Source organism: Drosophila navojoa, chromosome 2, assembly GCF_054131105.1.
Source record: "Drosophila navojoa isolate 15081-1374.11 chromosome 2, UAZ_NAV_1.0, whole genome shotgun sequence".
In the NCBI taxonomy this organism is placed as follows: domain Eukaryota; kingdom Metazoa; phylum Arthropoda; class Insecta; order Diptera; family Drosophilidae; genus Drosophila; species Drosophila navojoa.
The window spans coordinates 8,079,809-8,203,437 of record NC_142890.1 but is presented as its reverse complement, the minus strand read 5'-3'; the positions used below and the strand labels follow the sequence as shown (position 1 = coordinate 8,203,437).

Sequence of the window (123,629 nt, the reverse complement as noted above, 5' to 3'; positions counted from 1 at the left end):
GATTCAGCCTACGGCTTAGCCTCGCGCGTAATTGCTCTTGGTGTCACTGGACCAGTTTTCCAGCCGCCGTCTCTCAGTCCCCCTCACTGAAATGCAGCTATAAACACGGAATCAAGGTCAATAACGTGCATTGCGTATTGGGGCTGGTTGTGCTCCAAGCCAAGTGCGTGTCTGGGCCGGGCCGGGCCAGGCCAGGCCAGAAACAAGTTTCTGGCGCATGCGTAGCGGTTTTCGCATTTCAGACTTCCGCATGTCGCTGACGTTGATAGGAAAAACTGGAAGTGTGGCTGCAGTCGACACATAGCCAAGCCAAGCCAAGCCACTGCAGTCAAGTCAGGCCGGCTCGAGCTGTCTTGGCTGTCAGGTTGCAGTTAAATCTGCGATAGGGTCCACACCTTCGGTCCAGCGATCTTCTTGGCCTTGATTACGGCACACGATTTCCACACTATCCAGTTGCAGTTCGAAAGTTGTTTTGACAACTCCGACCTTGGAGGGCAGGACACGTGCATTGAACCCAACCATGGAGCCATTCTCATGCCGATCAAGCAGATAGCACACACAGAGATTTACATGCGCAGCTTATGCGGTTGCATAGAGCCGAAAACTTTTTAGCAATTACTAGATTAAATAAACACAAGAAACTCGTTTACAGCTGCAGTTTATGTCCACACAGAGATATCAAAATAATTGAATGATATGTGGTTTGTATTTTATTTGGCATAAAAATCAAACGATCATCGCTAAGACTTCAACGTGATGTGGAGGAAGGTCAACCTAAAAATATATTATCTCATGTGTCACATTGCGGCTATTGGCCAAGTGAGTCATTAATTGAAAGCAGTTTACACTTTAATTATTCCAAGCTAACAATATTTCATAAAAGCCAAGTAAATTAGATGTTTCTGCTGAGTGATGGACTACTAAATACTGTTTACTTTCAGGGAAAATAAATTTATGGCGAAATGAATCTTACATTTATATGAGCGTGATAAATGTCTATGTATGTTATTTAAATTCTATGTATTCATTAATAAATTAAACTGCATATAAATATATAGAAGAAAAGAGTTCGTTATATATTATTTGCCTTGAAAAATGCATAGGCCAAGAACCTATGATGCCATTCTTAGCCAAATTATGATTGAGCAGCATTATAAAATTGTTAAAAATGTTCATGTCTTGTTGAATATAATCGCATTTTCAATGTCAGCGGATACGATTCGTATATGACAGGCCAACAAGTGAATTATTAATTGCAACAGCAACAGCAGCAGTAGCAACAACAACAGGGAATAGTTAACGCGGCGACAAATGGCCAATAAATGCGAGTAATTGTACACCATTGTGATTGCAGCCAGCTCGAGAGTGTGTGTGTGTGAGTGTGAGTGTGTGCCGGACCTGCTGTGGCAAGTCAAAGTGCAAGAGTTTGACAGGCCATAACAAGCATGAGTCAATGAAAAGACAAACAAGCCAAGCAGCTAAAGACAGCTCCAATTCTATATTTCAATCCGATTCAGTTCCAGTTTCAGTTCCAGTTCCGCTCCACTCAACATTGTCAGCGCATGACGCGACAATAAATCAACATCATCAGCCAATTGCTCAGCCATAATCGATTTGATATTTCATACCCTAAATTAATCTCAAGTGTTTACTTCGAGCATATCGAGTGAGGTATCGCCAGCTCCCAGCTCCCAATTACCAAGCTCTACTTCTCTTTTAATAATATTATTCGTATTTTTGTTGTAGTATTCAAGCTTTTTCACAGGTGAATTGTGGCTGGCGGCGACTTCAACTGCTTAATTAGCCAAATATGTGGTTGTTGTTGTGCGGCTACTCGTTGGTAATGATATGCCAATCATAATTAGCATGCCAAGCGTAGCTGCTTATTGATTTCATTTAAAATGGCATTAGTGTGCAAAAAGCATAATGAAAGATTTGGAAATCGAAATCGAAGCATATCGAATGGCAGTGTATTCAAAATTGGGCAAATTGCTGGTAATAATGCCAGTGGAATTTGGAGCAAAGGTGGAAGGTCTTTAAGAGAACTCAGATACATACTTATGTATTGTATATGCAGCAGAGATTAAGGCAATGCCAACTGCAGCTAATCACATCCTGATTACATGTGAAATGTCGCAATGTTGAGCCGAAAGACTGATAATTTGTTTACCGAGCCGCCGTCTTAGCCTCACGGACTGACAACAAAACGTAGCCAATTAACTGCAGCCGACATAAAATCAAAAAGTAAATAAATCAACAATGAATGGAAAAAGTGCCCTCACATTCGACGCAATGCTTGCCTGTTAATAGAGTGCCGTTAATATTTCCTCCGCCTGCGCAATATTGGCCAACATTAGCTCTTGGAAACCAGGTCCACAAACAATTCCCGACTCAGTCAACAACTGCAGCAGCAGCAGCAGCAGCAGCAGCAGCAGCTCAATCGACATCAGTTTTGACAGCCCATCGACAGTTGGCAACAGTTTTCCTTTCTACTTGCAAAACAAAAGTCTGCGGTTGATTTTTTGTCTTTATGCCTCGCTTTGCTTTTCTTCTTTTCTCTGTCTCGCTTTTCTTTTGCATTCTGCGGGCCAGTTTTTCTAGCCGCCTGCAATTATTTGGCAATTTCTTACGTTTTTCAGCCGAAACTGCATTCGATTTTTTTTTTCCTTTCATGCGCTGGATTATTTTGGTCATTGCCATGTTCTCACATGTTGCCTGCTTCCCATTTTCCATTTTCCATTTTCTATTCTCCCATTTTACTTTTCGTCTGGCTTTGTGCGCATTGTGCTCCTGGTTTTTGCTGTCTATGAAAATATTTACACATGCTCCGACGGGCATTGAAAATACACAATTAAAAGGTTTTTCGAAACTAATTGGTTTCAATTATTTCGGCTTTCCGAGCAGACACCAAAGAGATGCGTCAGATACTTGTTGGGATGATATGATAGCAGATTTCTACTTATTTCGGTTGCAGTGGCTAAGGCTTTCGCATTGCGCGATTTTACAGTTCATTGAGTTGCAGTTAATTGGCTAAGGCTAAAGACTTTCAAGACTTTGAAGATCTTTGATATGTCTGAGAAAATATTCTGAAGTGTTTTCCAAGAAGTTGCTCAATACTCGCCATAAATTCGCTTAGTTATTATTCATATCATATGTGAAATAAAGTGCTGAAATGAGCTTCAGCTATTATTGTTATTTCACGTTATCTCACGCCCCATAAATCGACAAAACTCTGGCAATTAACCACAACAAAGCACAAATTATGTCATAAGTATTTTCATGTTGATGATTTTCCCATTTTCATTGCTTGAGAATTATGACAATAATGTGACAATTTACATAGCGCATCTACAAATCGCACCAGGGGTGCCGCCAACCACCCCTAAACACATAGATAGACGGTTGAAACGAGTCCAGAAACGGAAACAGTTGCATAGGATCGGGTCAGCCAACGGTTCATCAGACAGCCAAAACTAGCTGACAGCCAGCCAGCCAGACAGATAGACAGAGACACACACACTCATTAAAATTAAACGAGCCAACGCACAAAGCATTTTCCAGCCGGCTCTAGAGAGCAGTTCACTGCCCTACCATCGCAGTCGACCCAACTGTAGCGCATCTCAGCTGCTGGCGCAACATTGTCAACGGTTCTCAAGTGTGATCCGTATGGTAAACAGTGACGGGTAATAGTTAGTTTTTTAAGCAGCTCAGTCGCAGCACGCGCAGGACCAAGGCTCAACCCGTAGGCCAGGCGCTCTAACTGTTTACATTCGATTGCCACCCCAAGGAATATGTCAGCAGCAGCAGCAGCCCACATGAAGCTGACAAGCCACGCCAAGTCAGTGCCACCTAACACGATCCGTTAGATACGAGTTCCACTCGGAACGTGAGCTCTAATACTCTGAGTGAAGGTATAATAGTTGAAAGAAGGAATTTGTAGTCTAAAGACTTTTTCATGAAGGGAGACTAATACTAAGAATCAGAGAGTAGGTTTACCATAATGCTACAGTATAAGTATAATATTCTATGAAATAATGGATATAAGAATAAAACATTATTCTTTATATATTATTTGTCTTGTTATTCATACCGAAAGATATTTTCATTCGATTCAGGTTCATTATATTTTTGAGATAGCCATTTTGGACCTTATGTGGAAAATATTGTATAAATAAATATTTTTACAGTTTTCTGTTATGTTATTTAATTTTAAATCAACTAAAAATTAAAAATATAATCAAAATATATGTAAATATATTAAGATGAACATCCAGAGTAGTATAAAAATCTTTTAAAAATATATTTTTTAAGAATTTTTTTAATTTCCCGTTTTGTAGAGGGAATCAGTGGAAATTGAGCTGCTCAGAGTTTTTCGGCAAGGGTATTTGGCCTTCGGCACCCCAGAGTGTCTTCTCTAACTAGCTTAGCTCTCTTTATTTTTTTTTTTTTTTCACCATCATGATTGTCGCCATGTTTGCTGTACGGCTAATCCCCGCAGCGGGCTGTCGCGCGTTTGCCGCAGACTGATGCAAATATTTTATGAAGTGTTTGAGTGTACTTCAGAAATTAGTTCCCATGTAAGCGCTTAAATTGCGCTCGCCTACAGGGTATATATAGTTGATCGGTCTGCCTCTTCATCACCCTCTTCCGCTCTCTCAGTCTCTGGCTCTAATCTGTATGCTAGAGCAAATTGAAAAGCGTTCGGTTTTTTATCTCCCATTGTCAATGGCAGTCAGTTAACCAGCTGTTGTTTCGCCTCTTGTCAATTGTGATGTCAGAATGTCAGGCGCCCCGCCTTTCGAGAGGATAGTTTAGTGTTTAGATCGTGACCGAATCGCCGTAGCCGCAGACTCCCTGACAGTTTTGCGCGTCCCATTTGCGGTTTATGCCGCAAATCCCTTTTATTTGACAAAATGGCTTCGATAAAAAAATTGAAGTAAATTATAGTTGGCGTATGTGTGTGTGTGTGTAGTTGCAGTAATACATAGTCATAAAATTGAAGTTGATTGTGTTGTTGCCGCGTTCTGACAGCTGTCGTTATTTGGCTCTAAGGTGAGCCGTGGCGCGCTCTGGCCGGGCTCGAGCGATCGTTGTCGCCAGTTGCATTGCCCATAGCCACTCGAGAGTTGGAAACAAAGTTGCCTCTGTGGAAAGTATTAATGTTTTCTACAGCAGTCCACCAAGTGGCTCGGCTTGCTGGCTCTACAAAATAATTCTCGAGCATTGTTGATCCTTTGTGGCTTATTCGCGACGTTCAGCGAAACAAAGGCTCTCCAAAATTGGTTTGCCAATATCCGCCACATACCTCTAACTAACAACCCCTTTTGTTTTAGCACACACACACACACGCGCTCTCTGCCTCCCTCCCTCTCTCTTTCGCTCCTCGCGCCATATCCTGGGAGCGCAAACATATAACTAATACACTTTTCGGTGTGAGTTGGTCTCGAGTTGCTGCTGTATAGTGTAAAAGTGGCCACTTGGGTGGCTCAAGTGGCAACCTCGCCCAAATCACACGAGCGACAGCTTTCCCATACGCCGTGTGTGCTGCGACTGCGACTGCCACTGTTGCTGGGCTCGAAGCTTTGTCAAAGTCGATTTGTTACATTCTCAAGTGCTCGAAGGCCCGTTACGAACCCCCCTTCTCCTCTCCTTTCAATATTTGCAATGCACTTGGTGCACGGTCGCCTCTGTTTTGGAATGCAGCAGCAGCACAGGGTTGCCCAAATTACCGTTACGCCTCTGGGGTGGCTCGTTCTGAGCGCTCGTTATTTTGACATATGGCCCTATCGATGTTGTTGATGACGCTCCTGGTCAAAGGTGGTGCAAGCCACAGCCGCCACTGCCACTGCCACCGCCACCGCCACCGCTGGTCCTCAAGCTGCAATGATGACGCGACTGCTTTTCACTTTTTAGCGTTGCGGGTCAACTTGCGCCGTGTTCCCAGGACTTGCACTTGTACTTGTACGGGACTTGCGTGATACGATAATAGCTTCATTCACGGATGCGCCATGCACCTGATGACCACCTGCTTTATTGACCGGAAGTTGAAAAGTTTCAAACTTTTCCCGACCACCAACAGGAGTGTTCGACCAGGTTTATTCCTGGGTTGGGGCTTCACAGCGGCTGGGGGCGACTCATGTAACAGCTTAATTAAATGAAATATTCCGTCTACTTAAATAATAGTTTATCGACACACACACACACATGAATAGCTCGCCATATAATAAGCACTTCTAGACAGCTGCGACGCCATTTTGACATTGCGTTTGGACTGGATAATGTTTTCTTTTTTTCCAGCCAGATTGCGAGTTACCCTAATGAACTATCTGCGCAGTCGACTAGCGCCTCGGGGCAGTGAGCGGTCGTCGGCTTTGTTATGCTAACAACAGAAAGCAAATTTAAAGACAACATCAAATGGAAAGGCAACAAATTCAATTAAGCTGCGACGTCATCAGTTGCCCCGAGGCAGCCGCAGAGGAACAGCTTCCTGCGTCGATGCGCATGCAGCAAATGCAAGCAGTTGTATGGCAATTCTGGCAGCGCATAAGTTTCCCATACTAAGCCCCTATGCCAGAGAGAACGAGAGAGGGGTGGAGTGGCTTGGAACACACACAACGCTCCGTCGTCTTGGTGGTCCGGCGAGGCTCAGCTTTTGATTGAGCATCAGAAAGTAATAATCTTCGACATGCCCATATAAAACTGTCGCATAACACTTGTTTGCCTGTCAATATTCGCAGCGAAATTCGAGCGAAACACTCTCCGAGGATCTCCGAAATGCGGGCAATGGCAACTTTCTTGAGGTTAAACGCAAGTTGCTCTTGAGCTCTCAAGTATCAGTCGAAGCCCGGCAGCCTTTGTTCGTTGGGATCGTCGCGATTTGCCCTCAATATTTTTCTCACCTCCAGGAGGTCCACTCATCAGCTGCCCTCGGGCCCTATTGTGCCCTACGCAGATTGTAACAATAAAAAACTGAAGACTTACGCGGACTTAGACTCGGGCATCAAGTACTTAAGAGCATAAAAGACGCTAGGATGTGCCAATGTGCCAAGTACTTTTGATTAGCAAACGCTTCACTGGTTTTGATTGTCAACTCGGCTCTGGGAATCTGATCTTCTGATCTGCTGCTGGAGCCTCCTGCGGCTGCAGCTGCTACTACTGCCTTGCACTAGTTCTGCTAATAAACATCATTAGATACGTCCAAACGTCAAATTAACTAGCTAAGCGCTAACAACAATGCCACCGCCTCGGAGCCTTTGCGAGAATGCAAATCGAGTTTTCCACAGAAAAACAGCCATTTGCCCACTAAAGTAAGTTAAGCTGCCGTACAGGCTGCGGGGCAGGGCCGAGGCTTAGTCTTTAGTCCATAAGCCATACAACAATTAGAATTAGAGAAGATGAATATGTGTATATATTATCTCCCTCCCGCTCGCTCGCTTATCTGTGCGGCAGATATAGGAAATTGATCTGGCGATAAATCGAGCTACTCAATTTACAAAAACAACGCCGCCCTGGTACCGCTTTGACTTCTACTGGCTGCCGTTCGGTTGGCCGAGCAACTCGAACCAACTCGCCCTGGGACTGACTTCAGGTACAACAATGAGGCAAACGGAAGCCGGATTTGCAGCTTGCGTCTTGCGGCTTGCTGGCAAGGATCGCACGGATGTTTAATATTTTGGCTTAGAGACATTCTCATTATATTTGAAAACAATGGCCCATGATGCGGCCTTGTCGACCGCCCGGCCAGGATTTGAGCGTTTAGCAAAAGGGTAATCCAGCCCATTAAAATCTATTTGCATACTCATATTTTTGTTTCGCTAGGTAATTGCGCATGGATAACCGCCTCACCAACGCAATGATCCACACAGACATCGAGCTCGGCCTCGGACGCGGACTCGAACTCGAGCTAGGAGTGGCAATCGGAGTGCGGCTCGCTTCGAGACCTGTCGTCGGAGCTAAGCTAGCCGAAAACCTGCCACAGACGCTGGGATACGTGTCTTTCCACACCTGCCCCGGTAAGCAGGTCTGCGGATCTGCGGATCTGTGGCATTCGCTTACGCGAATTGCGTTAATCACACACGTCGCCCTTCATTGAGGACGCGGATTACTTAATCAACGAAAATCTATGAATTAAAAGTGTTACCGAAAATCCGCCAGCTTCGAGCCAGATTCCGACGAAGTTCAGCCCGCAGAGCCACTTGAGCTGAAGAGTTGCAGCAGCGATTGATCTGAGCTGGCTCCGGCTTAGCCCACACACCCACCCAGCGCTGGGAGGGAGTTGAAGTTCAGTCCTGAGCTGATTTAAAGCAGTTCAAGTGGACCGTACGGGCCCAAAGCTTGTGACACAAGTTAGTCTCTCGGCTGATTGGTGGCTTAATCAGGGATTTCAATTAGAGCCAATGGTTTAGTAAGGGCTTGCTCCACATTTTGCCAGGGGAAATCAATAAGTGCAAATTTTCTCTTTTTATTGCGAATGCGAAAAAAAGGGAAAACTACAAATTAAGACCTAAACAATGCAAAGCCAACAATGTGCAGAAAAACGTTACTGATGACAGAATGATGAGGATTAAACCAACACAGGCGCACAGCTAGGACTACGACTGTAACAACAACAACCACAATTGCATAGAGACATACCACGCACACGCACACACACACACACACACATACAGCCGTCGTCGTCGCCTCTGAGTCTATTAAAAGTCTAAAGGCAGATAATAAAGGGCCATTAGGACTTAAAAGGGCTCAACAACCCAGCGGCAGCAGTCGAAACGCTTTGTGCCCTCAGAGACGGCAAAATTTGTGCCGGATTCAACAGCAGCAGCACCAATAACAACAACAACATCAAGAACAACAACAGCATCTGCAGCATCCAAGCAGAGTCGAGCATGGACCTTGGCAAAGTCGAAATGGCAGCAGCAACGAAGCATATTTAATTCCAAATCCCCGCAAGCATTGAGCCATGGGTGCTATGGGTTAGGGTAGGTTTTTGCACTATGCTCCTGAAACTGAATGTGTGTCAGTGCCATAGACATCACACACACCTATATATATATATATATATATCTATATTGAGAATATATTTGTATGGATGCATTCAACATTTCTATTTACTTTGGCCAACGCAATTTCAACAATTTTGCAGCAGCCAGCCAAAACGATTGGCAACTGTTTTCCTCGTTCCTTGTTTGTTCAGCCTTCAGTCGAAGGGATACTACATACATTATGGCATGCCCGGTCCCATGTGCCATTGTCAAAGGATTCAATTGCTATAGTCTGCCATGGACATAGCAGCGATCCAACGCCGCTCGACAAAGTCATCAAAAGTGAATTTTTGCTTTTTAACTTTTTGAATTCTGTTTTGTACGCAGCCAGGCAGCCCGGCAACCAGGCATCTAGGCCAAGGGCAGCGAGTAAACCAGTCGAGGGGACAGCGATTTGGAGCGGCCATTTTAAAGCCAACTGCCATTCCAAATTAATCCCGACTTTGGTTTGTTGATGTGGAAAAACTATGCTAATTTGTTTGATTTCAATCCCAAATGCAGCAGATCTTTTGTTCATGGATTTGCATAATGCATTTCAGATTACCTTGACGGGCACTGCGGTTGGTCCTACGCCTTTTTTGTGAGCTCCCAAAAGAAGTCGTTGAAAAGGTTAAATAGTCTTTTTTTAGTTTAATATCATCTCGCATGCCAGTCTAATATTAAATTTATAAATAAATAGAATACCGAAAATTTTTTATAATTTAATTACAAACGGATCTTCAAATTTGTTTCTGAAGAAATGTTTTTATCATACTAAATGCCAAGATAATAAACTGATAAATAATTTAGTTGTCTATCTTTCCTCTTTCACTTTGATTTGCAAAAATAAAGAATAAATGATAAAATGTACTTTGTGAAATTTATAATAATTATAGAACCTTTATTTTAATCTAAACTGAACTTATTTTGGATCATTGCAACTTTGGAAATGAAAACATCTCAATGAATTCTATGCTAACAATATCTAACATTATCCAATATATTTTTGTATATCACAGACATTAATAAATATATTTTATCTACATACGATTACATCTAAATATTCACCCATATTCCGAGATAAGAAATACCCCCATTAAATAATTCATAAAATTGTTTGTTTTGAGAGTAGCTTTAGCTGTTTATATATTTTTTTATATTTTATATTTTTTCTATGCTAATTTCATTAAACATATATGATATGTACTTAGATATTAATAAAACTTAAAAAAAAAGTTTCAACTTTTTCGAATAATGCTTGAATCACGTTGTGAAAAAGATGTACGTATAACGAATACATTTTAAGGCTCAGATCCAAGAGATTTGTAAGCTTTCTGCAGCAGTTCACTGTTGAATATTGTCCAATGGTCACTGTCACTGTCTCAGCCAGTGTAACCCGTCAACCTCCTCAACTCTCAACTTTCAACTCCCGACTTCCAACTCCTCAACTCCAATCAAACTTTCAGATATCACAGTTTCCAGCACTACGAAGGCACTTCAAGTGCGCGGACGCGGTCTTGCCGACGGCAATGCAAGTCCTTCCAACTTCGATGCAATTCAACTTAGACTGGGCCTCAGATCTTGCGTTGGCTGTACATGTCCGAAATGAGACGCACAATGGTAATATCGCCAATGGTCTTGCGGAAGAACAGCTCCTCGATCGTGAAGCTGGACACCTTGTGCATCAGAGAGACGACGCCGAGCAGCGTCTGGAAGCGCAGCGGCTGGTTGGGATGCGTGCGCGAGATGTAGTTGTGGAGTGCGTTGCGGGCATCGTTGTGCATGGACGCCACCTTGTTGGACTCCAGGAGGCCACGAGACTCAGCCGAGGCACTGGAGTTGGGGCTGCCGCTGCCAGTTAGTATGGAGCTGTTGGCCAGGTCCTCAGTCGAGCTAGCAGCGGGCGGCGACTTGCGGAAGAGCGAAATGGCACGCAGGCACTCGTACTCCGTGCTGTCGATGTTCAGATGACACAGCTGGTTCAGCACATCCTGGAAGGCGTGCACCTCGCGGGCAACAACGCTCACAATGTCGCGATTGGAGTTCTCTGACTCGTAGACGAAGAGCAGCTGGGCAAAGTTCATGGGCATGAGATACTGGGCCATGGCCAGGATGAAGAACTCCTTCCAGGACTCTTCCAGCAGCAGCAGCTGGTCGGGCATAGGCAGCTCGGTGAAGGCACGCACACTTTTGATCCAGTTCACGTTCTTGAAAAGATGCTCCGCAGCCGTTTCCTTGATATGCTCGGCGGCCATTAGCGGCGGCGTCGGTGGCAGCGCCCGGGTGGCCAGCGCATTCATGTAGGCGGCGGTGGGTGAGAAGAAGCCGTGATGGCCCTGGTGCACAGGGTGGTGTGGCACACGCGGCACCGAAAGGTCGAGTACGGCAGCAGGCGGTGGGGGCTGGAAGGCGTGATGGTGTCCACGTTGCACGCTCGGAATGGGCATCGGCAGGCCGGGAAATCCAGTGAGTGCGGCTGTATTCATGAGTATCTCTGGCGGTATCTGCGGCATCTCGGCGGCACCCATCATTGCATCCTTGTACATGGCCATGTGACGGCGCAGCGTTGAGTTGCGTGGTCCGCGCTCATGCTGCACGGCATCCTTGTTCATGCCCACCTCAAAGCACTTGCGCAGTCGGCAGGCGCGGCACTGATTACGGTGCGTCTTGTCGACGACGCAGAGTCCCTGCTTCTGTGACTTGCAGACGTACTGGCGAGAGCGTCGGATGCTGCGCTTGAAGAAGCCAGCGCAGCCATCGCAGGCATAGATGCCGTAATGCTTGCCGGAGCTGTGATCTCGGCAGACCTTGCACGGCACATGGTACAGGATGCGACCTGAAGGAAACAGAAGAGATAAAGTTTGAGTTAGTTTGTTTCTCTTGAGTGGAGCGGGGATGGAGTTTGCTCCTCAACTAAGTTAGATGGAACCAATACTTACTGGATGCAGCTGGCGACAGCCGAACGCTGTTGTATTTCTGATCCATCATGTCTGGCGAACCCTCCGACGATTGCATACCGATGTGGGGCGTAATTTTGGCGATTTATTAGGCACAATTTCAGCAGAATAAAAACACACACACGCACACTTTTCACTTAGCGCAATTTCCAAATTGCTTTCAAATTTATGTTCGTTAGTTTCGATTTGAGAGTTTTCAGCTCTGAAGGCTTGAGTCGAACTTCTGTTTTTGCGTACTACACGGCGACGACGTGGACGAGCGAAGTGGACTCGTTGAGATCACGGATGATTGTGTTGTCTGCTCACCACCCAGCTCCTGTTTTAATAGTCCTGCTCTCACAAATCCTGCCGCCGTGCCATTCAACGAGCAGTCGATCACCCCTAGGTAGCGGCCGCGCGCGTTTATTGGTCGTTGCGCTGCAAGGCGAGAGAGGGTTGGCCAGCTATTGTCTGCTCGCTCGCACGCATTGCCTCTAACGCTCTGGCTGCCGTAGCAGCGATTTATGATCCTGCAGCAGCGGCTGCCATTGCGAAAAATTCATTGAGCAGCCGTCGCTCATGCTCATTCTCAACTTTTCGCCTCTGAGATTTTATGGTCTTTTTCCGTTGAGGTTCGCTCTCAGCGTCTACCTGCCAACCGCTCTCTCTATTGTCTCTCTCTCTTTCGCTCTCACTCTCTGTCCCTTACATTCTCTTTGGCAGTGTGACAGTTGTTATTAGGAGCAGGCACATCCTCATCAGCAGCAGCAGCAGCAGCAGCACTCATGGCTGGCCGTTTATGGCGCTGGCCATTGTTGCCGCTTTGTGATTTGTGTGAAGTACCTGTGGGTATATGTCGCTTGTGTCTGTGTCTGTGCTGCACCACCCGAACCACGGTGCAAGGGTTGTTCTGTGCGGGGTGCTTTTAGTGCAATTGTTTCATTCATCTATTGAGCCAACTGAACTTTTATGATGTAATTGTGCTGTAAGCAGACTCTGCGATTGATTGGGCAAATATCAAACACTTTGAGGCATCCACTCAAAGCTGCAGCTTTAACCACTCATGCCCAACACAGCCACCCGCTCTCTCTCTCTCTCTCGCTTGCTCTTTCTCCTTCTCTTTCACTCAGCCCTAACTAAGCCTGCTTAAAGTATGCCTTTTACAGAGGCAGCTCAAATTAAATTCAAGTGGGATCATTTTAATCGCCCCACGCGTAACTTAACCAACAGCCAGCTAGATTTCCTCAGAGGCATGGGCCTAATCGCGTGCCGCTTAAGCAGATTAGAGCCAGAGGCCAGGACTAATACCAAGACGACGACGAAAACGCAGACGAAGATCAAGATCAGCCAAGGGCGAATAATTTAAAGCAAGCTTTTCACAGAGGCAAAAACTCAACAAAAGGATCAACGACCAAGGCAAATGCTCTAGCATTATAGAATTCGGGCGAAAAATATTGTACTTTATAATGTTAAGCAAGATCCCGTAAGTCTGGTGCGATTAAAACTCGAACGCCTAGCCCATCCTTGTCCCCGGGGTTGTCAGTCCCTCGCTGCTGTTGCCGCTGTGAGAACTCGAGCTCGAGCTCGAGTCCGCAAATGTAAATGCAAATGCCAATGCGCACGCATTGATAGATGACGAGACATTTAAAAAGAGCAATTATACATTTCGATTCATATTACGGATGCGTAACTTGATCAATAAAACGCTTGCGATGATAGCAACAACAGCAACACCAAATAATAAAATGAAAAGGGTCTAATTAGAATAGCAACCCCTCGAGTGGACTGATGCTGTTGCCGAGGGTAGTTGTTGATGGTGCTTAGATTGGGTGCGATGAGCATGTGTCCTGGACACCCACCCACCACCGAGCTGTCCGTCACTCGAGTCTCTCAGGTGTGCAGCATGGGAATGTGCTTGCGTGTGATGTTATTCCGATGCAACGATTCAGATCATTAGCTCAATACTGAATACTGTTGATTATGATGCTCTAGTAAACCAGATGACGATGACATATTCATTTTTGGAATACTGTTCTCTGGCCATCGGTCAATTTGAATGATGTGATGTGACTGTGCTGAGTAACTAAGGGTTTATCGTGGGAACTCATGAATATGCATGATCTTCGCTTCAATTGATGCTGTATCTAATATAGCTGACAGCTGCTGCCACTCTCCCACTCCCGGTCATTATCTAACTTTCCCATGTAATTCAGTCGTATTAATATTTCTTGGCTCCAATTTCAATTGAATTTACCTAAGGGAAATTCGCAGGAAATCTCCGAGCGCGACTTTCATTCAAGTTAAGTAGCGCTCCATTACTTAATGAAATTCTGTAACGCCGGCGAACTGCTAATCCCGCTAATCCCCGCGGATTAGCGCTAAATCCACCACAAGTCCTTAAACAGCAGTCGCGCGCAGGCAGCCAAGATACAGGTCGACACTCAGGTAGGGCCAAGACACATATGGTCATATGCCAATTGAAGGTCAACTTGGAAAACAGAAGAAGAAGCATAGTCAATAATGATATTCCGGCGAAAAGCATACAGCATATGACTTTTTAGCAAAATTCCTAAAAGACTGCAGGTTGGGCGGACGCCTCGAGCCTCGAGCCTTGCGCCTTGCGAAAGCGAAAGGGTTGAGCGGGTGGTAGGTAGGGGCGCAAGCGGGCTCAGTAGCCGACCCGTCGTCGCCTGGGTAGAGCTAAGGCTAATGATGCTGCACAAAAACTGTATTTAGCACCTTTTTGTCTTCGAAGAATGCCAAGAATGTCTGTTAGGTAGCGAGTTGCATTGGGCCATAAACTTTTATGGCCTTCATTGGCACTTTCGTTGCATTTTTATGAATCGCAGTTGATAGTGGCCGAAAGGGTTAAGACCCATAAACATGCATCAGAATCGCAGCCACTATTTAAGAATATATGCCACTACTGTATGACATTGTTGTCAGGCGTCTGACGACGCCACAAACCTAATGACAGTTCGGCCGAACCAAAAAGGGTTAGAGAATTTGGGAAATTTCCTTCATTTACTTTGGTTTGGAGCGGAAAATTTCGTGTTTTACTGTTTATGGCCGAGAAGTTGGCACCGTTCATTGAGCAGCAAGAACATTTGCCGGCTGTTCCCTTACCCTCGCCCATCATTATGAATCGCGCCAGACTTTTGATGGGAAAGTCCCGAAATGTCATTAGGTGAACTCTTTGTATCTCGTTTATGACCGTGCCGAACGTAGTTTCGTATATTTACATATTCCACCTTATGTAGATCAGGCATTGGATAAGAAACATGTGCTTTTCAGATTTCAGGTCGATAAGGCGTTATGTAAGACTTTCGAAATATTTTATCATAGATGAAAGAATAGCGCAGAATTACTGTTTGGTAATATTGATATGGAATGTTAGTTCAGCCTTTATGTTTATATATATCGATATACAGTCGAGTTCCAAAAATTCGTACTCCTCGTAAATAGAAAATCGCAATAAATCGAAAAAATTCTATTCCCTTGAATGAAATTCGTTCTCAATAATTCCCCTAGTCATTTCGAATTATCGGAAGTCTACTGTATTTATCAGATGTGACTTCTCTTAATTTTCTCCCTAATTTTCAAAGACATTTAATTGCTTTTGGCGCGTAATCGGCAGTTGGCTAGCATTTTGTCATTGAATTCACATAATTTTGGCGCCAATATTATGTAAATTTCTTTTTTAAGTATGCATAAAATCTACGGAAATGAAAATACGTTTCAGGCAACTTCCGCTCGAACGAGAAACGAATGCAGCTCCGCTCAGTCAAAGCAGAGTTCATAAAAGCAAAAAGCACGTCAACCCGAAAGTAAAAACAGACAAGTCCCCAAAAGCCAAACAAAAGGATTGAGTGTATGAGAATCGAGCCGACTGCCACATCAACAGGAAGCGACTCAGAAATCACGTCGAAATGGCTAAGCAACCAAGTGCTAGTTTCGTAAGGATGTTACCCAAGAAGTAAACTATTATAGTCCCGAACAAGATCTCAAAAGGTACAACAACTACGAAAAAGCGCAATAATTACACAGTGCATAAATTGAATCAGGGCAGAAGCGGAGACAGAGTAGGGGATAAGGGACAATGTACGTAGCTGACAGATAAGCAATCTGATCTTGAGAAATCATTTGAACAATTCATAAAAACATGAAATTAAAGTGCTCAAATGTCGGCTCGAAATTGCGTAAAGCAGGAGCCGAGCCAAATGACGGCACAAAGTTGAGCAACTTTTGTCGGGTTTGACAAACAGATACAGAGAGGAATAGGAGCACTATCGAGACTCGGTTCCCAGAGCTGCACGTGCAAACTATATGTGTATGTGTTTGTAATGAGAGCAAAGCAAAGGCATCCGCTGAGATAAGTTTCATATAGCTGCCACGGAAGCGCGACCAAACAATGGGACACACCTCCAAGATCATATGCGTGCATCGTACTCATCGTCTCTCGGAACCCAATGGGATTCGCTGCCGTGCCGATGTTAACCTGATATCTGAGCGTGTCCTCTTTCAGGCATTTGAATGCTCGCAATTTATTTATGCAACAGGAGCAGTAGCTGGAGCAGGAGTAGCGCGCGCAGAGGAAACAAGTGATGAAGTCGCTGCTTCCATTTCAGTTGATTGTTGATTGTTGTGTCCTGGTTCCATAAAAAAATCGAAAAAAAAAACGAAAAACCGAAGGCTTGCATAAGTGCCATGTCCTTTTGTGCTGCGTCCTCTCAGTTTAGTTGATCTCAGTTTCGCGTTCCTCTGGTCCTCGCAGTGCTCTCTGATGTCTTTTGTTTTCATTCCATTTGCCAGCCAAAATGACGCACAACATAACTTAAGGACTTTTTGTTTGCCTTTTTTAGAATTGAATTTTTTTCTCCCGTTTCTGTTGTTATTGCTGTAGACGTAAGTAGGATGTCCTGTTGCTGGCCGTTTCTGGTTGCTTTTTTTTTTTTTTTTTGTTTCTTGGCTTAGTCGTTTGCATGTGCTAAGCCAAGAAGATTATGTCATGCTGAGATTATTTGATTTGCAGCCAGCGATAGATGATGCCATTGCGTTGCATTTCTCACGCCTGCACCTCGTTCCAAAGACGTTTCCGATTTCATCTAACGATTAACGAAATTTTACACATTTCCTGCAAATATTTGTAACAAAATGTGTTTGTCTTTTCACTTGCCCAGCAATGATAGACATCTACTATTCCGCCCACCAGCTTTCCAGCTAAAAGTGTCGCAAAAACTAGTTTCTTTACAGATCCTTAGATCGTTAGATAGTTGCATTAGCAGCGGTAACTTTCTTTGATTCGATTAACATAACAAAGCCTGATTAGTACTGTAGCAGGAAGTCGGCAAACTCGATTGATATAAATGCCATAGGTAACCTGATTGCGAAAAAAAAGAAACACAGCACATATTGATACAAGGAAGCTGTAGTTAAATCTCTTCGATACTTAGAATCCGACGTTGATAGAGTTTTTAAATACAAAATAAAACAATGCTTTGCCATATTAATTCATTTAATTGTCTTAGAAGAATGCTTACTTCATATTGCCTTTTCCACTCAATCTCCTTGATCTAATTTTCCTCTGTATTATTAGAGAAAAAAACATGATTTATAATTTGCTCATTATTACAATATTTCAGACCTCCATGAAATTTTAATGCCGAATCAAGCTAGAGAAAAATTATAGAGTACATTAAATCATACTGTATGTAGATGAATAAAATTGTTTGTCCTGGTTATTCAATTATTTTTATACTTGTCACTAAATTTAATCATTGACATTTCTTAGATAAACACACAAAAAATACTTTTAACATTCAAAAAAAATTTGGTTACTCTAAAGATACAAACTTGAATATTTGAATTCATTGCTAATTTACTCTTTTACATACATACATATGTATATATTTACATTCATCTATGTACAGATTTACTTTTATACGTTGATTTACAGAATAGAGTAATAGAGTACATTCATCTATGTACAGATTTACTTTTATACGTTGATTTACAGAATAGAGTAATAGAGTTCAATGGTCTCACATTGTAAGAGATCATTAACCTTAGCCTTACCCCTAGATATCTTGTGATACTCATCATCAGAACAATTAATTAGGCCGTGGGAGAGCCAATGCCAATGCCAGAGCTAGGGCCAATGTGAGCTTCCACTCAGGGATACATGGCTGATTGAAATCGAATACAAAACGAAAGCAATTCAAGACATATTATCCTGCACAATAATGCGACGGCACCTGATGCGCTAACTGCCAACTTAATATAACAATTGATTCCACACTCGAGTAGCCCCCAAAAGGCAGAGAGCATAAAATAACAAACAAGGAACAAATGGGGGCGCTCGACAAGTGATTCAATCGATCGGAGCAATCATGCGGGAGATATTCTAGGATTTCTAACAAAAAGACGCACAGAATAGTTAGATAGTTGAATAAATAGCGAAAATATTAGAATTAACTTCCACGAAATGTTCTTTTCAGCATGCTTATACGGTGAAAGGATGGATGCTTACATGCTGGCCCGAAAAAAGGGTTTTCGCTAGACATTTCAATTTCTATGGGCCTTTTCCTGAATCGAACAAGTGAATGAACCTGCGATCAATCTGGCATGGATCTGGAATTGGAGTGCGCATGCGCAATATGTTTTTTGTTTCAATTATGAAATGAACCCTCATCAAGAGCGCTAACTGCCTGATGAATGGACCGGGTCTTGGGCATGTCTTATCTGCGATTTTCGATCATGCGTGGGTACAATTGACTACCAAAGAAGCGATGCTAAACTTGTCAACAGCCTTATCTAGATTTCAGCTAAGATCTGTTTATCAGTGCCAGTATGGAACGCTCTATGAATTAATATTTTATTTGTTCGCTCTTCTTTTTTTTTTTAGAACGATTCTAATTAATGCATTGTCATGACTTTCGCCGCGCAACTGACTGACGGCATTTTGATTTCGAATTCAGTTTTCGGCTCGTATCGAATGTCAGCGACGTGGGAAGCACGCACGACCCAGCTCCATCTACCGTCAAGATGAAAGATATGCGAGATCAACATGTAATCTTTGGCATTAGTACGAAAAAAACGCTTAACAAAATGACAACAACAACCAACAGCGTAGACAATGAGCGCATGTTGCATGCCCGATCGAATGTCCTTTGATATCAAACGTCTTATGGCAGTACTTATATTTCATTATGCGAAAAGGTAGCACACAAAGGCACTGCTCAAGGAGTACACATTGTTGAGCCAATGCCCGTTGAAAGACCTGTTGTCATCGCACCGACCAGCAACCGGCAACAGGCAACCGGCAGCCAGGTCCCTGCTTCTTGCTCCTGTCGCCTGTCTCCTTGCCCCTATTCCCTGTCTGAGTCAACCCCTTGCAGTTCGAGCGAATTCTGATTTCAGCCGTATGCTCTATGCTGGTGCTGCGTCTCTTTACTCGGAACGCACACTTCAACCCTGAATGTCAGCCAACCAGTCAGACAGTCTGACGATCTGCCTACGTCAACTCCCTTGCCATCATCATTATGATTGTGTGGTGCGGTTGCTCGTTGTCCTGGCGGCAGGCTTCCACCGCTTGACACTTGCAGATTAGTAAAGTGTTGAGTCTTAAATAAATTTCCTGCTAATTGCTGTGCGCACAATTAGTTATGCTCCATATACATGTACTCACAAGGCATTGCCTGCAGTTGCACTCTCCAGCTCTGAGGACCTGCAATGATTTGCAATCTTTTTGTTGTTTGTTTGCACATGTGGCCCGTGTTACCGCTTGAGGTATTTATAATTTCTTCGTTTTTTCTTCTTGAATTAACTTTTTGCCTGATTCATGACTTTTGGTAATTTTAGTTCGCATTTCCGGTACGATATGCCTCTACGAATGCAGTATTCTCTGAAATTTTAAGAGATGTTTCGGAGCACCTAATGCGATTCCAAATTTTACCCGGATTATGTGGTGCCATCTAGTCTGTCAAGAGCTATGAAGTCTTCCCTATTTATTTATTTAAAGCGCTTTTCAAAATAGGCTGTCTTGAATTCAATAAAAATAATATATATTAATATGTAAATTAAAATATATGTATATTTAATTAAAAATATACATATTTTAAGTATTTATTAATTATTTAAAGTATAGTAATTTTCTAAAAAAATATCTAAAAAAGATTAAATATATAACATAAATAAATAAATAAAATCCAGATATCTATCCAGTTCCTCTCAAACTACAAGTTTTTGCACTCACTGCAAATAAGAAACATTAGAAAAAATCGTTGCATACTTTCGAGCTGTTGGAAAAATCAAAATCGCAGCCACATATCCATAGATGGCGCCACTCCATCGAAACTGCTGAGTATAAAGGCAAACCAATGGCAAACAATTCTCTATACATAACTGAAGTGAATAATAAATATGCTTTAGAATCACATTGATTATATTTTATGCACATATTAAACTCTGCCAGAGCATTTACTGCAACCAGTTTAAGGCGCCCAATAGACTGTTTCATAAGCATAAAAAATTACTTTATGCATAAACGACGCAAAAAAAAAAAAACAAATTATAACATTTCCATCGAGTCCTTTCTAAAAATAGTCGTTTATCTTATGCATAAATTAATGAATCCCTTTAGAGCTCCTACATGCACAAGTAAGTCGCCTAGGTCAACTATCCAGCTATCCAGCTAGCCATCTAGCCAACAAGCCAGCCAGCCAGCCAGCCAGCATGCGTGCAGAGCGTGTTCACTAATTATAATGACAAATCGGCCAATTATAATGTCATGTCGTAAATTTCCAAAGCCCGATCGATCATGGTAACGACTGGAATATTGAATAAAAGTGCTCGTAAATTATGAAAAATGAATGTGGCACAGAACAAAGGGGCGCACAAAAGCTGCAACGTTTTAGTTGCAGTTGCAATTGCAATTAACTGCATGTCGAGCAGGACACTTGCTCCGGATCGAGCTAACCAAAATTGCAAATGCAACAAATTAAGCTTAAGGCAACAGCTGAATGCAGGTGAAGCTAAGGCTGAAGTCAATTTAATGAAGCCAAGCACTGGCCAGAGAGCTGTCAGAAAGGCAATCCACGCGCCACGCCCACCACATTAAAAAGCAACTAAAAAGGACGTGCGGGCGTGCTGCCAGCGTCATTCAACCTGTCAGAGCTGGCAGAGTCAGGTAGAAACGTGTAGCTTTCAGATTTATGGCCGACACGCACTGTCGCACGCCCCCAAACACAGATTCCACACAGATATCCCCAGCATGAGCCCCGAAGCAAACGTGCCCGCTCAACGTTCATCATGGCACAGACACTTTGCAGGCACTGTTCTGTTGCCGTTGCATTGTAAATTATTTTCGCAGCAGAACTGTTTACTCTGCATGCCAGGCAGGGGCAGGAGCAGGGGGCAACGCGGGGCAGTAATTGCCACAGTTGCATACAGTTCAGATTATGGTTGCAACGGTATATAAGGAGGCTGTAACCCGTTCCCTTAGCTGTCCATCAGGCAGCTGACCGCAGAGGGCACGGCACAGCATCATTTTAACATTTACACCGGGCCTACTCCAGTCGATCTGCCCCTCTCTCACTCTCTCTCTCTCTCTCTCTCTCTCTGTCTCGCTCAGGCATTCTTCGCATTAACAACAAAATCTGTGCGGCACATTCTCTTTTCGCCAAGTTTATGGGCACAGCGTGCATAGTGTTTCACACAGATTGCGTCTACGATGCTGGGCCATCGGGCATCGGGCAACGGATGGAGTGGCAGTGGCCCCCTGATTGCTAGCCAGCGATAAGATGACATACCAAAGCTCTACAATCTCCGTTTGTCTTCTTCTGCTTCTTCTGCTTCTGCGTCTTCTTGTGGCTCCTCTGGCCCTATATTTATAAATAGCTACGGCTTGGCGCATGCAATCAGTGGAATATTTTTATTTTAGGCCAAGCATTCGCCGTTTGCAATTCCCAATCCCTCAGAGGCAATAAAAACCAAATGACGACACGCAGACGCCAAACATGCCCGGCCGACCGCAAGCAAGGCCGTTCAGCGACCTTCAGCTGGCATTTACAGCTCACAGATCCAGATGCTGGTTTTAGGTCCTGTTCTGCATTTATGGGGCCCGTTGCCCATTGCCCGTTACCCGTTACCCCTTGCCCGCCAACGGCCAACTTCATCATGATCAGCATTATCCGCTCCGCTCACTTGCTACGCTTTTTGTATTGTAACAGATCTGTTAACGAGCTCTGTCTCTGGCACTGGCACTGGCACTGGCACTGGCTGGAGCACTGGCTCTTAATTGACCAAATGCATCTATAAAAGTCAGAGCCTCCGATGCTCAGCTCTTTTATCCTTAGCTGTTTCCGCATTTCGTTGTCCCCATTGTGTGATTGTTCTTGCTCTTGTTGTTGTTGTTGTTGTTGCTGTTGGAATGAAGCATCATCCCTTTGTCACTTGCTCATATCAATTAAAGTTTAATGATAATGTCGCGAGTGTCGGTTACCGATCGCCGTTGGCCGCATGTTTTTAATCAATTTTTAATGGCTATTTACATTTCGTGGACCAGTTTGCCCCTTTGTGTTGCAGCAACCCCCTGTGGGGCACTCATTAATTATATCGACCATATACTTCAGTTTAGTGTTCTTTATTGATGTACTTCATTTATTTTTAGTTTTACGTGTATATGTATATACTTTTCGTGTAATCTTTCACATTGCAAGTTACTTAGGCTCTAGTTAGGATAGTTTATGCATTTAAGTGCTTACGTGCTGTTGGCCCAAATCATTTGGAACTCGGCCAAGTTGGTTATATGAATTAGATTATGGCAAGTTGCTAGGTAAAATTTTTCGATTGTTTCCATTTAAGTGTAGAGTTTAAATAAGTTTATATTAAATTATAATACCAACAACTACAATAAATTAATTAAAACATTAACTAAACATTTATAAAATTGAGTAACACACATACACACACACACATTCACACACACTTACACGCACACACAGAGCTCAAAATACACGCACACTTGCTGTGGGGGAATGTAGGATAAAGTAGGACAGAGAGTTGTGGCCGTGGGTTGACAATCTAACTATGAATACTTAAGACGCAATGACACCAGCTGAAAATGTTATTCAATTAGATTAGATTAATCGAGCGAAATCGGATAGATACTTTCACATAAGATAGATCATTTGCTAGTAACTAGAGTTGACAAAACAGAGAGCTGGCGCAAGAGTAAAAAAAGCTGTAAAAAAAATTATATTAAAGCTTTTGAGTATTCGATGCAGACTTATTGATGCTCAACTAGTAACTAGCTAATCGTGTATAGATATTAAATTATCTGAATGCTTGCGAATCAAGTGGCATATTCCTTTCACTCAAAGCAACTAAACCGACAAAAATCAGTTGATTGTTCGATTGCGACTTTCAGCTGGTGTCATTGTGATTGTATGAATGAAGGCTAGTTAATATTAATTTAAGCTACGCTAACTACAATACGACTTGGATCACATGTGTATGAAATGAATTGCCGGTGCAGCTGTGGCAGCTGGGGCAACAGCTGGGGCAGCTGAGGCAGCTGGGGCAGTTGGGTCAGCTCGGTCAGGTTGGCCAGCTCGGCCAGAGTACAGCTGTGACTGTGACTGCAACTGCAACTGCAACTGCAACTACTTGAGCTTCAGAAATGTCAACAACGCCTTTTGTATCAAACGACGATCAATGGTCGAGTCGGCGGTATAACGCACGCCACTCAGGTTGCCATCGTTGTGGTCCACGACGCCATATTCGCCAACGATGAAGCCGTCGTCGGTTTTCTCTTCGACGCGATATTTGCGATAGTTGCGTCCCTCCACCACATAGGCGACTTTATCTTCATCTGACTCATCTGCGTTGCCCCTGCCCTCAGCATCTTCGTCCCCGCCGCCGCCATCATAGTCGTTGGCATTTGCGTTGGCGGTGTACACCACCGAACCACGTCCCCGGTCTCGGCCACGATTGCGGCCGTATTGCGTTGTTGTTGGTGTTGTGGCGACAGCAATGGATGTTGCTGGTGTTGTGCTCACTGGACTGGCTGGTGTTGTGGCTGTGACCAGTGCGCCGCTGCCACCACCACTGCTGCTGCTGCTGCTGCTGCTGCCACCCTGCAGTCCGTGGGCTCGTCCGTTTGTCATAACACTTACGGACTCTTCAATTTCGTAATTTTGCTCTGGGGTCGGTGTGTAGAGCTCGGCGCGTTCGGTTGTAAAGTGTGGCAACATGGTCTCATCGTCAGTTGGCGCAGCGGACGCGGAGGACGAGGATGATGAGCTGCTGGAGCTGGAACTATATGAATAGGCGCTAATGCCGGACGCTGCTGCGGGCGATGCATGCTGGTGTGCAAATTTGGAAACACACTTGACTAGATCTACAGAGAGACAGAGAGAGAGAGAGACACAGATAGAGAGAATAAGTTCAAGATTAGTTAAACGTGCGTTGGTCTCTCATAATTACACTGTGCTGCAGAGTTGCCGTTTGGGGTTAAGCTCGAATCCAATCTGATCGTTAGACTAATTGTAGATTCATAAATTATGGCAGCATGCAGCGGGCTACTGCAACGCCCAACTAAATAGTCGCTACTCGACAATGCTAAACCTGCAGCACAGTGTAATTTGTTTTGGGCAAAGACTCACCTCTATTGGGCAATCCTTTGGCATTTTGATTAGAATGTTGAAGCGACAGTGATGGATGCTGACGTTGCTGTTGCTCCCAACATGGACGATGATGTTGCTGCTGCTGTTGATGTTGCTGTTGCTGGTAGTCGCTTGGAATTGAACTCTTTGATAAAATTGGCTCCAATAGATGGCGCGCTGGCTGCGGTTGCGGTGCATTCAATAAATCATAAGGTAATTTATCCAAATTGAAGAGTACACGACGCGGCTGCGAATTGCCCGCACTCGTTGCAGTCTGCTGCTGTTGCTGGTGGTTGTGGTTGTGGTGGTGGTGGTGGTGGTTGTGGTGCTGCAGATGCTGATTGTGACCATTGTGATAATGGTGCTGCCAAGTGCTGGGCCTAGCGGTGGGCAGCGTGCTGCTCGTTGCACTCTGGGATTCCATGGATCTGCTTGTCGTTGTTGTGGTTGTTGTCGTCGTTGTTTGCGCCTCGCCGAATGCAATCCGCGAGACAATCGCTGGCCGACGCGAGGGCACAAAGGTGGTGGGAGCCACAGCGCCCGGTGGCACAGTTGCTGGCCCTGGCGCTGCCGTTGTTGTCGTTGCTCCCGTTGTTGATGTTGACGATCTTGTTGTGGTGGGCGAGCTAGTCGTGCTGAGACCGACTCCGACACTGACGCCGACACCTACACCAGCACCCGTACCGGTACCGGTACCGGTGCCAGTCCCAGTTGTTACAGTTTGCGGCCAGTAGGTCTTGGCGGGCTCTCCATAAACCTTAGCTGGCTGCGAGTAAACCTTCGCTGGCTCTGAGTAAAACTTGGACGGCTGGCCATACACTTTGGCCGGCTCAGAATATACTTTCTCTGGCTGGCCATACATCTTAGCGGGCTCTGAGTAGACCTTAGCTGGCTCCGAGTAGAACTTGGATGGAACACTGTACATTTTCGATGGCACAGAATAGAATTTGGATGGCTCGGAGGCGAGACGCGGCATGGGCTTGAGACTGTCGCTCACGTTGCGCTGTGCCTCGGCCAAGATGCCAGCCGACTGGTGCCAGCTGCCCGGCACATGCAGATCGTCCACGTTCTGCGATATGGAGCTGTACGATATTGATCTTGACTGGGGTCCGTGACCCTGCTTTGTGTCGTGATAGATCACCGTCTGGAACGGCAGCAATTTGTCATCACCCACCGACTCATGGGTATTCGCCTCTGACGCCGACTCCGGATCGTTTGCTCTCTGATTTATGCGCGTGGCATTTCGCCCGGGGACAGAGCTGCCACGAAACGCCACTGAACTGGAGCGACTGGAGGCAGCCGCTGCCAGCAATGGCGCCGCCAAAACGTTTTGTATATTGGAGGCACTGTTCACCGAGTCGCTTTCCGCGTCCATGACATCGGCAGCGAGGCGTGGCTCAGTCTCCTCAATGGACAGCTCGCTCTTGTGCGAGCGATTGACAAAATCAACGCCAGCTGCACTTGGCGCACTGCTTCGGTGCGAGTGCGTCGCAGCGGGCTTGAAGGCGGGCGGCTGGGTGCGGCTGATGCGGCTGCCACGTTTGCTGGAGGAGCTAACACTGACAGCGACCACCTTGACCTCATCGCCGGACTTTGGCTTTGTGGTCGACGACGAGCCGGGCGCATCCTCTAGAAAGACAATCTTGCTGCCTGTGGTCACCAGCTTGACGACCTGCTTGCCCTCCGCGTCCGCCTGGTGCTGCGCATTGGCGTTGCGGTAGCGCGTCTTGTGCTCCAAGCTTCTGGCACTGTTCAGGCGGCCGGCAGCTGGTCCCTCGAGCTCCTCATCGCTGTGCAGGCTGCGCTGCTGTTCGTCGTGATCGAGGAACAGCTTGAGAAACTCATTGCCCGCAATGAGCTCACTCTGCCTGCCCGCAACGGGGGCGGGTGCTGGTGCTGGGGCTGGGGCTGGTCGCGCATAGCCGCAGCACAACATCTGCAAGTTGAAATGGAAATGATTTAGTTATGTTCGTGTCAATTGCTTCACATTTCGCTTCAATGCGATTTTTATGCTAATCAAGCGGCGCATGATGCATTTACCCTGCCCAGCTTATCTCAGCGATCTATTTATAAATTTGCGCAATTAAAACATCATTTGATCCGCAGATTGTGAGAGAGGGACAGCCACTTATGTGTGCCGCGAATGTCTTCTTGCCAGCTCCATATGACATTTGAATAATAATGTATTGGGTTTATTAAGACATCAGTGGAATGCGCTGCCGCGGCGGCGTTTGAAGTGCCTCTGGCTTGTGGGGCTTGTAAACAGCAGGACGGTGTCATAATTAACTGACAACTGGCATGCTGAGGTGGGTGCAATTGGCAGCTAATGAAGACTATATGGAAATGAATTACAATCGATTCAGCTATCGCTTTGCAACCTGTGTAGCTCATATCAAGCGTCGATATCTTTGAATTTACTGCTGCTCGAAGCATTACTTATGAGATTATCGATTTGATTATGGTCTAATACAACAAATCCCATTTAAAAGTCTTTAGCTAAACGACTTTACTCTCTTTTAAGACGAACATAACTCGATTGGTTCAGTAAAAGCCACAATATCAGCGACTCAGCTTGAGAATCGAATTTCTTTACCTAGACGACGGTGAATCTTTGGGAAAACCCAAACATAAAGGTCAGGCTAACAGCTGGATACTAGCATGACTCGTTAAGGATATTAGCATAAAAACAAGATTTCAAAAGCTTTGTTGCTATAATTATTATTACTATTATTGGGTCAAAACCATTAGCGATTACTAACAATTTAGCTTTGACCTTCCGCTTACTCATAAAATATGATTTGCTTTCAATGAACTCGTCTAGTGCATATACTGTGCTTGAGCCAGACATAAATCAAATGAATGCAGCTCCAAATGCCGCCCTCTCGCAGACGTTCAACACCTCACAAAAACAAAAGACTTAGGACACGAACTTGCCCTGCAACCGACGTCAACAGTGTAAAGCGTATTTATTGCATTTGGCGAAATCAGCATAACTAATTGTAATCGAGATAAAGCACATAAAACACGGCTAGGTCATAAAATCAAATGCGATTGGAAAGGCGCAAATTGAAAACACAAAAGAAAAAAAATACAATAAATTTTATGATTTTTTTTTTTTGCATGCAAAACAATTTATAAAATAATAACATAATTATTATATAACTTTATAGATATACATATTTACATATTTATATATATAATTATATATATGTAGTAAATAGGCAAGAACAACAACATCCGGCAGCTTTTTGAGCATAAATGCAAACAGCTTGAGAGCGCAGCGATGTGCAACAAAACCAACAACAAATGAAATTGAGTGGGCGACAGTCGGCCGCCGTTGTTGCTGTTGCTGTTGCTGTTGTTGTTGTGGCTTAAAACTAAACATTTCTAGATCATATTTAAGCGATTCAATCTAACAATTGCTGGCAGACAGCATTAGAGCAAGCAAAACACCTTCGCACATGTGCTAAAATTACAGTGTAAACAGGCGCAGAGGCAGCCAATGGGCGACTGGCCAGTTGGTAGTTGCCAGTTGCCAGTTGCCAGTTACCCGTTTGGCAGTTGTGTGTTAGTCACCAGTGAGGCGGCTCGCCTTGCCTTTTATGTCTAAAATTGCAGAAGTAACTGCGGCTGCGGCTGCTGGTGGTACTTGTGCTGCGGGCAGTGAATGAGCATTTAACATTGACACACAAATCGCTGAAAGTTAATAACAATGCGAGCAGCCACCGAACAATGGGCCCAAAAGGGCTCAGGTTAGCTGAGCAAAAACCACTGTCACACTTATATATACATATGTATGTGTGTATGTACATCGCCTGGCCAATTGGACACCATGAAACGTTCTAAATATATACTAAAAGACAAACTTTTTGTGTGGCATTGCGATTGCGATTGTGAGATTGTGAGAATGTGCTTGTGGCATTCCTTTTCATTGTGGCGAGTTACTTGAACCAACTGGTCAGTGCCACTGTGAGTTTAATGAATGAATGAATGAAATGCGTTCAGGCTAGTGTTAGCGTGTGTGTTTGCGTTTGCACCCAAAAATAGATAGGCAATTATTGGGCATTAATCTTGATTGATTTATCAGGGCTGTGATTTGTGATTTCAGTTTTCTGGCCATTGGCAAATTGTTAATCCTGTTAGACATTCTTTTGCACTTAGGTGGCAGTTAGCGATCCAGTTAGCGTTTATCGTTTATCGTTTATCATTTATCATTCAATTGTTGGACCTTTCACAACAGCGTTGACAATTTTCACGGCTGTCAACTTAGCGGAAGTGTCAAATGCCACGTTGAGTTTACACAGAAATGGGCGCTTAAATTGGTCTTTTGAAATTCTAAACGCTGTCGGTGAAACTCAATGAGATATCCGCGTTAGCCAAATCAATAGAACTGTTGTTAGACATCGAACAATTAAGCAATAATCACGGCTTAATGAGCGCACTCAGCGCACTGAGTGTGAGTCTAGCGTCTCATACGGCAGCTCCATTGACTTTCAAGTGCCGCTTCAGAACCTTCCAATTTAATTAGCCACAAGCATCCAACGAGACGGCAACAAATCAAATAGACTGAAATGAGATCTGGCGAACAAGTTCTTTTATGATTCGGCTTTTATTGCCCAGCTGCTCCCCTTCTTCAAAAGTTGTTGTTGTCAATTTCAATTGCGTTTCGCTTTCAATTTAAGCTCAGTTTCAATTTCAGTTTCAATTTTGGATAGGTATTTCAGCTGATGCTTGGCTTTAATATGTAGATTTCGGAAGTGCCCACATTAAAAGTCACTCAGCGCAGCAGCTAATCAATTAGGCGTCTCCGGTTGATTGACGTGCTGCAAACGCCGTTATGCGGTTGCATAAAAACACAAACGAATGACTCAAGACACGAACTGGCCACACACAGAGCGCTCAGCAGATTTGCATAGAGCGGCAAACGCGGAAAAAGTCGCCAGGCTATAATAATGAAAAGTTTTCGGTGCATGTTTCTGTTTTTGTTTTTATTGTTTTTGTGTTTTATCAAAATTCATCTGGTCAAAAAACGGGCAGCATGCAACAAGAATTGGCCTGTCCGCATATACGTTTATTGTGGTGTGGCTGCAACGATTGTGGCCCGAGGCATTTGTGGTGGGCGTTGAAAGGAGCAGCAGCAGTAGCTCCAGCAGCACCAGCAGCAGTTGCCACAATGTGAATGTGTCAGCTGAGCTCTGTTGCCAAGCGGCCATTGTTTAATTGCAGCCACCACCCGCTACCCGCTGCCTGTTTATAATATGTTGCAATTGGCAGCTTGCCACTTGCCAGTCGCCCGTTGCCACTTGCCACTTGTAGCCAGGCATCGTATGACTTGCCATTAAATCGCAACATCGATCTTCGGCCCCGCATTAGGGCGCTCAATGCCAACCCCGAGCCCAATTGCAGTCAGCACTCAGCTCAGTCAGTCTCCGCTTCTGTCATAATAACACACATTTATTAATTACACAGCACAACAAATACAAACAAAACTACTCCTGCCAGCGCTACACTATTCTACATACAATATACTTGTGCGCTAATCGTCATATGCATATCAGAGCATACACACACACACATACGCACACATCTAAGTACTGCTCTATATGAGAGAAAAGCTGAAAAGCTGGCGCTTTAGAATGTTGTTGCACCACAGCAGCACACCCCGCCCCGCCCCGCACTGCATCCTCAATCAACGTCCCGCCCGCTGCGCATAATTTGCAAATTGCCAGCGTCATCGACTGCAGCAGCGACTGCGACTGCGACTGCGCCAATTGCTGTTTTAGTTCAGTTTTGAGTTTTCAGTTCTCTGTTTTGAGTATTTGAGTTTTCAGTTTCAGTTTCGCATAGCCGCACTCGAATCGCGTGCAATTATTTAGCCTGGCTTATGCCGTAGTTAAGTTGCTTTTAGCCAGCATTACTTTAGTTTTACTTCACATTCGCACACAATCAGCTGTGTCTGTGTCTGTGTCTGTGGCCAGCGGGCAGTCGATTCAGCGTTTGTTGCAGCCATAGCAGACATTAGCATTAACCAACACAAATTAATACTAATAAAAATGCATTCGCATTGCTGTCTATGACTATGATCATCATCATCATGATGATGATTTGGGCCAATAAATGCGGGCCGAGTCGAAAGCAGACACCATTATAGCCAGCAATTAATCCATATATTTTTCTATACCAATTGGCCAAGTGAGCAATTTGAGCTCATGTGCAACTGCAACTGCAACTGCAACATCAACTGCAATTGCAATTTTATGTTGAAGCCATTAGACGCTGTAATGGGACTCTGTTAGCCACGCCATAAAGCCAACTGCATGCATCCAATACTCATTCGTGTTAACTCAAAGGGTTGGCCAATTCGAATCGTTTGCGTGCCTCTATGTGCATATGTATATGCTCCCGCATTCATTTCTGCCTCATATGCGTAATAAATCATTCCCCAGAATCAGACAACAGCTCGCATACCATCCATCCATCCATCTCTAAAGTTCAATGTCGAGAATCGTGTAGACGTCGCACGGCTTAAATACATACATATATGTGGCTGAGAAACTAGTTGGCTTGGATAGCTAACAACGGCTCGCGTATATCTTCGCTTAATGGGTATAGCGATCTCTGGCTATATAACTGGATGTACCCTTAATTAATTGGTGTTTATAATCGTGTTTCGTTAGCCATGTTAAGGTGGAGCTCAACTATTAGCCTATTTGGTTAGCCGACAATGTGAGAAAAAACTGTACGAGAAATGACACCGAGCAAACACAATCGAGTTGATTGAAAGGGAAAACTATCGACAACAGAGAAGAAATACATATGAGTATGACCGACTGCGTGATACCTTAACTAAATCGGCAAATGATTTAATGATTTTTTGTTGCAGAAGCTAAACTCCACAATGATTTATTGGCAAGAATCGCAAATCCTTCCTCTAAACTTATCGATATACGTATATAAACTTATCGAAAAATCTATAGTATGTAGCTCTAGAGTTCTTATACGACTTGTAGAGCTATCCACAAAACATAAACGTTTAACTAAATGAGGGTAGATGTTTTACATATATTGTTCAAATATCAAGTTTTCGATTCCACGATGGAGATTTTCTCTGCATTCTTACCCACTAATGTATGGCTTCAAGAACATTAAAAAACAATTCATAATTCTTTCATTTTTGCAATGTAATCTACATATACAGTTGCATTCCCTGATTCATAAATCGATTCATACGGATTTAGGTTCAACAACCCACTCACAAATAAAGTCTTCAATTAGTTCTTCAATTAATTATTCATACTTTAATGATCTTAGCCAATTACAAACGAACAACTTACCAACAGCAAAAAGACCAATTTATGATACCAGCAAAAGTGTGCCATGCCGTCGTTGATTCGGTTCTGTAACATCCACTGGGACTACGTCGGCTGCAGCTGAGGCTGAGACTCCACTTTAATTGGTCGCTTTAATTTCGTCTCTTGTTCTTGTCGACTTCTTAATGATGTTCACTTTCTTTGCGCGACAGATGAATCATTTGGCCGTTTGTCTTGTCTGCAGTTGAATCATACTGAAAAGAACTCTTGGCGCTCCTGTGTGTGATCTCTGTGTGCGTGCGTGTGTGTGTGTGTGCTGGTGTGGTATGTGACTTGTTAATCACTGAAATTAAAGAACAGAAGCAAGCAATTAAGTTAATTGTTATAGAAAAACAAATATGTTAAACTGATAAAGCTAAAGTAGATTTTAAACAAAGCTAATTAAGAAAGAATTTTATATATTGGCCTTTAAAGCATATATATGCATATAAGTGGGATTCAAAATTAGCCAAATGTTGAATATAGTATAGCTATAGAAACATAACAGCTGCTAAATCTTTTCAACCAAATAACGAAAGACTTAATATATACTACTGTTAGTAAAGAGTTTAGCGCTTACTAAACGATTCATAAAGCGAAATTAGTTTTTTTTTTTTTTGTAGGAGGAGGGAACATTAATATTGCAAAATGATGCATAATTTGCAAAAGTTATTGCCAGGCATTAGCATCAACATTAGCATTAGCCAGGCAAAACAAATTCATGGCGATCGGTAATCAATACGAGTTGCGTTTATGGAAAGGGAGGCAGTTGAGGAGAGACACACTCAAATGTCAAGGTGCATTTCACACTTGCCAGCAGCGAGTGTAGCCAGCGAAACGGACAGAAATATTTGAGCATTTGCAGCTAATTTTTGCGAGTTGCCAAATGCGATTGAGTCACGGCTGAAAGAATCATTGAACTTGTCTGGCGCAGTGCGGTGCGGTGGGGTGCGGTACGGTGGGGCAGCCAGCAGCCCCAACAAGTCGCAACAAGTTGCAGCAGTTCCAGTCGTAGTCGTAGTCGCAGTCGCAGCCACAGCCACAGCCAGTCCCAGCCTCTGGCCCCAGTCCCAGCCCAAGATCGAGCAGATGCTAAGCTTGGCTAAGCTGTTTCTTAGCGATTTCAACATATTTATAATTAATGACAAATATTTTGATAGCCACACAACAATTGGCATGTCATTGAGACTGGCTTCACTTGACTTGGCTCGGCTTGTCTGGGCTCGTGCATTGTATTGTATGTTGGCCAAATCTGTTGCCAGTGGCGCACATTAGCCTTTAGCTGATTTTTATTGCCAATTGGCGCCCTTTATGCATGCTTTAATAGTCATAGCTTAATTTCATTAAAGCCCCCCCAAAGCAATTAGCAGGCATTTCCGCTAAGCCAAGTCTGTAATTAAGCCAAGTCAACAACAACTTCATAATAATAATAATAATAATAGTAAACTAAAAATAGTTATTTGGCCGAAAACACATAGGCAACAGTAGCCTAGCCAGTTCATAAAACCAGTTCTAATTCTTATCAAGACTTCTTCACAGGCCATATAATTACTCATAGTCAGAGCTTTGGGCCGCCGAGCGTTCAATGGCTTTTAATTATCCAGGAATTCGAGTCAGTCGGTGCGCAGCTAAACAAAATGTTTATGGCCAGAATTCAGCTCATTAAAAACGAAAGTTTCTTGGCCAACCAAGAAGCCAAAAAAAAAGTCTAAATCTGGCTAATTAATTAGACAACGGCCAACTGTTACTTATGGAAATTCCTTCTCCTCTCTTTCGCCTCTTGTCTTCGATTCTCATTCTTCGCTACTCGTCTGGCCACTTGTGACGCATTTCTTCGTAGCTTCGTTATCTTTGACAGCTTGACAGGCAGCCAGTTTTTAAGCTATTTTGCGTTGTTGGGCGTGTGTGCGTGTGTGTGTGTATGTGTGTAACTGTAACTGAGCCCAGAGCGAAAAGTAAAAGTACTAATCAACAGCACATTAAGGTCGCTGTTATCTAGCAGCCGGGCGCCATCCGCTGCACTCTCCGACCTCTGTGCACATATTCACTTACTAAACTGGACAGTTCGGTTTGAAGCTGCACCCATATCAGACCCAGAAATGTAGCCAGCTACAGATCGGACGGCATCAGCTGTAAACTGGCTAGCCTTAAGGCCAAAACAACAAAGTGTATGCAATATTTGCCCGACAATAACTTGTTTGAACTTTAGACAAATATATATTGTGTGTGTGTGTGTCTATGAAAATCATCTAAACTCGCCAAAAACCGCAGAGATTGTCATTATATAAGTAATAATAATTGATTAGTATTAGTTAAATTCAAAGTTATTTAGTTGACATAAACACTGAGTTCATGCATGACTTCACTTCAGGCACAAAACGTGATTAATACGGTAAATTCAATAAAAGTGATGAAGATCTATGTAAATGAACTAATATTACTCTGATTTTTTAAAAATATATATATTTACATTTTTAGTTATAGAGCGGGTAGAGGCAAATAGAATATATTCAAAGGTTCAATAAACTTTTTTCGCTGATTTCACATTCATAAACACACACATACACACCCTCAGACACACACGCACACACATCATCATCATCACATATGCCTCATGCTGTTTAATTTGAACTCTTCTGGTTTCGCATCATTTTCTGTCTTTGCACTATGATTCAGAATGAAGTATTATAAGAGCTAGGCTTTTATTTCTGCCTTTAATTAATAATTCCCAAAAATAACGTAAATATTATTTGATTGTCACTAAAATAGATAACTGAAGATATTTTCTTCAGAAATTTTCGTGATATTGTTTTTTATTTTATAGCTCTAAATGTAGCTTTTTTAACATATCTTTGATAGAGCCACATGATTTGGCATGCTGTTGAAAACATGATCTAAGCTAAACTAATTCTCATTATCTCTGAAACTTGTGATCTTTGTTGATTCTGCATTTAAATTATATACCGATTGAGGAATATATTGAAAACATCAGAATAAATTCCCTCACTTTCTTTTATTCTCGATTTTAAATTAGAATATTACGACTGTAGGAATATATTATTGAAAACATCGGAATAAAGTCACTCACTTTCTTTTATTCTCGATATTAATTAATAATATCAAGGAATTAAATGAGAATTATTTACATATGTACAAACCCTTTCCTAGCTAAATAATTTGTCACCCATTTGTAATGGGTTCAGGCAATGAGAGAACCGTAAGCCAACGTGTCATGGGAATGTTGTGGGAGTGGAGTATCGATAGAGTGTAGTTGCAATTATTAATAATATTTGTTTTATTGACAGCAAGTCAAGAAACTACACACATACATACATATGTACGTATGCCAATTGGCAATGGGACTGGGTCTAGCTCTTGCTCTTGGTCTTGCACTTGGCCCGTTTGATATCGTCGTGTATGCCCATTGGCGTCAAATTTGTGCAATATTGGAGTAGTTAGTATATAAATTAGAATGCTAATCGATTGCCATAGATACGCCCAGAAAAGCAATGGCAAATGAAGCGGGCCACAATAGAATGCTGGCAATTCCGGTTAATAAACTTGATTTAAAACCAGAAGTGAGCAAAGCACAGCAGAGCTAAGGCAAAGGCACAACCAAAGGCAAATAAATAAATTGCTACTAAGTACGACAGGGGACAGACAGCACAATAAAATCGAATTGTATCGAATCGAAGCGAATGGAAGTCGCAATCACAACATAAAGTGTGTAACAAATGGGTCGCAAGTGGAATCAAGTGTTCGACTATGTGACAAATTGTCAAACATTCTCGCCACAAAGGCGGACGGAGAGCACACGCGACGCGGCAGCAAAACAAATGCCGATTGCAATTCATTGAAAATTGACGTAGCGCACTGCGAGTTGAGGGACGGACAGACTCAAAGTCAAGCCAAGCCAAGCCAAGCCAAGCCAAGCCGAGCCATGCCATGCCATGGGAGAGGCCACACGGCGTATGTGCTATATATGTATATATGTTCCTCTTCTTCTTCTTCCTCGTTTTCTTTTAAATTTCTGTCAGGTTGACTGCCAAAATGCTTGTAGAGCAAAAGTAAAGCAAACTTAACCAAATAATGGCCGCGACCATAAAGTCGTTTATATTTTCATGGAATTTCTTAAAAGTTTATTGCACTTGTTATATACCCTGTGGGTATTAAAAAGAAAAACATGTGTGCCTATAGTAGGCATTTTCAAATGGGCTATATAGACTAGAGCAGCAGAACCTAGCCTGTTTTATCTTTTGATATGACTTTAAATTCTTATATGAATATCTGATAATGATATATGTATATTATACAATATATATATTTATTTATAAATGAATATATGTATATGTATGTATATCTCATTCTCTTCTTTCATATCTGATCTCCTCCGTTTATCTTCATATACCATTTCATGCAGGGAATCTCTTAACTTAGCACTCTCTGCTTAAGCAAGTATACCCAGTGGTTTTATCATCATAATTACTGTCATATACGTGTAATCGCGGCTCAGACCAAACAAAATACAAATAGTGCAACAGGTTTATTTTTTTTTTGTATATATATGTATATGTATCTATATATGCATTTATATATGCGACTATATATTTATCATTTGCTACTGTTGGCAGCCATTGCAGACAATTTGTTAATTTTGCTTAGCGGCGTTAATTGTTTTGGCCAAAGCTCAGTTGGTGCTACTACTGCTGCTGCTGCTTCTATCTTTGTTGCTATTTCGAAGTGTGCAATTAAGCTTTTAATAATAATTTGTATTAAAATAGTTGAACGAGTTAAGTTTGGCAATGGGGCTGCTGACGTTTTGCAATGTGGCATAGAATGTGCAGCGCATGAATTACACAAATTGTTTATGAATTTGTTTAATTGTTTGTTGTCAGTCATTCGCTTGGGCTGTTGGCCAAATAAGAAAGTGCAAAGTAATTTGAGTTGAAATGCCTTTAAGCTACGAGTGAATATATTTAGAAGAGTGATTGATTGATTTAGCTATATAGAATTCCAAGCGCGAAGTATGACCAAAATTATTTTATTTTTAAGCAAATTCAATATTATCATATACACAATTCTAAATTAAGAAATAATGTACATGAGCTTATATAAATTGAGGGATTTCAGTTTTTCTCAAGCTAAACAATGTTTAATGGGTAATATACCAAGATAATGTTGAAGCCCCTACAAGCTGCAGAAAAATTACAAATTGATTTACCAAATGACCGTCCCGTGAGCACCAGCACAGTCTCAGACGCAATACTCGATTACATTAAGCCGTTAATTATGACAAACAAGTCGGTAATAGATTGGGGCGTCACAATAACAATACAGCTGGGCCAAAATTAAACTAAATTATAGTTGCACGTCGCCCGATTTGACAAGCCCTGCGTAACAGCTCATTTGTCCATCAGTGGGGCGGGGGGTGTGGCGGCTGGGGGAAAATACACTCAAACAACAGGCAACGGACATTGCGGCAATCGATGGGAAACTGTGAGATAAACATCTGCTCAATCAAAATTGATCTACACGCCCGTCAATCAAAACGGGAGACAAAAGGCTTTTCAATCGATTTTGATGGCTAATGCATGCCACAAAGGGTAACTGTAAAGCACAGCAGTAGTAGCACCAGCAATACACATAGATTCACATACACACACACACACTGGCACACACACTTTCATCGCTGACCTTGACGCAAATCAATGGGTATTTATTTTGTTTTTGCTTTTTTCGAATGCCTTTTTTTCTGCACCTTTTTTGGCCGACATATTTTCAGAGCAGTCGCTGCAGTCGCTTTTTTCGCCTCAATTTCAGCTTTGGCTTCGGCTTAGGCTTTGGCTTTGGGCCGTGCAGATTTCTAAACACAATTGAAGACAAATCCACTTTATAGCCGTCAAAATGTACGAGAGCAGCAGAGAAAAAAACCAAACGTTGAGCAAGGCAGCAAAAATTAAAACTTGGCAAAAAAAAAAAAGTACTTGGAGTACAAGCAGCAATAAAAACTTAAGCAAAAAATGCTAAGCATAAGAAACGCGTTTGCGCATAAAAAAAAAATTAAAAGCAAAAAAAAAAAAACAAAAAACGTTTTGGCCAATTTCAAAGTTTTTTTTTTTTTTTTTTGTATGTATTAACCGTTACTTTTTTTTACCCACTGAGCTTACCAATGCACCCACCACATTTGTTGTGGTTCTTGTTGTTGTTGTTTGTTTGTTTTCTCAGTGGTTGTAGCTGGGTTTTTAATCCCGTGCTGTGGCTGTTGTTGTTGTCGCTGCTATTGAAGTTGATTATTTGTATTTGATTGCTGGGCTTTCTATATGGCAAGCCGTATTGTTGTTGTTGTTGCTGTTGATGGTGTTCAGTGCATTTGTTGCTAAGCCGTTTTGAATTGGAGCAATATTGGCGCGCGCTATATGTGTACGATTTTTTATTTTTATGACGATTTGTTTATGGCTGTTCGTTTTAATTTTGGAATTAATTTTTGTTTGTTTTTGCTTTTTTTCTTTGACCAGTTTTTACAGTTCGTTGTTATTTATGTTTATATAACAATGTACAATTATCTTAGCCGCACTCACACACTCTGAAAACGTAATATTTAACTGACTTTGTCGAAATTGGATTGCACTGTCGGAGAACGTTGCGTATACGAAATATTTCTCGATGAGTTTTTAGTACGGTCCTTAAATATGTTTTCAGCTGTGCTTGGGCTAACAGAGTCTCTGGGGGAAACTTCTAACTTCTAAGTGGTTTTCTTAGGGCCAGTGGGGAAGGCGGCAGTGCCTGGTGGCAAATGACTTTCACGCGACAAACGCAGCGGCGGCAACAGCAAATAATGTTCGAGAATGGAGTTCGAGTTCGCGTTCGAATTCGAAATGTTTATTTTTTATGCAGGTTGTGCCGTGCGTCCGTTTTGCTACAGCGTCCACAATTAACTGAATTCCCACAGCGATCAGAAAACTGATAAGTGCTCGCTGCTGACTAGCGCCCAAGAAGGCTGCCAAAAGCTCAGAGTACACCAGACACAGAGACAGAGGCAGCGGCAGAGCCGAGTAGAGCCGAGCCGAGCCGTGCCAGCAGAGACGGAGTGAGCCAGCCAGCAGAGACTGAGGCAGAGCCAGTCGCAGTCGCCGCCAAGTGCCAAGGCAAATACAACAACAACAGAGCACAAGAAAGGCAAAAGCACAAGTACAAACACATACAGACGCACATGCAATCACACACATAGGCACACAGCCATTCACAGGCAGTCGTCGCACAGTGTGCAGAACAGAGGCATATTTATCATAATTTACAATTAGACAATGTTATTACTGCTTACAAAAAATATTAAGAGAGTACAATTTTAGTTTGTTTCGTTTTAATCGCAATCCTCTAGAGTTACATTAAACTAAGCTAAAAACTGCAAAATTTCTATCAAACGAGCTTTAGCTTAACATTAAGTATGCTAATATTATATATTTACCAATACAGTTAAGTCAACCAAAATATCTGTAACACCAAATATAATCTATAGCCTCAGCACTTCCTACTTAACATAATTAACCACCGTACAATGTGTTGATTAGCTTTGATTTGCTAGAGTAGCAGAAGCCCAGCAACAATCACAGTGACAACAGCTTTTACGGATCAACATCAAAGCAGCCCACAAGCTTCAGCTCAGAAAAGAATGGACACTTCGTTCCACAAACAAAGAGTCGGCTTCGTGTAAGCTTTATGCTCGACCAACGGTCAGCAGCAGAAACGCAATGTTCGTGCTCGCAATTCAACTGCACGAAAGCTTTTTGAAGCTTAACACACGGCTTTGCTGTTAACTCGCTTAACATGCTTCTGTTAAGTACATGGGCATTACATGAAGTTGGCTGCACGCGCAAGTTTGAGTTGCGTTAAGCTAGCTGCGAACGCCCTAATTTCAATTTATCGACCACCACCACTTTAACGGAAATACAAATTTCAAAATTTCATGTCACCTTAGCCATTATGAAATTACACATTGTTGATAAGTTTATGGATAATGTTTATTATCAAGCCATATATCAATTTACAGTATTTACAAGCAATATTAAATATCATATTATCAAAATAAATTTGCAACATTTTGCTAATAATTGGAGTGCGGGCTTCGTACACGTTTAATCTTATTGCCTAGCTAGCCATATATTGTTGGTATTAAATGATTTAACGTTCCAAATGCACAATATATTAATATAAGTTTAGCTTATCACAAAATCAAAAGGAATTGCTGTACATTCATTAAACAAAATGGCAAATGCTGAATTTGTTGCTTCAGAACATCCAATTATCAAATTTCCCGCGACGCGTTTGTTGTCTGTTTAATAAAGAAAGTAAATTATTTATATATATATATTGAGCCATTGATTAGAGTGATTAAATTGTTACGGTAAGCTAGGCTAAAGTGCAACTACACGTATATATTCTAAGTTTTAATTGGAATGATTTCTTAATGATATGAATTGATAATTGACGAGTTGTTAATCAGATGAGTTAAGAAAGAAAGAATAAAAAACCAAAAGAGACATTCAAACGTTTCAATTTAATTATTTATTTGGATTACTTAATCTTTAGGCATCTTCATCGAACATTTATTATTTATTTATATGTGTTTGTATATCTTCGCCTTAGTATTTATAGTACATGTTTCATAACTTTAATACATCATAAAAATAATCATAATCATATGAACAAAACAAACTGTAATTGGGATATATGCTTATGCTAAAGCGCAGCTCATTTTAAAAAGATCACACAATGCCCACAATGTTTTCAGAAAATTGTAAAAAATACTTATCAAAAATATATATATAGATATACAGTTATATACGTATATATGTACTTCGTATTGGAACTGAAACATTTATGCAGCATGCAAAATTTATACCAAATTTTTGAGTTTAAACAAAAAATGGCAAAATGATCAAAAATGAACATAATCATAGAATTATATAGTTTATATATATATATTTATAGTGTTATCTACTGGATATATGGATAAAAGGCAGCTCGCTGTGAACTAGCTGGGATTTAACATTGAAAATTTGATATTTCGGTTGATAAGTACAAGTTCAGTTTTGATTTTCGTATACGCTCTACAATATTGGGATTGTCTTCGATACGGTTTGCCACACGGTTTGACAAGCATTGGAATGTAAAAATAAACAATAAGTTCTATTGACAGCTTCATTTCACGACTTTCGCTTCTATTTGTTTTAAAGTTAATGAAAACCATATAGATTAAGGCTAGCTAAAATGGATTTTAACTACAGAAATCTCTAAAGCAAACGCACACAGCTAAGCGGGCCAACAAAAAAAAAAAAAACAATCTGGGTGCAAGCACGACTATGGGCAGAACTTGGCTGAGTTCCGAGTGATTGGAACTCCCAGCTGCTTCAAACTTGCGTCACGCACTGCGCATATTTGTCCAGTTCGCCCCGCAGCACCCGCACGCGCTCCGTCTCCTCGCGCAGCGTCCGGATCAGCTCCTCGATGGTGCGCTGTTGCGTCAACACTGTCGTCTCCAGCTTATCCAACCGGCACTCGAGCTCTTGCACTCGTGGCAGGGTATCGGCGTTGCCCTGATGGTTGTTGAGCAACGCTGTCGCCGGACTGTCGTTCACGCTGACATTGTTGCTGGTGCTCCTCTCCGCCTGCTGCGTGCTGCTGGCATTGTTGCTCGTCTTCACCAGGGGCGACACGCTGCGATTACGTATCGACAAGCTCTTGGGGCGTGCCGCGCGTGACTCCTCATCGCTGCTCATGGCAGTGGGTGCGGCAATTGGTGCCGCTGCTGGTGCTGGTGCTGGTACTGCTGCACTTGTCGCCGTCGCCTTTGCTGCAGACATGCTCTTGGACATGATGGCATCGTGGCTGTTGTTGCTGCTACTGCTACTGTTTATAAAATTTGTGGTCGCTGACTCGATCTTTTGGCTGCTGCTGCTGCTGCTACTGGTGCTGCTCTCCACGATCATGGACTGCTGCATGATGCTAGAGGAGGTCACCGCACTCGATTGCACTTTCGTTGCTGTCGTATTGCTGCTGCTGCTGCTGCTGCTGGTAACGACTGTCGCTTGCTCGCTTGCAAACAGCTTTGAGGTGCGCTCAGCAACGGAAACTGGACCGCCACGGGGCTCAACGTTGGGCGAGCTCTTTTTGCGAGTCACCTGCGACGCTTTCAGCTCCTCCATCCAGGGTGCCTTTTTCTTTTCCCATTCGCGTGGCTTGGGCTTGGCCAGCTGCGGCTCCTCGCCCATCGAATTGTCATCGGAGGAGCCTGTCGCCTGCTTGCCACCAACACCGCCGGCGCCGCCATCTTCACTCAGCTCGCTGGCGCTGCTGGCCATGCCGCTGCCGTTGACATATACCGTATTGTTGTTGCTCTCAACCACCACATTGATGGCCGCCGAGGGCGGTCGACGCTTGGGCGCCTTGACGCGACCCGCGCGCATGTCCTGCAATATCGAACCGCGTTCCACGCGATCAAAGTCCGTGTCCTCAACGGCTATGGTAGCAGCACGTCTCATAACCACACTGCCAGCTGCGCCCGCTTCGGGCAGTTGTCCGCCTAATAGTTTACTGCCAGTCAATCCATCGGAGACGTCGTGCGATACGGCGCTGGTTAATTTACTGTCAGCGCTCTTCTTCTTCATGCCGCCGCCCAGAATGCCGCCTGCCAAAGCAAATGGAAGAGGCGATTATTAATTGAAATTGAAAACTGAATGAAATCACTCAAAGAGTTTGCCTTGTTTACACTTAAGCTCTTGTGAACTGGTATAGTAGCACTGAAACTATATATTTCTGCATCGGTTATATAAATCGTCTGTTTATCTTTTGCCACATCTTTTATTTCCATTCACTCTTTTACTTCTCTCTATGCTTCTATTTCCACTTGCGTTCATTCTTCATAATTGTCTTTCATTTTTTTTTTTTTTTCAACGTTATCTATTACCTCTGCTAATTATCGACTTCATCCGTGATTTTACTGCTTCTTTACTAGCTTTAAGAGTTGCTTTGCCGTGCCTAATTCACCTTTAACTGATTTCTTTTTTCTTTTTTTGCTATGAATATAAAACATTAACTACACTCATTACTTTAGCTATGTATATACTTATATATACCATAACCTTCATTGTTTCCTATTAATAATATTTTAAATTATATTTTAGTTTATGGTCACATTTTGCATACTATATAAAAAGTTTTATTTATACGATACTTCTATGACTTTTTTCTTCTTCTTTGCGACTATTCATTATTAGAAAATTGTTCATTTGGGATTAGTTGAATGATATTCATATGCATCTCAGCTACGATCTCTGCTGCTATCATACAAATGATATTTCCTACTAAGTAGTTTCATCTATTACTCTTATTAGTTTCTCCAAAGTATTCCTCCATTTCATTTGCTACCCAAACTGCTTGCTGACTCTTAACAAATCGTAAACTTTCTGAACTGCAATGGCTACTCCTTCTACTGCTCCTGCACAAGTCTCAATGCAGCAGCACTCACTTTTTTATGGCCTTCAAGCAACTACACCCACACATAACCATTTAGCCAAGCTGAAACTCTAGCATTTTTATTGAGAACCCACAAGTTGAAGCCTTCCACTTACTACTTTAACTGCCTGTAACTGCAGCGCTTGCTCTTTGAGTAACTCCATTTCAATTGAATTTTGCCAACTTACCTGTGACTCCACCCGTGGGCGTCTTTTTAAGCGGCACACTTGGCTTTTTGCCCACCGCCGGCGGCGTTGGCGACTTTATTTTCTCATCCATATTGTCCAGACTCTTGCGCAGTTCCGCATACGCCGAGGCTGAAGTGTTGTTGCTGCTGCTGCTGTTGCTCGTAGTTGTTGTTGTTGTTGTTGTTATCATCTGGCTGCCCTGCTGCTTGCCAGCGCCACCGGGCAGCTTGCTCAGATCGAGGTTCTTGTTCTCCAGCGACTTGCGCTGGGCGGCCACAGTGCCGATCGGCAGACCCGTTTCGCTGAGTATATCATTGAGGGAGTCGCGCGATCCGAAGCTCTCCTTGCGTCCCGTTGCAGACGAATTGCTGCTGCTGCCCGTCTTCTTGATATAGACCTTCGATGTGGTTGAAGCACTGCTCTGCTGCTGCTGCTGCTGCTGCGTCACCGCTGTGGTGGTGGTGCTGCTGCTGCTGCTGCTGGAGTTCGTTGTGGTCATGTGGCTCGTGTTGCTAATCTTGCGCTGTGATTGCTGCGCTGTGCCTGCTGCCGCTGCCGCTGCTGTTGATGGCTCGTTAATGGGCGCGACTGCAAGAGGGCAGAAATATGTTGAAATCATTTTAGACAATGGAGTTGCTGTATTCATCGCTGAATGTGGGCTGCATTTTAGGCCACCCAAAAGCAACAATCAGCGCTTGATCATCATCAACAAGAACAACAACAACAACAAATTGCGCACTTCAAGCTGAGTTCCGTCCAGACGAGACAAGTTGGGTCAACTTGAGCCGAGTGCTGCGTTGTGCTGTGCTGTGCTATGATGTGATCTGTTGTGTTTATTATTAAAGATGAGCACGTCGCGAGCATCGGCGTGACTAACATTCAGAATGGCAACCGCCAAGCGACTACCGCAACAGCTGAGCTAAGCTGCGCTGAGCGCTAATGCAAACAACGAAACGAGTTTCGCCGCTCAACTGTTGCCAAATGTCAATAAATTAACGTGGTTGTCAAACAAAGCGCTAGTGGCGTAGGAGCCAAATGCAAAAGCCAATTCACACACAGCCAACTACAAATGTTCAGCAAGAGATGCGTGCGTGACACGAACAAACACATGCAGCATCAGCATACACTAGGGGAATCTAGCTACAACAAATTAATGGGAATTCTTTCATTAAACTTTTTAGGGTATTGGAAAAACTTTAAAAATATATCAATGGTTGTAGAGCTATGATATTCCTTCAAAATGATACTAAAGATTTCTTCAAAACTATAAAAGAGTATGAACATTTTTAATAGATTTTTTTAATCAATTTTTAATTTCTTAAAAAAAATATATATATATATTTATTAAAAAAAAAAAGAGTATGAAAAAAATATATTATATTACAAATTATTTAAACTATAAATAGGTTATTAACATTTGTTAGAAATTCGTTATTGAATTCTACTTTCTTTGTAAACAGTTCTTGAAGAGATATCTGCTTAAAGAGGAAAAACCTAATTAAATCTATGCTCCTCCAAAAATAACGAAATCAAATGATGTGAATAACTTAACTTGATCTACTTTAACGGAAAATATGCTTACAGCTGTACCTAATTTCTGTCTATTACAAAAAATGTCTCAACCCATTCTCATGCGTGTCACGTGAAGCACGCGCACATCTCTACTACAAACGCCTTAAGATAAATAGCAAATGTGCGAGGCACGCATACATACATACATAAATAAACGGCAATAAATGCTGTTGATGGCAACAGAAATCGAAGCACACATTGATTGAGTAACGCTTAAATGTGTAAAGGTCAGGCAAAACAAAGCAGCGACAGCAACAATCACACTCACAATCACAATAACAATGACAATAACAACAATCAGAAAATGGACAGCAGACAAATAAATGGCAACAAAAAGTTAGCCATAGAATAGACAGCCTGGCTACGAGCCGTTGATAATTGCAAATGGCAAAAGCGAATGCGCTGACGACTTTCACTGCTACCAAATGACAAACAGGCATAAGCAGTAAGCAGCAGCAACCACAACAACAACAACAACAACAACCACAACAACAGTTAAAAGTTGTGCGCGAATTGAAATTTAATATATAAGATATTTGTATTATTTTTTTTTTATTTTTAAGTATTGAGTAATTGAGCGTCATTGGTGTTTTGTTGTTGGTGCTGTTGCCCGGGGCAAAGCGAAGCGCGCGCACAAGCACAAGAAAACGAAAGACTTAGGCAACAAACTTGACTGCCTGCCTTGATTTAATGATGACTGCGTTTCGTTTTAACTTTTTAACTTTTAACAGGCTAATCATCAATCTCTCGCACACACACACATACACACATGCGTGTGTATTTAATTATATGTTTCAATTTTCAAAGCGACAACTCGCAAACCGCAACAAAAAGTTGCCAATTAGCTAAACTCCATGGCTGCGGCCCGTGTGGCAAATGCAGTTGCAGAAAGCAGCAAAAGAAATCCGCAAGAACGGTAATTGTAGCACACGCACCAGTCACAGCACCAACAACAACAATAATAAAACCAGAGAAAGACAACAATAAAAATAAAAATAAAAAATAAACTTGACGCCGCACCAAAAAGAAATATATAATTGAATAACGTAAATGGTCAAGAAATCAAAACGTACTGAGCCAAAAAGGTAAACAAAAATGCTGGCAAAGGTACAACAAGCGCTGCTCGGACTTGGGAGAGCCGCAGAGAGAGAGAGAGACACACAGCAACTCTCTTGGCAACATTGTTGATAAGCCGAAAGCTAAAACAATCAAACAATGATGGAAGGGTGCAGATAGAGGAGAGCAAAGATCGCAGAGCGAAGAGACATGAAGGGAGAGCGGAGATGGGAGAGTGGCGAGTGGAGAGCGACGGCCGAACAAGTGAAGCGCGCGCATTTTGTTGTTGCGGGGCTCGGCTCAGATAATCGCTGCCTAATGTGCGCCCATAATGAAGTTCAGCGCTCATGATCAAGTTGATTATGTGCGAGCAAGCCCAGAGAGACATGCAGAGAGAGAGAGAGAGAGAGAGAGAGAGAGAGCGAGGCAAAGAGCGCAACATCAAATTGGAACAAAAGCCGCAACAAAAACAATAAACGAAGCACAAAAACCAGTTACAACTGATGTTTTAATATTGTGCTGGTTGTTGTTGTTGCTGCCGCTGTTGTTATTGTTGTTGTTGCTGTTTCAAGCGAAGGTGGTTTGCCGCTGCGGTTGTTGCTGTTATTGTTTTTGGCTTTTGCCTTTGGAACTGCGACGTTGACAAAAGCTAATGGCAAAGCAAAGCCAGAAAAATACAAATAAAAATAAATTTGATTTGCGATGCGAAAACTACATTCAACCAGAACGAATGATGTACACACTTAGTGTTACTCATACGTGGGCTGGTAGAAAGAAGCAGCAGAAACTTCTTTCAAAATGCGAAAATTAAATTCTGACTTGATCTGTGTTAACTCTTAATATTTTCTAGTGATTGGAGGAGAGTTATTCGTAAGAACTATAAAGCTCATTTGAATATGTTAGGCAGTTAATAGGAAGTTTTTATTAGACCATTGTGTTTCAACCTGGGAAGCACATGCATACATATATATTACTATAAAGAATTATTTTAGCTAACAATTTAAAGTTTTTTTAATGTGCAAAGAGCAAAGATGAACTGCAAAATCATATTTATACCGATTATAAGTCGAATTTAAAACCAAATACTTAACAGCTACACTTGCTTTGTAGTTGAGGCCAAATAACTCAACGAAATGCGCCAAATCAACAAAAATCAAAATCGATTTAAATCAAACTTAATATTTTTCGCAAGCTACCGCAAAGTATGCAACGTGAGACGAGTCAAATATGTTTATATACATATATCTGTATATATATTTAACTATATACATACATAAACAATAGGTGAAATAAAATGCAAAGCATCAGCCAACTAATTAGGTAACCGAGTCAAAGCCGTTTGCGCGTTTTAAACAGCGCCGAAAAAAAAACGCGTAGAAAACGCCAACGTTTCAGAGGCAACAAAAGAAAATGTTTAACAAAGACAAAGCAAATAGCTAGCAAAAAGTATAAATATATATATGTATATGTCTATGTCTATGAAAAATAAACAAGTTTAGCCATGCAAATTGACAACGAAAAGCGAAAACAAACATGAAAAACCGCATTGGCAGTGGCTAAGGAAAACGATGCCAAGCGAGCTTTGGCTAAGATTTTCCGCGTCTTTGGCTTTGGAGTAGAGACTGTGTCTAATATTTCGAGAGCATTGCCGGCGCCAAAGAAAGCCAGCTCGAGATGGTAGATAAATAATAACAATAATGAAAATGGAAAATAAATCATAGAAATTATGTACATGGCCAAAAAGAGCCAAGCGATTTTCCATTTCACAGCGAGAAAAGGCCTCGCGGCACCACGGAGAAAGGAAAATGAAAACTGGCCAAAAACGAAAAGAAAAACTCTTGAGGCTGCCACTGGAAAAACTCGTTTACATACAAATCGTCGTAATAAAGCTGGCCATGCGAGCGCCCAAGAACTCGAAAGAGCCGCCGCGCTGCGGTACCGCGCCCGCTCCCGGACCCGCTGCCCCAGCACGGCGTGTGCGTGGCCGTGGACGCGGAGGGGGCAGAGGCGCTGCCGGAACATCAGAGTGCAGTTGGTGTGCGTGTGTGTTGAGTGTGTTGAGTGTGTCGAGTGTAGAGTATGGTGTGTCGTGTAGCAGAGTGTAGTTGTAGTTAGCCGTTGTTGTCGTTGCAATGGAGTTTTTTATTACACACGAAATATTGTAGAAAGAGATAGAGAGAGAGAGGAGTAGAAGAGAAAGAGGGAGAAAAGTGTAGAGGAAAATTACACAGAGACAACGACACATCACAGATATGTACATATATATGTATGTATATAAATAAGTAAATGAAGTCGAAGAAGAAGAAGAAGCAGAAGATAAAGTAAAATAAAGAAATACAAATAAAATCTTGAATTACTCGTAGAGCAAGAAAGTCGACATAAGAGCGATAGTGAAACGTAAACAAAATGCTAATAAAAGTCGTTCAACAAAATGCAAGTAATAATAAACATAAAATGGAAAATATATACATATACATATATATGTATATATAAATCGTTCAGATGATGTTGTATGCAGTGATTCGTTTTAAACATGTTGAAGAAATGAGTCGAGTCGAGTCGAGTGGAGTTGTGCATATGTGAATATATGGGTGTGTGCGTGTGTGTGTGAAGTGGATCTGAACTGATGTGTGATGCGAGTGTTGTGTGACTATTCGAAATTTGGGCTAGAAGCTCTGTGAACTATTTGGAATAGCTACGAATAGATGTACAGAGGAATACAACTATAGCTGTACATATATACATATTCGCTTTAGTATTTGTGCACAATCTATAGATCTATATAGTCTATAAAAGCTAGAAAAGCTGCGATAAGCCTCTGTCTATAGGGGATATACACACATATATATTATAGCTAATACTTTGAACTCATTAGCTGAGCTTGTTAGACGAGACAAAAGAGCGAACGTATTTCCCATTTGAAACTAACTTAACTTTTCTGTATATAAACTATATAAACTTCTGATATACGGTTATACATAAATATCAGTTTCAATATTTACCCACTGAGAATTATATAATCTTCTTCAACAAAACATACTAGATACAACTCATTTATTCCGCGGAAATATATGGGAAATTCCCCGATAACTTCCTCCAGAGTTGACAGGTCTTGGGTCTTACATGTCTTAATATATCAAAATAAGACCTAGGACTACAAACTATCAGAGTGCTAACAAACTCTTATCAGTTATTGATAAATAGGTTCTTTTTTATGTAGATATACTATAAGTTTTACTTCCTAGAATGTAGATACACAATAAAATTTACTTTAAGAAGTGCAAAAATTCATTATGGATACTATATCACAAGTGGAGCTAAATTTGAAAGTGTAGCTAAAACTTACATTTTGGCTACAATCTTATCACCATGATAGAGTTGCTTGGGTGGCTTCAACTACGTCTACGGCTTCATTTAACACTCGTCACAAATTCGACAAGTTTTTTCTTTAATTAATTCAATTAGCGAAACGAAACGTTTATTGACTTTTGTATGGAACGAGTTGGGGACGTCACGTCAATTGACGATCCGGTCGGTCGGTACGGGCTTGAGTTTTCAATTTCAAATTTCAATTTGGGGAAAATTGCATCCAATTAAATGCAGCGCAACGAAGATGCGGATGAGAGCAAATGACGGACGATGAAATGATGCAGTTGACAGACCAAATCAAAACTCATCGACAGTGAATGCCAAATGAATGCGATGAATGATATAAATGCGATGGCTCTTGTTGTCGTCATATGTTATGTGAACTTACCTTCTGAGGGCGTCAAGAGTTTGACAAAATTATCGGGAAAGACGCCCACTTTGCCGTTCAGCTCGCCCTTCCACCAGCCCTTGTCCGGCAGCTCCATGCTGATGATATTGATAATGTCGTCCACCTTGAGCTCCAGCTCGTCCTCGTTCTGCGGCGCATAGGGGAACTCCACGCGACAAATGTCGCGATGTGGCTTCGGTGGTAACGTGGGCGCAGCAGCAGCAGCGGCAGCAGCTGCTCCACTTGCAGCGACTGTGGATGCCGTGGCTCTGTTTTTCGATTGCTTTGCTGTGGCAGGTGCAACTGCTGCTGCTGCTGCTGCTGCTGCTGCAGGAGCAGCTGCTGCTGTTGTTGCCGTTGTTGTTGTTGTTGCCGCTGTCGCTGCTGTTGCTATGTTGGCAGCTTTTGCCGTTAGCGCCGATGTCGTGACCGTTGCACCAATTGTTGGCGGCCGCTTGGAGGCCAGAATCGGCGATGGTTCGATATGTTGCACAAAATTTGAGGGAAATACGCCAACTTTGCTGCGCAAGCGACCGCGCCACCAGCCTTCCTCGACCTAAATGAGAGCAAAACAGCACAAAAATACGTTCGTTCTTTCGTTTATTCATATTCGCTTTCAGTTCTGTGTTATTGGGTTGCGTCAAAACTTATTGGCAAAGAGGTTAAATGGGGGTTGTGGGCACTAAGTGTATGCGGTTTGTGGCTATATATATATGTATATGTATGCACACATACACATAGACAGTCTGTGTGTTTGTGTGTGTGTGGATGTGTCTGTGTACATACCTCCCCTAGGAATTCAATGACATCACCCACGGCCAGCGTCAGTTCGTCGTCGTTGACTTGTGTGTAACTGTAGATGACTTTACAGCGGCGATTCGATGTCGCTGATTTCTCCCTAAGAGCGCAAAATTCAAATCAAAAGAGAGAGAGACAAAAGAGTGCAAAAATTATATATGTATTAATGTATGCAAAGAGAGAGAGAGCGAGAGCGAATTCACATATTCTGTTTACAATCAATGACACCAGCTGAAAGTTGGCTTTAGAATATGTGCTAAAAATGATACAAAAAAAAGTCTGAATATAAAATTTAAGTTTAGTGAGAGAGAGACAGAGAGAGAGAGAATAAAATCACAAGAATTATCTGCCTAATAACTAATTTAAATTCTAGCTGTTAATCGATAAGATTAAATGTTAAACTTATCAAGCCAATAAATATGTTGATTGGCTAAAAAGCTTTAAACGTATTTGACTTAGTAAAAACATTTAGAGAGTATAAAATATATAAATTAAAATCTCTTTTAAAAAAAAAAATCGATAATAAATAGTTCTCTAATTCATATTGATGTCATATGATATTATTATTTATAATTAATATAATTTAATTAAATTCAATAAATAAAATAATTAAATGGAGAAAGGCAGCAAAAATAAAGCTAATGAATTCCAAGTCTATGTTGATTTTTATAGTATATTTTTAATGATTATTTTTCTCCTATTTACAACAGCTTCTGCTGAAGCATTTTCCACAGCAGTTATCAATGACTCTCAGACAGTTTTCAGCTAATGTCATTTGAATGTTAAGCTGATTGCGTCACCAACCTGAGCTGCACCGCCGCACTGTCATCGCTGTGGTTGCCATTGCTGCTGGGCTCCAGCACACGAACAAAATTGTCCGGAAACATGCCCGTTACGCCGGAGGATTTCAGTGTGCCCTGCCACCAGCCGCCGGGCATCTGTTTGATGCGATGTATGATGGCACCCTTGTGTAGATCCAGTTCATCTGGTTCCTTGGCAGTATACTCGTACTCCACTATTGCACAGATTGCTGCAGAAAAACAGAGAAAGATATAGAAAGAGAGAGTGATACATGATATTAGTAAGCCAATGGGGTAGAGCCTTATATGGGACACGCGCAATTTTTAATGGCAATGTCCAAGTGCACATATTTACTATTGCGCAATCCCGGCGAGTCTATCTGCCGCCTGCCCCCCTCGCTGCCCGCCCACTGGCTAATGTGTTGTCTATCGTTTCGCTACGTGACACTCACATTTTTGTTTATTTTCGTACAAAAAAAAAATGCTTAAAAAGTAAAAGTTACATGACACGCTCTTTGTCTCCATATTTGGAGCTATGCTCGGAATGGGAATGATAATACCAAAAAAAAAAAAAAAAAAAGAAAGAAATAACACACATACAAAGCAAAAACAATATGAGGCGAATCGTGGGCATCATCAGTCAACTAGGCGTCAAAATTGGGTTAACGATTACTGCTGGCAGTGACTGTGGCCCATGTCAAGTGAATTATTAAAAGCCCCGCATTGTATTGTGCCATTTGATATGTTAGAAAGTCATCTTCTTCTTCTTGCTACAGTATATAATTCTTATCAAATATAGACTCGAGATTTGTTGGTCAATTAAAATGATGTCATTAAAAACATTTGCTTGACATAGATATCTATATAAATATTTGCTATGATGCGTAATTGTTGATAATAATGGGTGGCATAGTCATTAGAGGAAATAGAATAATAAATTTCACTTCACTCTATAAGCCAAAAGATATGGCAAGTGGGTAAGATATTTTCAAATATATATTATTTACAATTTTACAAATAATTGTAAGCTTCCATTTCCTTCATTCCTTAGTCCATTCTCAGCCTCACTCTAAATTCTCTATTACTTGTTAAATGTAGCGCATTGCAGAGTCATTATAGCCCATAATTATGTTCATTCACACCACAGAGCAGAAGCCCCCACAAACAAAAAGCTTGTCATGACGCATCATAACAATGCCATAGACGGCGATTCACAAACATATATACATATACATAGATATATGTATGTATATATAATATAATAATAAAACAAGAGCAAATTCGCGTATAACCAACGCTTGGCTCGCTCGCCTTCAATACAATATGAGATCGCAGCTTATTTGGTATTGGAGGCTGCTGCCCCCGCATGAATCGCTTGATTTTCTATCAAATTTGCTTTATGATTTAATCATAAATACATACATATTTATATTTTATTAGAACGCTTGAGACACATAATAATGCATAAACGGAAACATTTATAGGCTAAAGATTCAGAGAGGCGTGCGAAAGGAAACTAGATTATGCGATAAAAAAAATACATAGAAAGGTTGAAGTAGAAATGAATAAGTGAGTAAATACCCATAAAAAATATATAAATACCCTAAGTAACGATAAATTGCTGATAAGGAACAAAACAAAAAGAACCGTTTAGAGGCACAAAGGAACTACCTCTTCAGACAATTCGCAGGGTATGCGATAAGGTGAGCAAATAATTAAATTCCAATCGAACGTGATGTTCTATATGTGAGCCAATAAGACGCAGCCGCTTTTATAACCAGACGATCACAACTCCAATAAATGACGTGTGTGCACTCCAATGCTGAGGATTGCATGTGGAATGGACGGAATGGATGCGTCACTTGAGAGACACTAAGTGTAAACCATTTAGCCGTGTGTAATTGCTAATGCGGACTGACTCTAATGACATCCATAATGAGCAATTAAGACGGACTGTTAAGTGAATCGAAATGCTTTCAATGTGACGAAAAGAGGGCAGCCAAAAGGTGCGAGAGCGAGAGAGAGAGAGAGAGAGAGAGAGAAGGGGACCACCAACGTTGTGAAGTGCCTGGCAAAAGCAATCTAAAGCTGCTTTGTGTGGCGCACATAATAATTTCACTTTATTTGCAGACGACGACAACATTAAAAGTTGCACAAGACCAGATGGAGAGAGAGAGAGAGAGAGAGAGAGAGAGAGCGGGAGAAAGAGAGAGTGGCAACAGAGAGAAGTGGCAAAAGTGCTGGAGCCACTGCTGATTTGTAACTGGGCCAACACGGCCGTATTTCAGTTACAGTTTAACCCCACGCCAAAGCCAAACAAAGCGACAGCCAAATGAACCTTTAATGTGGTTTCTGTTACTGTCGCCGAATACCCTGTAAACTGACCGAGACGGGGCATATTGAAATGTGTTGGCTAGCAAGCAAATCTTTAGGCTGGTAATGCTAATAATAAAATAATAATAATAATTAAATAATAATAATTTAATAATAATAATAATTTAATAGTAATAATCATTTAATAATAATAATAATTTTATAATAATAATAATAATAAAAATAATAATAATAATAATAATAATAATAATAATAATAATAATAATAATAATAATAATAATAATAATAATAATAATAATAATAATAATAATAATAATAATAATAATATCAATAATAATAATAATAATTCTATAATAATAATAAAAATAATTTAATAATAATAATAATTCATGTAAGATTAAAAAAATATCTAAGGCCTTATGGACTAGTAGGGAATGGAATTTTAATTTAACTTAATTTTATATTATTTAAAACTCAATTTTATATTATATAGATAATTTATTTAATTGGACAATACATTTTGTTATTTATATATAATAATAATGTTAATTTTTAAGGCCAAGTAGCCTAAGCCTTAAAATTAAAATTTACTTTGGAGTTTCAAGCTTAATAAATTCTACATTATTTAAAGATTTAATTTACATTAAATGTCCTCATAAGCCTATGCCATTTATTTATTTGGAATTAATGTTAAGGTTAAGAAACACAATCACAATGTCTTTCTTATGCAGGGCATCTATGAGTCGTGCCCTGCCATTTCTCACTTGTTCTTTTTTTTTTGTTGAGCGTTATTTTTTCCTTTTATATTTTCTTTCTTTTGGCCAAACACATTGCATCTGAATGTGCGCTTTAATAAACCAACAGACAGCGACCACAAAGCTCAACAACTACGAATGTAAGCTTACTACACACACATACACACACATGCATATGTATACATACACACACACATCAACATTGTAGAATGGGAAGCATGCAATGACGACGATCGAGCCAGAGCGTTGCTTGTGAAATGAGGCGCGCCAGCTAAATGCTGAGAAATGGTGAAAAGTTGCAGCATTAAGTGGTGAAAACTACCACCACGAACAACAACAACAACAACAACGACAACAACTAATACTACTACAACTTATACAACAACAACATGAGCGACAACCGCTGAAAAATGAGGCGACGGCCATGGCGCGCGGTGTCGTGTGAAAAATCCAACTGGGAAATCGTGCAAATGTGTCAAAATTGAAGAAAATGACAAGCTTGTGCTTGTCCGCACATCTGACCGCCAGAGGGCGTTTATGTGTGCAGTGGGCGTATGTAAATGGGATGCACTGTGCTTAAAAGGCTGAACCAATGTCAAAAAAGAAACAAAACAAAAATAGATAAACGCCAAGTCGCAACGCTTAAATTTGCCATAAAAATATGCAAATCATAAATACGGAACAATTTATCACAGTTTCGATCGATTTACAACCACCAAATGCGACTTGGAAATGCGCTATGAAGCAAGCGTATTACAACTATTTCAGAATTCAAGTTTCTGATAAGAGAATTTGCATGCATACATCATCATTTCGTTACATCAGTCGCAACTCTTACGTCACCTTACCCAGGGCTACTCCTGAAGCTTAATCAATTAATTAAATAATAATGAAAAGAAAATGACAACTCATCCAGCGTGAATTGCGGCATAAAGACGAGATTAAAGAGCTCTTTGGCAGCCAAGAAAGTAAACCCCTTTATGCTTGATTACTTACTTGTTTGCCATCAAGAATATATCATTTAACTCAAATACAATCGTAAGCATATGAATATATGCATGCGTGTGTGTGAAGCGTAAGATTCTTGAACCTTATGTGAATGATTAATAGGTTTCTCGACCTTTTCATTATCCAGCTCTGATAGCAATAGATTACCATTGATGTTTCTCTTTCTTTCAATGAGCTGCTGTCTACAATTCTGCTAAATTGAGAGAGAGAGGGAGAGGGAGAGAGGGAGAGAGAGAGAGTTTGCTGGGCCGTTAACAGAGTGACGCATGGAAATGAATCAATTTGCTGGCCACATAAAAAAACACACACACTCACACCTGGTTGCAGCACTCAGGTGTGGCGAGAAGGGGGTTCAACCGGTTCGCGCGGCACACCAACACCTCGCATAGCTGTGGGTGTGTGTGTGCGTGTGAAGATAAATTCCCCCCATTTCGTCTGCACTTGAAGAAACGCATGCTAATTGGCTTAGGAATCAGTTTTTGGCTGGCTTTGTCCATATCGCTTGAGCCATGAACCGTAAATGTTATATTGCGTTTGCCTGACTTTTAACACACTTAAAAGAGAAGCCAAAAATGGTATGGGGGCGTGGCTGACAGCAATAAATTCACTTTCTCAGCCAACTGGGGTGAAAAGGCAGGTGAAAAATTAACTAGGCTTGACCTATGTGGCACTAAGGGTTAAATGTTTGACGTGTTTTCTTCAGAACCAGGTCAAGCGGAATGGCATACAAATAGAAATAATATAAACAAATTGAAATGCGGGACAAACAGAAAATAAACAAGATTAAAATTAATTTGTTTAAGGAACGGGCAAGTTAGATAATACTAGGAATATGTAATAAATATTTAATTCAGGATTACCCTTGAACTTTTCTCTTTAAATAGAAATGTGCTCAAAGGAGTTTACATTAAAGTTTACTGCAAACTCATTCTAGTCAGACTTCAGGCAAAGGCCTCTCTCAACATTTACTAAACAAATAATTGATGTATCGATAGGTATCGATTAATTCTAATTATATCTATACAATATAATGACCCGCTTATCAGATATTTTGGCCCATGAATTACACACGTTCAGTTCCAGCTATGAATGTCCTTTATGCTGGCGGGCTCAAGGCTTTGTCCTTGAACTTTGTTACATTTACGACCCTCATGTTTACTCTAGTTGACATGTAACGGTAATTGGGGAAAACTCATGGCCAAGGTCGCAGTCGCAGTCGCAAACATTGCGTGCCAAATGACGTGGAAATTGACAAAATAAACAAAATGTTGACAAAACAAGCAAAGCAAAACGGTTTGGCGAAACTGGAATACACTGACCAAGCATTGTATAAATAATAAGTAAATAAATAAATAAATATTTATGTATATATATAGCTATAAAAGTCAGTCATGCAATCTCTGATTCAGCAATCATTTATCGACAAGCTGAGAGCTCAGTCTACCAAAACTAGACCTCATTCAAAGTATCATATTCTCACCTCAAATCTATATACTCTATGGCAGTGTATGCTTGAGCAACTTTACAAATTTTCCCGTTGTACTGTGTTTCAATAATTAGCTTCTGGCATTTATTTAGTTATCGCAATGCATGAATCACGGCGCCAAGATACTCTAATCCGAACTGATAAAAGACAAACTATTCAATGCTACCTTATATAGAGTGTGTGTGTGTGTGTGTGTTACGTTTTAGGTGTAAGCTTATCAGAGGAGAGTTTTATTAATGTGTATGTATGTATATTTATATATACGTATATGTGTGTGTGTGCGTGTGTCTATTTGTGTGTCATGCAGCTTGATTAAGTCATTTGGCCTGGGTGTCACTGTCACACGCGTGATTCGTCACGGCCACGCCCACAGCTGCAGTTGAGCAAACAAACGCCTACACCTTCACACCCACACACCCATACACCCACACAGTCACGCATTTTGCATTTTTCATTGCCAAGGCCAAGCAGTTAAATTGGAAAACGCATGCGCTTGATTTATGCGCCGCCGCAACTCGTCGCTCGTTTAATTAAAAAAGACTTTACGATGGAAAGTGTTCAAGTGTGTGTATGTGTGTGTGTGTGTGTGTGTTTGTGTTTGTAGACAAGATTCAAGACTAAATGACTATGTATATGCATATACACTTAGAGCCATGTGGGGGCGTGGGCCAAGTGGACAACTTGACTAGCAGCCCGGGGTCAACTGGCCATTAAGAGCCACTTGCTGATTACATTTTCCTAATGGTACTTCATACAGTGCAAAGCGCTTTTCCATTTGCCGTGCAACAACAACAACAACAAATGCACTTTGAAACGTTATTTATGCTGCGGTATTTATAGATATAATTAGTCTAGAGATAATGTACACTGCATTAATGATACAATTGCTTTCTATGGATTTGATATCTTCCACAAAGTTGGGGCCAATAATGTAAATAGAATTCTAGAGATCTTGTAGTGCATTACAAATTTACTTTAAAAACTAAATTGAAGAAAGAAATCCGAAAATTGTGCTCATAATATATTTTCCGAAAATGCTCATACAATGGCTATATGTATATATGCAAAATCCCATGATCAATACAAAGTTTATCTCCGTTTTATATTAACCACAATAAGAAAATTTTATATAAATAAAAAGCTATAAGGTTTAGCTCTTTGTCCCATTCCCTTCACTGAACTAAAAGCTTTCGTTTCTCTAATTTGCAGAGTTACGAGGGAATGCACTTTACATTTAAGTTTTCTCACTGCATTCTAGTAAAATACTCTCTAACCACTCAGCTCAAGCACTCGCCCTTTAGTGCTCGACAAACAATAGAGAAAAACTGGAACAGTCGTCAGTGAAGTACTTTCGATACGTCTGTGTGGAATTGAGTAACCAAATTGCCAGCTTGACTCAATGCATTTCGATTCAACGCTGGAAAATTCTTGGAAATGTAATTGTTTAAAGAACAGTTACTTTTCACTTATTGATTGCGACAGTCGAGCGCTATTGAACGGACGGACGGACGGCCAGAGGGTGCATACTGAAGACGAGGCCTTGAGTTCAGTTGCCGCTTATCAGTTCAATGATATGCCTCTGTCCGTGTATGGGTGTCTGTGTGTGTGTGTGTGTGTGTTTGGATTGTATTTATATGGCTTGGCTGAGACGCCTAGCGCCCGCATTTCTCACTGTTTGCGACCAGAATAAATGATGCCTAAACAATTGACTGATAAAGAGCATAGAGCGTATGTCTTATAAACTGTCGCCCAATCAGCCAAAGCAGCATAAATACACACACACACAAAGAGAGTCATGGCTAGATATGTTCATAACTGCAGACACACACACACACACACACACATACATTCGTACTTACATAACGTGTGGTTGTTTAAGCAGCGCAAACATTTACTAAACTTGGCATAGTTTTTCATTATTTATACGTTTTATGCATCGAAAATAGTTTACCCAAGCAAACGGGCGTATTAGTTCTGCATATAAGATCCTAGGATATGTTTTAAAAATAACTAAAGACTTTCGTTTTGACTGAGGAAACGTTACATGAGAATTGGAATAATATTTAATTTATTATATAGTATATATATATATAGTATTGTTATTCTTTACATAATATTTGCAATCTTGAAGTTTTTTAGAGAGTGTTTCATGCTATTTCCATATTCCTAACATGATCTCTTTAATGTTTAATATAAGTATATTACAAGATATCTTGATCTAAGCACACATCCACTTAACAATTACTCAAATAACCAAGGGTATCTCATAGTCAAACACAATCATATCTAGGTATTTCCTCGTCGAGCTGCAAATTGCTTGATAAACTCTTTTCAGTGTCAGACGAAAGTTGAGTAGCACAAAAGTTTTGTATTTAACGCGCCAAACTCGATATGTTACCATATAAATTTGTAAAAAAAAAACAACAAAAAAATAGAAGAAAAAAAGAAAAACAAAAACTGTACGCTCTGATAAGTTAGCGATAAGATAAACTAGCACAAAGCAAAAACAAAAAACAAAAAATACTCGCACATTTCTGCTACCTCCACGTCGAGCAGTAGTTGTTGTTGTTGTTGTTGGGGGCTGACTCAAAGCCCGCGCGACTCGGACTGCAAATAATATGCATTCACAGTTATTTGCATGTGAATGACTTTTCAATTGGAAGGGAAGCGGCGGCTGTCGTAAAGTCTAAGTACACAAAACTCGCATAATTTTGTAGCTGTTCGTCGTTTTGCAATACGCAATTGTCGTGACAAAACTTCAGACCTGATGAATCATGCCAGCCATCCATACAGTCGCTTATGAGTGCTAATGTGAACAGGGCTAATGTGGGCTGGGCAGGGCCATGATTTAAGCCATTGGCCCACGCACAACCCGAGCCACAAGAGGAACGAAGAAGAAGACGGCCAAGAAGAAGAGAAGAAATGTAAGTGCCACACCCACAAGACCCAAGGCAGAAGAAGGCTTGCCCCAAGCAATTTATCAAAGAGCAGCCGGCGCAACTGATAAGCAATTTCGTATTAAAATAAATATTTTGCAAAAATATTTTATGAAAATAGCAATAGAGCTCTGCGCTGGGCGAGCATGCCCAGCCTGAAGACACCCGACAAATGTGTTATTAATTATTCAGTATTATATTATAATTTGTATAAGCTTTACTCTGATCAACTATTCCCTATATTTATATTTATATTTAAATTAGTTTCATTTAGAGAAAGATTTACTTTAGTCTGCCTGACTAGAATATACCTAGTGCATAGCTGTACCAGGCTGTATGAATTCGACTGGAGTATACAGTTAACTCTGCCTGAGAGATCAGAGATCTTGCTTATTTTGATTAAATTCTAGGTATCTATTATAAGTTTGAGTATAGAAATTACTTCTTGTACAAATTACTTCTTATCGAAACCAAAAACTACAAAATCCATCTTGATATACATCTAAAATATATAATATAAATACAACTGTAAATATCTAAACTTTATCAAAACTAGTAGAGGCTTAGCCCTCATAGTTTCTGACTCAAATAGAACCCAACTGTGGCTGTGAATCAAGCATATTTATAGAGTGTTTCCCTTGAATGCCACAAAACAGCAATATACCCATTACTAATCAGTGTCTAATGGGTATTGTCTATTAAATGTGTTGAGTGTGTGTGTTTGTGTTTGGGCATTTCCTGTTGGTCATCAGCTTCATTTATGGTTTGCTGCTGTTTCGCTTTTGTATTCTTCAAGATTTTTCACTTTTAGTTTTCAAATCGAATCACTTAAAAGCAACAACAACAACAACAATAGCAACAAACAACGGAAGAAAGCAGCAACGTCTTTTGTTCGGGATGCAAATGCGACCCAGACAAAACCATTCCAGACGAGCTCCATTGTCTGCCTCGAATTGTTCATCAACAGAAATCATCAGATAGGGCCGATGAGGGGCGGGTGTCGAGTGGAAGCTGAATATATATGCAACCCAATCAGCTACATTATCAGCGACATCAACAACAACAACAACAACAGCGTTGAGCATTCGAACAATCTTGAGGTTGACAAAAGAAAACAAAACCATGTTTTATTAATATTATTGCACGCTCAACGACTCTTACTCTAGCCTTATCAGGGAAGTTGTAGAGAGTGTACGTAAATGCATGTAGATAAACATACATACATACATACATATATACTAAAAGTTATAGTCTATAGCCTAAACAATTTCAAATCTGTGAGCTAAAGCAAGCAAATTAAGACAATCTTAGGTTACACAAAATACATTTAATTACAAAATGTAAAGCTATTTTCTTTAGTATGCAAATGAAATTAAAACAAATGATTTAAATTTCTCCCTGTTACACAAGAACCTGTTTTTTAATTTGCACCTCAATCTCGTATTAAACCCACACGAATGATTAATAATTAGAGGGTTGTGAACTACATACAACGTATACTATATACGGGAGGTCTTTTACAGTCATAATATATGTAGTATTCGCACATATATCTATCTATCCCTCATACAAGAAAATCCATTATCAGTAATCGCATAATTTCTGTACGACTTCAGTTGAAAGTTCTTTCCAAAACTAGGTTTACGAACCTCAAAAGACAACAACTCGTCGAGTATTTAGAGAGTACCATTAAAATTGCTGCGTTTACCAACTCTGCTTCTTGAACAAAAACACTTTTTCTACCTGATTCAGTTTCTACAAAGCCAAATCTTTTGTCTTAGCGATTCACGTTACGTTTCCCAACAAAATCCCGCACGTTCGCAGCCAAAACAAAAAGAAAAAAAAATATTAGAGAAAAAAACTGTTTTAACTCTTTGCTGTATGAAATCATCAACAACAAATTCATTTTTTTAAAGTAATAAAAAATAAAGTCAACTGTAAAACTGGTTTCGAATCTTTTTTTTTTATTGTTATTATTTTCTTATTTGACTTGAGTCAGGCTAAGCCTCTGCGCGAATCTAAAATCTTTGTACAGCGTACGTTAACGTTAGCTTTAAGTACCGCAATTTGTAGTTGCAGCCACAACAATCGTAACTTTGTTGTCTTAATGTCCTTGTGGAGGAGCAGAAAAAAAAAAAAACTAAAAACTAGAAACTTTGCACGCCCACCCTGAGACACACCCAACAATGCGAATGGTAGCGCAAAGCGCAGAGCGCAAAAGGCATAGATAAACGGCATAGATGGACCCACCCTAAAAACATAGCCAACGGCAGTGTCAGCAGCAGCAGCAGCAGCGCAGCAACAATAACAAAAGCAAAACTGCATCAAGGCACGAATTTCATAGTTTTTTTTTTTCATGCCTCTCTTCTTCTTTTTTGTCTTCGCGTTCTTAGAACAAGCATACTCACATTTGTCCATGTTGCTGTTGTTGTTGTCGTTTCGCCAGGAAGCAATTGCGTCGCAGTCGCGTCGCAGCAGCAGCAGCAGCAACACCAGCCGTTGCCGTTGCCGTCGTCGTTGTCGCCGCCGTTGCCGTCAGCCGCGGCAGTTCAATGGACGGACTCCGTGTCCGTGTCTTTCGGGCCAACAACAACACGCGCTGTCGACTACTTTTCCTGTGCCGCCCCCGGTGTATCAAGGTATGAATCACGCGCGTTCTTCTGTTTACACACACACATACACACACTCACACTCTCACAGATGCACGAGAGAGGCACAGACAGAAGACAGACACGCTTATAAATTGTTTCTCTTCGTATTTTTTTACTCGGAATTAAAACGCTTTTTGCGTGTTTTATTTTGACCCTATTCGCAGCTAAAGAACCAGAATGGGAATTAATTAAAATATACATATGTATATATACATAACACAGAAAATATATAACATTAAGAAACAGCGGCAGCGCAGCGTTTTCAAGAGTCCGCACAAAATGCAGAGCCACAGGGGAGGAAGAGGCAGCGGCAGCGGCAGTCCCAGCAGAAGATAAAACAACAACAACTACAGCAAAAGCTGCGTTTATAACGGCGCACTTTACAAATTCACGTCACGTCGAATCCACTTGTATGTATTTACAACTACAACTACAACTACTGGGCCTGGCCTGAAGCTGCCTGCTTTCTCACTCAGCAGAACGTTTACTGTGCGGCCGCTGTTTTCTTCTTCTTTGCATTGCCACAGCCACTTTCGTATGCACTTTTCGCCTGCGTTTTATTTACTTTGCTTTGTTATTGATTTTCGCCATCTCACACTTAAATACACACGCACACACGCATATGCATATGCAGATGCCAACGCTAGCTAAACACTATTTTTTCTTTTACCGATTTCCACAAGTTGATAAATAGCGCAATTTGTTTGCAGAAAATTCAAACTGGATAATTCAATTTTTGGTTAATACAAGCGTTAAGCGAACGACGACACCATAAAAACAATGCCAAGTGGCCGCAAAATGAACTTATTCGACCGCACAAACAGCCGCTCGACTAAAGTGCGCGCAGAAAACTGCAGACAATGTGACCAGTGTGACCGTTTTAGTGGTAGCCCAAAAATTCTCATTCTTCGGCCATTTAACAAAAATACTAACAACAATACCAAAAAGCAAATAAGTCTAGTATTTTTAACATTTTAAATTTGTAACAATATATTTATTTAATTTATATAAATTATATATTTATTAGCTACGTTACAATAATTTTGTTGTTAAAAAGAACACCCAACCAACTGTCTAAACATCTGTCTAAACACAATATTTGATATGACAAACCGCAATTAATATTTAAATAAGAAGCTGAGCTATCACAATAGATTATATGTATCCCATTTAAAAAGACTCATTTTGTTTTTATATATCCCAAGAATTATTTTCTTTTTGTATGACTTTGAGAGTATATTGTTTATGTGATATCACTGACCAGTGATATTTTTAAATTAGCCGCTAATGTGGGTGTTGTAGTACTCGGCTTTCAGTTGGGTGTTTGATTTAAATGCTGCCCAGTTTTGGGAAAGCTATCGATAACTGAACCCACTGCAAGCTTGTGATTGAGTTATCGTTTTACCACCACGTTTTATACACAGTCGATCGCTCAACCACCACAATCTATCGCCCATCTATTATTATTAATTAAAACAACGCAGCGCGTGGAGGTGGAGAAAAATTTGTGAAAAGTGCAAAAACGCAGCGCGTGAAGGTAAAATTCAAGAAAAACGCAACGATATCATCTGAAAATAGTGCGCGAGACGTACGGCTAGCGATCGAAAATTCAGTACTCCTCAGTCCGTGCGTGCGTGTGTGTGTATATGTGTCTCGTGTATGTATGTATTTCCAATTGTGCTGGTTGGCTCTGTTTCTCTTTCTAAAAAAAAATTATATATGTATGTACAAATACATATATGTATGCATATATATCCAAGAAAATCTACAAAGAAAACGCAAGTGTGTGAGTGCATTTTGTAGCTTTGTGGAAAATCCAAAATAAAATGCCAAATGCATGCAACGGTTCATCTATTTACATATTTTTCTTCTCACTACGCGCAGTTCGTGAGTGCCAAGTGTGTGAACGAGTATGATAGTATGTGTGTGTATGTGCGTGTGTTGCTTTTCTAACTCTACGCCCCTCCCCACCGCACTCCGATGTCGTTGCTCGCAATATCTGCGCGCTCGTTACTTTACTACAAATCGGATTAAATTCTTCAGCTGCAACTGCTCCGCTCTAGCTGCACGCCCTTCTGCCATCCCTTTTCCATTCGGTCGCATTTGTGTTTGTGTGTATGCGTGCGATCGTGTACGTATGCATGTGTGCATAATTATGTGCCTCTCCCCGTTGTCCTTAACTCTGTCTCTTTCTCTCGTCGAATGCCATCTGCTGCTAATTGCCGTTATAATTCAGGTGTCAAAACTCGTCATTTTGTGGGTGTCTGAAAAATTCGCATGCAATTTGTTTAAAAACAATTGCAGCAATTACAGCGGCAGCAACAATTTGAAAATGAAAAATCAAAAGCAAACAATGGATAACAGAGGAGCAACAACAACAATAGCTGTTTATGATGGCAGCTGACGTGAGCATTAGGGTGACTCCTTTGATAATAATATGAAAATGATTTGCAGTACTGAAATTAATTTGAATTCATAATTGTCTTATAAGGAATCCGAAATATTATCGATAACAGCTGTAACGAACCAATTAATATAGACAATTGATTTTGAGAACAATTAAGCAACTGTTCTATACGTTAGTCTTCTGCATAAACGGTGTACATAAATAAAAGCTACATAAAAAGGCAGACAAACAATCTGTCAAAACAATTAGTTTACTGTCATCCAATACCATCATATGTATCACAGGCCTTCGCAGTAAAAGCCAGGTGGATCTGTTTGTACGGAGAACGCGAAATGCGATCTACGTACAGAACAAAGAATAAACAAATTTTTAATGCAAAAATGCAAACAAAAATTGTTGCAAAATCTTATCTATTAGCGCAAATAAAAGGAATTATCAAAAGTAAGCAGAGTACATAGTACTTTTAATGTCCAAATACAGTGATCATTCACGAAGAAGAATAAGAAGAAAAATCAAAGAATATTATGTAAATTTATCGATCTATTTTTCGCTTCTTACAAATGTCTGTTTGTGTGTCATCTCTATATTCTATTTGATTTGCAGTGTGGCCGTAGTTGGACTTGTTTGACTTTGTTTTTGTTTGTGCAAAATTAAAACAGAAAGATAAAAGAGCGACAACATCAAGAACAACGCGTGTGCAATGTAAATGTAAATATGAGAGATGCAAAATGTGGCACAAGTAACTGCAACAACAACTAAGACAATAGTAACAACTGCGGGTGCGCTTGTAATTAGAGGCAGCTGCTGTGCTGTCGCTGCTTCGCTCTCTGTCGCTGCCTGCGTCTCCGCTTCTGCTGCTGCTTCTGCTTCTGCTTAGAGATGAGCGTCAATGTCAGTACAGCAATAATTTCTCAAGCAGCTTAATATATGTATAAACATACATATATGAGGATGTATGTATGTATGTATATTTTGGCTTTGTCAACTATGTTACATACATACAAACTCTAATGAATTTGCATAGCTTTACATTCATTTGCGTGCATCACATTGTAATTGTTTTTATTTTACGTGATTTATTTTGAATTTTTTATTATTTATATTTATATTTTTTATTTTGATTTGACGTGCAAAAAGTTGCGCCAAACAACGTCAACGGCAGCGGCGACGTCGACGGCGTCAACGCCAGCGACGCTGAAAATTGTTGAGATTCCATTCACATTCCAGCATGCAATTCGTAGTGGATTATAGTATGTGTGTGTGTGTGGCTGTTGCTGCTGTTGTTGTTGTGGGCTGCTCCGCCTGCAGGCAGCGACTAAACAGGTGAGGCGTTGTCTATGTGCTCGTGTGCATTCCAAAAACACACACACATACACAGAGTCCAGGCATGAGCAAGGCAATAAATACAGTGATCTGCTGCTGCTGTTGTTGTTGTTGGAGCTGCTGCTGCTGCTGCTTTTTAAAAGTAAATGAACGATAAAAAAAAAGTGACCAGGCCTGGCCAGGCCAAGTCAAGCCGGGGCCCAGTTTGCTTCTGCGTCTAGTTTGAGTCGGCTAGGGCGAAGGGGTGGGCGTTTGGCCATTGATGGCAGCGCATAGAGAGTTTGAGTGCAACCCCCCCTAGCAGCGCGCCACTGTTGGCGACGTCGTCGTCGTCGTCGCTGGCTGCTGCAAGTTGCAATCGACGGCGACGACGACGACGAAAATGCAATTTAGCTCGTTTTTCTTGCTTCTTGCTTCAATTTTTTTTCTTTTCTTCTCTTTTTCCACACATTTTGAAACATGCCTGTTGCAACTGCACACACACACAGACACGTACATACATACAGATTTTTTGTGTGTGTGAGTGTATGAAAAAAGGGAAAACGAAACGAAAACACAGAGAGTGGAGCAGCAGCAGCCGCCTTGTGGGGATAAGTCGCCGAGGAATGCGCATTTTTGCAATAATAATCAGCAACTAATACTATTTTTATATTCTGCCCAGCAAGGCGAGCAAGCGAGCGAGCGAGTGAGCGAGAGCATCACTGCATCTGTATGCGTGCGTGTATGTGTGTGTGTGTGCGAGAGAGAGAGAGAAGGAGAGACAACTTGCTCTCTTCGACTGTGCTGTGGCCTGCGACTGGCATTTCTGTTATGTATTTTATTTGCTTTTCCACTTGCCTTGCATTTTGATGGCCAATTTCTTATGCTTTTTACATGCGCACGCGACTCCCCCCACACACAAACACACGCACACACACATAGTCGCATCATCTTACGCATTTTACGATAGTTTTTAGTGGACGTTTGGGCAATAGAGAAACTAACTAAAAATAGGCTCTTACATACGTTATTAACATACAACTTAACAGAGGCCATGTAATCAACAACAGCGCTGTAAATATGTGACAAACTACTTGACACATACGTACATATGTATGTATGTGTGTATGAATATTGCTGCTGGTCTCTTTGCGCTAGTCGTTCTTGGTTTTTTGTGATTTCTGTATTACCTTTGAATGCCTAATGCTCATAATAGCTCATAAAAATGTCGAAAATGCGGCAGATTGTCTTTCAAGTCAGGCAAGCAAAAATTTGGCCGCAATTAAACAATTAAAAATTCCAATAGCGTCGCATTCAACGAGCCGCTTAATAACGCATCAAAAATCCCTCTCTTACTGACTCACGCACACACACACACATATGTATGTATTTGCGCTCACAATTGTCTATGAGTGCGGGTATGTGTGTGTGTGTGCATTTGCTTTAGTTTATTTGTATTGTTAATTAGTTATTGAATATACATACATATGTATTATTTATATCTGTTTCACTCATTTTATTTTTCGGTATGTATGGAATGTGAAAATTTCCCAAATAGGCAAAAAGCTCGCCAAAGTTGTTCGGAAAGGGGCCGTGGCTCTTGGCTCTGGGGGCTGACGCTGTTGACATTTGAATTTGGCGCGTGTTTGTTTATTATCCTAAGCACCTTCAGTCTCGCTTATCTTAGAGTATAGCTAGATAGTTATATATGTACAAATGTACACATATGCCTATGTACATCCAAAGTCTCTAAATTCAACATTCCACAGCACTGTAGCAAAATGCGTAGCGTCAACAAAACAAGGCGCAAAAGTTAACTTTTGTCAACAAAATAATTAAACTCTTTAGACAGTGCAAAATATGTACACAAGCGAAATTTATGAAACGACATTTTCTGTGATATATTTACGTATGTACTTATGTATATACAACATACATACATACATTTATTCTTGGGAGCTTTATTTTTGCATTCCAACAGCTTAAATGCGAATTTCATTGAATGGAATAACAATCTAATCAGACCTTCAAAAAATTCCCATAATTATAAAAGTCAGCTTAAAAAGGAATCGAAAGGGAAGCAAACAACAACAGGAAATTCTCATAACATTATTACTCATTTACATAGTCTACTGTTAACTTCAGGCTTAACTCATTTACATACCTCTTCTGGGACAATGACTAACTTCTTTCTGCTGTTAGCAATATACTGTTAACAGTATAAGACTACATCCTTACATATTTCACAGAATATATGTATCTATGTTAAATTACAGTGTTAATTTACATACACACAAACAGCAGCAATGGCTTTTAGGTTTACTCATTTGCACTTGGCACAGTTCGCCGAAATTTTTTCGGCAATTCGGACTGTTTGTTTACATATTTGTGTAGTTGTGTGAACATATACATATCTATATGTATGCACATACATAAGTACGTATGTATGTGTTTGTTTATCAGTGGTCAGCTCGTTTCCATAGTCAGGTGCGCATGCCAATCCCTGTCGTGCCCTTGTCCCCCACAGCCTTGGGTAATTCGTCAATTTGATAGTGTGTGAATTTGATGGTTCGTCATAAAAGATTTTTAGGGAATTTATAGGCTTCCTGGAATACGATTATGACATAATGCGCCACTCGATGCATAAATTATGATCATGCGCAGCCAGACTTTCCAACTTTCCGCTTCAACAGTCACCTTTGCCAAGCGTGCAAATCATTCCAATATGACAAGTGCTGCCAATTCCATTGTGTTTAATGCCCTCTAAAAAAAGAACTGTAACAGAATGCTTAACAGAAAACTTTTTCGACTGACTGCGTGTCTCTCTTCTGACTCACGTCTTCGGCATGTAAATGTCCGCTGCTGTGTGTGTGTGTGTGTGTTAGAGTTTGTATGTGCATGAGTGATGGAGCTGTTTAGTTGCCTTAAAAACGCGTCGCATCTGCGTAGCGTGTGACAATTTTTTGTGGATACCCTGTAAATTAATTTTTATTAGTATGGGTATGAATGAATATATGTATATGTGTAAGGAGAAATAAAGTGAATTTCGATAATACGCAAAAAGAAGGATTACATATGTATATTTTATTTGAATATTAATATACATATATAGGCTATGATTGACTTCTGCATAAAGGGCGAAATATAGAATATTCTTTGTATTTTTGAGTTAACTTTTAATACAATATACATACATGCAACTGAAAAATCAATCTTTATACAGGGTATCTACCAGCTGAGCACATATGTATGCTGGAAGCACCTTTACGTTGGTTTTCCTTCACAGTTTTAGTTATTTTGTTTCGTCTGTTTTGTGTCTATTTTCAGCAAGTTGGCGACATCGATCGTGTATATTATTAATTAAAATTCCGTCAAGCCGTGTGTTGTGCTCTGCCTCGGCTAAATCAAATCAGAATCTACATCAGCCAATATACCTGCGTATGCGTGTGTGTATGTGCATATGCGCACACACATACATATTTGATATTCAAATTCATTCATCGAGTGACTTCCAGTGCCCGCCTAAAATATTAATTGTATTGCCAATGATGATGATAATGATCGTGATGATGATGATGCCAGAATTTGTGATAAAACAAAATGATAATGAAACGAAATGAATAAAAAGGGCAGCAGCAAAAAATGTGATACAAAATGAAGACTTAACAACAACAAAACACAGAAATCTGTGAATATATTTACATGCAAAATGAATTTGTGCAGCAAGCGAGCAAAAAGAAAAATGTTTTTATTATAATGCAAATGAAGTGCCTTAGTGAAGAATTTAGCGAGTGGTGAGAATACAACAACAACAATAACAAACACAACAGTGAAATAAGAAATAATAACAAAAACAAACTACGAAACGATCGCGAAACAAAAACAACGACAATAAAACCATCATAAAGCTTAATAGACGCATACTTACCTTAAGCCGCGACTAGTAAGTAGTTCATTATAAAGAGTCAACACACGTTTCAAATATAAAAGCGAAAAAAGTGCCTCAATATCAAAGCAACAACAAAAATACAAACCACAACAAAAGCAAAGAGAACAACAACAACACCGACAACAACGGCCACAAAACCACCTAAAAGAATCTGAAGAAGAGGCAGAGAAATAAAAGCTTCTTCTCTCTCTCACACACACACGCACACAGAAATAAGCATAAAGCATTTATTTAAATTAAATAGCTGTGCTGCTGCTGCTGCTGTTTAGTGAGCGCATCTGCGTCTTGCTAAGTGCGTGTGTGTGTGAGTGTGAGTGCGAGTGAGAGAGTGCGCTCGTGCGTGTGTGTGTATTCGTGTTGTGCGCGTTTGAGAGTGAGGAGGAGCATTTTGTGATATGAGTGCTAAATATCACAAAGAGAAGAAGCAGCAGCATAATGCATCCAGCGGGCGAAAAAAGGGGCGGTCGCCCCAATGATAAATATACAGCAGAAGCGCTCGAGAGCATTAAACAGGATCTAACACGATTCGAAGTACAAAATAATCATAGAAATAATCAGGTAAGCGAACTAAATGAAATAATCATAAGTAAAGTATATAAGTGTATTAGGAAATAGATAATAGAATAGATAGTACACAGACATAGTAAATATAGACATATTTACATACATATCTAGGCATTTATTTTGAGATTCGCAGAAAAACTATATTATTAACCACTGTAAACGTGATTACACTTTGCTCTAGTAAGATTCCAATTAGATTCACACTTAAGGGCTGTCTCCTCTCTCTGATATTCTTTAAAAATCATTATCCGTTACAATCCAGAGAGGGACTAAATACATGATGTAGAATACAATGAACTGCTTGCTCACATGCCCTAATCTGAAAGTCCATAAATTGCGTAAAAGTTTTATTTAATCAATGAACAAAGTCGAAAATAATCGCACAGTTTATTAAAGATTAAAATATATAATCACAGCATTAAATTGATAAAAAAAAAAAAATTAAAAAGAAAATTACTAATACAGTAATCAGAGGTTGTTCGAATCAATAAAAATGGTATCAGGGGAATTTCTTGAAATGCGAACACATTTTAAAGTTTCAGTAAACACGAGCACTGATTAGAGCATAAAAATCCATTGATGATTCACTCTGCAGCAGTTGGAGATATTGTTAAACTTAACGCAGCTAAATATGCAATGTTACAGAAAATACTAAATGGGAAATAACGGGAATTCGTTAAGTGAACACAACATGTGTCTCGCTCTCGCTTCCCCCTCCGTGCAGCTCTGCTGCTCCCTTTGCTGGTTATCGGTTTGTTTTAGTGCTTTACAAATGATGCGGCAACATTTTTCATGCGTAGAATAGAATAAGAACAGAGAAGAGACACCGAAAACACGACAAATAATAAAAAAAAAATTAACAGCTAGATAAAACGCATGTCGGACGCCGCGCAATGAAAACGAATAACAACAATAAAACAAAATACGAAAACAACAGAACAACAACTTTGTTGCGGTTGCTGCGTGGGCGCTTTATGAAAACATGTTCAGCTGATGGCACGAGCCGCAGCGTGATGCTCACCTGTGCCAGCGGCCATGTAAAATGCGGTAATAATACATCAATGTTGGCCAAGACATTTGTCACAGTTGCTGCTGCTGCTGTTGCGGCTTGCAAGTGGGCGACAGGAGTTGGCAATTTGACTGGCCAAAAGATAAAATGTTAGTCATAGAGCTGACGTGAATGGAACATTTGTGGGTGTCTGCTAGTGTGTATGTGTGTGTGCTCTGTGCGTGTGTTTGTTTGTGCTAAAAATAGCTGCACAGAGCTTGAAATGAAATTAATGAACTGCCAACGAAATGCAATTGACCTTCTGCCATTCCACAAACACACACACACACGCACATGTATACAACTGTTATACGTATGATAGCTGAGTGGGCGGCTTGCGTTGCCAGACAAAATGTCCAGCGTGCGCTCTCTCTCTGCCTCGCTCTCGCTCTCTTGCTATGCGTGAGTAAATGCGTGTGGTTTGCCTAGCATGTGTGTGTGAGTGTGCACGCGATCGGCCTGGATATTAAGCATTGACGTCACAGCTGTCAAAAGTTCGAAAAAGCATTGCTGAAAGAATGCGCACAAAGCGAAACTGCGCGAAGAGCGTAAGCATTAGAAAGAGTGCGCGAGAGCAAGGCTGCTGCTGGAGCAAAGGAGTGAGGGAGTGAGTTGCATTTGTTGCCCAATCCCACTGTACAAAATAATTCTGTGCACAATTTGCCAACACAAGTCGGCGAATAATCATTTATAAACTATGTTGCTCTTTCGCTTGGTTTATCGATTGTTTTGCCCCCAGCCAAAAGTGCAGCCTCACTCACAGTCGTGGCAGAGGCAGCGGCAGCGGCAGCGACAGCGACAGTGGCAGCGGCAGCAACTGGCCGCAAGTCATAAAAATGCTTAAATATGATCTGACGGGTCATTAATTTAAAATTTTACGATTCCACTGCCAGCTACTGTTTTGTGCGATTGTAAATTATGATCGAACGCTCGATCCATGCGATTAGCCAAACATTCCTGCGGCTAAGCCGTTCTACCAAGAATCGTACTCAAGCAGGAGTTGCAGGTTTTGAGTACGCAAGAAAAATCACAAAAAAAAAAGTGTTGCCTGCTGACGGGTTGCGGCAAATTGTTATGACCAGGCCTATTGACAGTCGCCATGTGATGCTGCAGGCTGCCGCACATTTTCCACTGGGCATCTTCATCTTTTTTCACAGTTTTCCTTTTGGCCAGCTTTCGCCGGCGGCCACGTGGCTTTTTGGCTAATTAGTCATGCTGCGTACTAAATACCAGGCCATAAGCTGCTCATATATAGTGAGCTGCTGCCACGCCCCCGGCTTCGGGCCATATATGCATGTTCGAACACGATAAATAAACACAATTTATTCATGGCTCGATCAACACTTTTCGGCCCACGCACCGACCGCCGCCGCTTATGGACGGGCGGCAGCAGCGGCAGCTACCATAAAACGATTTTTGACAAATGCTATAAATATCGAAGCGTATAATAGTCTAGCGTAGCCTAGCCTAGACACGAACCTCAGCACCCAGTCGGCCAATACGAATTCCGACCAAATCAAGGCAAAAAGATGTAGTCGAAGAAGAAAAATATCAAATAAACAAAATCAGACAGAAATATTTGTGAAACCTTACGTAGAAATAATTAAAATAACAAAACGTTCGAAATAAATTTAACAGCTAACGCCAACGTCCAACGACGACAGTGGGCTAAATGGCATTATAAAAATTAAAAAATAAATAAATGAGAGAGCGACAGCCAGAAAAAAAAATATGCATAAATAAATTAGTCAACACGCAAAGGCAATCAAATCGAACAATGCATAGCTTCCCCTTCCTCTCTCCCTCCTACTCCATCTCTCTTTCACTCTTTCAATGGACATTGTGCGCTATAGGCTTATCAAAATACACTCAAACACACACACATACATACATACACCACGCTGTCTGTAGGTACACGCATACATATGTAATCCAGCCATAAGCTCTAATTGGTTGTCATATACCTTAAAAGCTATTTATAACTCGCACACAGCCAAAACCAAAAGTATGCGCACAGTTAGATAATAAAGATCAGTTGCTCAAAATACATTTCTCATATCGCTAAGCAAGATAAATCGTGTGCTCTGTATTTGTCAAGCAAATATGGTGCAATACTATGGACTACACATAAATAGAGCTAGTTATTAATTGGGTATTATCTGTTGATTAATATATGCCTTAATACAAGTCTACTAACCTAAAATGTTGTAATTCTTTCCATACTACAATATATTAAAGAATGGTCTTTAACAAATAGTATAAGGTTCTTAGATCTTACATCTGATTGAAGTATAGCCATTTCTTTTAAATTGCAATAAATTCCCATTTCAAATCTTATATTACGATCATAATGAATTTATATGTCAAAATACGTTTCTTTTCTTATGTATTCCGATATAGATCTCTTCTAATTGGCATCGTAATTAACGAATTCATCAGAATTCCCCAATAGGGAGCACTATTTAGGTTTATTTTTGTACGTTTATGCGTTCCCCAGTGAGCGATTTTCATTTAATTTTCGGCGAGCATTTTTGTTTTTGTTTTATTTGTTGCACGTTGTGTCGCGATTTTCCCAGGAATTTTTACCTAAATAAATATACATATATCATTTTCAGCAAAAGTCAGAAATTAACATGGCCCGTCTCTAATAATAACAAAAGACAGCAAGACACAAAAAGAATCTTTTAGCATTCCCCAAAAAAATAAATATGCGAGTATTATGGGCAAATATTTACATACAAACCCACTGTGGTATATGTGTATATATATGTGTATTCTTATATGTATTCTTGCCAGTTGCCAAGAATTTTGATGTATTTTATGGCCAAATTATGTTTGTGTGTTTGGGCCAAGAAAAGCCCAACCAAAAATTTGTTCACATTTCTCATTGATTTCTGTTGGAGAATATCAAATATGTATATTTATATATACTTATACGTATATTGTCAGGTTCAGTGATTTCGGTCAAGGCGTTAAGTGTCGGGGGGCTTACGTATTGCCCAATTGGTAATTGGCGATTGGATTGCTCGGTCGCTTAAGTGGATTAGCGAAAGTGTTTGCTTTTCCCACCTACCGCAAATCCAATTTATTTTTATTTGAAAATTTGTCGTGACACGGGTTCTAACGGTTCAGCTGATTTAGTGTGCCCATTGGCTCTTTGGTTAATTCGCTATCAATTGGTTTGCTTGTAAGGCGGAACGGATCCGGATCAGGCGAGCGAACGAGCGAATGAGCGAGCGAGTGAGCGAGCGACAATCGCGTCAGCTTGTCTGCTGGGGGTCGCTTTTGTTGGGTTTCGCGTCCTTGGTTTTAATTAGTCTGGCCGCACATCAAATGTTCGCCCACTTGAGGGTTAATACATCTGCATACACGTACAGACAGACATACATATATGTATGTATGTATCTCTGCTAGAGATGCGTAGTATATATTGTTGAAAAATACAAAATATAAATATGCATAATTAATTGCATTCGCCAAGTCTTATTTGTAGCTGATGCTCTACTTGATTTGCTTTTACGTTTGTTCATTAACATTAACTGCATTGGCTTAACATTTGAACTGACATTCAATTTGATGAGCGTGCGTGACTCTGCACATATTTCATGTCACGCAGCTATCACGATATTTATGGCCATCACTCATGCAAAGTCAGTCGCACGGCAAAGTCAAAATGCGAGGATCAGACACAAAAGAAACAAGATGATGTAGTAGCATCAAAAGAATGCGTAAAACGGGTAGCAGCACCAGCACCAGCAACAGCAGCAGGCAGGCACAGAAAATAAAAGAAAAGAGGAACACACACACACATGCATACAGAAGCATGCATATGCTCTAACTGAAGGTTGCCCCGTTGTCTGTTTGCTGCAATCTGTCAGCCGGCGATCGCTTTGCTGTTGTTCGCTCAATGCGCTCTCTCCCACTCTCTCGCTCTTTGTGACTCTTTGTCTTTGTGTCTGTTTTCGTTTGCTCTCTGTGTATTTGTACATAGTATGTGTTTGTGTTTGTGTGCTCCTGACTTTTAGGAATTTCTGAACGATGGCAAGAATTTGATTTCATTGCTTTGGCAGCCGCGTTTCTTGTGCCTTTTGTTTTAGGCGCTGTTCGCATTTTTTGTTTTTATTTTGTATGCGCGCCTTTTGTTTAGTTTTTGAACTGCTACCAAGCACAGGCACACACACAAACACACAGCTGCCTCTCACACCTATGCGTATGTATATTTATATTTATACACAAATATAGTTTCTCACAGAGCAGGAATGTTGCTCTGGCAGTGGCGTAGTATGTGGGGGTTAGGATATATGTAACACAAAAGAATTTTAATTATCGTTGAAAAAAAAAGTTTGCAAATATTTTTTGTATGATATATATTAAAATCCACAAATCATTATTAAGTATTATTATTCAAAGTCAAAAGCTTAAGATATTTAAGTCTATTAATATGCCGATAGTTTTTGTTTGCAGTAGCATTAGATATTTAAGATAATTTTACATATTAAGCTATCGATCAATTTATTAATCGATTTCAATTTACAGAATTACACACCTCTGCGATACACCGCCACCAATGGCCGCAACGATGCGCCCGATTACCACCACGCAAAGCTGCCACTGGAGCCACCATCGGCATCGGCGTCTCCCTCGCCCGATGTCGTCGTGCCTCCCCCACCCGGCGCCGTGGCCGTCGTCGCCCTGCCCATGCCCACGGCCAACGGGCACGTGCCAAAGATGATCAACGCCCTGATACCGCCCAAGCTGATACGCAAGCCGAGCATCGAGCGTGACACGCCGACGCACTATCTGCGCTGCAGTCCGGCGCTCGACTCCGGCGCCGGCAGCTCTCGGTCGGACAGCCCGCACTCGCACACCCACCAGCAGCTGAGTGGGCGCGCCAGCACCGGGCAGTACTCGCCCTCGCCGAGCAGCTTCAGCGATGCGGCGCCGCCGGCGCCACCGCCGCGTAATCCCATCGGCCTGGGCAGCTCGGCGACTCCCCCGCCACCGCCACCCACCAATCAGATTTTCAAGCGGCGCTCGCCCGCCCTCAACCGGCCGGCGGCGATCACGCCCACCTGCCCGACGACGCGTGGCACCTCGCCGGTCATACCACAGAACGGGAGCGCTATCAAGGCGCAGCAGCAGCTGACGCAGCAGATGAAGGCGCTCAACATGTATCCGGGTGCGGGCAGCGGGGCCGTCGTCGAGCCACCGCCGCCCTACCTGAAGAACACGGTGGTGGTGGGCGCCGCACCGCCGCCGCCCAGCTACACCGCCTCGATGCAGTCGCGCCAGTCGCCGACGCAGTCGCAGCAGTCCGACTACCGCAAGTCGCCCAGCAGCGGCATCTACTCGGCCACCTCGGCGGGCTCGCCCAGTCCGATAACGGTGAGCAATGCCAGCGGCATCCTGCCCGCCGCGACGGGCGTGGCACGGCCCCAGCCTCGCGTCTACCAGGCGCGCACCCAGCAGCCGATCATCATGCAGAGCGTCAAGTCCACGCAGGTGCAGAAGCCGGTGCTCCAGACGGCCGTGGCGCCCCAATCGCCGGTCAGCGCCTCCGCCAGCAATTCGCCCGTGCACGTGCTCGCCGCGCCGCCCTCCTATCCGCAAAAGTCGCCGGCGGTGGTGCAGCAGCAGCAGCAAGCGGCCGCCGCTGCCCAGCAGCACTCCCCACTGCTGGTGCCCACGCCCACCGTGGTGGTGCCGGGTGCCGTGAAGCCGCCCACGCCCACAACGCCGCCACTCATGGCCAGCGCCCTGAATGGCGGCGTGGTGGGCAAGGCCGTCTGCATGGAGCCACCTTCCTATGCCAAGAGCATGCAGGCCAAGGCGGCCACAACGCCGCAGCCACAGCAGCAGCAACAACAACAGCAGCAGCAACAACAGCAGCAACAGCAACAACAGCAACAGCAGCAACAACAACAGTTGCAGGCATTGCGTGTGCTGCAGGCGCAACAGCAGCAGCAACAGTTGCAGCAGCAGCAGCAGCAACAGCTGCAGGCACAACAGCAACAGCAGCAACAGAAGGTACGTTAGTGTACAGTGAAAGCTCCCTGAAGCGAAGGCTGTTCGTTTAGAGAGTGTTCACTGTAGTCTCAAATGCTCTACGGCTTTACTAATATTATCTCATCTCTCTCATCAGGCGCTGGCCGTCAGCAGCAATGGCAATGTGAATCGGCAGCTGCCGCCGCCGCCGCCGTATCAAAGCGCACGCGTTACCACGCCGGAGTTGGCCAGCAGCAACAACAACAACAACAATAATAATAATAATCACAGCAATGTCAACCTGACGACTGAACTGAAAGCGACAAACAACAACAACAACAACATACAAATTAGCAATAGCAATTTAGCCACAACGCCGCCCATTCCGCCCGCCAAATACGGCGGAAGTGGGGGCAATGGCAACAGCTCGAGTGGCAGCAACGGCTCAACAACAACGGGAGCAGCAGCAGCTGCTGCCGCCGGGTGCAAGAAGATCAAGCATGCCTCGCCCATACCCGAGCGCAAGAAGATCTCCAAGGAGAAGGAGGAGGAGCGCAAAGAGTTTCGCATACGGCAATACTCGCCGCAGGCATTCAAATTCTTCATGGAACAGCATATCGAGAATGTGATCAAATCCTATCGCCAGCGCACGTTCCGCAAGAATCAGCTGGAGAAGGAGATGCTCAAGGTGGGCCTCTCCGACGAGACACAGATCGAGATGCGCAAGATGCTCAGCCAGAAGGAGAGCAACTACATTCGGCTCAAGCGCGCCAAGATGGACAAGAGCATGTTCGTCAAGATCAAGCCGATCGGTGTGGGCGCCTTCGGTGAGGTGACGCTGGTCCGCAAGATCGACACCTCGGATCATCTGTATGCAATGAAGACGCTGCGCAAGGCGGACGTCCTCAAGCGCAATCAGGTGGCGCATGTGAAAGCCGAACGTGATATTCTGGCCGAGGCCGACAACAATTGGGTTGTCAAGCTCTACTATAGTTTTCAGGATAAGGATAATTTATATTTCGTTATGGACTACATACCCGGTAAGCTCTGCGTGGCAAGGCCAACATTGTTGATTGTATCGAATTGAACTCTCCATTCGCAGGTGGCGACCTGATGTCGCTGCTCATCAAGCTGGGCATCTTCGAGGAGCCACTGGCACGTTTCTACATTGCCGAGGTCACCTGCGCCGTGGACAGTGTGCACAAAATGGGCTTCATTCACAGGTGTGTAGAGTGTAGAGCATCAGTACAACATCGTATTTCATAATTCATCATCATTTCCAGGGACATCAAGCCTGACAACATACTCATCGACCGGGACGGCCACATAAAGCTCACCGATTTCGGTCTTTGCACTGGGTTCAGATGGACGCACAACTCCAAATACTATCAGGAGAATGGTAGTTAGCCTCATCTTCCATATCCGTATGCCAGTTGCTCATTGTAATCCTGTACTTTTAGGCAATCATTCCCGACAGGACTCCATGGAGCCTTGGGAGGACTTTTCAGAGAATGGCACCAAGCCCACAGTGCTGGAGAGGTGGGTGCATTGATTTGACCCGTCATAAAACACATTTTCACCGTTTTCCTTGCTTGATTCCTTTGTACAGGCGACGCATGCGCGATCACCAAAGAGTCCTGGCGCACTCGCTGGTCGGCACACCCAACTATATAGCGCCGGAGGTGCTGGAACGGAGCGGCTACACGCAGCTGTGTGATTACTGGAGCGTGGGCGTCATACTCTACGAGATGCTGGTGGGTCGACCACCCTTTCTGGCCAATACCTCCATGGAAACGCAACAGAAGGTAGAGTGTAGATACTAGCTGAGTGTGCCACAGCAGCAGAGCTAACAATTATTCGATTTACAGGTTATTAACTGGGAGAAGACGCTACACATACCACCGCAGGCGAATCTATCACGCGAGGCCACGGATCTGATACGACGGCTGTGCGCCTCTGCGGATCGGCGACTGGGCAACAGTGTGGAAGAGGTCAAGTCGCATGAGTTCTTCAGGGGCATTGATTTTGCGGACATGCGCAAGCAGAAGGCGCCGTATATACCGGAGATAAAGCATCCCACAGACACGTCCAACTTTGATCCCGTTGATCCCGACAAGCTGCGCTCGAATGACTCCAATTTGAGCAGCGGCGATGATATCGATCTGAATGATAGGCAATTCCATGGATTTTTCGAATTTACCTTTAGACGATTTTTCGATGACAGACAGCAGCCGGATATGACGGATGACCAGGCACCGGTCTATGTCTGAGCACGTACAGTCAGTCAGTCAATGAATCAATCAATCAATCAATCCATTATTTTCATTGTTAGTCAATTAGTCACAAACAAACAACAAACCGCACGCACATACACACACACACACACCTAAACAGCCGTTAACAGTGTGCCAACAGCGTGTTAACAGCGGCGCTGTTAAGTCTTAACAAGTTTTATATACAAATATTCATTTAGTGTTTTAGTAGAATTTGTTGCCAAAAATGAGAAAAAACAAAACAAGTTGAGGCACTGAGCAAAAAAAAAAAAAAAAAAAAAAAAAAACAATTTAAAATTCTGGCATATTTTTTTTGTTTTTTTTTTTTTTTTTATTTTATATATATAAATTAGGAGTTACTGAAAAGGACAAAAACACACATCAGCAAGACGAACTATATACATATATATATATATTTATAACAAATTATAGACGGTTGGCTAGAAAAGGGACTACACATATACATACATACATACATATATATGCTTGAATGCATGAACTGAATAAATTTAAATGAAATGAGTCAAAACTTTTGATTTTTTGTTAATTAAAGATCTTGTACACTACAAACAAGTACACATACATAAACATATATAAAGAGAGATATATATATATATACAAAATATTTAAATATACAAAAATAGTTATGAATGATATTGAACGCTAAGTGTCAAATATAATGAATATTTATCTATATATATATATGTATACATAATATGAATATATGTTAAATTTATGTAGACTTTGACAAACAATTGAACCAATTTCCTGGTGCTCAAAAAGAAGTAAACATATTTACACACACACACACACCTACACACTATAAATGCCTTGAAGAGAGAATGCAAAAAACTCATAGGAGAAGCGAATTTAACTAAGCCTGGACCAATTCACAATGCTTAGTCGATGGCAACTATTTCAGCAGGCTGGATAGTTCGTTCCATGGACGGCACTCTGAAACTTTAGCTTGACAAACAAGAAATGTTTTATGTGCGCGGATCAACGCGAACCGATCGGCGCACAGCATCGCAACAAGTTAGCGATATAAGCGGGTCTTATAAGCCTAATCTACAACTCTATTTTAAATATTATGCCCGCGGGCGCGCTCTGAACTAAACTATATATATATATATATATATATATATATATATATATATATATATATATATATATATATATATATATATATATAAATATATAAATATATATATATATGTCTATCACTCTTTTATCACTGCTCATTCTACAATCTATGAACGTATTACGCGCCCTTTCCCCCTCCCAAAACTGAAGTAATAAAGAACAAACTAAAATGTATCTATCGTATAGATTCTATGCATAAAAATATCTATAGATATATTAAAATATTATAAAATTAGCAATGTTAGAAGAACTTGTTTTTTTTTTTTATATTCAAAGAAGAAATTCTATGAGAAAAGAAAAAAAAAAACAAAACAAAAAAATCTATAAATATATATATATACAAAAATATTTTATAATAAATTGTAAAAGAAATTTAATTGATAGTTTTATATAATATGCAATACATTTCTAGTTCTAAGATGTTTTTTAGTTTATAATTCGCTAACAATAATTTAGTTTAATTTTCATGTCTAAGCAAAGGTACAGAAAAAGAAATCATTTTTTGTTTGTTGTGTAAAGCGATTCGTTGGCAAACGCGATTAGTTCACAATTTCAATTTGTTGGCCCAAACACTTGTTTTTTATGAATGAAAAAAAAAATTTTAAAGAAAAAAAAAACCTCAAATGGTAATCCTATTTGATAATGAAAACACTGCGCGTGCCTTGGTCAATTCATTTACAATAACAAATTAATAAATGGAAAACAAAATATGTAAAAAAAAAATTAAATACTTATTTGGCGTTTTTCTTATAGGTATGACTGGGGCAAGGGCTGAAAATAAATTTTCTAAGGTGTGAAGAATACTTGAGTCTATGCATTGTAGTCTATAGAATTCCTCAAGCAAAATTTTATCAAAGTGTATTCTATTATGGTATGGTAGATAGTTCTAGTCACTTTAATTGTGGTCTACCTAATTAGAAGAGTCGTCTACAAGCTACGCATAACTCATCATATTCTCGATCTAAACTATCACTTTATCAAATTAAAGAAAAATGTATATTAGGAGTCAACAATTTATGCCGGACACTTGGACCTTTTTAGATCTTTAGACATGCTTAAAAATATTTGAGGATCTGTTTCAGCTTTAACTCGTTCATACTTATTTCAAGAGAAAAGCATATAAAAAAAGTTTTTAGATCCCTCGAATCTCATATATATTCTAGGAATCTCCGGATGTAAATCTATAGTATCATTAAATATCGGTTTCACATATTTTCTCGTCCATATACTTCAAGGAAAAGACATATCCCAGAAAGGTCACCATTATAATAAATTCTCCAATGCAAGATAAAGATGTGCAATCTCTTCTCAATATCGTATTGTTCATACTCTTGAATCTTTTTCATGGCTGAAATCTAAATAAATTCGAAATAAAATGCAAATTATTTAAATTTTAATAATTTGTTTTGTTGTTTTTATTTTTCACATTGTAAATTTAATAATTATAATAATTTTGTAAATGTATCAAGACAAAAATGTTTTATCCGTTGGCTTATTTTGATTAAAATACATTTATGCATTATGTATATATATATATGTGTATATATATATATTTGAAATATAAGTTATTTAAATTGTTGTTTACCTCGTTTGTGTATTTGTGTGTATAGCATTTCTTTTTTTTTTTTTTTTTTTTTATTTCATTATTATTTTTGTTTAACATTTGATGCCCGCATAACTAAAACATTGATGTTTTCTCACTTTCTTCAGTTTAAATTAAAATATAAAACAAATAATACAAGCACATACTTTGTACGAAACCTACGCTGTATGCGATCCTAACTATTCTGATCTCATATCTTCTCACGCTTATTTACATGAAAATCTCTGGCGAACAACTTTAACAGAGGAGACGAACAAAATGTTATTCGGGGATGTAAACTTAACTTAAAATGTAAATATAACTAACAAGAGTTTATAGTGTATGTACGTGTGTGTAAGTGTGTGTGTGTGTGTGTATCTCATATAAGGCCCTAGATTGCAAATATTATCGCCGACATGCATCCATCACAATGAAAAATATTTGCGCTTAAATATAATTAATTCGTTTCATTTGTTGTAAGTTAACATTTATGTACGGTTTTTCTTTTCCTTTTTTAACTAATCTAATTTATTATATATTTATAATTTATGCTAAACGAGTGCTTAATTTTGTTCATAGTTGAAACATTCATTTTTGTTATTTTGTGTATTTGGATTCTCTAGCTTTGTTTCTTGCGAAATAATTTACAAAGTTACATATATATCTTTAAATATATATGTATATATTATTTTTGTTTGTTTGTTTAAAAAATACAAATATAAAAATTAATTAAGTAATAAATGCATATTTTTGTGTTCGTTTGTTTGTTGATTTTTTTTTTTTGTTTTTGGAAAAGCAAAAGAAAAGAAAATTTCAACTGCTAAGGATTAGAGATGAGAGAAAGTTTTGGGGTTTACATAGTTAACTTGGGGATTGTTTAGACATAGCACAATAAATGTTAATAAATAAATGTTCGTTGTTCTGGAAACCTTTTTCGCTATCATGAATTTAAATCTGTTTTTAATTAATTAATTAATTATATATTGTATTTTATTGTTTTTGTTTTGGTTAAATTATTTGAATTGAATTTATTTAGAGCGAAAAGTTGAAAGCATTCTAAGATATTTAGAAAATTTATTGTCCTTGTAAACATTGTTAATAGTTAATGTTAATAGTATTTTTTTTTTGTTTTGTATTTGGTTTTGGCTTTAGGAGAAAGATTTTCTTTACATCAATACGCACATTGAAATTTGCTAATAATTTTCATTAGAGACTTTTCCAAAAGTTTTTGTTTTTCTTTTCAGTTTTGTTATTTACTAAATTTAAATATTTTCGTTTCTTATAAACGTTTTAGCTTAGAAATAGTTTTTTCTTTAGTTTTTGTAAGTAATTTAATGTTAAATAATGTTTAATAAGGCCAAATTAAGTTTTTCTTTTGCGCTTTAGCATTCTTTTTATATTTATGTATATATTAAATATTAATTTTAAATTGTATTTTGTGCTCTAACTCGCATAGCACTTGGATAAGCATATGACATTTACAAAACATGAAGTATTCTTATTTCATTTTATGTTTTCATTTATTTATTTTGTAATATTTTTGCTCAAGTAGCCGAAGGTTCTTAAATGCATGTGGGGCGGTTCCTTCTTATCGCGCAACTCTAGCTAAATGGAATGATCGTATAGGTGTTTCGTTTCGACATATATTCTGCTTCACTTCTTCGATTATTATGTAGCATTACAGTATTATTATTTATAACTTTCGTACAAAATAAACACGAGAAATAAAAAGAAATTAGAAAAGGTTTTCTGAAATTTTATAAAATTTCCTTTCTTTTTTAAGTAAGATATTTGAAACGCGCAGCAAGCGGTGGGTTTTCACATTAACATAAGTTACATTTGTGTGTGTGTGTGTGTGTGTGTGTGTAGGTGGCGTTATTGATTAAGTTTTGTATTTTTAACTCTGGTTTTAATACAGTTGGCTGATGTTTTAATACTTTTGCGAAAGAGCATCTAGCTCGGCGTTATTTTGATTTTTATTTTTTGTTAGTTTAATTTGTTTAAATATTGTCAAGTTAACGTTTGCTGTTGTTGTTGTTGTTGTTGGGCTGTTTGGTCCAAAATTTAGACGGTTCGACTACAAATTTAAAGCTAAAAACATTAAACCGAATACGTTTTACATTTATTCCGTTAGTAAAGCATAAAAACTATATATCATAAATGAAAATAATAATAGATAAGTGGATATATATCGGGGTGCTGGCCCTGATTTCATTCTGAAATAAGCTTTGAGTATTTCGCAGCACTTGGTACTGGTTTTTCGCTCTTAAGCTTAAAACGTAAACGTAAACGTAAATAATTCGAATGTATAAAAATATATATTTATGTATATCGATAGATATATTTAGATATAAATATACTCATTCATAATTGAAACAAAAACAGTTTTCAACTTAAGTGTAACTCGTTTAAAAAATACTTTTTAAAAACAATATGCAAAATCAAATTAAAAATAATAAATTCGCTCAAACGAAAGGTTTTTAGCTCTTCTTCTTCATCATCGATCCTTTTTGGGAGTTTCTTTCCGAACTTATTTTGTGGCAACCAAAATGACACGAACAAAATATATTATATAAATTAGCGATATATACATGTGTATATAGTCTATAATGTAGAATATATAAAAAATAATTCATCAAAGCTCTGCCGAGTTGGCTGCCAGTTGCTAATGGGGGCTATAACCGATAGAACCGCTATAGCCGATATTATAATTAATATTATTTTAATTCTTTGTTTTGTTTTGTTTTGTTTCGCTTTGAGTTTTTGTGTGTCTTGAGTGTGTTTTGTGTTCCTGCACAATTTGAGATTTCTGCGTCTGTTTTAAGTACAGCATTTAAGTGCACTGTTAGTTCACTGTTAGACTTATGTTAAATGGCTGTTACTGCCGCTCAGTTGAGCAGCATCTTGGCATTGAAGAAATTGAAGGCATGCCCGCCGTGGGACGGTGCGCTCGTTGGCGGCGTTGGTGGTGCCGCGAAGCGCTCATTGGACAGCGGGTGTGGTGGTGCCATCAACGCTGCGTGGTGCAGTGGACTGGCAAAGAAACTGGGCGGCTGCGCCGGTGGTGCTTGGCCGTACGCAGCCGCTCCAGATCCAGACAATAGCGGCGGCGGCGGCGGCGGTGGTGGCGCTGGTGGAGTTGACAGCGGCGGCCCTGTGCCCCGCTGCTGCATACTACTGCTGCTGGACAGCGGTGGCAACATGATGCCAGCGCCAGGCACGGACGGTGGCCAGGCAAGCGGCTGACAGGGCAGACGCTGCTGCTGCTGCAACCGCTGGTGGTGATGGTGCTGCTGCTGTTGCTGCTGGTGGTGCTGTTGGAAAGCTGCCATGGCAGCCAGCTGATGGGGATAATTGCTGCTGTGGTGGAGGTGCTGCTGTTGCTGCTGCTGCTGCTGCTGCTGATGGTGGTGGTGGCTACTGTTACTGTTCAGCCTGGCCGAGTGAGCGGCGGGACCGCGACGCTGCGGCCTGCCGGCGGCTGCTACGCAGGTGGGCGGCACTGAGGTGTCGCTTACCTATTCCCTGTAGGGCTTGCAGTAGGAGTAACGGTGGTTCATGTGCTGGCTATAGCTGCCCGAGTGGGAGAAGCGCTTCAGGCACTTGGAGCACTGAAATGGCTTCTCGCCGGAATGCAGACGCTTGTGCTCCGTCAAATGATGCTTGTGCTTGAAGGCCTTGGGGCAGTCCATGCACTGGTAGGGTCGTTGACCTGCAAATGAAATACAGATTAGCTGCGATCGTTTACACCCACGAACCAATAAGATTAGGCTATGCAATAGCAGTCTGTTAAGTTAACAGTGTGACGCCACTGCGTCAGGTGAAGCAACTTTGACACTGTTATCTATTTTAAGGCCAATAAATCGCACAGTGCGACCAATTGAAAGCAATATACATATAAAGCTATATATAGATTCTCAAATCGGATATTATAGGGAATTAACTAATATTTTTTCTATCCTTTGTATATATAGGATTGTAAGCTTCTGCCGAGATTTCTATTTTTCACGTTCTGCCTATTAATCGATCATTCTGGTATATGGGAATGGAATTTCCTATCAGAGATTTCACTTTGAGAGCTTTGGAGCATTTGCAGGATCTCTGCTTACCTGCCTGCTGCTAGATTTCAGATCGCATAACAGAGCACAAACTGTAAATGGGATGCCGCAACATAGCTCTGTTAATTAACAGAATGCTCATGGCATTACATAGCGTAGCTTTTAACAGTGGCTTACACCACATCTCCAAGTTCTAACAGAGCACAAACTGTAACTGTGATGCCGCAACATAGCTCTGTTAGTTAACAGAATGCTCTTTGCATTACATAGCGTAGCTTTTAACAGTGGCTTGCACCACATCTTCTCCAAGTTCTCACTCACCGGAATGCTCGTACTTGTGGCGCGCCAGGGAGCTCTGCTTGGCGAACGCCTTGTCGCACTGGTCGCAGACGAAGGGCAGGTCCGGATCACCCGCATGCCCGTGCGTCTCGGCCTTGGCCCGCTTGGGCTTGGGCGGCAGCAGGCCGCCATACTCATCGTCGTGCGAGATGCGCGAGTCGTCGTCGCGCCACGAACGCTTCTCGGAGCCGCCGGGGCTGAGGCTGGTGCCGCGGTAGTCGGGCAGCTTAATACTGTTCATGAGCGGATTGGGCGCATAGTCGCCGCCAGGGCGCATCTGGAAGAGCGCCTCCATAGGCAGGCGTGGCAGCATGTAGGGCGGCAGGCCGGCGAAGGCCTGGCCACGCGGTGCTGCGCTGGGCGCCAATTCGTGGGCGTGGCTGGGCGGCGAGGGAGGCGCGAAGTAGAGCGCCGCAGCGGCAGCAGCAGCTGCTGCCGACTGCTGCAGCGAAGAGGCGCCCGAGCAGGGCGACAGCGACGACGGCGACATGGACGCCGAGCCGGAGAGCTTGCGGCTCAGATTGATGGCCATCGTCTCCTGGAAGTCGGCGGGCGCGGGCAGCACAGCTGCCTGCTGGGACGACGCCAAGCCGTACAACGGCGAAGCGTCCCGCTTGACGGACAAGTCCAGCGGCTGATCCTCGCCAGCGCGTGCCTGCGCTTGTGGCTGTGGAGCGACAGCTGCGGCCTCGCCATTGTTCGCATAGCTCTGCAGCTTGCGTTCGCGCGAGCGATTGTTCTGGAACCAGACCTGGACGACGCGCGCGTCCAGCTGCAGGCGGGCGGCTATCAGGCGGAACTCGTCCCGGCTGGGACGCGCATTGTGGGCATAGTGTTGCTTCAGCTGCTGCTGCTGCTCCTCGTTGATGGCGGTGCGCACGCGCACCTTACGCTCGCCGCTGTCGCTGCTGCCGGCATGGTAATCCTGGCGGGGCTCTTCCTCGTCCTCCTCATCCTCGTCCGCATCACTAGCGGAGGGAAGCAGCGCAAAGCTCGACTGTTGTTGCTGCTGCTGCTGTTGTTGTTGCTGTTGTTGCTGTTGTTGTTGCTGCTGCTGCTGCTGTTGTTGTTGTTGTTGCTGTTGATGCTGCTGTTGTTGTTGATACTGCTGCTCCAGCTCCTCCTTGATCAGACCGCACAGCACCTTCTCGTGCTGCACCAGCTCTGTGGGGTGATTGAATTGCTTCGCACAGCGACTGCAGCGCAGATCCTGAGGTGTCTGTGCCCGCGACTGCTCCACGGCCACTGCCTCCAGCTCCTCCTCATGCTCCACCTTGATTGACTTGGGCGTGTCCGGAGGTGTCGGCTCGCGACTGGGCTCCTGCTTGACGACACCAACGTCGACTGCTGCGGGTTCGGCGACGGCTACTTCAGGGCTGGCCGATGGCTTCGGCTCCGCTTCCTCCAGATCCATAACCAGCTTGGGCTCATCCGGCGTCTCATCATCATCCTTTCTGGTCTCATACAGCTTCTGCTCCTCTCTGTGCTCCTGCTCCAGCTGCTGTTCCAGTTGCTCCTCCCGCTGCTGTTGCTGCTGCCCGGCAGCAGTCAGTTGCAGCAGTCGCTGGATGCTATAGGGATGCATGCGGGGATCCAGCGCGGCAGCCATGATGGCATTCGGAAAGGCCAGCAGCGCCGCATTCATATAGTTGGGATAGAAGGGCCCAGGAGCATTGACAGCTGTGGGTGGGCTCTGCACTTCGCCGGCAAAGTAATTCATGGGATTTGGCAGCACCTGCTCTGGTGTTAGCTTCCGTTTGCCCGCCAGCTGCTGCTGCTGCTGTTGCTGATCCGTGGGCGAGCGTCGAGCGTTTGAGTTCTTATCGAGAGTTTTGAGCATCTGGCGATTGTTGTTGAGCTTGAGCCCCAGGCTAATGCACTTCTTGGAGGTCATGTGAGAGGAGAAGCTGCCCGAGTGCGAGAAGCGTTTGCCGCAGTTGTCGCAGCCGAAAGGCTTCTCGCCGGAATGGATGCGCACATGCTCCTTCAGGTGGTGCTTGAACTTGAAGGCCTTGTCGCACTGGTTGCACTTGAATTTACGCAGCAGCGCGGATTCATCGTGGCTGATCATATGACGCTGCAGGCGGTACACGTTCGCGAAGGCCTTGTGGCATATTTTGCAGGTCTGCAATGAGTAGAGCGAGTAAAGTATATTAAATATACATATTCATAAAATACAAAATATATATTCATTATAGATACTAATACAAATCAAATATTTTATTTCCATTTCAAATAAGACACTAATGCAACCGTATACAATGCAGCTTTTGTCCGTCTAGCGGCTTGCATTCTATCGCTTACTCTTTGGTGAAGGTGTTCCCCTATTATTACACTGAGTGTGCATGTTGACATTGTTGTTGTTGCTGCTTTGCTCGTTATTGCTGCGCCTGCTTTTTATTCTCAGACTTGGCACACACACACATGTATGCAGAGCGAACGTACACACAGGTAATAAAAGTTGTTTAAAACAACAAAACGCGCGTATTTATTTGTTTTGCTGTGCTATTTGAAATTTAACGGGATTTCGTTTGTCTCAAGGCCCGCAAAGCAAAACCAAAAACCACAACGCAAAAAACAAAACAAAATTGAAACAAGAAATTGTGACTTTTTTGTGGCGCTGTTGCGTTTGGCAAGCAGATTAAAAGAGTTTAGCTGATTAAACGAACTAAACGCAAAATTGACAACAACAAAATAATAAGAACGAAACTTAATTAAAAACCAAACAATATGCGGGCTATGTAAATGACGAAATTATAACGACAACCGACAAAAGCAGACTGAAGAAAAGTAGCAAAGGATTGCGGCAAGCGAGGTGACGTAGCAGTCAGCTTGCAACTGTCACAGTCATAGAGACGCGTACGCATGTGTGCATAGATTATGAAAGCGTAGGCAAAGCAAAGAAGATAAGCAAAAAAGCAATACAAAAAAGAGTAGCCGATCGTGTGCGTGTGGCGCGGGTGCGGAGTGCATGACACGTTTGGTATGATGAACAGTAATTGAAAATAATAAAATAAAACTTCAATGGAAGATATTGCGACAAAGCGCCAATAAGGAATGGAAACATAAACAACAACAAACGCTGGCAAGTGAAGAAATAAACAAAAAGGCGAACGGAAAAATAGAATTAAGGCCCTAGACAAATCAAATCAAATGAAATCACATCGTATCGTAACGTATCGTATCAGCAGCTGATGCTAATCAAACCCGTATGCGTTTGTTTGTCTTTGATTTGTTTGGCAACAAATTGAACGCATCAAATGCAACTTTGTTGCTTCTGCCGCCGTTGTTCAAGGTGCACAATGAAATGAAAGCACAAGCCGCCTGACTGACAGGCGGCTCGGCTCCACTTAGCCAGCGCGCTGAAAGATTTGCGGCACTTTCACTCGGCCAACATATGGCAACACGTGTTGCACCGTACCATCGCCCCACCTCTGTCTGAATGGCAACGGTTGTTTACGTGCAGCCGTTGAACTTTGCTGCTGCTGCCGCTTCAGTGCAGCTCACCTCAGCTATTTGTTGCTCTTTATAAATAAATACATATGTACATATAGAAAATAACATGCCAGATTGTTGTTGTTGTAAAGTTCATGACATTGTCGTTGGTGCGGCTGCAGCACTTTTTTATCAGCCATCAATTCGGAATATGTCTGCTCAACACGCAATCAAATCTGTCTGCATACATACATATGTATGTAGTATGTACATACGTATGTACATGTAACGGTCACTGTAACTGTGACTTGCATGATGCGCGCTCTCGCTCTATCTTTGCAAATTAAGAGAACGCGTGTGCTGTGTGGTTCGGACTTTGATAGGTTACTCAGCAGCAGCTTTGCATGAATTTCAATTAACAGACCAATGTGCTCATGCTGTGTGATTGTGTATATGTATTTGTATGCATGTCTTTAGTGTGACCAGTTATTAGTCATAATTTCAACACAAAGCCAATTTATAAATGAGCTCTTGACATGAGATCACAATCCTATGGAGAGGGATACGGTAGCAGATCAGGGTCAGTGAAATAGCCTCAACTAACGGTTGTTCTCCGTCCTAATTAGTTTGTCCATTAACGGAGACATTGTGTTTATTTGTACAGCAAGTGGAAAAGAAAAACACTGAAATACGCCCAATAATTACGCGCGGCCAGTTTCAGGCCTAATTTGTTTGTTTAACAGCCGTTGGCACATTAAAAAGCAACAACATCAACATTTGTTTTGTTTTTCCAAAGTGAAAATCTTTAAACTACAATTTGATTTTCGCTTTGAGTGAAATGTGAGCGAGCGCCGGCTGGCGTCGGCTGATGGAGCGGAAGAGCCGCACAAGCAACATAAATTTCCGCTTCCGTTTGTTATGAGTGGTGTGGAAGGGGTCGGGGTGGAGCTAAATCATGTTGTTTTACCTGTTCTTTCAAAGGCTATTAAAGTATTTGATTTTTATGCTGACGTCACAGCACTCTGAGCAGACGCCATTTGCCGAAGCGAGAGCGAGCACACGAATGTACGGAGAAAAGAAAACAAAACAAAAGCAAACTAAACGAACGAGTTTTAACATGCTGTTCAACATGGTGGCTACGGTTCTGGCTACGGCTACCTGTTGCGCTCACACACTTACAGAGGCAAACACGTTATCGCTATTGCTATCTCCTACTCGCGGCATGAAGTTACGCTATCGCTCTCTTTGTCTCTCCACCTTTACGAGCGTGCGCGTAAGTATGTACATGTTTATATGTGTGTGTACGTAAGCCGCAGCAATGTGTGGAAAGAGCGAAGAGTAAATACGCCCACCTCTGCTTAAGTACAGTGTGGACATTATTAACACGCTTTGTTGTCGCACAAACGCTGTTGTTATTTCTATTGTTATCAATTAAATGTAAACCAAAATGGCAGCCGCACTGTGCGCCGTACAGTTTTACAAAAGGTAAGCGGACAGCGTTGTTGCATGCGTCAGTGCGACTCTTATGCACTTTTTTTCTCTGCTGCTATTATTATTATTATCAGTGTTCGTCATGCGCTGCGAGCGGAAATACCAATTGTAGCTACCTTTCGTTAATAATGGCCACACAAAGATGCCCTGGCACTGAGTGGAACAACAACTCTGTTGACTCAAGTGGAAGGCGGCGGACTTAGGAAATTGATTCAATGGAAAAGAAAAAGAATATACACATGCATACATACATATGTATACATGTATGTAGTACAGAGTGAAATAGACTTATTAACTACTTTGTAACCTTTGCGCTTTACGATAAGCTACGCACACGTGCGTCTATTTATAAGCTCTCTCTTACACTCGCTCTGTCTCACTTTTACTTTAACGAGCCTCGTACATATCGCTTCGAATTCGACTGAAAACAAAAGCTGCCTGCTACACATGAAAACACACATGTACATGTTTACGTATATATGTATGTATGCGTGTGTATTTGTTTTTTTGAAACTGTCTAATTAATTTCAACGGAATTGCCATGCCTCATGGCACAGCCAATTAAGAGCGTGTGTACCTTAAGCCTTCTGAGTGTCTCAGCAATGATGTCATTGATACACAAGCGTTGCTCATTAAACAGCAAGCACACACACGCACACTCATACATTTGTATGTATGTATACATGTGTGTATAATATATATGCACTTATTTACAGCGCCCATTGGTTTTCGCTCGTGTTGGCTTGTTATTAAGCCAAGCATCAGGTTCTTGCCGAAAAGAGCGAAAACTAGCCGGAAATTGTATGCCGTGCAGCAGACCCCACACAGCAGCTTCAAAGCACAAATCAAGCTAAACGAAGTTGACAGAGGTAGACAGAGAGGAAGAGAAGGCAAGCGAGAGCCAGCGAGCGTCCAGCAGGTCCGGCAACGCTAATTGCAGGCGACAGTAGCCTTTTGCTATAATTATAACGCAACGTAGGTGGGCGCCCAATTCAAAAGACAGAGACAGCGAGAGCGACAGAAATGCGACAAGAGCACTAATAGAGGAATCAAGTAAAAGTAAAAATATATATAACATATAAGATCTATATGTGCACGTGTGCGTGTGTGTGTGTGTGTTACAGACACCGCTAATTTGTGAGAGTATTTGATGCATTGAGTGACATGAGAATTTGGCCATAATAGCGCACATAATTGGCTCTAAAGCAAAAGGGCGACGCTGGCTGGGTGGGGGCCGCGCGAACAAGCTTTTAAAATGACATCTTCAAAAGAATTGTTGGCCGCTAAAACTTGACAAAATGCCGCCATCGGCATGGAAATACTTTATATATATATATAAATACTATATACGATTATATACATACATATATAAAACGCACCTGTCGCCACTGGCAGCGCGTAAACAAAATTAACAACAAGCGACATGCTCGAGTTGTCTTTTGTTGTTGTTGTTGCTGTTGTTTCTTGTTTTGAGGTCAGTCTAAACACATTTCTGCTTGCAGAATGAACAAAATGATGAAAAAACATTTATTAACGACGCCAAATGTTTAAGCAAAATAAAATATATATAGAAGTATATGTCTAACTGCTTTATAGCAACTGCGACCCAATTTTCTAGGCTTATCTGTGCTAACAACAACAATATGAAAAAATAATATACACATATATGAACTATATATATGCATGTGTATATATGAAATTGTGCCTGATTAGAGCAATGAATGAATTTCTAGTTAGCATTGACGTACCTTCCCCATACAAGAAGAAGAGAAAGAAAAGGAAGAACAAGAGCCAGAACTGTAGATAGAGATAGTACGTGCGCCTAGTATAGCCTAGTGAATCGGCACACGAGAGTGCGGTTCGATTGGGGTTATCGTTATCGAAAGTGTTTTTTGCGCCTAGGTAACGCCAGCCGATTGACATGCCATATAGGGTTTTTTGAACTCGTTCGATTAGCTATATATGTACATACATATACGTCGGAGAGGTATATAGAGTGAGAGAGTGTGAAAGAAGAAGAGCGCAAGAGATAAGACCCAAGCTGAAATAATATATATTCGCTTAAGTGTATTTCGTGGTAAAAGTTCATTAACATTTTTTTTTTCTTTTTGGCCAAAATGTAGCAAAGCGTTAAGGTCTGCGCTGTCGTAAATCGAACAGAAATACATTTATTTATATATGTATATATAATATATATGTATTTCTGCTTATTCGCTTTTCCTTTCTTAAAATTGATTAACAGGAAAATACTTTTAAGCGTTGGCCATTTATATTTGGCCTGTCGCATTTCTCAATATTTTACGGCGCATTTCTCAAAATGCAGCTGATCATATTTATGTTGATAAATATGAAAAATAACAATAATAATAATAATAATAATAATAATAATAATAGAAATAACAGAAAAATTCGACAAGCGGAAACTCAAAGAAATTTCATTTTGTTTGGCTGCCAACGCACGACAAATCAAATTTAATTGTTTATAAATAAAACGTTTTGCTCAATTTGTGCGTGGGGTTCCATGCACACATACATACATATACATACACAAATAAATATATATTCGTAATATGTATATTCTAAAGAAGAAACTTTTAAGCATGCGAAATTAGTTGTGTATTAGGAAAACATAAATTAGGCGCCGCCGCCGTCGCCGCAAAATAAATAAAAAATATTTATTACTTTTGATAAAAAGCTGCAGCGTAAATTTGTATTAAAATCAAAGGAAATCGCAGAATTAATAAAGTCCACGAAACGAAAATGAAAAAATGAAAAAAAAATTGTCTTAAGAATTTCGCCCGTCTGGGAGCCAACAGCTGCTTTCGAAATGATTTCACATTTTGATGCTCGCCAGACTAATTGGGAGCGCTCCCAAGCACTGCTGCCAATTCAGCTTTTTTCCCGTCAAATCTGGCTTTTTCCGAAGACAAAATGCGGGAAATACTTAAGAATTGCGGGAAGCGGGAATTCTGGCTTTTTTGAAAATGAATTAGGCTTTTTTCGATTTTTTTTAATACTTCGATTTTTTTTAATACTGAAAACATGTAGCATCGCGGTTGCCACTTGTAAGAAAAGAGCATGTAGAATCCGATATGTACAAAGGGTATGATTTTGAAAAGAAAATCAAGTCTTTAAATATCGATGCAGGCCTCGAACAAGAAATTCGTGCTCGCTGCACGTTATTGAACTTATCAAGCAGCTAAAGCAGAGGTAACCAATTTTTCTGATTCTTCTACCGACCTTTAAATAATTTTGATTTTATCTGCAGGCTCCCCGACAATTTTAAAATCTTAAAAAACATTACGTTTTTTCCGTTGATAAAATTGTGTCAACTAAAAAAAAAGTAATTACAGAATTGTTGGAACACCTCCAAGTAGACAGAATAGCCGACATTGAGCGGCAGTACTATGATATTAATCTAGTTAAGTGGGAAAACGTTAATGACAGCTCCGAATTTTGGAATGAAGTCTCCAATTACAAGGATTCTGGCGGCAACCGCCGATTCCTTGACTTGGCAGCTGTTGCCCTGCAAATGTTTTCATTACCATGGTCCAACGCGGAGGTGGAACGCGTATTTAGCCAGCTTAACTTGGTAAAGTCCAAGTTAAGGAACTCAATGAGCCTAAGCACAATAAACAGTATTCTTAGCATAAGGTAATATTTTATTGAGAGTGAAAAGATGATACCGATATATATATTACTTTTTTATTTAATATAACACACAGATATGGTTTGCGAAGACTGGACAAATGCTGCTATGAATACAAAGTTCTTTCAAATTATCTTCGCATGATAGGTACTAACAGGTCGTACGATTCTGAAACTGATGCTAGTCGCGAAGAATTAGATAGCATGCTAAAAATCTTGTAAATTAAAAAAAAAAAAAAAAAAAAAAACAATCAAACCATAAAAACCGCTTTTTTTTAGGCTTTTTTGTAAAAATTTTCAGCTTTTTTTTCCGTTTCTTCCATCTAAAAACAGCTTTTTATTCTGGTAAAAAGTTGGCAGCACTGCTCCCAAGTGGTCAAGCTAAGACAACTGCTCAATTCCAATAAGATCACTACAACGGTAACATGCTCCCTCTATCTCTGCCTCTTTCTAGCCAAGCCAACAGCTGCTTTAGCTATGATTTCACATTTTGATGTTGTTGCAGAGCAGGAAATGGTCAAGCTGCGGCAGCTGCTCAATAAGATCACTATAACGGTAAAGTCTCGCCATCTCGCTCACTCTGTTTCGCTCGCTTCCTTGCGAAGTTCATTAAACATATCATTCGACGCAACCGCACAATAAAAGTCTAAAGAGAAAATAACCCAAGGGACTTGTGCTGTGCCAGCCGAGAAATGTCCCTGGGAAATTCCATGCGAGCAGCAGAAAGTGCACGCACACACACAGGCACGTACATGCACAGGGGGCCGCATAATTTATGATGCGCACGGTGAAAGTTGATCCAAGTCCCGTGAGCAGAAGAAAATGAAAATTATTGTGAGGAGAAAATGAATGGAAAATCGTATGGGCAAAGTGAAAATGTCTGGGGGAAAATAACGTGGCATGTGTTTTGGTAAAAAATGGGCAGGTGTTGAGAGGGAGCGAGAGAGAGAGTGAGAGAGAGGCAGCGATGGGAAGAAGACCATGCATCTAGGTATTTAGGCTTTGTTGCGGAAGTATATAAAAGATATTCTGGGAACAGAAATTCCAGCAATTGTTTTCCTTTTTATTTAACGACATTAATGAGGTGCAGACTGTCGTCATAGAGAATCGAAAAGAGAAAGATATGATATGTATTTAAGAGATTTTTTAATAAAAAAAAATAAATAAAAAAAAATTAATTATTATTGATTATTCATATAAATGATGAAAAGCTTAAGAGTTGTGAGAACTGATCTCACTTGATTTGTTTGATCTTAAATCAAGCCAAATTAACAATCAATGTCATGCTAGGTTATATAAATATATATAGGTATGTATGTATGTATATACAGAAATATATTTATTTACATGCAGCATGCATTTAATTTGACTGAAGTTTGCATTATAAATTCCAATAAATTTTCATTATTTGTAAACAAGCGCTTAAAAGTTATAAATATTTCAGTCATGGTGCGTTTTTTTTTTTAAATTTGTATTGTGTTTTTAATTTGTTTGCTTTAATTGCAAATAATTTTTAAACTTTGTACGAATGCACAGGCGAAAAAGAGAGTGAGAGAGAGAGAGAAGGAGGCAGAGTGGAATACGTAAAAAAAGAGCAAAAAAAAAAAACATGGCATTTAAAAGCGGTGAAAAGTCGGGGGGAAAATGACTGCGGACGGTGGAAATGGGCTTGGCTGGCTGCTCGGCAGTGGAGTAAATAAATTGCTATTAATTTTTCAGCGCTGTTCGTCAAGTGGCGAATGGCGCCGAGACGACGATGTCAGTGGAGCTGGAGCTGAAGCTGGAGCTGGAGCAGGAGCTGGAGCTGGAGCGGGTTCATGGGTCACCTAAAGTGCATATAATTTTTCAATTTGAAATGTTTCGTGTGCAGACACATGGCCAAAAACCAGTTTGTGGTGGCCAGAAAGGTGGACGGACCCAAATGAATTGTGGCCAAAAAGTTGCGACTCCTCTGTGACTGTGTGTGTGCGTGTGTGTGTGTGTGTGTGCAGGCGCAGTTAAGCAAATATTTAATTGCTGCACTTTTTGCGGCACTCGCTGAAACTTTGCCAGTTGCGTCACTTTGTTTTATTTGTTTTGAGTTTTGACCAATAATTTATGAGCCGCCATTTGCTCAACAATTATGGCCCACTCTCCCTCACTCTTCCCCACTCTCTCTCTGTCTCTTTTTATGCACATGTGTCTATCTTTTTCTGTTGGACTCTCCACTGTTAATGATGTTGACCTTTGCTGCAGCAATGTTGCACGTTGTTAACATTAAAGCCGCGTGTGCGCTCTGTGTCTGCGGCCAATTTAAATGGCTTTTCAATAACAATTGGCCAGTCGAGGCTGGCGAATGGGCGCAAAAAAGTGTTGCCTACTTATGTGCGTGATTTCCATAATGAGCAATTTGTGCTGCGATTGCCGCTGCTGCCGCTGCTCCTGCCGCTGCTGCTGCTCCCGTATTGCTTTTTGCATATGCATAATTAATTGTTTTCACACATAATAATTTAATACGCATATACACGTGTAACGAGCAACTTTTGGCCCTCACCTCACCGCACTCTGTTGGCCCATCAATTATAAATATGGCAATAAATGCGCATTGGCCATAGTTGCAATATGTCAGGCCAATGCTGTTGTTGTTGTTGTTGTTGTGCTGGCCAATATCCTGTTGCCATTTGTGTTTCAATGTGTTTCAATGTTTAAATGTCATTAACAAAGCCGTAAATTATGTGCTCCGCCCACCACTCGCCCCTGCCCCTGCCCCCACTCCTGCTCCTGCCACAGCTGCAGCAAAAGTGCAAACAGGTTGGCGAACGTTGCCAGCGCTTAATAAACTCAGCCTCACGCTGCAACTTCACTCTGGCCCTAGCAACTTTATTAGCTTTTTGACGGGTTTTAGGTAAATATTAATATCCAGCCAGCGACTGGCCCAAAGAAAAGCAACGGCAAAAAAGTGCTGCAGCTGCCACAGTGAGCACGGCCTAAGCTGAACGGGAGCAGACATAGAAATTGGAGCTAGAGTAAAAATAATGTTAAAAATTTAAATAACTAAATTTAATATTACTTTTTATTTTATGAAAGTTCTATTATAAACAAAAATAGATGAATAAAACAAAATTTAAAATTAAATAAAAGTTACATTTAATTATGCTAAATTTGATGAATTTAAATAGATCTAAAATAAATTGCTATTATTTTGAATATATTACAAATTCATCAAATTTAACTTATTTGCAACTTTTAATATATTTTTAATTTTATTTTTTAGTATCATATATTATTTTATTATATATATATATATTTTTTTTAATCATATTTTCGATAAATAATTTGTAATTTATTTTATAAATTTTGTATATATTCATTTATAATATTGAACTTAAAAAAATATATATATATATTATTAATTTTGAAAATTAAAATAAAATGAAAAATTATAACATTCTCATATATTATATGGAATATTTATTAATATGCGTTAAATTATCATATATTCATATAGCATTTATATTATATGATATACATATAATATCTTAGCTATCATACATAAATTCAACTCAATCCTCCTACAACACCCTTGATCAACTTTTTGTTAAGTCTGCATTTTTCCCCTAAAAATCATCTAATTTGTGCTGGCCATCTATAGGCATTTATCACTGTAGCAGCGCCCCGCTTAGTCTCATATATGTGTAATCAGAAGCTGTTCAACTTTTTCATTTTGGCTTCACTTGCAGCAAGGTAAAAAATACCAAAAAAAGAAGAAAAGTTAGGCGAACTAGCCACATATGAATTTATGAGCCAAAATGCCTGATGGGGGGCGTTGACTGCCTGTGGCTGGGCTGGGCTGGGCGAATGGAAGGGGGACCACAAAAAAATGCAACAAAATTATAATTTATGTGGCTTTAATAGCCGCTGGCTGCCGCATGCCACAAGGTGCATGATGTGCGTGTGTGTGTGTGTGTGTGTGTGCCCCACCCTGCAAAACAGAACTTGCTGCTTATCGCTGGGCGTCTTAGGCAGACCAGCCTATGCCTCTCACTCTCTCACTCTCACGCTCTCTTTCTGATTTTTTTATTATTATATATATGAGCTGGAGTGGGTTGGCCGTAAGTGTTAGTATGTCTTATCAGAGCCTGCCTGTAGCAACATTTATTTTAATGCCTTATCACATGGCCAGCCCAAGACGTACGCAAAAAAACAAAAAAAAGAAAGAAAGAAAGCAACAACAACTGCACAATTGGGAGTTACGAGTGTGTGACTGACATGCCAGACTCTATATACTACACGCACACACACACATGTACTATATATCTGTGTATATGTGTGTGTGTGTTTACGCTCTCAGACCTTATGATAGGCCGCCACAAAGTGTGACAGACGCACGCACTTGCTATCTCACTCCATTGTGCCTTGTATCTCACTCGGTTTCTTTTTTGGCCGTAGCCAATGCTCCCCTGATAATACTTATGTGTGTGTGTGTGCATGTGTGTGAGTGTGGGGGGGTTTTTGGTAAACGCCTACGTTTTTATTTAATGCCAGTTCAGTTTGGTTCTGTTTGCTGTTGTTTTTTTTTTTATTATGACGGTGTTGCTTATCATAGTTTATAGTGTTTGTTGTTGTTGTTGTTGCCTGGCTGATAAACTTTACGTAAGCAGCAGCAGCAGCAGCAGCCGTAGAAGAAGAGAAATTCATTTGAATTCCACGGAATGAAAACCTCTTGAGTGTAGTAGCTACAACCTCAAGTACATATATGTGTTATCTTCACAGAAAATGAGAAAAAAGCAGAAAAAAAAAATACAAAGGAATTATACAGAAATTATGCAGAAATACTACAGAAACTGGGGCTGTCCCATGTGTTTTAGGCTTTATCTGGGGCTTAATTATTTTCTCATTTGCTTTCGATATATTTTATAAATCCAACATACGTATGTATATGTATATAATACACTTGTATATATGTAATTCATATTGTGTCAACAGGAAACGTGGGCACATGCATAAGGTTGACGTTGTGCTTGGCACCGTTGTTATCCGTCTTACGTTATCGTTGCCCATTTTCCGTTCATATGCCAACAACAACAATTGCAACTACAACAACAACTACAACAAGTCTGAACAAAGCCTGCGCATTGTGTTCCATGTTCGTTGCTCAAAGATCAACCGAGAGGCGAATGCTGTGCGTGTCGCTGATCAGTTTTGAGCGAGAGTCTTGAATTAACTGTTAGCTGCTGGCAGGAGGGGCGAGAGGGCGAGGTGGCAAGGGGTATTGGGTCCAACTTATGAGTAACTTGCGCTTGTTGCGCTCAATCGTACTCAACATGAACTTCAACCCAGCACAGCAACAACAACAACAACAACAATGACACAAGCAAAGCCAAGTCTCTATAAGAAATATTTTTTTTTATCAGTCGAGCGATTGCTGACTCACTGTGCGTGAAGTACAATAAATAACCATGCATTTAGATATTTTATATAAAGATTATAGGCAATTATATAGGAAGATAAGGTAATTTTAGGTATGTCATACTAACAGAATTGCTTGTTGACTAAGTTAAAGTTTTAGTTGAGCAAAGTCCGTGTAAGAAATTCAGTTATACTCTGAGCTCAATGGGAAATCGAGGTATGATGGTTTTGTTGAATGCATGTAACAGCCAGAAGAGGGCGTGGCAGACCCCATAAATATTCCAGTCTTTTCTTCATTCAGTTTTAGTTCTTTTGATTTGCAAATAAATATAATTTTTAATTTTATTTTAATGGAATTTATCAAGCAAAGTAAATAAGGTTATTCCATGTCTTCCCTAGAATACAAATAATGAACTAGTTCAAATTTGTGTGGATAAATTCGAGTCAAAAACTCAAATTTTGATTTCCTTTTCATTCATGTCAAAAGTTTACTTGAAGAGACTTGAGATAAAAGACAAAAATTAAACAGAAATTTTAGGCTAAAACAAACGCAGCTTCATCCTGAATAACTGGTTCAAATATTGAGCGGAACTACTTAGCTAAAAAGTTCATTTAAGCTCAGTCTTTCAATTGTGTAGATAAATATTAAGTTAATATATAAAATAATGAGATATTAACTGAACGTATCATATAGATAGATAGATATTATCCATATATAGCTATAGAGTTCCGTTTATAATTGAAGTCTTGGCTCACCTGTGTCACATTCTGTGCGGTCTGGGGGCCCGTGGGCGAGTGCAGCAGCTGGTGCTGCTCGAGCTGCTCGCGGCTGGCGAAGGCGGCGGTGCATTGCATGCAGGGAAAGGCGGCGCCCAGGTCGCCCGTCGTGGAGCCCGGGCTGGAGGTGGAGCGCGGGGCGCTCAGGTCCAGGTCGTAGGCGGAGTTGCTGCCGACGCTGCTGTTGCTGCCGGGCTGTGGCGGTGGCAGCAGCAGCGCCTGTTGCAGTTGTGGCGACTGTTGCTGCTGCTGCTGCTGTTGTTGCTGTTGCTGCTGCTGCTGCTGCTGTTGCTGCTGGCTGGGCGAGCTGGCGGAACGGGCGGATTGCATGGCAAAGGCAGCAGCGGCCATGAACTGGGCGTGCAAGTGGGCGGGCAGCTGCGGCGGCGTGTGCGGCAGGTGGGCAAACAGATCGTTGGGCGTGGCCGCCACAGGTGAGCAGAGAGGTGAGTGCTGGCTTCTATGGCTGCCGCTGTTGCTGTTGCTGTTGTTGTTATTTTGATTCTTGGCTGTCTCACTATTGTTGTTGTTGTTGTTGTTGGTGCTTGGCGATTTGGCATAGCGACGACTGCTGCTGCTCAAATTGCTCCGCTCATCCTCCTCCGCCTCGCTCTCCGGCTGCGCAGCCTCAGCTGCCGCACGATGCGACTCAAAGTTGAGCTTGTCATGCGGATGCTCGCTGGCAATGTGCTCGCTGAAGGACTACAGAAGAGAGAGGTGAAAGGTGAGCCTAACTATCGAAGGGGGATGATCTGGTAGAAAGTTACCTGTATGTCGGTGAAGCGCTTGTGGCACTGCGTGCAGTTGACCAAACAGTCCTCAGCTGCGCTGGCTGTGGCGCTGCTGGCCAGCTCTGGGTTGGCGGCCGCATTGCTGGGCTTGTTGTGGGCTTGGTGGTGGTGCAAACTGGAGGCCAAAGAGGAAACTGCAAGCAGTAGAGAGGAGGGAAGGTAGAAGATGAGTAAACGAGTCTATTTTTTTTATTACAGACGATGCACTGAAAGAATGAATGAGTATTGAATGCCTCTAACAAATAACGACTTGGAACTGATTAGGGGTATTTTTTTTTAGATAAATGTATATCTACTATTATTATCATATTTTAATTCATATTAAACTATGCCAGTTTAATCATAATCGGTTTAGCCAAACTCGAGTTATTGAGTGTTTTATTCTATATATATAAATAATTTTTATGGACAAAAATTAAATAAATAAAAATGTATTTTTTTTTTAAGTATCTATCATATAAAAATATATTTATAATACATATAAATTATTATTTGTATTTGTAAATAATGACTAATATTAATCATTATAATTACTAATATTAATTAATATTAATTATTATTAATATTATTATTAAAATAAATAAAAATAAATATAAATAAAATATTAGTAAAATAAATATTTGTATTAATAAATATCAAAATATTTATATTATAAATTTAATTTTATATATTAGAATATTAATGTTTAAATTTAAAGAAAATAATTTGAATAAATTACATTTTTTTATAATATTACTGTTTTTATTTTATTTTATTATTTTATGACTTTTTTAGTTTTTGTTTAACAAGAAATTTTAAACCATTTCAAAGACTGAAATTGAAAACTAAAAACATTTTAGTTAAGCAAATTTAAGAATATTATATACTACATATTTTATACACCCTAACAAAACAAATAATGGAAAAAACTTTAAATAAGGTTCTTTTGTTGATCAACTTTGATTATTAATCATTGCACAAGCTGAACCTAAATGTTGCTGAAATAACTCAGGATGGAAATTTTGCAATTAAGCAGCATTTTTGTTGTAGTTGTTGTTGCTTTTGTTTTTAATGAAAACAAATTAACTGTGAGATGTGTAAGGGCGATAAGCAGAAAGAGCTAAATGCCATGCCACACATAAATAAGGCAAGTGGAGCCGCGCTTAGGGGCAAGGGGCAAGCGAAGACGAAGCCGAAGACGAAGGCAAAGGCTCTCAGCCGTAAAGCGATCTGCGTGTGTGTGTTTTTGTTGTTGCCGTGTGGCCGAAGTCAACTCCGGCTGAAGATCAACTTTAATTTCGTGGCAAATCAACTTTACCGCTGGCAAAGCCCAAATGCCCCAACCACAGCTCCACCGCCGAGCCGAGTGGTTTATTGCCATTGTGGTTGCCTTCACGCAACGTTTCCACGTAAAAGGCGATGATCTCATGCGCCAATCAAAAGCAGAAAAAGAGAAAAGAAAGAGTGGAACTGGTTTTCACACACACACACACACACACACACGCACACACACACTGGCTGAAGAGTCGACTTAATCAGTTTAAAAAAGCGTTCAAGCATGCGAAAAAGGAGATCATAAAGAACGTGGAGGCAAGCAGACGAAATAAAGAAGCAGCAGAAGAAGCAAAGCAACAACAACAACAACAAAAAAAGAAGAAAAAGTATCTCGAAGATTGCTTTGTTCAATGACGACGTCGCTGGCGATGCCGATGCCGAGGGTCAGCCAATTGCCACACACACACACACGCATGGTATATGTCTCTCAGTGTGTGTGTGTGTGAGATACTTATGGCCGCCCAGCCGCTTGGTAAATAAGCAACTTTGTTGTATCTGCGACTGGGCCCAGGCACGTTGCAAGGTACAAAATGGAGTTTCGCTCTGTGTGTATCTCACAATGGGAGTCTTTGTTGTTGCTGCCGCCGCTGCTGCTGCTGCTGCTATTTGATCGCTACCTTAATTTAAGCCAATTAACCGCCTGCAGACAGACGCCGCTCATAGGGGCACTCGCATGTGCAGCTAAATTAATGGCTCTGTGCGCTGGCATACCTTGTTTCTGTAAATGTATCTGTATCTATACTCTCTGTTTTTTTTTCCTTCTCTCTCCGTTTTGTATCTGTCTCTTGTGCCCGACAATCAAGCGCAATCTGAAGCAGAGTTCGTTGCACGTTCCCTTGGCATTTTCACTTTCACAATAGTCGCTCCTCTCTACATTCTTTTCGTTTTATTGATATTACGCAGTTAATTGATTCAGATACAATTTGATTCAACAGTCTCTCGCACTCGCTCCCTCCTACAGCCATCTCTCTTGCACATGCGGGCGCAGTCGGCTAAAGTGCCTAAAGTAATTGGGAATTATGGCTTTTTTTGATGACGGCTTTCAGCGGCTGTTCCCCCATTACCTATGCTAATCGCTCTAATTAGGGCTTCACATTAGCTCACGACTTTGCTCGCATTTTAAATGCCATTAAAAAACATAAATAAATATATATAAAAAACAACAACAACAACAAGCGACAGCAGCTGTTTGTATTACAGCACTTTTTGGTCGCATTCAAAATTTCAGTTAATAATTTTCGGAAAATTTATTTCTTGCTGCTCGTTTAATGACGCTTTTATTAAATGAATCTGTCGGCCGTTCGGCTCATCTTAATAAAATATGCAAGTTGTTAAAAATTTGAACCACAAAGAGAAACGGCAACAACAACAACAACAAAAAGCAGCATATTAAAACACCAAACAAATTTTATGTGTTTTTTCATCAACATAATGGCGGGGTTTCTGACGCTGTTTGTGTGCGTGTGCACGTATATATGTATATGTGCGTGTGTGTGTGCGTGTGCGACAGTCAACACTCAACAAGTGTGTCACCAGCTCATTTAGTTCAATCAATTTTTCATAACAGAAATTATTAACGCAACGTGGAAAAAGCCGTTTCGCATTTTACACTTATATTTCGTATACTCTGTAATGATTAAAAGTGCGTAGGCAGGAGTATGCTCAGCAGCAGCAAAAGACTGGGTAGCATATAGCTCAAATTCATATACTTAATAAATCTCTGATTTATAGGGTATCTGCTGATTCAGCATGCATGTTTGCTTTTCCATTCTCAACGGTATTGAAAGTGTCTGCAAATTAATATCAATTTGTGAAATGTAAAAATAAAAAAAAACAAATAGATTTCAAACGAATTTTGATAGTCGCATCAAATGCTTTTTGTTTGTTTTGCTCTGCAATTGTTGTTTTAGTGTTTCCTTGTTGTTGCTGTTGTTGCTGCTGCTGGCCAACTATTTGGCGCTTACGCAGGCCAATTGAAGTTGATTGATAGTGTCTTATACATATATATAGTCTATGCAGAGTGAGAGTGAGATAGAGAGTTCATCAAAGAATATCTGCTATGTATCTTAATCTATTTTCTGGCTGATGGAATATGTCTTTTATGAGCACGATTTCATGGCTAAACCACTTCTAAAGCGCAAAGCATTTAAATTTAGCAGTATTATAGCCAAACGTCTTAGAGAGCTGTTAAAGCTGCTTGGTTTAACAGACGCTGTTAATAGCAAGCTCATTAAGAGAACAGCTTCAGCCGCCATTTGCCAGCTGTTAATCGCTACTAGCTTTAGCAGGGAGCTGCTGTTAATTAACATCTTGAGCGTCTGCTAAATGCAGCTTGGGCTGCATTAACAGCAGCTAGGCCTAACAGTTTTCTGTTTGTTTTTGCTTAAACAGAAATAAATGTTGATTTACAATAAATGGTTAATGCTAAATATATTGCTATTAAAAATGCCAAGTTTTATGAGCTTTAAAATAAAATAGAAAATAGAAATCAATGTAAGAAACGGTGGGAAATGCTTTGACAGTTCGTAAGGCGCCAAATATATTTTGACAGCATGTGAAATGAAAGCTGCACACAAATTTATGTCGCACGAATGCCAAACCAGCAACAACAATAGCAACATTTAAAACAATAAAGAATATAATATTAGACTTGTCGTGCGATTGGAGCTCATGAAATGCTGTGTGGTTCTTTGTTGTGGTTCGGATTGCTCAACTCAATTCAGAAACAAAATGGAATGGAATGGAATTAAGGAATTGGTGTCAATGCTGCTTCACCTGTGTGTGCTGCTGCCGCTACACGCGCAGCCGAAAATAGTACCGGCATGAAAGGGGACGGCTATTATAAATAATATATATAATTTGTATATGTGGGTGGGGGGAAAACAGCGTAAATCAATAATAAAAACAATTTCATCTCTCTCTCTGTGTGTGTGTGTGTGTGTGTGTGTGCTGTGCTGTGGCGACAGATACATTTGTTGCTGTTGCGGTATTTTGTGCGTCCAACTAATTTTATGTGCTTTTTATTGCCAGCTTTTATTAGCCCAGACATTTTTCCGCTAAGCCCGGCTAATGCAAATTTATTTATTTCGTTTCATTTGATTTGGCCAACTTTTCTCTCAATGCTGCTGCCTTTCACGTTTCACGTTTAATTTATGACCGGCGGTGGCTGGCGGACAGCTTTTACCTGCGCCGCAGCGCTCGCATCCGATGGAACATTTCTCATGCTCATTTGGCTGTCAGTTTTTAAAGTGTTTTTAATATTTCAATGACAGGCGCTTGTCAAACACCGGGCCGGACCCGGACGAAATGTAAACCGATGACATTTTCTACACATTTTTTGTTTTTGTTTTTTTCATATATTTAAGTTTTTTTTTTTTTTTTTTTTTTTTTTTAATATTCTTCCAACTCAGGTAAGGAAATTTGTTGCTACTTTAGACATTTCTAATTGTTTAATTGTTGTTGTTGTTGTTGTTGCTAAAGCGCTGACGCAGTTGCAGACAAATGGCCGACAGGTGGCGCCGCTTTCAATGACAATCGCCTGGCTGAGTTAATTTTTTTTTTGCGATTTTTTTTTTCAGCTTTTGCCCGTAAATAATAAACATAAAATTTTTAGCACTTAATTATAAACAGAGACAACTCGTTGCAGCAGCAGCGCCAACTCATTTGCAGCTAGGCAACATTTTTAGCATATTTATTAAATAAATTTCGCATAAAATTAGCTGCAAATGGCAGAAGGCAATAAACAGAAAGAGATCGAGAGAGGGAGAGATAGCAGTGGGGGTGTGGTAGTTAGGCTAATTGCGTAATGTAAGTGACACCTCACTTAATTTGTTGATTTAGCAATTAATTGGCCTGTAAATGTAGACCGCTGGGAATGGGCCGGCGATTGTTTAGGTGCTCCAATAACGGAATGTGAATCGAATACTAGAAACGCAAGCAAATGCCGTGCGAAAGTTTACAACACTCTGGCAACGCTGGGCGTGGGCACAACTCTTGCTCGGTTTGTCTCACGAACGGCCTGTCCCAACTGTCCGTCCGTCCGTCCGCCCGTCCGTTCGTTTGTTCTCAAGTGGCACTTGAGCCGCATATGAAAAACATATGCCCAAAACGCAAAAGACCCCGACTCAAATGCCAAGTAATAATCGCCGAGGCGTGCTAAATTTGGAACTCGCATAGGGCACTTAAAGGTGCATGAGGCACAGCTATATACATGCATGTGTCTTGTGTGTGTGTGTGTGTGTGCGAGCACAAAGGTGGCTTAGGTAAGAGAACTGCTGCGTGGCCATGGCAAAGGTGGTGCCTGGAGTCGCTGCAGTCGTCGCTCCGTTTTCAGCTATAAATAGCGCTCCGATCACTGCAAAGGGAGTAGATGCCAAAACGTAGCCAACGCATTTTGCCCTTTACTTGGTTTTTATTTATTTGTGCAGCGTACTGCGAGTAGCTGACGATGCTGCCTCTGCTTCTGCCTCTGCCTCTGCCTCTGCTGCTGCTGCTTCAGCTGACTGCCAGGTTTATTTTATTTGTAGCATTTGCTTTGCTGAGTGTGAAATTTTAATAGCCAACCGAGCCGTGTCCGTCACTGACTCCTGCTGCTGCTGCTGCGGCTGCTGCTTGGGCATGTGTGTGTCCTCAGTGCAGCATGTGTGCTCCCTGGCCGCACTCTATTTTTGTGATTTACCTTGAAAAAGTCTGCTCGCTGCGTAGGCGTTCGCTTGCAATTGCACCAACGAAATATGCCTCCATGTAAAGCATATGTAAAAATACTATACCTACATATATATAACAGATCTACATATATATGTACGTATGCCAACTTCTAGGGAAATCGCATAGCTGCAACAGCTGCGCATAGGGCGTAGCTGACAGCTGAGATTAGCAATTGGCAGAAAGTTTGCTTAATCAATTATTTCAGAGATATCTCCTAAAACAACAATAGAGGCCTTCAAATTTTACACAAACTCCAATAAAGAATGGAAACTCAACATAAAATACATAAAAATACATAAAATACAAAAAAACAAGAAAATATTTATATTTTTTAATAAATAAATGAAAAAATATATAAAAAAGTAGAAAAATAAAATTTAAAAACTAAAAGAAAATATTGAAAAGCATATAAAATAAATAAATAAATAAAAAATAAAAATAATAAAAAATATAATCCTAAAAATAAAAAATAATAATGTGAAAATAAAAGGATATATAAAAATAAAAAATATATATATAAATAAAAATAATGTAAGGTTGAAAAATATTAAGAACAACTAAATTTTATTATAATAACAAATCCTAGACAAAATTTGTGGAATAAATAATATAAAATAATATTTTATTATTCTATAGAAAAAGGAATTTGCTTCTCTCATTATAATTTTCATATTTAACAATAAAAAAGAAACATTTATAAAATAAACAGCTTTAAAATATACAATAATAATATATGATTATTTTTTTAAAGGAAAAATATTTGAAAAAAATTTGTGGAATCTATAATATAAAATAACATCTGAGTTTGCTTCTTTAATTATTATTTTCATATTTAAGAATTACAAAAATAAACAATTATAAAATATGATTATCTTCTTAAAGGGAATATTTTAATGAATTTAATAAATTTCATTTAATAAGTAATTAAATGCTTTTCTAACCTTTTCTGCTAATATTTAATTGTATTAATAATTCCATTTACATTTAACAAATGAATTTATATTCATTTTGTCAGCTAATTGAAATATTCGAGCATAATAAATTTTTGTGTTCAGTGCAATGCATAAAAGTCAAATGAAATGTATCGATGCATTTAATATTTGTTTTGTTTTTTGTTTTTCTTTGGCTTTTGTTTATTTTTCTTGCACTATTTGTTTTTGTTTTTTTTTGGTTTGCTTTCAACTTTTAACAATTATTGTGCAATTGTGCGAAATTTATTGCAATTGAACGGCAATCAGAGTGTAACCAATGCAGCTTCTGCCCTGGCCCTATGCCCCCCTTGCTCCCCCCGCGTCTCCCCTCCTCGTCTCTGGCAACTGGGAACAGTTAACAAAAATCGTTTACATGTTAAATTGTGCCTGGCAACCGTTAAGCGCTGTTTGAATATCGACTCCAACCGGCCGTAACACTCTCCAGCTGCTGTGCCACGCCCCCTGCCCCCCACCTGCCACGATTGCTGTTGCTGTTGCAATTTCGCAAGCCCTTTGGCTACACCTTTTGGGTTGGTCGCATTCGCTTTGTTTGCGCCACGATTTTTTGTTACTTTTTGCCAAATTTTGTTTTTGTTTTTTATATATATTTTTTGGCGTTGTTGTCTCGTCGTGTGGCTGGCATTAAATAAATAAGCAAGTAAAACCAAAAAAAGAAAAGAGACGAACATTTTTTTCGGCAGCTTTTTTCATTTTGGAGGCGCTGAGCCTGGCACTGGCTAGGGGACAGCGGCTGGGTGGGGCACTGGAGCTGGAGCTGGCTGGGGGACTGGGGCTGTGCAGCATTCCGTGCAATTTTCACTTTACAACTGTTTCAAAGTTATCTTTGTTTCAATTGTGTGCACAAAGGCAACAGCAATGGGCACAAATAAAAAAATAATAAAAAAAAAAATATTGGCAAACAATTTTTGCTTGGAAAAAAATACAAAATAAAATGCGGCAAATAATTTGCACAAAGCTGCGGCAGGTTGCAGCAGGAGTAGGAGCAGTAGCAGGAGTAGGAGCAGGAGCAGCAGCGGCCATGGCAGTTGCAGAATATCAAAGTAAATATCCAGAGTACCTTTTGGCCATTGATTTATGGTGCTTGAAGTGCTTCAATTGAGCTTTTTAAAGGCGCTTACAATAAACAATGTATAGAAAATGTATTTGCAAGAGCAACAGCACTTGGCAGCTGCTCAAAAATGTTGCTAGACAATCGCACACACACACACACACAGGTACACACACACCCATAGACATCTATTTAGATACGATCAGTCTAGTGTCTGTGCTTAAGCAAACAAGTTGTCTTGAGGCATTAACTGCGCCTGTTCAAATTAATCATTTTGCAGCCAGGCACTCGCAAATAGTTGGGCGAAAGTTTGTTTAATTTCGATTAGCAGACGCCGCCTCAGCTTCAGGTTTATGCAGGAGCCAGGAGCTGGCAGCCAGCAGACAGGAGCGTATGTCAACGCGAGACTCTGGCCCAGAACGAGGCTGGTAACAATATAAATGGCAGCACCGACAGCACCAGCATATAAAGCTGACATTCACTGACATCCCAACATGATTAATTAACAGCGCAGCAAGCCCAGTCGAGTCGAGTCGCATCGACTCAAGCGTCTGCCTAGATAAATGATACGAGCCAGCATTGGCCAGAGGATGTGTTGAAAATATGCCCCAAGGATTTGCTTAATGAAAAAACAAACAAAGCTGTAAATGAAGAACAAGCACGAAATGTGAAGAGGCAAAAGGAAATAGTAATCGATAATAGTGAAATTAGGTTGGCTTATCGATAAGTAGGTAAATCGATAAGTATGCGTGGGGCATCCAGTTTAGGAATTTGCCCACACAAGTAAAACATGTGAAGAGACTGTAGCAGTTGCACTCGATAAAGATAATGAGTTTAGGTGGGTATCTATAAATATTGATAGATCAATTTGTATGAGTCGAATGTGGATAAGTGTCTTCGAGTAATAAGTATCTTGGATTTGCTTAAAGTAATACATAAGCATACAATGTGTAGAGACTATAGTCTCTTCACTCTATAGAGTGACAATCGATTAATCGATTATTATATTAAACCCGACTTTCATTTGGATTGAATAGTTGCAGTAACAACTATAAGGAGTCTACAAGTAAAAATTACAAATTATAACAAAATACGATATCGATAGGTCGAAAAATATGTATGCTTTGAGTAGATGTTTCAATAAACTTTTGAAAAGGAAGTTTGAATAAATTCACATGTTAATAAAATCGATAAATATGATTAAAATTAACAGAGCGTTGATCAATAACACGATAAATATAGATGACAACTATCTAATCTACTTATATTAAAACGATATTTAAAAGCAAAATCGATTTTATGTATTATATAATAATTATTAATAATATAATATCAAAGGCCAAGACAAATTTATGCGAAATTACTTGACCCAGAAACATTCCGTCAAGTTAAAAGTAAATCAAAATATAATCATAATATTATACTAACAAGCAACCATTTCCATAAACAAGAACCAAAAACCAAAAGCCAATTCGTGTTCGTATAGCATACATGAGAATATAAAGCTGGACGTCAAGAAATTAGCAAAGCTTTCAGCACTGATTTACTGTTGCACGAGGCAGACCGAATGCCAGGTATTGTCGGTTGGCGGGGGCTGTGCGCCGGAAGGGGGTGGGGGGCGTTACCAAATACATAATTTGTGTGTAGGTGATAACACGGAGACAGACAGGTTTTTAGCTCTGGTGTTTTGGGCTAACAAAATTTTTGATTTATGACATTTTGGAGCAATTTCGAAACGCGACAAACACACGCCCCAAAAAAAAAAAAAAAAAGAAAAGCCAAACGAGTTTCGCCCAGAGAAGAGAGCGGGCCGAGGCCAGGCAGAAGCTAGCGGCAGCGAGCAGCGAACAGCGTTTTCAATGTAGCAGCGATTAATACACATCGCGGCCGCAGCTGCCCAGTGACATCAAAAGGCGGCCCAGACAAACAACAAACAACCGGAAAAAAGCGAAGCAAAGATACATTTTGTATCTGTAGCCGTGTTGCTTTGTATCTGTGTATGTGTAGTAGTTCTTGCATGTAAGCATATGGGGCAACCTGTGCCTGATCGATCGATTAGCTGCGCCCATTTTCTGTTGGCTTTTAGCCGCCTGCCGCCACCTACAACGGCCCACTTTACACGGCAAGAAACGCTGGGGCCGCTACTTAAATGCCCATAAATTATAATTTATTGTTTGGCCTGGCGCACGGGCGGCCGAGAATTGTTTCTTAAATCTTGCGTCGATTATCAGATTTTATTGTGCTATAAAAATTTCTATATATGTAAATTATTTCAGTGTATTGACAGTATTTAAAATATAGATAGAAATATAGAAAACGTGTGGGAAAAAAAAACAGATTTTTTGCAAACATTTTTAGCAATTTAAAAAATAATATATGGCTCAAGTATACAAATATATAAAGTAATATAGGTAAAGTAGAATCTAATTATATATTTAGATAAAGAGATTAATATATGCACTTTAGAATTTATAAAAAATATCTCAATTCTTAAGTAAAATTCTATTAGCAGCATTGCCTTGGAAATGTTAGGATAGTATAAAAGATTTTAGGGAGCTTCCAATCAAACTACTCATTAAATATACAATATATTATTATTGGCTTAACTTATTTACAGTCAGACTTAATTGACTTTTCAGAATTACTTAAATTACTATATATTTATATATACCTATTATTTAATTACAATTATTTATTATTTACAGACAGACTTGAAAAACTTTTCAAAATTTCTAAAATTTCTATAGATTCCTTTGTGAACTCTCACAGCATTTATATATACCTATTATTTCATTTTATTTATTTATTTTTTTTTAATTTTTTTATTATTATATTATTAATTATTATTTTGCTTTATTTAGAATATCTCAAGTTATTCCTCATTCATTACCTTACAGAGTTCTCTTGTATGATATAAATATGCATAATGTCATTATTAACGACTACGAATACTTGGCTGAATATTCTCGCATATTTCTATAACAAATTTCATTCAAAAGTTTTCATATATTACTGCAATGCATCTTTCTAAAGATTCTCTAAATGCTTTGGCTGAAATCAATCATTGTAAATGGCAAAATTTTTAGATTTATGGCATATCACAGGGATGGCTAATAAATCATAGCAATGGCTGACAAGTTAAGAAACTGCCCTCGTTCTAGCTATTTAGCTATGCAGTGATTCCCTTTCCCTCTCTCTCTCTCCCTCTCCCCCTCCCCTGTCCAACACTGCCAACATGTGCAATTAATCCGTATGTTTAGCGCTGCTTATTAATTGTCACAGCTTTGAAATGTGAATTCACATGTGAAAGTGAGTGTGAATACGAGTGAGTGAGTGTGAGTGTGAGTGTGAATGTGTTTGTAGACGGGCACCCAGACACAGACGTGAGTCGTGGGATATGAGCGTGGGCAGTGTGGCTATAATGAAATTGCGCCATAAATTTGTAGCTCATTTTCGTAGCACGCTTTCCAGTTTCCATTTCCCATTTCCCATTTAACATTTCCAGCCAAATCAAATCGAAGCTATTTTATATGAATTCTCCTAGCTGCGGTGCATTTGTTAACACCTTCACTTTAGTCGGGGCGTTGATGAGCTTCGCCCACTGACAGTTTAATGTTTTGTTTACACTTGGATTGGCTGTTTGGTCAATTGAAATCGGATTTCGAGAAAACCGAAATGGAAATCTTCAGAATGGGAAATGGGAAATTCCCATATTGCAACCACACGACGCAATCAATCAATGGAACCCAACCGCTGCCATTTGCCCAGCAGCAGCTCGAACAGGCTTAACCGGGTTTTCAGCGAGTGGAACGGAGACGGAGACAGTTTCGAAGTGTTCTACCTGTTCGCGTGCGCATGTCACACAGGTGTGTGCTGTGCTCTCTGTATGTATGTGTGTGAATGGTGGTGACGTTGACGTTGTAGGAGGCGCCAGCACTTGACTCTCAGCCATTGCGCCGTTGGCTGCCTACCTGCCGCACCACCTGTCTCGGCTGCTGCCTCTGCCCACCTACAGCAGCTAATCGCCTCTTACTCTCGGCCAAGGCAACGCGCTGCCACCGGCTGCCAACAAATCAAATTCGAATGCGTTTGCAATTGGTCGCAGCCAAAATCGTACGATAAAAGTATTTTTGCGCCCGCATAAGAATATATAAAAGTGAACAAAAAAAAAAACAAAGGTAAATGCAATCTGAGAGCTTAGAGTATTCAAGATATGGTGTTATAGTAAAAGCTGTATGTGGTCAGAGTATAGAATGTAGAACGTCATCTAGTCTAGACTAGTATAGCTGTTGCTTAATTTAGTTTATTGAATAATCAACAATAAAAACGGCCTTTTAAGAAATAATGTAATAAATAAATAAATGTGTTTATACAATAGCAAATACGTAATATTAAATGCATAAGAAGTTCAGCTAAGAAAACTATTGCTTATATATATTGTTCATATCTATAGGTATTATATTATTTCATATCCATGAATTTTATTTATATTATATATTAATAATTTTATAAATCTTTGAAAACATTTTGAAATCGTATTTTGAGAAAATTAATTTTTTAGTTGGCACAATATTTAGCATTTTAAAAATATAAAATTTTTGGGTAGTAGCTATTTTTATTATTTTGCATGTAAAATAACAAAAGAGAGATAAAATTGACAAAATTATAAAGTCATAAATGAATTCTAACGAATGCAGCTGCAAAGTTTAAGTAAGACCTCTATAAGTCAGTATTCCACTTTTGTAGCCAACGCAATTAAAATACAATTAAATAATATTAAAAACCACAAAACTTATAAAAAGGCGTCTAACAATTGCCAAATTTGTCAAAGAATTGCATAATATTATATTATAGTATCAAGATTATATATATAATATATTAGAGTATAATAATGATTGTGATATAAATAAAAACAATGAAGCTATTATTGTTCTAATGTACTAATAATGTTAATAGTTTTTATAAATTAATATAATTTTATACGATTTATAGATATGATAATATTATTATACTATAAGCACTATAGTAACATAAATATTAGACACATTGCTCTCAGATTCTGCCCACTTAGCTCAATCTACTTTAGTCAACCGATAGCTTCTAGTATATTTTACAACTAATAATACTTTCTATAATAATAATTCGTGTTGTATATAATTATTATATATTATTATTATTTATAATAATACAATGTAAGAAAAGAGATTGTTTTGTCTTTTCCTTAAGCCCCTTAACTATTTTCATTCATATATTCCATATATTCATATTCTAACCCATTGAACTAGAAAAGCATTTAGTATTTATCTTTTAGCACTTATAAGAAATAAAATAAATGCAAATAAAAAAATATATATCCTATACTGATAATATCAAGAGTAAAGAAATACAACAGTCTTTCATTTGAAATCTTTTCAATATGCTGCATCTATCAGAGCATTACGAATTCTGCATAACGATTCAGTATTTTTTTTTGCTGAAACCCTTTTTACTTCACATGTGTGTGTGTGTGTGTGTGTGTGTGTGTGTGTCGTTCATAGGTGTTTATTTTCAAGACTGTAGCTGGGAGGTGATTAAACAGCGCCTGCATAGCCAGCGCTTCGCTTGTGGTCGCTCGACTGTGCTGAAGGAGCGATCGAGCTCGATGAGCTCAGGCAAGCGCTTGAGCGTAGGAGGCAAAGCGCATGGAAATTCGATCGCTCTCGATCCTTCTCTCTCTCTCTCTCTCTTTCTGTTTTATTGTTATTTACTTATAGTTTTTGCTGTGTCGCTTACTCGTTTAAGGTGAATTTCAGTTTGGGGGACCACACAGTTGCTGAAAAATGGCGGCGTTTCATTGGAAATGTTTTGACATTGACACTGGGGCAGCAGAGCTTGGCGTAGATTTGATTGGCTTTTGGCGCGTTTTGCAAAAGTTGAATGAATTGAAGCACACACAAGCACACACACACACTCACATAGACAGAGCGTATTCACACTCAGACAAAGTTCAATTGCATCGCGCTGATAATGCAAAATGAATTTCTAGACAATTGAGATGCAGATGATGATTCATCGCAAGATTCTAAAATGTTTTCTTTCTTTTTTTTTGTTTTCTGCGATCTTGGCTTGGCTTGGACTTACACTGCATGGAGAAGGCTGTGGACGATGGCATACTCTGCTGTATAATGTTATCCTCTTGGCCAAAACGTGTAGACGATGGCGGCAAACAGGACAACATTGGAATGCTTTTTGTTGCTGTTGTTGTTGTTGTTGTTGTCTTTGTTGTTGCACTTTCTGTGTTCCACAAGTTTGGTGTGTTTTGTGTTTTGTTTTGGTAACGGTTCAATTGTTGTCAAGTGTTTTGGATCTGGGTTCGATTAGAGACTTTTGCTTAAGCACACACGTGTAGCGGCCATTGGAGCTGCTTGATTTATATTCTTTTCTTTGTATTTCTTTGTTGTACTATATTCCGATTGAAAACATCATTTCTGTTTGGTTTGATTCTATTTGGGCACTATTTGTGTTTTTGAATTTCGTATGTGGTTCGGTGCACACTGCGCGTTCAGATTGAGATACTTTTTGTTTTTCGACTCGGCGATTTCTACAATTGTTTTTCCAATGCGTTGGCTTCTGAGCGCTGTGGGGGAGCAGCGCGTGTGCGGCCGACGCGACGTCTAGAATACAACTAACGGTTTCTGTTGATTTCTGTTTTCTACGTTGGCCTGCCTCAGCTTCAGCTTCTGCTTCTGCTTCACAATATCAGATACAACATCTCTGCCTGCCAGTGTTGCGTGTATGTGTGTGTGTGTGCGTGTGTGTGTGTGTGTAAGGGTGCTTCAGTATTTTGTGCTCGGCACAAAGCGAGAGCGAACAGCCGAACGCGAGAGCAACTGAGCGAGAGAGCAACGAGCACATTTATTATGTGGTAGTTTAACGTAGCTCTGTGTGTGTTTGTGTGTGTCACCCATACACCAATAACAGGCAGCGGCCATATAACAGAGCGACGGCAACGTGTAACGGCGCACCGTTTGTTGATAGTGTGTGTCTTTGGGTGTGTGCGTGGCTGCCGAGGTGATATGACAATACACCCCCGCCCCTCATTTACTGCACTGCTGTGTATGTGTGTGCAAGAGCGGGGGTATTGGTGGTGCGACGCTCTCCAATTGGAGAGAGCGAATCGGTCTCTGTTTGGTCTCTGTTACTGTTAATGTTAATGCCAGAGACTATGCGCTTTATCGTATGCGTTACGATATTCGTGTGAGGGGAAAATGTTAAACTTAACATTCTAGAGTGGACTTAAGCAATGTGCGTTAATACTTGATTTACTAGATATGTTTATACGCTTTGATTTTGATTTCTTTGTATTTTGATTACACAAAATCTGAATTTCTAGGGAATTAGCCATATTTTACTTATCATTAAAGCAAAAATCATTTGCACTTAAGATTTTCTATTTTTTATTGTATATGCAAGTCTTTGTGCGTTAGAGTTTGCAGCTTAAATACATCATGTGGCTGGCCACTTTTCGCTTTTTTCGGGATTGCAACACATTTGACATTTTGTTGACGTTGACAAGAAGCAAAAGTTCTTGAGAATGTCCATCACGCACAACAGCTATGCAAGCGGGCAATAAAAATAATAACATCAGCAACAGCAGCAACGGCACTTGGGCAACAGATTCAAGAGAAATGCCTCAGAAATAGAAACGAGAAAAAAAAATGGGTTTCGACTCTCAATCAACAAGTTGAAGCGCGCCAGAGAAATCAAAGGCAAAAGATGAAAAATAAAATAAATCCTGAAGCTGTTTGCAATGATTGCGTAGTCAAAAGTCATCAAAACACAACAAACACACACATACATATGTACATATGTATATACATAGGCATGCAAACGCACACATACATACGTATGCATGTGTGTGGGCCCGACGGCGAAAAAACCAAATTCAACAACATAATAAACAATTTGTACATTAATTTTTAATGCGGTTAACATGTGTTCTACCTACCCCCACCCCACACACACACACAGCCACACTCACACTTAGTTAAACATATGCATTTCTCACTGGCAACCGCAGCTGATTGTGTGTGTGTGTGTGTGCGTGTAAAAAGGTGGAGCTTCAATAATTTTCTCACTTGAAGCCAACGGCGACGCTGACGCCAACGCCAACGTCGACGTCAGCGTTGACGCGCGAGAACGAGTAACAAAAAACAAAGAGAGTGAGCATAGCGAACGGCTGTTTAGCGGTTTTTATATATACATATATTTTTCTTCGTGTTGCTTCTCCCGCCGCATTCATTTTGTATGTTAATTAGTTCTCGCTCTTCACTCATTGTGCGCTTGTGTGCGTGTGTGTTTGTGTGCGCTCGCGTGGGTGTGCTAATGAGCGAGGTGTCTCTGCCGTACGCTAGGTGAGCTGCCGTTGGCTCTGCTCATTTGGCATTGGTCGCTTTGCACCTGTTGCCGCCCCATTGGCTGCCGACTGCCGACTGCCAACTGTAGGCGGCCATTGCATGCCAATGGAGAATATGGCCTTTACCGTTCATTATGAGCGAACAAGAACAGGCAAAAACCAATTGGGAAACGTTTTCTAATAAAAACGATACTAATAAATGATTCGATGGGAAATGTATTCAAATGTAAAATTTAGCATGTAGCGTAAAAAAAGCTTTAATTAATAAATAAAATAAAAATATATAAATAATACTTACATTTATGTCTATTTTTTATTTCAATATATAAACATTTAATTTAATACATACATGATGAATATAATAATATACATAATAAAATACAGTACATACAAAATTACAAACGTTCATTTAATGGATAAATAGCTTCAAGGTACAAACACAAAAAAAGATATACAAATATACTTATAAGCATATTATTTTATAGTTCTTATAATATAATAAATAAAAAATAATAATTATAATATAATAAATAAATATAATAAATAATAAATAAAAAAAAATAATAATAATAAATAAAAAATAATAAAAATCTATTTACTTTATTTTAAACTAATCTATTTAAAATTACTCTATATTCTTAATTTGCCTATGTACTATGTTTTTCTACATAATTTCATTTTGTTATCTTTAGTTTTTTTTTTTTTATAAACTATACTTTAGCATTCGCAAAACTCATGCGGATTATATATTAAGAACTATTAAAATGTATGTATGCCTTTAATGAAATTCAGCTTAACTTAATATTCTTACTAAATAGCAAAAAACAAACTCTAGAACCTACAAAATTTCCCATCGTTATCTGTAAATAAAAAAAGAACACACTTTCGAAGTAATGATTGCATTAATCATATAATATTGCATATATGTAAATGGAATTTTTTCAAAACTCAACTTCAGATTAAGGTTTGGTGGATAACTCACATAAATAACATACATATATACACATGTAGTTTACAAATATTGTTGTTTTACAACTGCTTTAACTTAAAGTAAATCCCATTAAAAGTGCCCTTATGTAGAATATATGCATAAGTATAATACCGCTACACACCTCTATGTAGATGGTAGTTAGCTCTCTTGGTGGTTTATCCCGCATCAGTATGCATATATTGTTCCCAGAGGCAGAGTCAGTGCGGCACACCCACTGCCCACTACAGTGGGCACTCGAGAGCACCGTGAGAATGACTTCGGAGTCCCACAGACCCACTTTGCTTTGTTTTGGGTACCTACAATGTTGAGTGTTCTTAATTTAAATTGGATTTGTCGATCGATGTGTGCTCAATGCAATTTCAATTGCAATTGCAGTTTCATGCCGTGCCAAATGAAGCGATGTCGCCGTCGCCGCCGTCGTCGTCATCTGGTGCTGCTGCGGGTCCCACATAAAAGTGCGCTAATGCGAGTGTTTCTCGTACTTCAATACAATTTTCTGCTCGCTGACGTCATCGCATCGCATCGCATCGCATCGCGTTGCCGGCGTTAAGATGGGAGGGAAGCCGACGCTGGCTGTCATTAACTTTGCCGTTAAGCAATCAATTTATTTCACTTTATAATTACGGATAACCTAAAAGTGAGCAGCTCTCACAATAACCCCCATCTCCACCTCCATGCGACCCAGCGATCTGCCACTCGCAGGGGCTTCGATCAAAATTTTTGTGGGAAAAACAATTCCAATCCTTTTCGAAGAGGTGACCCCAGCATAAGGGCCCGACGGTTTCTTTCGTTTTTCACACATTACGCGTATAGAGCGGATCCTATATATGTGTGGTATGTATATATATAAATATATATGTGTGCCTTGTACAAGTATATATCTTCATCTCAACAATTTCAATTGCGGGCGTTTGGATTTCGGGGTATTGAATTGCATGCATGTTTCTCGTTTCTACAATTTTTAATTAGCAGTAAACTTTAGCGCGGCATTTAACCAAAAACAAAAGAAGTCAGCTTGGTCTAGTTGAGTATGCATGACTGAATAATGCCCTGTAGTTGTACAGATACAGATACAGATACAGATACAGATACAGATACAGATACAGATACAGATACAGATACAGATACAGATACAGATACAGATACAGGATAATACAGATACAGATACAGATACAGATACAGATACAGATACAGATACAGATACAGATACAGATACAGATACAGATACAGATACAGATACAGATACAGATACAGATACAGATACAGATACAGATACAGATACAGATACAGATACAGATACAGATACAGATACAGATACAGATACAGATACAGATACAGATACAGATACAGATACAGATACAGATACAGATACAGATACAGATACAGATACAGATACAGATACAGATACAGATACAGATACAGATACAGATACAGATACAGATACAGATACAGATACAGATACAGATACAGATACAGATACAGATACAGATACAGATACAGATACAGATACAGATACAGATACAGATACAGATACAGATACAGATACAGATACAGATACAGATACAGATACAGATACAGATACAGATACAGATACAGATACAGATACAGATACAGATACAGATACAGATACAGATACAGATACAGATACAGATACAGATACAGATACAGATACAGATACAGATACAGATACAGATACAGATACAGATACAGATACAGATACAGATACAGATACAGATACAGATACAGATACAGATACAGATACAGATACAGATACAGATACAGATACAGATACAGATACAGATACAGATACAGATACAGATACAGATACAGATACATATACAGATACAGATTGGGAATACCCTCTCAATCAACTTTAGTTTCTAGGGTATGTTGCATAACCCGAAACCGAACCGAGCCGAAATGTAATGACAGCATAAATACTTGGCGTTCTAAATGGTATGCTAGTGGAGTGGACTATGTGTAAGTATGTGTATGTGTGTGTGTTAGTGGTGGTGGTGCTTGGTGCTTGGTGCTTGGTGGTTTACAATTGGGGTCGCACTCTCAATCTCAAGTGTTGCTGCAGTCGGCGCGACGCGTTTTTGTGGCTGCTTCTGCTCATTTCATTTAACACTTTATGTGACAGTTAAGTGCAGGCAAATGTCAAATTTTTGTTTCTAATACACATGTGAACGGGGGGTGGGGTATTTGGGGGGCGTTACGATCGGGCGGGGCAGTCAAGTGCAATTGTGGCTGCAGTGTGGGAAGATTTTGTTGTTGTGTTGCTTCCGAAGCTGTGAAGCTGTGAAGCGGTTGAGTCAGGTTCAATGCTCTGCCCTTAGCTTGGTCTGGAACGGCAAAGATTTGGACGCGTGCCGGGGCATTGAGAAGGCGTAGAAGCAGCAATAAAGAGCAACGACAACAAGCGAATCATCATTATTGTCATCTGTTTTCATAACTGTCAATTGTTGACTTTACATCGATCTCTGAAATAACAAAGACTTGACAGCGAGGACAACGGTAAACAGCATTTGAATGGCACGCACAATATCCTTTTTCAGTTCGTCTCAACTCTCGCTCTCGCTTTCTCTTACTCTTTCAGCAAAACAACGAATAGCTTGAGCGCGAGTGAGTGAGAGAGATAGCACGCTATTTGAAACGCACGCACAATATCCCTTCTGCGCTCACTTCCATTGACTCGCTCTCTCTCTCTCTCTATCTCTCTCTCTCTCTCTCTCTCTCTCTCTCTCTCTTTCTCTTTCTCTCTCATTGCTCATCGACTAGCGAGAGGCACGTGCTGTACGCCGAGTTCGATTTTAAGGCACGCATTGATTTGCGGTTTTCTCCTATACTAAACTGTTCGTAACGGTTTTACCTGCATTGCCGCTGCCGAGGGATAAAGGAGGGAGAGCGACCTCATAACAAACTGCCCTCATAAACGTATGGCTGTATGTTGTAAGTAGTTTACCGTTTTCATAGCACTCTGAAAATTTCATTTGGTAATTTAATATTTTGATGCCGTTGTTTATTTTACGCAAAAATTGTTTGCACTGACAGAAAGAACTCCAATTGGAGATGGGAGAGGTGCTCACAAGCCAATAAAGCACGAGACTAGATGATGCGATATATGGAAGAGATATTGAAGAATGAACTATATAAAGGATAAATTTATAAATATATATA

At 40.5% G+C, this 123,629-nt stretch overlaps 5 protein-coding genes and 1 long non-coding RNA gene across 14 annotated transcripts; 2 read left to right on the top strand and 4 right to left on the bottom strand.

Annotated features, from left to right (window-relative positions):
* The first annotated feature begins 6,709 nt into the window (after window positions 1–6,709).
* On the top strand, window positions 6,710–9,627 carry LOC149092102 (uncharacterized). Its single transcript, XR_016196239.1, has 3 exons — window positions 6,710–7,307; window positions 7,450–7,766; window positions 7,819–9,627. It is a non-coding gene; the product is annotated as an uncharacterized LOC149092102 (long non-coding RNA).
* Window positions 9,628–10,136: 509 nt separating this feature from the next.
* Window positions 10,137–12,295, bottom strand: tll (nuclear receptor subfamily 2 group E member tailless). Its single transcript, XM_018098168.3, has 2 exons — window positions 11,960–12,295; window positions 10,137–11,856 (listed from the first exon to the last, which is right to left on the bottom strand). Exons 1-2 carry the CDS (start codon window positions 12,033–12,035, stop codon window positions 10,595–10,597), a joined length of 1,338 nt encoding a protein of 445 aa, XP_017953657.1. The 5' UTR covers window positions 12,036–12,295; the 3' UTR covers window positions 10,137–10,594.
* A 10,287-nt stretch (window positions 12,296–22,582) lies between these two features.
* LOC108649292 (uncharacterized) lies at window positions 22,583–38,985 on the bottom strand. The gene is made up of 4 exons (XM_089263759.1): window positions 38,138–38,985; window positions 31,956–32,274; window positions 24,622–26,557; window positions 22,583–24,356 (listed from the first exon to the last, which is right to left on the bottom strand). The coding sequence occupies exons 2-4, from the start codon at window positions 32,025–32,027 to the stop codon at window positions 23,620–23,622; spliced, it is 2,745 nt and encodes a 914-aa protein (XP_089119885.1). The 5' UTR covers window positions 32,028–32,274; window positions 38,138–38,985; the 3' UTR covers window positions 22,583–23,619.
* Window positions 38,986–39,963: 978 nt separating this feature from the next.
* Window positions 39,964–63,695, bottom strand: cindr (CIN85 and CD2AP related). 5 transcript variants are annotated; one of them, XM_018112834.2, is made up of 9 exons: window positions 63,388–63,695; window positions 62,580–62,986; window positions 51,657–51,882; window positions 50,841–50,952; window positions 50,055–50,610; window positions 48,170–48,307; window positions 43,670–44,257; window positions 41,397–42,654; window positions 39,964–40,299 (listed from the first exon to the last, which is right to left on the bottom strand). In XM_018112834.2, exons 2-9 carry the CDS (start codon window positions 62,587–62,589, stop codon window positions 40,257–40,259), a joined length of 2,931 nt encoding a protein of 976 aa, XP_017968323.1. In that variant the 5' UTR covers window positions 62,590–62,986; window positions 63,388–63,695; the 3' UTR covers window positions 39,964–40,256. The 5 variants fall into 5 exon arrangements, with proteins under 5 accessions (XP_017968323.1, XP_017968324.1, XP_089112248.1 ...); XM_018112835.3 differs by having other exon boundaries at window positions 63,493–63,695; XM_089256122.1 differs by lacking the exon at window positions 62,580–62,986 and having other exon boundaries at window positions 63,493–63,695.
* Window positions 63,696–64,214: 519 nt separating this feature from the next.
* On the top strand, window positions 64,215–82,221 carry wts (serine/threonine-protein kinase warts). 5 transcript variants are annotated; one of them, XM_089256983.1, is made up of 9 exons: window positions 64,215–64,359; window positions 70,047–71,038; window positions 76,629–78,119; window positions 78,235–79,117; window positions 79,180–79,300; window positions 79,361–79,476; window positions 79,538–79,616; window positions 79,687–79,882; window positions 79,946–82,221. In XM_089256983.1, the coding sequence occupies exons 2-9, from the start codon at window positions 70,916–70,918 to the stop codon at window positions 80,345–80,347; spliced, it is 3,411 nt and encodes a 1,136-aa protein (XP_089113109.1). In that variant the 5' UTR covers window positions 64,215–64,359; window positions 70,047–70,915; the 3' UTR covers window positions 80,348–82,221. The 5 variants fall into 5 exon arrangements, with proteins under 5 accessions (XP_089113109.1, XP_089112970.1, XP_089113074.1 ...); XM_089256844.1 differs by having other exon boundaries at window positions 69,859–71,038; XM_089256948.1 differs by having other exon boundaries at window positions 64,229–64,479; window positions 69,859–71,038.
* Window positions 82,222–84,840: 2,619 nt separating this feature from the next.
* Window positions 84,841–117,753, bottom strand: zfh1 (Zn finger homeodomain 1). Its single transcript, XM_018113610.3, has 5 exons — window positions 117,184–117,753; window positions 102,979–103,136; window positions 102,191–102,913; window positions 87,455–89,597; window positions 84,841–86,787 (listed from the first exon to the last, which is right to left on the bottom strand). The coding sequence occupies exons 1-5, from the start codon at window positions 117,278–117,280 to the stop codon at window positions 86,594–86,596; spliced, it is 3,315 nt and encodes a 1,104-aa protein (XP_017969099.1). The 5' UTR covers window positions 117,281–117,753; the 3' UTR covers window positions 84,841–86,593.
* Between the last annotated feature and the right edge of the window lie 5,876 nt (window positions 117,754–123,629).

Excerpts from the sequence above, each read along its gene's own strand:
- zfh1 (XM_018113610.3), bottom strand. The coding sequence starts at position 117,280 with ATGTTGTCCTGTTTGCCGCCATCGTCTACACGTTTTGGCCAAGAGGAT. Across the intron at positions 103,137-117,183 it reads CACAGCCTTCTCCATGCAGT|TTTCCTCTTTGGCCTCCAGT; the intron begins GTAAGTCCAAGC and ends TACTGCTTGCAG. Across the intron at positions 86,788-87,454 it reads CCACAAGTACGAGCATTCCG|GTCAACGACCCTACCAGTGC; the intron begins GTGAGTGAGAAC and ends TTTCATTTGCAG.
- cindr (XM_018112834.2), bottom strand. Across the intron at positions 44,258-48,169 it reads CAGCTTTATTACGACGATTT|TCGCGCCCATTAACGAGCCA; the intron begins GTATGTAAACGA and ends GCCCTCTTGCAG. Across the intron at positions 40,300-41,396 it reads GAACTGGACAAATATGCGCA|ACAACAAACGCGTCGCGGGA; the intron begins GTGCGTGACGCA and ends TTTATTAAACAG.
- wts (XM_089256983.1), top strand. The coding sequence starts at position 70,916 with ATGCATCCAGCGGGCGAAAAAAGGGGCGGTCGCCCCAATGATAAATAT. Across the intron at positions 79,118-79,179 it reads CGTTATGGACTACATACCCG|GTGGCGACCTGATGTCGCTG; the intron begins GTAAGCTCTGCG and ends CTCCATTCGCAG. Across the intron at positions 79,477-79,537 it reads CAAATACTATCAGGAGAATG|GCAATCATTCCCGACAGGAC; the intron begins GTAGTTAGCCTC and ends CTGTACTTTTAG.
- tll (XM_018098168.3), bottom strand. The coding sequence starts at position 12,035 with ATGCAATCGTCGGAGGGTTCGCCAGACATGATGGATCAGAAATACAAC. Across the intron at positions 11,857-11,959 it reads GCTGTCGCCAGCTGCATCCA|GTCGCATCCTGTACCATGTG; the intron begins GTAAGTATTGGT and ends TGTTTCCTTCAG.
- LOC108649292 (XM_089263759.1), bottom strand. The coding sequence starts at position 32,027 with ATGTTACAGAACCGAATCAACGACGGCATGGCACACTTTTGCTGGTAT. Across the intron at positions 26,558-31,955 it reads AATTGGTCTTTTTGCTGTTG|ATGTTGTGCTGCGGCTATGC; the intron begins GTAAGTTGTTCG and ends TTCAACTTGCAG. Across the intron at positions 24,357-24,621 it reads CAAAGGATTGCCCAATAGAG|ATCTAGTCAAGTGTGTTTCC; the intron begins GTGAGTCTTTGC and ends GTCTCTCTGTAG.